General features: G+C 51.2%; 5 protein-coding genes and 1 long non-coding RNA gene across 12 annotated transcripts in view; 5 read left to right on the forward strand and 1 right to left on the reverse strand.

Moving 5' to 3' along the window:
- Positions 1 to 1972: 1972 nt before the first annotated feature.
- On the reverse strand, positions 1973 to 37532 carry Grid2ip (Grid2 interacting protein). 3 transcript variants are annotated; one of them, XM_052168644.1, is made up of 22 exons: positions 37137 to 37532; positions 32099 to 32253; positions 21702 to 21950; positions 21424 to 21509; positions 20014 to 20083; positions 19265 to 19359; positions 18863 to 19046; positions 16742 to 16896; positions 14446 to 14586; positions 13661 to 13758; positions 13354 to 13471; positions 11430 to 11785; positions 10510 to 10926; positions 7755 to 7842; positions 7166 to 7243; positions 6453 to 6649; positions 6011 to 6166; positions 5783 to 5869; positions 5197 to 5326; positions 4984 to 5102; positions 2544 to 2708; positions 1973 to 2353 (listed from the first exon to the last, which is right to left on the reverse strand). In XM_052168644.1, the coding sequence occupies exons 1-22, from the start codon at positions 37530 to 37532 to the stop codon at positions 2282 to 2284; spliced, it is 3612 nt and encodes a 1203-aa protein (XP_052024604.1). In that variant the 3' UTR covers positions 1973 to 2281. The 3 variants fall into 3 exon arrangements, with proteins under 3 accessions (XP_052024604.1, XP_052024606.1, XP_052024605.1); XM_052168646.1 differs by lacking the exons at positions 32099 to 32253; positions 37137 to 37532 and adding an exon at positions 30661 to 30674; XM_052168645.1 differs by lacking the exons at positions 32099 to 32253; positions 37137 to 37532 and adding an exon at positions 24562 to 24596.
- Positions 37533 to 67355: 29823 nt separating this feature from the next.
- Zdhhc4 (zinc finger DHHC-type palmitoyltransferase 4) lies at positions 67356 to 78989 on the forward strand. Its single transcript, XM_052167511.1, has 8 exons — positions 67356 to 67428; positions 68015 to 68138; positions 70259 to 70383; positions 71240 to 71319; positions 72461 to 72639; positions 73652 to 73777; positions 75003 to 75247; positions 78652 to 78989. Exons 2-8 carry the CDS (start codon positions 68111 to 68113, stop codon positions 78940 to 78942), a joined length of 1074 nt encoding a protein of 357 aa, XP_052023471.1. The 5' UTR covers positions 67356 to 67428; positions 68015 to 68110; the 3' UTR covers positions 78943 to 78989.
- Positions 78990 to 80023: 1034 nt separating this feature from the next.
- On the forward strand, positions 80024 to 93107 carry Ints15 (integrator complex subunit 15). 3 transcript variants are annotated; one of them, XM_052167509.1, is made up of 6 exons: positions 80024 to 80538; positions 81043 to 81264; positions 83288 to 83453; positions 86659 to 87183; positions 87942 to 87981; positions 92171 to 92356. In XM_052167509.1, exons 1-6 carry the CDS (start codon positions 80347 to 80349, stop codon positions 92292 to 92294), a joined length of 1269 nt encoding a protein of 422 aa, XP_052023469.1. In that variant the 5' UTR covers positions 80024 to 80346; the 3' UTR covers positions 92295 to 92356. The 3 variants fall into 3 exon arrangements, with proteins under 3 accessions (XP_052023469.1, XP_052023468.1, XP_052023467.1); XM_052167508.1 differs by lacking the exon at positions 92171 to 92356 and adding an exon at positions 92377 to 93107 and having other exon boundaries at positions 80040 to 80508; XM_052167507.1 differs by lacking the exon at positions 92171 to 92356 and adding an exon at positions 92377 to 93107 and having other exon boundaries at positions 80041 to 80538.
- On the forward strand, positions 87993 to 91648 carry LOC127672390 (uncharacterized). Its single transcript, XR_007974980.1, has 2 exons — positions 87993 to 89017; positions 89086 to 91648. It is a non-coding gene; the product is annotated as an uncharacterized LOC127672390 (long non-coding RNA).
- Positions 93108 to 102208: 9101 nt separating the features above from the next.
- Znf853 (zinc finger protein 853) lies at positions 102209 to 110492 on the forward strand. 3 transcript variants are annotated; one of them, XM_052168044.1, is made up of 4 exons: positions 102209 to 102355; positions 102897 to 103089; positions 103590 to 103707; positions 106091 to 110492. In XM_052168044.1, exons 2-4 carry the CDS (start codon positions 103078 to 103080, stop codon positions 109168 to 109170), a joined length of 3210 nt encoding a protein of 1069 aa, XP_052024004.1. In that variant the 5' UTR covers positions 102209 to 102355; positions 102897 to 103077; the 3' UTR covers positions 109171 to 110492. The 3 variants fall into 3 exon arrangements, with proteins under 3 accessions (XP_052024004.1, XP_052024005.1, XP_052024003.1); XM_052168045.1 differs by lacking the exon at positions 102209 to 102355 and having other exon boundaries at positions 102465 to 103089; positions 103585 to 103707; XM_052168043.1 differs by lacking the exon at positions 102209 to 102355 and having other exon boundaries at positions 102465 to 103089.
- Positions 110493 to 125960: 15468 nt separating this feature from the next.
- Znf316 (zinc finger protein 316) overlaps positions 125961 to 139455 on the forward strand; it is an 18163-nt gene continuing 4668 nt past the window's right edge. The window contains exons 1-6 of the mRNA XM_052168046.1: positions 125961 to 126119; positions 130763 to 130907; positions 131244 to 131599; positions 131750 to 131838; positions 132450 to 132576; positions 132968 to 133081. Of these exons, the coding sequence (XP_052024006.1) occupies positions 131272 to 131599; positions 131750 to 131838; positions 132450 to 132576; positions 132968 to 133081 (658 nt within the window). The 5' untranslated portion in view covers positions 125961 to 126119; positions 130763 to 130907; positions 131244 to 131271. The remainder of the gene's footprint in view (positions 126120 to 130762; positions 130908 to 131243; positions 131600 to 131749; positions 131839 to 132449; positions 132577 to 132967; positions 133082 to 139455) is intronic.

The following is a 139455-nucleotide window of genomic DNA, read 5'->3' on the forward strand; positions in this document are numbered from 1 at the left end:
GAAGCCAGGCGGTGGTGGCGCATGCCTGTAATCCCAGCACTCTGGGAGGCAGAGGCAGGTGGATTTCTGAGTTCGAGGCCAGCCTGGTCTACAGAGTGAGTCCTAGGACAGCCAGAGCTATACAGAGAAACCCTGTCTCGAAAAAACCAAATCCAAAAAACAAAAAATAAACAAAAAACAAACAAAAAACCCAACAACAACAACAAACCAGCCAGCAAAATGGCTGGCTTTGCAGGGAAAGGCACTTGTATCCAAATCCAAACCTTGTTCTCTGACTTCCACACTGCAGCACACACTTGTGCATACACAAGGAGTGTGTGTGCATGTTTACATGTGTGTGTGTGCATGTGTGTGTGTGTGTGTGTCTGTGTGTGTGTGTGTGCCTATTGCATCTTATTGCAGGAATCTGGGGCTCCGAGCAGTGAACACAAGTGCTGGAATTCTGCTCACCATTCCACCCATGCAGGCTCCAGAAAACTCTCATCTCTATCCCAGACTTACACAACGCAGCCTTGGGGATCCTGCATGTTCCAGACTGTGTCCCCTACCTCGAACCTGCCCTGCTCACACAACCTGTTCCAGGGAGTGTTGTCACTATCCAGGAGAGGAGCTCTGCAGCGGGCCACCAAACTGATGTCACTGCCACCATCCCGCCCTTTCCACGCCCTTTCCCCTCTAACCTACAGGATTCCCAGTCTTCTCCCAACATCCCGAGCTGGAATGATTAAAACCGCAATTGTCAGGGCCACCACTATGGCTCAGTGGGCGAGGATGCTTGCTGCCAAGCCTGGTGACCCGAGTTCAATCCTCAGGGCCTCCGTGGCAGGGGGAGAGGGCCAACTCCCTAAGGTGTCCTCTGACCTGCGCATGCTCTCTGCACACCCCTCTCATGTCACCTCCACACAAATCAAAAACCCAAATCTCTCAATTCTGGCTGAGCTGGGAGGTGCAGGCCTGGCATCCCAGCTACTGTGGAGGCTAAGGAAGAAGAGGACTTAAAAGTTCAAGGTGTACCTGGGCCACAGAGTAAGTTCAGGGTCACCCTGAACAACTAAGATGAGTCTCAGAAAGCAGACAGGAGTCTGGCGGTGTGGCTCAGTGGCAGAGCGCTTGCCTAGGATGCTTAAAGCCCTTGGGTCATTCCCTTAGTGTCATAAGTGCCAGCACTGGGGAGGCCTAGGCAGAAGTATAGCGGTGAGCTGGAGGCTAGCCTGGGCTAATAGTGACCTGGAGGCTAGCCTGGGCTAATAGTGACCCGGAGGCTAGCCTGGGCTAATAGTGACCTGGAGGCTAGCCTGGGCTAATAGTGACCCGGAGGCTAGCCTGGGCTAATAGTGACCCGGAGGCTAGCCTGGGCTAATAGTGACCTGAAGGAACAGTCTGTTGTATACTGAAACCTTATGAGAAAGAGGGTGAGTCTGGCGGTGGTGGCTCACGCCTGTAATCCCAGCACTCTGGGAGGCAGAGGCAGGCGGTGAGTTCGAGGCCAGCCTGGTCCACAGAGTGAGTTCCAGGACAACCAGGGCTATACAGAGAAACCCTGTCTCGAAAAAAAAAAAAATCCAAAAAACAAGACAAAAAAAAAAAACCAAAAAAACAAACAAAAAAGAGAGGGTGGGGAGAGAAGAAGAGGAGGGGGAAGAGGAGGAGGGAGAGAGGGAGGAAGAGGAAGTGGAGGAGGAGGAGTACCTGGAGCACGGTAGCCCATGCCTATAATCCTAACACTTGGGAGGTAGAGACAGGAAGATCAGAAGTTCAAGGCTATCCTTGACCTAATCAGCTTGAGGCTAGCCTGAGTGACCTGAGACCCTGTCACTCAAAATTGAAATCAGAAAAGAAAATGAAACCTAGATTTAGTGGTATGATAACACCTCTTCCTCCTCCTCCAGTCCCTCGCCTATGGAAATCTGTCCTCTCTCCTGTCCCATGCTCCCACCGAGCCACAGACACCCGCAGCAGCAGCAAGCCAGCATCCACTTTGCAGTGCGCCCTCAGGTGGGACATTCCCCCAGACACAGCAGCATTTTATTCACCGTTGGGCATCGAGACGGAGGGTGGGTGGCCACAGGAAGCCAGGGAGGCCTTCCGGGGGGATAGGCAAAAGAGGGCCAGGAGGAACTGGGCAGCTGAGGTATGTGGAGACACATGGCTGCAGCCCCCACCGCACCCAAGCCCTTCCTGCAGCCAAGGTGCGCGATCAAGTACCCTGGACCCTGTGACGTTCCTCTGCGGTGCAGTTGGTCTCCGTGCTCGGACTGCAGAAGATGCTTGCTGGCAGCTGTCACCAGGCGAGGGGTGACACCATCCCCGAGCTACGTGGGCCATCCCCTGCCTGCAGGTCGCTGAGGGCTCTCTGGAGATGGGGAGGGGTGGTCAGTGGGCGTAGCATCGCTGGCACCCTCCCTGCCCCTTCCTGGCCCCCAGACGACTGGTGCTGAGGTTGTTGGCTGCATCCCGCAGAGACAGGGGATGTGCCACCCACTGGCATCCTTTCTGAGCCCCACCTCCCTTCAGGGGCCTCTCCAGCCTCCACCCTGGCTCACCTCAAATTTGCTCATGAATTCTGAAAAGATGCCAAAGAAGGCCTCTGAGGTAGTGGCCTTGGAGTCCTCTCCGAAGAAGGCCAGTGCCTTCCCCAGCTCTTCCATGGCCTCTCGCTGTAGACCATCCAACGCTCGCAGAGCTGGCTGCGCTGTTTCCAGAAAGGACTACAGGACCTTGGTCAAGGACACAGCCCCTGGGTGCTTTACCCTTCTTGGCTGGAGCGTGAACCCAGATAGACCTAGCTACTCCACTCCCTCTGCTCTGAAGCAATCTTCCTTAAAGCAGGCAGAGAACTATGCTATGACCCTCGCTCACACCAACCCCTTCCCGTCCCACCCCCTCCCTACCCTCAATCCTACACGTCTCCAGCCCCAGCCCCACCCCTGTCACAGGTCCCAGGCCACCAGTCCTTAACTTCATGCATAACTAATATACAGTCTGAATAGCCCCAGACTTCCATTCTCTCTCCACAAGGGGATGCTGTCCTCTTTGGATTCTGCTTAGTCCTTTCTTGACCCTTACTATGTAGCCCAGGCTGGCCTTTACTGTGTAGCCCAGGCTGGCCTTTACTGTGTAGCCCAGGCTGGCCTTTACTGTGTAGCCCAGGCTGGCCTTTACTGTGTAGCCCAGGCTGGCCTTTACTGTGTAGCCCAGGCTGGCCTTTACTGTGTAGCCCAGGCTGGCCTTTACTGTGTAGCCCAGGCTGGCCTTTACTATGTAGCCCAGGCTGGCCTTGCCTCAGCATCCTGGGTCCTGGGATTCCAGGTCTCAGCCCCAGTGTGTGGGGCCCCCTGACCATCTCTCAAACCATTCACTTGGACTGACCCTGTCTGACTGACACTTTGATCCATGTGTTTGTTTGACACAGGACTTCTTGTAACCCAGGCTGGCTTGGAAAGAGCTGAGCATGACTTTGAACTCCTGGTCCTTCCGCCTCTACCTCTGAGCCCGTGTGTGTAACACCACAGTGGGCTTTTGTTCTATTCCTTCCTTCCTCTCTCCCTCTTTTTGTTTTCTTCCTTTGTTCTTTTCCTTTGGTTTTTTGAGGCAGTTTCTCTGTGTAGCCCTGACTATACTGGAACTCACTCTGTAGACCAGGCTAACCTCAAACCCAGAGATCTGCCTGCCTCTGCCTCTGCCTCCCAAGTACTGGGATTACAGGCATGTGCCACCACGCCCCGGCAATTACCTCCTTTTTGTTATCTGCTAAAACAGTTCAAATGTTCATTGTTTCTGACCTCCAAGGGTTAGCTTGTCCCTCAGTGGACCTCCAAGATTTAAGACAGTATCTGGCACGCCGTAAATAACTCCTGGGGAAAAGCTCAGTGGCCCTGATTCAAGGCATCCAGTTCAGTGGAGAGCAATTATCTAGCATGCAGAAGGCTCTGGACTCAGTCTCCCAATGCCTCTCACCTTGCTTTCGGCTTACAGGGCCTGACTGGCCAGGCTTCTCCTGTGTCTCTTGTGACTTAAATCTGGGCTGTACCATTCCTAAGGGCAGATACTAGACAACATGTCAGTGACTTTGGGAACTATGTGTGGGCCTGGCGGCAGAGACCTGTCATCCCAGACACTTGGGAGGATGGGGCCAGAGAACTGTCACTTCAAGGCCTGCCTGGGCTATAGTGAGTTTGAGACCAGCCTGGACCACCTAGAGAGGGGAGGAACTTGGTATATATCTCAGTGACAGAGTTCTTACTTAGCATGCTCATTGCCCTGAATTCAGTTTCCAACAGATTTTATCTATATCTGCAAATGTAGCTCAGTGATCAAGCCTTGGTCTTGAATCCCCAGCAAGGGCCTGGGAGAGTTCAGTGTCTGCCTAGAATCACCCAGTGAGAAGCTAGCGTATGGTGAGAAGCTAGCGTATGGTAAGAAGCTAGTGTATGGTAAGAAGCTAGCGTCTGGTGAGGAGCTAGCATCCGGTAAGAAGCTAGCGTCTGGTGAGGAGCTAGCATCCTGTGAGAAGCTAGGGTACAGTGAGAAGCTGGCATATAGTGAGAAGCTGGTGTACAGTGAGAAGCTAGCATCCGGTAAGAAGCTAGTGTCTGATGAGAAGCTATCGTACAGTGAGAAGCTAGCGTATAGCTCGGTGGTGGAGCTCTTGCCTAGGATCCCACAGGGGCTGAGGACAAGGCTTGGCCACTGTCCTAGAATCCTCCAGTGAGGGGCCGGCAGCGTGGTTCAGCAGTAGAACGTATGCCTGTGCCTGTTCCTGTACAGTTCAATCCCCAGCATCGAACACACAGGACAGAACTCCGTCCTCGGTTCTCAGCGTTGCATAAGCACCCAGATTCTAAATAATGTAGGATGGAACCTCTCCCAACATCCCTGGGCACACAACCGCTTCTGCCTGGAGTGTCTGCAAGGATCTACACTGGCCACTAGAGCCATCGTCAGCTTTACCCAGAGTCCGGGCTAGTGCTGATTAGAGGATACAGCCATGACCACAGCGAACCTGTCCTCACTGGAGGGGGCCATGCTCTGGCAGGCCACCTGAATCTCACTGACAGTGTCATGGAGGTCAGCCAGGTCACCAGTCAGGGCTCGCTGGTTCACTGTATGTAAGGAAAGAAGCAAAGTCTTATGGGGAATGCATCCCCAGCTCAGAGTAGCACACGGCTGCCTCCCTTACCCATTCACCCAGCCTACCTTTGGCAGCCAGGGGCACAGTGGGCAGGTCCTGGGCAAAGCCGAGGAGCTCAGGGAAGTGCTGGCTGAGCGATTTGGCAAGGATGTGCAGAAAGGTAGACTTCCCATCCACTGTCTTGGTGGAGTTTAGCTGCAAGGGATGCCCGGCACATAAGCTTCTCCAAGTCCCCCACCAGACTCCTGGTCACATGACACCAGGTTTTTCTGTATTCCCAGAATTCTCAGCCTGTGATACTCTTTCCAAATTCTCTCCCCACTCTCCTTTTCTAGATCCTGAAGCTGGGCTGGAGAAGCAACCTTGTACACGTCTACCCTTTGGTAAGTCACATCTGGGCCTATGTGCAGCCAGTTCTTCCCTCCCCCAGGGAGAACTTTGTGACATGTTTTCTTCTCCTGTTAGAACATTTTTTGGTTGTGTGAGCCAGGATCTTATTTAGCCCGTGTTAGACTAGAACTCCTGATCCTCTCGCCTCGACCTTCTAAATGATGGGATTACAGGTCTACACCACCACACTTGGCTTAGCCGCCACAACTTGACTCTGCCTCCAAGTCTGGTAGCTAGAGCAGGTGGCTGCCTGGCCCTCACCTCTGTCAGGAAGTTGATCTTGAAGCCAGTGGTCTTGTTGGTCTTGGGCTGTCCGTCGTTGAGATAGTTACCCATGGCCAACACAAACTGTGGGAAGAAAAGCAGGGTGATCCGGTCTAGAGCTCCCCCCTCCCCCTCCCCGGCCCACGTGTAGGTCTTGGTCTCATGGCTGGGAGCCCCAAGAGACAGAAAGATCAGATTAAACAAACGGATGGAAAATGGCTTGACCTCCAGGATCTTGGCGAGTTTCCGGCTGTTTTTGAGCTCTAGAGACGCCTGTCGCAGGCACTCGAGGCTGCCTCGTATCTCCTCTGTCTTCTCCTGCAAGGTGGCCTGAAAGTGTAGACTTCGCAGGCGGGTCTTGTATTCGGGAACCGACAGCATCTGCCGGAAAGTCAGGGACCAGGATTCATCCATTCCCAGCCAGGACATTCTGCCCAGCCTGGGGAGTGAGTCCTCTGACAGATGAAGAAGGTACCCCTTAGGAAAAGTTAGCACGACCCTGGGGACAGTCTTCTCGCAGCTGCCTTGACCTCAAGTGGAAACTCAAAGGAGTTAAACTGGGACTCAGAAGCCAGGGGACCTGGGGCAGAAGCCAACTTCTGACTGTAGAGGGAGCCCGGCGGAGGCGCCCTAGACCCGGTGTGGGGCTGGAGGCTGGTCTTAGCACCTGCAGGACGAACTGGTCCGGCTCACTGAGGCGACCCGGAGCCTCGCGGAAAGCCTGATAGCGCTGTTCCTCGTCGGCGTCCGGAGCGAACAGCAGTAGCTGTGCCAGATGAGCAGGCTCCAGGCGCCGGGGCTCCATGCTCATGAGCACTTGCCGCAGTTCGCCCGGGGTTAGCTTCAGGTGCGCTAGGAGTATGGCTGCGGATGGGGCACTAGGGTGAGACGGGGGCGGAGACCTGGGGCGGGGCCAAATTAAGGGCGGGGCCTCAGGGAAGCGTAGGGACTTGATTCGGCGAGGCTACTGGGAGGAGCATAGCGAAGAGGGGCCTGAGAGAAGTAGCAAGTGGAGAAGGGCGTGGCATGGGAGTAGCCAGAGACTAGGGGTATGGGAGAGTGACAGGAGAGGGCTGGCGGGATCCCCAAAACCAATCACCTGGGTGAGACCTGTGGGCGGAGCGTGGAACTAGGGAGGGATGAAGTCGATAATGTGACTGGAGGCAGGACCAAGACCACGAAACCCATATGACGGGCGTGGCCAATAGAGAGTGCCTAGGGGTACACCTGAGTACAGATTGGGGGTCCTGCTACACTGAGAAACAGCCTTCTTTAGCAGCGTGACCGGTCCCAGTCTCCACATCTTAATTTCGATCTCCCCATCCCTTTGCCAGTCTCAGTTTTTGTGGCCCTGAGGGCGGGGCCCCTAAGGCTTCTCACAGGTATTGTAGGCCTTCTTGTGGGACAAGATCTCCACCACTTCCTTCTTCCTGAAGGGCTCGGGGCCGGGCACTGGCTCTGGAAGGAAAAACTGTACAGTTTAATGGGGAATGAGGGGCTAGACTAGGGCTGCTGTGGCAGGGCCAAGGGAGAGGTGTGGCCACAACCAGTGGTCCAGGAACTTTTCCGGGATTGCATCTCCTTAACTACATCAGCTCCAGGCATCCAAACTCCCCCTCATTCCTCAGCCTTTCAGTCGCAGACCTGCAGGTGCAGCCTAAGGCATTTAACACATGGCTTGCCTGTCCCCACACTGCTGTCTCCTCGAAGGCCCTCCTCCTTGCACCCCTCAGGCTGAACAATGAAAACCAACCACTTCCTGAGTTTGTGCTGTGTGACTTGGTGCAAACCACCTAGCCTTTCTGGGCTTCCTCATTAAGAAGTGATTCTGGGATCTAGCTTACAGGACCATCAAGGGGTCCATTCAAGCCCGCAGAAGGGCTTGAAAGTGTGGAGACACAGTATCTAGAAGTGTATGCTCCGGGACCAGAAGCTAGAAGGCAGCAGGGGGCGTGGCTTGGCCACTTACTCTGAGGTTTCTGGGTGCCGAAGTGGAGCTCCAGGTCCAGGTATTTCACCATGTCACTCAGCTTGTCATAGTCAGAGTCTTCCCCAAGCTGTAGGAATCGAGTGTGAGATGCTCAGAGCAGGGAGAGCCAGGCCGCTAGCCTGCCTTTGTCCTCTGAGATCCATCCTGAGGACCCCCAGAGAGATAGGGCCTGGGAGGTCCAAGAGGAAGACAGCAAGAGGAGGGTACAGGTGGGAAGCCCTAGATAGAAGCTGGATGTGGTGTACCCCTTTAATCCCAGAACTCAGGAGCCAGAGGTCCCCGCGAGTTCCAGGCCAGCCTGGCCCACACAGTGAGACCTTGTCTCAAAAAATAGAAATAGAAAGGGAGGAACAAAGGAATTCTATAAACCGGGGCTGGAGCGATGGCTCAGCGGTTAAGAATACTAGCTGCTCTTGTCTGACAGTTCACAACTGTTAGTAACTCCAGCTCCAGGGTATCTGACGCCCTGTTCTGGCCTCCGAGGGGCCCTGCGCTCAGGTGCAGGACCTGCGCTCATGTGCATATATCTACACACACACACACACACACACACACACAATTTTTCTTTAAAAAAGAAATGCAGCATAATCCAAGTTATAAGCTAAGAAACTGACTCCCCTTCTGGTGAGTAAGGCAGCCATTCATGGAACTCCATCCATGAAGAAGGGAGATGAAGGTGGCATCCAAGAGGGCTAAAGAGAGAGGCCTGAGGGGTCTGTCCTGTTTTAAAGTGCTGTGTCTGGTCTGTGTGCACATATATGTCAATATGTACACGTGTGAGGACAGTGGTAGACATCAAATGTCTTTGTCCTGTGGCGTGTTTTATATATATATATATATATATATATATATATATATATACACACATACACACACATATATAACATATATATACACACACATATATATATAACATATATACATACACACATATATATAACACACACACATATATATAACATACACTCACATATATATATATGTATATATGTATGTATGTATACATATACACACACATATACATACACACAGATATATATACATATATATGTATATATATAAAATGGGTGCTGGGGATTTGAACTCAGGTTCTCATGCCTGATCAGTAAATGCTCTAACTTTATTAAACCTAGAGCTCTACCAACTGGTTAAGTTAGCTGGCCAATGAGCTTCTGGGATCTGTCACCTAGGATACAGATGTACACCAGCATGTCCAGACTTCCCCAGGAACTCGGGTTCTGATCCTTGCGCGGCAGGCACTACCCATTGAGCAATCTCCTAGCACCCTTCTTTACCCCCATTCTTCTGATTAGAACTTGCTATGTAACCCAGGCCGGCCTTGAACTCATGATCCTCTTTCCTTGGCCTGCTGAATGCTGCATGACTGGTGTGTACCGCCACACCCTGTTTGAGGTTCTCTTTTGCAGTAAATGGGTTCATCCCAGAACTGCCTTGGGCAGGGTGAGCAGGTGCCTGAGTGGTTTATGCAGGCAGTGATCTCCTGCAATGACCACGAGGTGCTTGGACAGGGTGGGGGTCGGGGCGGCTGCTGAGTGAGGGGAGACTCTGCTGGGCAAGGATGCCTGGCAGGAAGGGTGGCCAGGTGTGTTCAGCCCTGGTGACCAGGGCGATGACACCTGAGAGCAAGCTTGTAGACTCATCTCTGGATAGTAGGAATATGGCCTCCAGGAACCTGAGATAAGAGGTGTCCCTTCTCTTTGAAACATGTAGGCCAGGCTGGCCCTAGACTCACTGTATAGACAGGAATGGCCTTGGACTTCTGAGCCTCCTGCCTCCACCTCCCAAGTCTTGGGATTACAGCTGTATAATATGATGCCTGACTGATGTGCTGGGAATGGAATCCAGGGCCTTGATCATCAGAAGCCAGCTCTGTATTGCTAAGTTACATCCCCTAGTCCCACCCCCTGAGGAGAGGCACAGGCCTTTCTTTTTAAGGTAGAATCTTGCTATATAGCCCAGGCTAGCCTCAAAGATGAACTTACAGCGATCCTTTTGCCTCAGTCTCCTAAGTGCTGGAATTATGGGCACGAGCCACTATACCCAGCTTACCTGTGATCATATTTAAAGGAGTAGTTGAGCTTGGTATAACAGCTCATTCCTAGAATCCCAGCACTTTAAGGGGTATTGAGGCAGGAGGATTGCCATTAATTAAAAAAAAAAATGGGGGAGGGGTCTAAGAGAGGTAGTTCAGCCTCAAGAGCAATAGGTTTGCAATGGGCAGGGTGGCATTTCCAGAACTCCCCACTATGCTTCTGGCTTGGGGATACCTTTGTCATGGGCAGGGCTGTCACTTCTCCGCTCAGGGTAAGAAGGACCAAGGAATGTTCTAGTTGATGTTAGAAGAGGCCAGGAACTAGTGAGATGGCTCAGAAGTTGCTTTCACTAGTTTGATGACCTGGGTTAAACCCCTGGGATTTATGGGGCGAAAAGAGAGCTGACTCCTGTATGTTGTCCTTGACCGCTATATCCGTGCCGCCCCCCACCCCGATTTAATAAATGTAATAAGAAAACTAAAGAAGAGGAGGAGGGTAAAGAGAAGAGGAGGAGGTGGAGGAGGCTGTTACCAGGGCAGCGAAGATGGAGGGAAGAGGAGGGGGAGGGGAAGGGGAGGAGGGGGAGGGGGAGCCCAAGGTCAGGACGATGGATCTTGTCTAATGTTACTGTCTAGACCACTCACCCAGTTTAGAGAACCACTGGTCCCCAGATCACCTACCTGACCCCAGATGGTGCCTTCTGAGTTCTCCACCTGTTCCCAGCGCAAGCGCTTGACGCTCATGTGACTGGTCTCGCTGCGGCGGTGGCCCACGCCTCGGGATAGCATGGGGGGTGCACAGGGCACAGGTGGGGGCAGAGGGGGTGGGGGTGGAGGTGGGACTGGATGGCTGATCTGGGTGAGGGGTTTGGTCAATGACTGAGGGGGACCTCGGGGGCCATCGGAGGTGCGGGAGCTGGGTTTGGGGTCGTGGAAAGGCAGGGGCGGTGGCGGCGGGGGACTGAGCGGGGGTGGGGGGATGTGGTCAGAGATGGAGGAATAGGTCAGAGAACTGCCCTCCTCGCTGCTGCTGACACACTCGCTAGCGCTGCTCCTCTCATTGGTCACAAAGCTGCCCTGGTCATCGTGGAAGCTCATCTGCCCAAGGGGAGAGCAAGTGGGAAGTCAAGCTGGAGCCCTGGAGCCTGGAGCTGGGGGTGGGGTGGGGTGGGGTGGGGGAGGGGCGGGGAAGTGCGCGAAACAAGAGGAAGCGACGGGACCGCAGTCCCGAACCTCTCAGCCTGACCTTGTGAGTGGGTTAGCCTGAGACACAGTAAATATTTGGGAAAAGATGGAATAGCCCAGGAAAAGACACAGAAGCGATTGTTTGGCCCAAGGCTGTGAACTGGATATCCTAGGTTGAAGAATGGGGTAACCTGAGATAAAATGTGTACGATAGCCTCAGGCAAGGGTGGGATAAGGATGAACAAAGAATAATTTGGGATTACTCCAGACAAGGAGATGGGGTAGCCTGACAGGCAGGCAGGTTGTGAAGCAGTTTGGGGCAGACTGCAGTGAAACAGGTCTCCTGCAGACTTTCTGGGGGACCACGGAGCGCTCTACCTCCACCCCTAACTGTCTGCGCCCACTCGCATGCCCACCTCCTCATAGTCATTCTCCGGTGTCAGGAAGTCATCCACAATGGTGACTCGGGGGCCCAGCTGCTCGCTCAACACGTCCAGGAAGCGATCTGTGTCTCGGCTCCGCACGGGGCGTGAGAAAGCGAAGAGCTTCCTGCGACTGGGCGGCCGGATGGGGTCTGGGCTTGGGGGGCTGTCGGGGTGGATGGACCCAAGGCCTGGCTGTGGGGAGGGCGCTCTGCTGCTGTCCAAGCTGGCGTAGGGGTGGGACTCCGAGCTGCTGGGGGAGGCCAGACCCCCAGAGCACAGCGGATCATAGCACGGGGAAGGCAGGAGCCGGTCACTGGGCCACGAGACTCCAGACAGGGTCCTGGGCCCTTGATTGGTGGTAGAAGGAGAGGAAGCCTATCAGTGAGCGCCCAGCAGTGGGTGGGACAATGAGTCTGCTGTCTGTCTGTCCTAAGACGTGCTTTCTGTCTCTGGGCTATTGCCTCTCTGGTTACAGAAAGTATCTCTTGACTTCAGTTCATGCCAATACCCTAGCTCATCTGGGAACATACCTCAGAGACCCATGAGGGGTCCTCTTGTAGGCTTCTTGCAAGGGTCATAAAGATCCACCTCCACCCAGCAAGGCTCAAGTGCTCAGTGTGTTCCATCAGTCAGCCCCACCCTTAACTCTCCATGCCCCCAACACCCCTACCCCCACCCCGTGCCCCTAGTAGCAGAGAGCGAGGCTAGGGCCTTGCATAGTCCAGGGACGTGCCATTTGGTTATATCTTTCTCCAAACCACCTTCTTTCCCACTTAAATTTTTTTTTTCTTTTTGAAACAGAGTCTCAAGTAGCTCAGGCTGGCCTTGAATTCTCTAGTAAGTTGTAGATAACTTCGAATTTCTTTCTTTCTTTCCTTCTTTCTTTCTTTCTTTCTTTCTTTCTTTCTTTCTTTCTTTCTTTCTTTCCTTCCTTCCTTCCTTCCTTCCTTCCTTCTTTCTTTCTTTCTTTTTTTTTTTTGATTTGTTTTTTTCGAGACAGGGTTTCTCTGTGTAGCCCTGGCTGTCCTGGAACTCACTCTGTAGATCAGGCTGGCCTCGAACTCAGAAATCCACCTGCCTCTGCCTCCCAGAGTGCTGGGATTACAGGCGTGCGCCACCACCGCCCAGCTTTCTTTCTTTTTTTTGAGACAGGGTTTCTCTGTGTAGCCCTGGCTGTCCTGGAACTCACTCTGTAGACCAGGCTGGCCTCGAACTCAGAAATCTACTTGCCTCTGCCTCCCAAGTGCTGGGATTACCACCGCCTGGCTAACTTTGAATTTCTAATCCTCCCACCTCTGCTTCCTGGATGCTAGATCACAATTAAGCTCCATCACGTTCCTTCTTTTATCTGGTGCTAGGGGTAGAACCCAGGGGCTCATGCATGCCAGGCACCACTCTGTCAACTGCAGCCCAAGCCATACTTTTTTAAAGTTTTGAGGCAGGGTCTTGATAAATTGCCCAGACTGGCCCTGAACTCATTCTGTAGCCCAACAGGCCTTGAGCTATGATCCTCCTGCCTCAGCTCCCCGAGCAGTTGCAATGACAGGGTCATGTTACAGGCACCGCTGGTCTTGCTTAGATTACAGAAACACCATCTTCCTAGTTATACCATCCACGAAGCGTGCACTTCAGAGTGTCCCCAAGAGCCATACGCTAACTTGAGGACTTGTTCGGGGGACACTCTGCTTTTCCAGAGACGGCCAGCTGGTGTGAAGACCACAAGGGACAAATGAGGAGCTAGGACGAGCCAACCTTGATGACCTATGGCGTATGCACGGAGGGCTCCAGGTTTCCCTGTGACTCAGGTGCACGCCCTTCAGGGTTATGTCTGAGAGCTGGGGTGACACACGGACAGACAGCTAGAAGAATAGAAGCCAGTACCCGCTCCGGATCTTGAGGTTAGCTGAGGCCATACCTGATGTGCCCACCAGGCTGGGGACTGGTGGAGAGGCCCGGGACTTGGACACGGTGCCTATCTTCCCCTTGAAGCTGCTGTTCAGTCGAGATTCGAGCTCTGCATAGACAGCTGACATCTAGGAGGCAACGGAGAAGAGTCCAGCCTTCTCCTACCGCTCCCTGTGTTCTCAACGGGACCTTAGAGACTACACAGGGACAGTTCGCCCCAGCCTGAAATAGCATCTGGGAAACTTTGGTCAGGGGTCTCCATGCACTGGCCACCCATACCCATGCTCACTGGCATCTGGAATGCAGAAAGGCCTCACCATTTTGGGGTTGGGGGTTTCCGGGAGGGATGTGCCATCGCCAGCCTGACGCTCGCCTGGGATCAGAGGTAGGGGCATCTCAGGACAGTCACCAGGGCCTGCCAGGAAGGCGCCATGGAAATCTTGTTATTATATTTGAGCTCTACGGCTCAGTCCAGATCTGCACAGCCCCCACTCAGCCTTGCTATCTCCTGATTTCCTCAACATGATGATTAGTCTTGGTTGTCAGCTCTGCTGGATCTGGAATCAGCTGAGTCACATTTCTGGGTGGATCTGTGAACACCCTGCTTGGAAGGATTAACTGAGAAGGGAAGACTTGTCTACTCCAAGATGGGCAGGACCTTCCTGTTGCAGCTCAGATATAAAGAAATGATGGAAAAACATGCTTTGCCTGCCTGCCTTCCCTTCTTGCTGGCAAGTGGATCTGTTCTGCTGCTGCTGCTGCTGCCGCCACCATTAGAACCCAGATTCTTCAGGCTCCCAGTGTAGACTGGATCAGCAGCTCTTTGGAATCCTCCAGGGCTTTAGTACTAAGTTGGGACTACACATGCCTCCAGCTCAAGGACTGAGCAGCTACTGGGTGTCTAGCCTCTCCAGCATGCCGATGGCCATTGTTGGAACTGTGCAACCCTTATGGAAGCCAATGTAATAAATCCTCTTTGGGACTGACATTCATTCTATAGGTTCTGACCCTCTAGAGAACCCTGGCTAACACACTCATTGTTTCAGTAAGACCATTTACAGAAGAGGACTACAGCTCCAGCCTTTCCGTGAGAGAACCATACCACAGCTGAGGCTGGCCTCCAGGCCCTGGGAGCGCAGGCTGCGACGGCACATGGAAGAGGCCCTTAGGGAACTCCGTGGTTGTGGCTCCGGTGTGGGCTCTGGAGTAGATTCTGGCTCCAGGTCCAGTGAGGATTCAGGCTCTGTGGTGGGACAGGCAAGGATTGTCACAAGGCCCTGGTCCTGTGAGCCTCCACAGGCAAGGGAAGAGAGGGAAGAACTCATTGCTACCAAAATGTTGCCTCTGGGCCAATTGGGTCCTCCTGGATAACACTACAGTATTTCATAGGTAGCACTGAAGATGAAACCCAGTACTTTGAGCATGCTTGTTAGGTGCTCTCCCACTGAGCCACGCCCCAGGCCCTCAGTGGGGGATTCTAGGCAGGGGCTCTACCACTGAGCCACACCCCCAGCCCCTCACTGGGGGATTTTTGGCAGGTGCTCTCCCACTGAGCCACATCCCAGCCCCTCACTGGGGGATTCTAGGGCCTCTCCCACTGAGCCACACCCCAGCCCCTCACTAGGGGATTCTAGGCTGGTGCTCTACCACTGAGCCACACCCCCAGCCCCTCACTGGGGGATTCTAGGCAGGGGCTTTACCACTGAGCCATACACCAACCCCTTACTACTGGTAGTCTATGCAATTACTCTACCACTGAAATGCAGTGTCCTTTTGGGGTAATGCTCCCAGAGCAAGAAAAGCAACTGAAGGATGGAAAACATTGTGGGGGCCGATCCGTCCCCAATCCACTTCTTGTTAGGATACCAGGCTTCTAGGGTCCTCACACCTAGTGCTTATTCTGGGCTGCTGACTGACACCCAGAAGAACTTGTTAGGGCAAACTGAAAAGGTTCTGGGCACATGGTACCCTTTTGGGAACCTTGAGCTACAGGCTAAAAGTCCTCAGCCCTGCTCAGTCCTCCAAGCTGTAGGGAGTCCGTACATTAAAAGCAGGAAGGGTCAGAGCTATCATCTGCAGAGACTGCCGTAGCAGCTGTAGTGTCTGTAGCAGCTAAGGCCACAGCACACAATGCTCATCCAGTACTTACATGGGTTCTGGGGACTCAAACTTGGGTCGGTCCTCACGCTTGCAAGCCACTAACTCTTCTCTCCAGCCCCAAGTGCAAGGGCTTTTAGGCACATGGGGGACATACTCTAATAGGGTTGTGGCAATGGAAAAATGTGTTTGCATGTGGCACGGCAGTTTCAGGTTGCTGAACAAGGAGAAGGTAACTGAGCAACTAAAATTAAGGGCAGATTTAGGGTGCTGAGCTGGTTAGAAGAGTGCAGCAATTGGGCCAATAAGGCAGGTTGAAAAATAAGCTAATGTGTGTGTGTGGTGTTTCATCTGTGGATTTGTGGGAACCTGGACAGGGCTGGTAGCATGATCTGCTTGGAGCTTAAAGCAGGGTAGCAAAAACTACATGCTTAAAAAAAAAAAAAAGGTAAAGGTAAAGGTAAAGGGCCGGACAGTGGTGGCTCATGCCTTTAATCCCAGCAGAGGCAGGCGGATTTCTGAGTTTGAGGCCAACCTGGTCTACAGAGTGAGTTCCAGGACAGCCAGAGCTATGCAGAGAACCCTGTCTCAAAAAGTCAAAACAAAACAAAACAAAACCTACATGCTACGGGTCCCCTGTCCTCACCCACCTGGTGTTTACATGAGAACTGGGAATCTGAACTCTAGACCTCCTGCTTGCTCAACAAATGCTTTCTCTATGGAGCCATCCACAGCCCCTTGTTTCCATTCGGAGACAAAGTCTCCCTGTGGGCTACATAGTGAGTCTAAGGCTGGCCCCAAACATATACAGTCTTCCTGACTCAGCCTCCCCAAGTGCAGAGACCAAGTTACAGGTCTGAACCACTGTACCTGGCTGTGGATTCTCCAAACAAGGAGGGAGCTATAGCTCTGTGAGAGCACTTGCTTCACATGAGCAAAGCCCTGGGCTCCATCCCCAATGGATGGAAAAAGAAAACCAGACTGTGGTGGTAACACACCCATAATCCCAGCACCTGGGAGACAGAGGCAGGAGGATCAGGAGTTCAAGGCCAGTCTGAGGTCAGCTTGGCTGTGCTAGACATGTTGGAAAGAGGAGAGAGGAGAAAGAGGAAGGGATATATGACTGAGCAGTATGAAGGATGAACTGGATGGGGACTCTCCACCTAGCCGAGCTCCAGTAGGTGACAGTATGTGAGGGAGAAGCGTAGAGTGGTTGCCAGACTTCTGGGAGACAAGAACAGGTGTGTGCTTGTTCACCTGGCATGCAGGGCATCAGGCAGCCACCCCCAGGGACTGCTGACCTGTCATGGCGGTATAACCAAGGAAGCACGCAATCTTCTCCTGACACAGCTCCTGCTCCTCATAGGTCAGCAGCTGGTAGAGGAACTGCCAGAGCACCTGCTTGGCAGGTGTGTCCAGAACAGGGTAGACATCCACGATGAGGGTGTCGATGTTCCTGCAGGTGGGGGTGCAGAGCGGGGAGCTCATCCCTGAGGTGGTGGTTCCAGCCCCCTCCAGCCCACACCTTGAGCCCCACCTTTGAAAGACAGAGCAGAGAAGACAGGAAAGCATTCTCCAGAGAGAGTCTGCTCTGACTCAAATAGCTGTCTGGGCTGGGCATGTTAGCTCATTGGCAGAGCATGTACATCACATTCCTGAGGCTCTGAGTTCGAGTCCCAGCACCACCACCAAGAAAATGTAATAGTCAAATTCCAGCCTTGTCCTTTACCAACTGATTGAGCGCTCTTAAACTACTTAACTTTTTTTTTCTTTCTCTAGTCTGTAAAACCGGAGATAAAAATAACATATACCAGTCTCAGGAGATATCACAGTGGGTCAAATGCTTGCCATGGAAGTGTGAAGAATTGAGTTCCAATCCCCAGAACCCCTGTAAAAGCCTGACACAGCAGTTCAAAAATCTCTAATCCCACCATACCCCTGGAAGATGGGAGGCTGACCCAGGAGACTATCCAGCAGCCCCGGGACCAACCGGCCTGGCATTTGCAGTCACGAGACCCTGTCTCGAACAAGGTGGGAAGGCAAGGACCCACACCCAAAGTGAGACCTCTGACTTCCACAGGCAGGCCCGTGAGCATACATCCAACTCAAATAAATGCAGGCAGTACAGAATACGGTTGTATGTGACTTGCTTAAGATGGTGGGGGTGGGGCAAGATGGTTCAGCAGGATTGTTGTCAAACTCACTGACTCCTGTGAGTACTGTGGCGTGCACACACCCCTACATGCAATAAATTAAAAAAGTGTTTTTAAGAAAGATCAGGGAATAGAGAGGAAGAAGTATGTCACGGAACGTTGTTGGTATCCCCTTTCCATGGGAAAAAAGTCCCCAAATTCACTATAGTGATGGTTACATATACTTGCAAGAATACTCAAACCCTATAACCTCTGAAGGTTTTGTACAAGTCAATGTGTGAACTTTGGTCAGAGAGAGAAGACTCAGTGATTAAGAGCATTAGTGCTACTCCTGCAGAAGACCCAGGTTCAGTTCCCAGCACCTACCTGGCAGCTCACAAACACCTGTAACTACTTCCAGGAGATGTGATGCCCTCTCCTGGTCTACATGGGCACTGCACACATGTGGTACATCCATACGGATAATTTTTTAAGTTAAAAATAAGTGACTGAATTGTGTGTGCAGCATGCTAATTAACAAGATCATGTAAACCGAACCTACATAAATGTAAAGGGGAAGGCTTGCACCAGCCGTGACAGCTGTAGCTACATTACTTATTTATTTATTTATTTATCTATTTATTTATTTACTAAGATTCCAAGAGCCCAGTGTGGGTTCTTGATGTCCCATAAACTTGACCTGCCTGCCTCAATTCATTCAGTGCTGTTCAAATGCATCTGTATTTGCCCAAGGTGTTAGAATCCAGATTTTGCTGGGCATGGTGTTTCTAGTTTAATCCCAGCACCGAGGAGGCAGGGGCTGACTGATCTCTCTTGAGTTTCAGCACAGCCGGTACAACATAGCAAGACCGGGTCTTAAAAATAAACAAAGGGGCCGGGTGGTGGTGGTGGCGCACACCTGCAATCCCAGCACTTTGGGAGGCAGAGGCAGGTGGATTTCTGAGTTCGAGGCCAGCCTGATCTACAGAGTGAGTTCCAGGACAGCCGGGGCTATACAGAGAAACCCTGTCTCAAAAAAAAAAAAAAAAAAAAAAATTCAAAAAACCAAAATAAATAAATAAATAATAAACAAAGGAATAAATGTAAAAGTTGAGGTTTGCTCTAGGGCACGTCAATTGTTCCTTCCTTGACACCAGCTATTGTCTTCCTTCTCTCCACCTAAGGAGGCTGAGGCGCTGCTAGCAGGGAGAACAGGATTGCCCGCGTTTAGCTGACACTTGGGTGGGGCGCAAACAGGTTATATCCCCACCACCACTCTTCCCAGGGCACCTGTGCTGGAAGAAGCTCTCGAGAGCCCGGCAGACTCCATAGCGCTCAGGAGGAGTGAGGAGGTGGTCCAGCTGCTGGCTGAAGGTCTTCCCCTGGACTCGGATACTGGAAGGCAGGATGTCCGCCACCCACTGCAGCGAGGTGAGAGCTGACGCCCGGGTCGGAGAATCCAAAGAATCCGAATCTGCGGGGGACCACAGGTACGGGGAGGCACGGGTGACCCTGAGTTACCAGGGTAGGTTCAGTTTCTCAGACAGCTGGGGTCAACAGCCTTCTGAGCTGGGGTGTGCAATGCATTGAACAGCATTGAACGCTGCGCCTTGGGCTCTATCGCACCCCCTGGCGGCGTCCCTGGGAAGCGACCAAAACAGTCCTGGGAACTCTACAGCTTGACAGTCTCACCACTGGCGAAAGGGACCGGTCCTTCCTCTACCACCAGCGTGGGCATGGCGCCACTGCCCTGCAACATGGACACCACCTTGTCGTGGGAGCAGTTCCTGCAAAGGAGATGGCCCAGGAGGGCCTGCCAAGTGAGCTCTGCCCATCATGTAGCGGCCACCCAGCAAATCCTCTGTTCACTTAGCACAGGCGAGGACCCCAACTTTTGCATAAGTTAAAGTCTTGTATGATAGAAGCCCTAAGTTTGGGGCAGCTTTGCCTACAGATGCCTTGGATTGGCATTCCTGGACATAGAAGGAGTTATTCCTATGTCATCCTGTGGTACACAATTGTAATCCCAGCACTTGGGATGCTGAGGCAGGAGGATTTGCAGAATTTAAAGCCAGTCTGAACTATATAGCAAGTCCAAGTTGCCTGGGCAAACTAATCAATAGTGAGTTCTAAGTCAGCCTAGGATACAGAGCGAGGCACTGTCTCAAAATAAAATAAAATAAAATAAAATAAAATAAAAACAAAATGCTGAAGATGTAGTGCTGAGATTGTGTTTACCTAACACAAGTACCTTGTGTTAGATTCCCAGTATGACAGGGAAAAACACAGCTTTCCATGGAATAGGGATAGACACAGGAGGCAAAGGTCATAGGGCATAGGTCAGAAGGGGATCGGGGCCACTGCTGGTAGTGTCCCAAGAGGCAAAAGTCTTGGGGGATGGCTCATCACCAAGATCACAAGACAGCTTTGGGGCTCCTGACCTCATGTCCAATCCATTGAGGAAGAGGATCCGGTCACCTGACTTGAGGGAGGCATTTTCAGCCGGGCTGCCTGAAGGAGAGAAATAGAAGGTAAGCAGTCAGCTGACCACCACGTGGTGGACTTGGGTGGGAGCCTCCCCTACTTACCACCCCGCCCCCTCCCGTGTGAGCCAGATAGCCATTCTTCAGTTTTACAGGTGAGAATCGACGCTCAGGGCTCTCTAAACAGTTTAGAGAGTGAGAGAGCTTGCTGCTAAGTCTAACTGAGTTTGAACCCTGAGACCTACAGTGGTAGAGAAAACAGAGTCCTGCGAGTTGTCCTCTAACCTTTACACACACACACACACACACACACACACACACACACACACACCACACACCGGATGCCACCTGTGTGGTCCCATTCTTCCTCCTCAAATAAGTGTCATTTTTAAAACAAGCACGGGAAAGGACTCGTGTTTTAAGTGTGCATCTCCCATGCAAACCAGTCGACCCACAACCCTGAACATCTCCTCTAGGGAGTCACAGAGTCTGGGAATGGTCCTCCTGCCTTGGGAGCTTGTGAACTTCGGGCCAGGAAGCAGGCAGTCAGAAGGGACAGCAGCCCCTGGACCCAAGAGCCCTCTGACATTATCCAAAATGGCTGTGATAGTTAATGTCATCTGGACAGGATGTAGAATCACTTAGGAGACTGGCCTCTGGGTATAACCTTGTACGATTATCGAAATCAAGGATAACCTGTGAGAATGTGAGGGAATGTCTTCATCATGTTAACTGATGAGGGGAGACCTGTTTTAACTGTGGGCGGAGACACCCTGAGCAGGGAGGCTGGATTGAGGCGTAAAAGACGGAGGGCAAGCTAAGTACTGACACTTACCGCTCTGCTTTTTCTTTAATTTCTTTCATTTTCATGTGTGTATATGTGACATGCGTGTACGTATGGGTGTTTTCATTTGTGTAGGTGCATGTATTGTGTGTGTGTGTGTGTGTGTGCGCGCGCGCGCGTGCATGTAGAAGTCAGAAACGGATATCATTCTCCATTGCTTTCCCACCTTGTTCCCTGAGGCAGGGTCTCTCAGTCAAATCTGAAGTTCACTCAAACGGCTAGCTTGCTAGTTAGCTTGCTTTGGGGGTTCCCAGCTCTTCCTTCCAAGGCTAGAATTACTGGAGGTCATCATACCCACCTAGCATTTGATATGTGTTCTAGGGATCCAAAGTCCAGCCCTTAAAGTCTACTCAACAGGGGCTCTAACCATTGGACAATCTCCCCAGCCCTTACTCTCCGCTTCTTAATAATGGAGGATGCACGGGGACTAGCAGGCATGGATAGCACTACCAGAGAGAACTTCATCGGGGTTTGTCACCTCATTCCCAATCTTAGGGACTCAGGGTAACCTGTCCATCCCTCACCAGGTAGGACAGATTCAATCCAGACCGGTCCGTGGCCGCGCAGGGTGAAGCCGAAACTCTTGTTGCCTTTATAGACTCGAACAGTCCTGTGGGAGGAAAGATGGAACGGGATTGGAGGTGGGTGAGCTTCCCTGTCTCACCCTGAGAACAGAGGACCAGGGGTCAGGGGATGGACATGTTTCATGTCCTTACTCTCACAAATACCCACTGCCCATGACCCCAACACAAGCTTGGGCAACAGCAGATGTCCCCCGCTGTCCCCCGCAAGCCATGCGTACCTGCGAGGACCCCCAGGGCCAGTGCGGCCGCCCAGCAGCGAGGCGGCCTTTCGCGGGGGCGGCTCATCCGGACGGCGGGGCGCGGCACTAGCGCGCGTGGACACTAAGAGGCGCTCCGGGCGTTCTTCGCTGCGACTCCGGCGCAAACGTTGCGCGCCCTGCGTCCTCCGAGCACGGCACAGTTTGCCGAGCAGACCCTGCGACACCACCTCGTCAAAGCGCGCCCGGTGCTTTTTGGGGATGAAGATCCTGCAAAGCGAGGAGCGACCACCGAGTCCGAGTCAGGCGCGGCCCCTGACTGCATTCCAAAGGCACCTCCTAGTGGCTCTTTTGCCCATTCCCAGGGGTGACCAGGGAAATTTTCATTCCCCGTTTCAGTGAACAGACTTGCATTCCCAGCTTTCCTAGACCTGGTCCCTTGATGACTCAGTGGATCGAAGTATTTGCTGTCAACCCTGAAGAGCTGAGTTCGAGTTCCCGGGACCCACAGAGTGGAAGGAGAGAATTGACTATCCTAGACTACACCATGGGTGCGGCATCGTGCTAACTGTATCTTGGGAAGTTCACATGGACTGTTTCCTTTAGCCTACCTAACCTTTGCAGGGCCTTCCTGCTCCCAAACCGGTCTCTAGAGGCGTTCCAGCTCCTGCCCGTCTTCCATCTGTCTGGTTCTCATCGCCATCCTCCCATGTTCTTGTTTCTACAAGCTAAACCCCAGCTAATGCTCTCCTCTCTCCCTTCTTATTTCCAGGTGATTTCCAGAGAAAACTACAACAGCCATCCGCGAGCTATGTGACTTCCCTCCGAGGGTCCTCACACTTCCGGTTCTCCTGTTCGCTTCCTCTGCCGGCCCTGTCCACAGCCGCTTCCTTGCAAAAGCGAGGGCGACTACCACCTCCAAGTTTATGGCTCTGTCTGATCCATACTTATTTTTCCCGTTTAATATTTTTTTAAAAAAAATTTTGTAAGTGTATGCATGTGTTCCCAGTCCCCTGCACGTGTTTGGTAAACCTCTGTCCACTGGTTCCTTCTTGAGCACAGCCTGTGGTGCTCTCCAAGGTGTCAGCCTGGAGGTGGTGGGCAGAGACTTAGCCTCCATGCAATGTCCAAATGACATCGGATGAGTGCTTGGTGCCTGTACGGCTAGGAGCTCCCGGAAGCTGGGATTTGTAGTCGGGCTGTGGCCCACAGCGGTGGAAAAGAACTTGGCATCTTGAGAAGAAAGTGTGTGTGTGCATGCGCACCTCTGTGTGTGTGTGTGTGTGTGAGATACAGCCCCATCTCCATATAACACCTTCAGCTAACTTACTGACCCACTGTGGAAGATTCTAAGGCACAGAGAAACCTGTAACTTTCCAGGGTGACCCAGCTGGCCTCTGACAGCTGCCATCGGGGCTCATGACCCTAGGAAGAGCTTCCTGGCTGTACCCCAAGGCTCCCTTCTCTGTTCTTTATATCAGGAGCCAATGCCAAGGGCATGGTGGGAAGTCAGGAGAGGAAATAGGAAGGGCATGCAGGGTTAATACATCCTCCCCTGAACTGGATCTGTGACTCTCCCAGCATCCATGGACCAGGTTAACGGAGCTGGCTGGACAGAATGAACTCCCTGGTAAGATATAAGGACTGCAGATCCTTCCGGAGGGCTCATGCTAGCCCCACCCCCACCCCCAGAGAATTCTGCTTCAGATTGGATACTCCAGGTGACCAGGAGGTCCCCTGAGCCTGACTCCTCCATCTGCCTGACTAGGCTTGGGCCTCTCTTTATCCTCCTGCCTCATGTCCTGGCAAAGGATACTGAGACTGTGTGCCGTATACCTCATCCTCCAGGTCCAAGCTCTGCAAGGCATCAGACCTACATTCTAACCCGGGCAGGGGTCAGATGCCCAGTACAGTTTGGCATCCAACTCCAAGAAGTCAAAGTCCTGCTTGGCAGGTGGGCACCAGGCTGAGTCACCAACTGGGGGAGGTGGGAGGTCTGGTGGCTAGTTCTCTGCTTGGCATCCGGGAGATCGGGCCAGAGGCCAAAGCTGCCTGCTGAGGCAGACACCCTTCCTGGCTGGCATGAGGCTCTCCTGCGGCTCCATCCCTGTCTGGCCCAGCCACCCCAGTTCTGGCACTGCTGTCTGTTAATTAAAGCTGGCACAGTCAGATGCAGTAGGGGTGAATTCATTATAGGGACATATCATTGCCTTTGTGACTGTGTCCGACCAGCAATAAGTCTCCAAGGCTCTTACACCCTTACTAAGTTCCAACCGGCTTTCCTGAGTTCCGAGGATTCTTCCTAAGAGTCACAAGCCTATAACCTTCCGCTGGGTCACTTCTGCTGCCGGAACCTCTCCTAGGATCCTTCCTTGCCTGTGTGTGATCCACCCCGGCCCAGCTTTCTTCACCTAGCTCTTGATCTCCAGCCAGCGAAATGGTGGAGACAGGAATGGGATCCTCAAAGGCAGCAACCTGCAGTTCCTCAGTGGAAAGGCCCTGCCTTCCAAATTCAAAACTCGACACGATGCTCTAGATTCTCACTCAGGGCACACGGCACCCCCGTTCTTGGTCCCTGTCCTATCCTGCGAGCCGAGCCGTTGCAGGAAGGTTGCCTTTTCTTCCTAGCCTTTCACTTCATCCCAGGACTCCCGGCAGCGCGCACGCGGGTCCTGGGTACCCAACATGGAAACCTCACCGCTCACAGACCCACCGATTTATTTCCGCTGTCCGCAGTTTCTGGGCTCCGCCCAGTTTCAATAGGTTGCCCACCCAAAACAGGGAACCCCTCTTGATATCCCAGCCCCCTTCCCCCACCTCGAGCTGGCCGGATGCGGGGCGCGAGGTTTCCAGGGGCGCAGAACGCGATGGGGGAAGCTACCTAAAGTGCCGAGAGAAGCCCTGGTCCTTCCCCATCTGGATCCGCGAGGGCGGCGCGGCAGGTGCGCACCGGGCAGCGGGTGGCGGAGCCCGCGACGACAGAGAGGGCGCCCGCTATTCCACGCGCCTTTGCTGGGCGAGCGTGCGCGGCCCCTCCCGGCCAGTCCCGCACCGTGGCCCCATGCCCGCCCATTCTTGGTAGCTCCGCCCCGCCCCGCCCCGCCCCTCCTCTCCCTGCCCGGGGACCCTTCAATTAGCTGGGGGCATCCGGAGCTGTCAAGCTCCTTCCTTTGGCTCTCCACTGTATTCCCTCTTCAGGAGTCTTGTCTGGGATCTCCCTGGCCCAGCGCCCTGATCCCCTTACAGTGGCTGCAATACTCCGCTACAGCTAACACCTTTTTGAAGAACCTCCTTTTGCAGTGCATTTGCACAGGACTTCCCTGGAGCTGGCCAGTGCTGACAATGCCCTCCCTACATTTCCAGGGGAAGCGAGGGAGAAGGAGAGCTTTGAAAGCTGTGGCCAGGGCCAGAGAGAGATCGCAGCACTCCAGAGCAGTGAATGGCCTTGCTAGGGTTTATGGATTCTAGGGCAGATGGAAGAACCCCAGGGGTTTTGAGGTCTTGGTAGCCAGGCCAGAAAAAGGTGCAGGACGTGAGGAGAGGCTAGGGTGTGTTTGTTTGTTTGTCGGTTCTGGGACTTGAATAGACATTTCTCATATGCTGCCCAGGCTCTCTGCGGCAGAGATTCCCATGCCTTTTTACTTCTTACTTTGTGAAAGGGTCTCACTAAGTTCCCCAGGCGGGTCTTGAACTCTCTCTAATCCAGGCAGGCCTTGAACTCTCTCTCCCTATCCCTTTGCCTTCCCCTCCTCCCTCCCCCTACCCTTCCCTAACTCCCTTCATACAATCTTCCTTCCTTCCTTTCTTCCTTCCTCTCTTCCTTCCTTCCTTTCTTCTTTCCTTTCTTTCTTTCTTTCTTTCTTTCCTTTCTTTCTTCCTTCCTTCCTTTCTTCCTTTCTTCCTTCTTTCCTTCCTTCCTTTCTTCCTTCCTTCTTTCCTTCCTCCCTTCCTTCCTTCGTATAAGGTCTTATGTAGCCCAGGGTAGTCTCAAACTTGCTGTACAACCAAGGATAACCCTGTGAGTCTCCTGCCCCCATCTCCTGGGTACCAGGGCTACAAGCATGTACCTCTAGACCTGCTTTTATTCCATTCAGGGAATCAAAGTCAAGGCTTTGTCTGTGCTGACAAGCACACTGCCAACATCCGCAACCCGGACCTTGAAGATTTGATCCTCCTGCCTCAGCTTCTTGATCAGATGGGATTTTAGGCCTGTTCCACATTAGCTGAGTGATTACATTTTGAAATACAGAAGTAGGCTGAGGATGTGGCTCCGTGGTAGAGCACGTGCACACAGTTCCCCAGTGAGAGGCTGGGGGTGTGACTCAGGCCAGAGCCCTTGGACTAGAATCTACCAGTGAGAGGGCTAGTGTATATCCCCATGGTAAGGGACTCCCCTAGCAAGAATGAAGTCCTATGTTCCATCCCAACCCCGAAGATAAAACAAAAACACCAACAGGGCATGCTGTTCGCATGTACCCCAGGCTCCTCCCTTCATTCTGCCCCCCTCCCCCAGCTGCCGTGTAGTTACCTCTCAGAGCTGTTTCTCTTTGGCAGAAGCAGCCTCAGCCACGCCCACTCTTGCCCCCTAGCTCTACCCCATGCCTGGGAGCACAGTTCTCATCCTGAGAGCAGCTGACATCAGGACCACGACTGTCCCATGGTGACAAGGGCATTCGAGGTCTTGTTCACCAGCACAGGTGCCCTAGAACCAGCCACACCCAAAGGCTATAAAAACCATTCACTGCTGGGAGGCTGATTTCTGAGTTCGAGGCCAGCCTGGTCTACAGAGTGAGTTCCAGGACAGCCAGGGCTATACAGAGAAACCCTGTCTCGAAAAAACCACCAACAACAACAAAAAACCATTCACTGTGTTGACAACAGAGACGAGAAAACGTTGGGCGGATGCTTATGCCGCGGTCTGGACATGCTGCTTCAGGCCAGGCCACCTCAGGCACGGAGACGTCCCCACATGGGGGTGGGGGCAGTGGGGGGGGACATTTGGCCAGGTGACTCAAGACAGCACGGAGTAGACGCCAGGAAACAGGCGATTTGTAGATTTGTCTACGGTGCCTGCCTCAGTGGAAGAACATTATCAAAGATCATTCAAGAACAATCATTCTCAAGCAAAGGTAATTTTGTGTCCACCTCTACCCCCTGGGGACATCGGGCACAAGCTCAAAATGTCTTTTTGGCTGCCACAAAATGACAGCTGGGAGAGGGGTGTGGTGCTGGCAGTTAGCAGGCAGAGGCCAAGGAGGCTGTTTCTCAGCAGTCGGTGTGCACAGGGGAAAGGGAGGGTCTCAAGGTTGTCTGGAGAAAAGAGACCCTCCATTCAGGAGATCAACACTATCTGCTCACACACAATGCCGGGCACTTCCACCACATCAGCTCACACACACACACCCCAGAGCTGTTTATACACAGGTTTTTGTTGTTTTGTATAGGCCATGCATGTGTGTCTTATGCATGCTTTCATGAATGTGTGTGTGTGTGTGTGTGTGTGTGTGTGTGCATGTGAGTGCTGCTAGCCAGCTTGCTCTGGGAACGCCCACCCCCACCCCGTCTTTGCTAAGGTTGAAATCACAGCTGGACCATTAACAATCGACAGACCTGGGGATCTGACATCTGGTCCTCATGCTCACACCAAAAGCACTGGAACCAGAGTCATATCCTCGGCCTTCATATGTAAATATTTTTATTTTTTGAGATAAGGTGTACAGCTGGTCTCAAACTCACAGAGAGCCACCTGCATCTGCCTCCCAAGTCCTGGGATTAAAGGCATATTCCAATCATGCCTGGCTCTGTCTTATATATGTGTGTGTGTGTGTGTGTGTGTGTGTGTGTGTGTGTATGTATGTATATGTGTGTATATATATATGTGTGTGAGTAATATTACTATAATTACTGTATTGTGATTACTATATAGTATATACTATGTTATATATGCTATACTAATATATAGTAATATATTATATATTATATTACTATAGTATTTATATGTACTACGTCACTATAATACATTATAATATAATATACTATAATATTATGGTCTAAGGTCAACATTAGATGTCTTCGTCCATTGCTGTCCACTTTATATTCTTTCAAACAGGCTCTCTCTGTGAACCTGGAGTGAACTGATTAGACTAGACAGAATGACCTGTGAGTTGCAGGGATTCTGTCTCCATCTCCCTGACCCTGGGATCACTGGGCCACTGCGCCTGGTTTACACGGGTGCTGGCGAGCCAAATTCAGGTTTTCATGCTTTCATAGAAAGCACGTTGCCCTTTAAGCTGTCTCTCCCATCCTATTATACTACATAGATAACTATTGTGGGTGATGAGGGGTCACACCCAGGTGCGACCACACCCGGCAAAGAACTCTGCCACAAGACTATCTCTCGTTTTTATGTTTGTTTCTTTGTGATAAGGTCTCTTTATTCAGCTAAGGTTGGTCCTGAACACCATAAGTAGACCCAAACTTGCAACCCTAACTCCAGTGCCGAGTGCTGGGTTTACTAAAAGTGTGCGCCTCCACCTTAGGTTCCAAGAACGATGTCTACATCACGACTTCGCTGAAAGGATGCTGAAGGAATACAGGTGGCCCCTCCTCCCGCATAGCTCACTTACGGGGTTTCCTACCCAGACCCCTGTTGGGAGCATGTAGGATAAAACAGCCCTCTTCCTCAGGCAATCTATGAAGATCGGTTTACTTGCTCAAGGCTGTACCATTACCGAAGAGACCCCCACGGTTCCAGCTAGAAATTGCAAATCCCACCACCTCAGCCACACCAATGGCTGCGTTCTCTCCTCACCCTTTCCTCCCCCCACCCGTGACGCGTCGCTGCCGCCCCTCCCCCACCCCCACTGCACTTTCTCCTTCCTCCTGGACACATCACATTTTCCAAACTGCCTGTCCTGTCCTAATTAGAAAGCCATTTTACCACTTAATCAGACTGAGAGTCCTTGGGGGACAGACCCAAATTAGGTTCCTCGTGGCAGCAGGAAATGCTCTCATAAAGGAGCACAGTGCCTTTGCTCACTGTGGCCACACATCCGGACACATTCAAGGTCTGCCTTGTCCCAGACGATAGCCACCCCCTGTACATTAGTTATGTATAAGCTAATATACATATTAATTTAAGCACATATAATAATATACATACTTAAAGTGTGACTACGGAAAGCAAGATAAATTGTATATATATTGGACAGTGTCACATGTAGCCCAGGCTGGCCCTTAAATTTGCTATGTTACCTAGGATGACCTTGAACTTCTGGGCCTTCTTACCTGCCCCTCCCTAGTGCTGAGATTACAGGCATACACCAGTGTTGAGAACTGAACCCAGGCCTCGCTATGTGACCCAGGTTGGCCACACACTTACAGTCTTCTTGCCTCGACCTCCCAAGTGCTGGGGTTACTGGTGTGTGATTATCTACACTTATGAAAAATTTGGCCATATTAAATAACCACATGTACTCAGTGGCTACTGCGGGAGAGGCCTGAGCTTTACAGTCTCACGCAGAAGCTCCTCCCTCTTCTGATTGGGCCACTGAGGTGACACCCAACCCTGCCTTCACATCAGTCCACATGTTCTGAGTGGATTCTAACCTCCATGGGAAGATTATTTATTATTTATTTATAGCCGGGTTCTTGATAAACTACTCAGGCCGGCTTTGAACTTGTGATCCTCCAGCTGTACCCTCCCAAGTAGATGAGATTTCAGGTGTGGCTCTAAAAGAAAGCTATATACATACACACACACACACACACATACACACACATAGGCACGCGCGCACACGCACACAGACACACACACACACACACAGCATCATCAGTAGTAGCAGCAGCAGCAGCATCTACCATCTTTTGTTTATTCAGCCTCTTATTTAAGCCTAGTCTGTCTGCCCTGTGTGATCCCTGGGTCAGGGCAGTGACTCCCCATTGTTCTTATTCAATGGCAGACCACGATGCCCCTGCTTTTGCCTTCTGTGCCCAGCCCAGATGCTTGGCCCTGAATTCTTCTCGGGTGTGACCTTCCCAGGACACACTTCCGGACCCCTCTGAGGCCCACCTTTCTGAGGTATAGTGCTGACACCTGCTGAGTCCCTGCCCTGATGACAGGAGTCTGGGATAGCAATGGCTTGCCCCTGAACTTGGACTCAGGATTAGCCTGCTGCCTCTGTGATGCTTTCTCGTCCCTTCGGAGACTTCTCCAAGAAGCTCTTCACCTCGGCATCCCAAGAGCCCAGCACACAGTGGGGTCGTTGGCATCTGGTCAGCTCCGGGAAGGGAGGGAGGGAGGGAGGTGTTCGGAAATTCAGAGATGTTGGAGGGATGGTCGTGGTGGGGAGGCGTTGCCTGAAATCCCCGCTGCCACGTTACCCTCCCTTCCGAGCCCAGCTGGGCGCCGCCCCCTCCTCCAACAACCTCCCCAATTTTCCTGTCGCAGATGACACCCGCTGGCGACACAGGCCTCCCATTCATCCTCCCAGCAGCGCCCCAGGGAAGCAGCGGGCCACCGGGGCATCCGGGAGTGTCCAGGGGTTCCCGCTTTTTCCGGGATCTAAATCTAGACCACCTCCTCCCGTTCCGATCCTCAGCTGACAGGGGCCTGTCAGGGCGGGCGCTTGGGGACGAAAAGCAGCGAGGCAGCCGCCCGCCGCTGTCCCGAGAGAGGTGGCGCGGGCGGGGACCCAAGCCCCGCAGCAGCACCGAGATGAAACCGGGAAATCTGAGCGATCCTCCCGCTGAGTCTGGCCTGGAGACAAACGCACCAAGTTCCCTGGGGACAGCCTCGTCCCCCTACAAGCCCAGCCCTCATGGAACTGGGCAGAACCGAGCTCTGCCTATCTGTCACCTCCCCAGGAAGTCCTCAGCCCCCCCTGCATCAGCTCCGCGACAAATTCTGCTCTAGAAATAACTTTTTTTTTCCCCTATCCAAAGCTTTTTTTTTTTTCTCAGCAAGAGTCCCCTCACTCACCCCAGGCAGCTCATGGTGGCCTCTTTCGGTGGCCTCCTATGCGTTTCTCTGCGGAGTCGAGATGCTGAGCCTGGGCTGGTGGGGGTGGGGGGTGCTGGACAGCCCAGTCCCTGACATTGGCCAGGCCCAGAGGGAGGGGCAGACCGCGGGGTGAATGGCAGCGAGGGGAGGGGGCAGACTGAGCCCGGAAAGGGGGAGGGTTCGGGCAAGAGCCTGGAGAGAAAGCCAGGCAATACCCACAAACAGAGTATGAAAAATCCCAGAAGCTGTCTGATCGAAGCTGTGTGCAGAGGAGGCCCCCGGTGAGGGAGGCCGGGGATGGGGGTATCCCTGGTTCACCTGGAGTTTCTCCAAGCCGCGACCCACCAGGAATTTCCTCAAATACACTTAGAGGATGAGCTAGTGCCAAGCTAACTGTGTCCAAGAGCCTGTGACACCCATTGATTTGCTCTGTGACCCTCTCATTACCTCATCTTGACTCTCTGAATGGAGTTAACTTGGTGACATCGTGTCCTTCAAGGGTCTAACGAAGTCCTTGGCACACTGTCACCATCATCACAATCATCACCATCACCATCACCATCATCAAACCCCTGGAGGGGCTGGAGAGATAGCTCAGTGGTTAGTGTTGGACAAATTTAATTCCAGAATTCAGGAGGCTGAGACAGGTTAGATCTTCGTGAACTGGAGACCAGCCTGGGTTATATAGCAAGGTCCAAGCTACCCAGGGCTACACAGTTAATAATACCCTGTACACACACACACACACACACACACACACACACACAATAAAAACAGCCCGATGATGTGGTGGTTCACACCTGTAATTACATCATTTGGGAGGCTAGAGCAGGAGAATCTTGAGTTCGAGGCCAGCCTGGGAGACATAAGGAGACCCTACCAAAAAAAGAAAAAAAGCAGGGCGGTGGTGGCGCATGCCTTTAATCCTAGCACTTGGGAGGCAGAGGCAGGTGGATTTCTGAGTTCGAGGCCAGCCTGGTCTACAGAGTGAGTTCCAGGACAGCCAGGGCTATACAGAGAAACCCTGTCTCGAAAAAAAAAAACCAAATCCCCAAACAAACAAACAAACAAACAAAAGGGATACCAAGAAGCAGAAAGCAGACATTGCCTGTAGGATTATGTGGACATCAGGACCCATACAGAGCTGATTCCTTCATATTGTGCCCGGAGCTCAGTCACAGGATAGAGCTGAAAATATCTTTTTGTTCTGAGTGACTCCCGCCATCTTGGTTTGGGACAGAGTTAGGAAGCAGTCGGTCGGTCACAGGCCAGCATTAGCTGTCCCTCCCACGATCACAAACACAACCGCTGTGGCAGGCTCAAGAGCTGTTCACCAGCTCAAGAGCAGGCCCCGTGTCCCACCCTGAGAGAACCCCCCGCACCCCGTGTCTTCCCATCCTGCAGTCCTCGGAAGTACCTGAGGTTGTCCAGGACTGGCCTCTGCGCCTCGCTGGGCAGAACAAGAGTGAGAGTCCACACCAGCTCATCTACCCGTGGCTCAGCAGCAAACTGCTTCAGTGCAGCAAACACCTGCTCCTTGGCCGTCGGCTGATCCCCCAAGATGTCATCTACCTGCAAAGAGAGGGTCCCAGGGAAAACCGTGGCGAGTCCGCAGCTCACCTCCGCAGGACGGCTGACACAGGACTGTCACATGTTGCCCACCTGACCTCACCTCTCTCAGCTACCCTTGAGTCAGAGACTTTTTGCTATTGTTTTGATTTGTTTTTTTGAGACAGGGTTTCTCTATGTAACAATCCTGACTGTCCTGGAACTGGATTTATAGACTAGGCTAGCCTTGAACTAGCAGAGATCTACTGGCCTCTGCCTCCCAAGCGCTGGGATTAAAGGCATTTGCTACCATTGTCCGGAGAGACAGAGACTAGTAACATCTCCATTTTGTAGCCAAAGAGCTAAGGTCAAGGAAACTGGCAGAGAAAGGACCTGTAGAGACATCATTTGTGGAAGAGACAGCTCACCCAAGTGCTTTTGGTCATAAAGTTACCAGATCGGGATTTGTACTTTAGGAACACGATTGTTTTTTTAACTTTTATTGACGTATTTGTATCTGTGAAGGTCAGAGAACCACTGGCAGAGTCAGTTCTCTCCTCTCACGTGGATTCTAGGGATTGAACTGAGGTCATCAGGGCTTTTGTGAATGCCTTACCCACGGAGCCATCTCAACAGCCCAGGGACCAGGCGTTCCAGCGAATCAAAGGACTTAATAGAAGTGCTTAAACACGTGCCAGGCACTCACTAATTGCTGGTTACTATTATTATGATGCTATGCTGTGCTTCGCTGCACAGCACTGCTTCCTAAGGGTTCCCACAGAGTGCATTCTGGTGCCATAAAGGCACTATGGAAGGTGTGCCCTGTCGTGAGTTTTAACTCTCTCCCTCTGTCTGAACTTTATTGGCATGTTCTTTCTCTTCATGTACGTAACTAGCTAATGTTAATAATGGAACATCTATTCAGAGGGGTGTGGGGGCCACTGAAACTGGGAGTGCACATTCACACAGTGTTCCTGAAAAGTAGCTTGTTAGTATTCCTAAAGGGCTCTCTCTCTCCCTCTCTCTCTCTCTCTCTCTCTCTCTCTCTCTCTCTCTCTCTCTCACACACACACACACACACACACACACACATGCGCATCACAATTACTGTTTCGCAGTAGTGAGGATGGAATCCAGGGTCTCCTCATCCTAAGCAAGTGCCACAAAGCTACATCCCCAGCCATGTGTGTGTGGGGGGCATTTAAGTGTGTCCATGTTCCTGTGTATGCAACACGCATGTGCTGGTGGAGGGCAGAGGACACCATTGGGTGTTTTCCTCAGGGGTCTCCACTCTCAATCTTTCTCCCTTTTTATTTTGAAATGATCTCACTCAGCTCTCCAGGCTAAGCTCAAATCTCTAGGCAGGCCTTCAACTTGTCATCCTCCTGCCTCAGCCTTCTGAGTAGCTAAGATAACAGGCCTGAGCCCCCAGACTGAACTGGTTCTCTGTCTCTGTCTCTGTGTCTCTCTCTGTCTCTCTGTCTCTGTCTCTGTCTTTCTCTCTGTCTCTCTCTCTGTCTCTCTCTGTCTCTCTCTCTGTCTCTCTGTCTCTCTAGACAGGTTCATGCTATGTAGTCCCATCTGGTCTCAAACTCAAACTTGGTATCCTCCTGCCTCCACCTCCCAAGTGCTCGGCTAACAGGCGCATACCACTGCAGCTAACTGAAGCCGTCCTTCCTTTCTTTCTTTCAGTGACCTGCTGCTATCTGTGAGTTCACCCAGCGTCCTGACAAGACAGGACCCTGTGGTGAGAGTGAAGTTTAATCTTTCTGTTATTACATTTTTACATTTTACATTTCATGGTGTGTGTGTGTGTGTGTGTGTGTGTGTGTGTGTGTGTGCTACAACACCGGGGGAGGTCAGAGGGCACCTTCTGGGAGAGAGTTGGTTCTCTCCTGCTGTGGGTTCCAGCTGAGGTCATCAGGACCTCACAGCAAGGATGCCCTCTTCTCCTGAGCCATTTTGCTGGTTCTGTTGTGGAACCTTGGAACTGAACTTATGCCTGACTGATTTCTTTCTTCGTGTTTTTTAAGGATTTATTTATTTATTTATGTGTAAAGGTGTTTTCTCTTGTCTGTATGTACATTTGCACACCAGAAGGTACTGGATCCCATACAGCTATAGTCATAGACAGTAGTGAGCTTCTGTGTGGGTGCTGGAAATTGAACCCAGGTCCTCTGCAAGAGCAGCCAGTGCTCTTAACTACTGAGCCATCTCTCCAGCTCCCTGACTGTTTTCTTTAAACAAGCAAACAAAAAAAAAATGGCTCTTAAGAGATGGCCCCATGGTTAAGAGTCCTTGCCTTCCAGAGGACCTGGGTTGGTTTCCAGAACACATCTTGGACAGCGCATCAACTCCTGTAACTCCAGTTCCACGGGAGTCCCATGCCCTCTTCTGGCCTGCGTGGGTCCTGCACAAACAAGGTATACATACCCAGCCAATATACAATACACATAAAATGAATACATCCTTTATTAATATTGTGTATGTGTGTGTGCTATGGGTCAAGTATGGAGGTCAGGGGACAACCTTGTGAAGTTGGTCCTCTCCTCTGATCTGGTTGCCAGGATTGTGTGGTATGTGCCTGTATACACTGAGCTATATTTAAAGTCCCCATTGCTTTCTAGGTGGTCCCACCAGTGCCTCGGGGCAGGCTTTGTAGAGAGTGAGGATAGAGAACAGCACTTAGCATCAGCAGGTGATCTGAGCAGAGGCCACTCCCTGGGCACTTGAGTCCTAACACGATGACACTCGGATGCATGTCACTGTCTACGTGCCCACAAGCTATTATGGTTCCTCATCTGACTCCAGTCCTGCTTCAAGCATGAGCACAGCACACAGCAGGTACTCCTTGCATATTTATGTGACAGAACTAAAGGGCGCCAGCCACTCAGCATTTCCTAAGGTTTCCCCCCCTCCGCCCACCTCTGTTGTCTTCAAAGCGGTTCGGACAGTCTGTAACACCAGCCACCACCCACCCCCTTGCACACACACACACTTTTGACACTGCAAGGGGTTGCAGCTTTGGAATCAAAGCCAGCAGCAACAGCCTCATTTCAAAAGAGCTTGTGGCTAACTGCAAGGATGTTTTATGTAAGAAAGAGGAAAAAATAGCTCCCCCTCCTGGGGCCCAGGCCACAGGACGGTTCTGGTGTCACTTATTACCCAGATGTTCCCAACCTACATCTAATCACGTGTCTCCATCACGGGATGCTAATGGATTTTCTATTAAATATCAGTGACTTAAGGAGCAAAAACTAGGGCAGGTGCAGTCCAGGTGGGAACCTGCAGGGTCGGGGATGGTTATTAGTGGGGGTTCTGCAGAGGTTATCTTTTATCGGAATCTACCCACTTTGAGGGAGTTGCTGGTAAGCCCTAACTAGAATCCACCATTTCACATAGCAGCCCCCCCCCCACCTCCAGGCTAAAATAAGATTTCATCAGAGCATCCCTGGCTGTCAGTTCTGCTTCCTGGGCAGGCCTGTTTGTCTGCTCTGCCTTACTGGGGGCATCTAAGCATTCTGCCTTTCGGTTCTTCAGGAGTTCGATAGGACAAGCCTTCAGCTTGCTTCATCCCAGCAAAATTGCCTGGGATGGCAGCAGACATGGCTCGTTCAACCTTCCTTCCTTCCTTCCTTTCCTCTCCCTCCTCCTTGATCCCCCCTCCCCCTGCATTTTAATGGTAAGGGGAGGCAGGTGCATATCATAGAATGTAAGTGGGGGGGGGCTCAAAGGACGCTCCACAGTAATCCCCCTCTGCCCCCGCCACTGCCCCTTTCATCTCCGAAGCTTCACTTTGAGGTGGGGGTGGGGGATCTTACATGGCTGTCGGCCATTTTGGGAGACTGTCTGGACCACTATAGAGAACTTTGTGTGGTTGGATAGTAAACGCTTTTAGTTTAGCTTCTGAGACCCCAAATCGTAAAGGTCACCCTCCTCACACACACCTACCCAGGGCCAGGATTGAGAAGTTTCCCTTCTATGGAGGACAAGTTTAGGAGTTCAAATATCCTTGTCAAGAAGTAGAAGCCAAGTTTCCAGGCTTAGCATCCAGGTGATGTGGAGTGTCAAGGTTCCAGAGAATTCTCTGGTCATGCACAAGTTCATCCTTTGATCTGCTGGAGCCTGGGCCAGATGAGGGACACCTGTCTGTCTGTCTGTCTGTCTGCCTACCTATCATCTATTTATCCACCTATTATCTGTATACCTCTGTATCATCTTTTCTTTCTTTCTTTTTTCTTCTTTTTGGATTTGGTTTTTTCGAGACAGGGTTTCTTTGTATAGCCCTGGCTGTCCTGGAGCTCACTCTGTAGACCAGGCTGGCCTCGAACTCAGAAATCCGCCTGCCTCTGTCTCCCAGAGTGCTGGGATTACAGGCGTGTGCCACCACCGCCCGGCTCCTCGGTATCATCTATTGATCTGTCTACCTGTCTATCAATCAATCATCTATCACCTAGCTACAGACCTGCCTATCGGTCTACAGACCTGCCTGTCATCTAGCTAGCTATTTATTTGCCTGCCATCTACCTATTTACCTGTCTAACTATCATCTATCAAACATCTATTAATCTATAGATCTCTTGTTTATCATCAATCAATAAATCAATCACCCATGAATCATTTGTTTTGGAGGCAGGGTCTCACTATGAAGCCCATGCTGGATAGAAACTTGCTTTGTAAATTTTCCTTAAGAATTTTGCTTAACGAGCCCTCGGGGGTGGGGGGCGTCGCAGAGGCAGGCAGATCTCTTGAGTTGGAGGTGAGCCTGGTTTACAGATTAAGTTCCAGGACAGCCAGGGCTACACAGAGAAACTCTGTCTTGAAAACCCAAAACCAACCAAACAATCAAACAACAAAAGCTTTTCTCAGCGGCGGCCCAGGGTTGTGCCCTCCTCTGGACACCTTACCTGGCAGCTGAACTCCTGGGCTTTGCGCCTGCGCTCTCTGTGCACAGCATCTGGTCTGGGACCACCAGCCAAACGCAGCAGTTCGCGGCCCAGAGGGAGGCTGCGGCCAAATCGCGGGGTTAGCCAGGCTGCTGTCAAGGCTGTGGGGCCTCCCTCGGGGCCCGGGAGCACACCGAGGCTGGGTGGCACTCGAGGGCAGCGCCGTGCCAAGCGCACGATGCGCTCTCGACTCAGGCCACCCACAGCCAGCCCCTCCACTTCCAGGATCTGATCCCCCGGCCGCAACCCCCCGGCGTGCGCGCTGCTTCCTTCAGCCACCTCGATCACGAAGCAGGGGCCAGAGCCGCCCAGCTGGAAGCCGAAGTCCTCCGGCCAGCCTTGGTTGGTGGTTGGCATTGCTGCTGTGGCGGCTCTGCTGGAGAGAGAGGAGAGGGGCAGAAGCCGGGATGGCTCCGTCTGTGGAGGCCTTTCTAGGCCTTGAGTCTCTCTGCAGGTTTGCGGGACACAGACAGGTGTCATACCCCACTGAAGCATCGTATGCCGGAGACACAAGTGCGGCTTTTAGGAAGAGGGCAGAGGTCAGTTGTGGTACTACAGCTGCTGTATACCTCAGTGCTCCAGGGGATATACTAAGGGGGAGGGAGGGAGCGTTGTCTCGGATGACATCACCAATCTGGACTGTATAGAGAAATGTTCTCCCCTTTTGTTATGAAATACAAACGGTATTTATTTGAAGTCTTAATTTGGGTTTCTCGTTTTGGGGTGCGGCTCACTGAAAGCAGGGTCTACCTCTGAGCCAATGTCCCATCTCCTCATAGGGGGATGGTAACCAAGTGATCTGCCTCTGAGCTTTATTTCCAACTCTCTTTCTTTCTGTTTCAAGACAGAGTCTCATTAAGTCGCCCAGGCTGACCTAGAACTAACGCAAGAATCTAGGCAGGCCGTGGACTTGTGATTCTCCTGCTTCTCAAGTAGCTACAATTACACCCCTGCACCACCAGGCCGGGTCTCTTTGTATTCTTTGATGAATGAGGTCACACCTTGGGCCAGGGCCTGCTTTGTCATCTGGCTTCTATGAAACACCCATTTTCTAAGATTCCTTCTTCTTAACTCTTTTCCATCTGCCAAAACCTCTCTTAGTTCCATATGAGCCATATGCTTTAGAAACCTTAGCGCTGGAAGCAGGAGGGGCGGTCCCAACAGGAGGGGTGGTCCCAACAGGAGGGGCGGGCCCAACAGGAGGGGCGGTCCCAACAGGAGGGGTGGTCCCAAAGGGAGAGGTGGTCCTAATGGGAGGGGCGGTCCCAATGGAAGGGGCGGTCCCAACGGGAGGGGTGGTCCCAACAGGAGGGGCGGTCCCAACAGGAGGGGTGGTCCCAACAGGAGGGGTGGTCCCAACAGGAGGGGCGGTCCCAACGGGAGGCGCGGTCCCAAAGGGAGGGGCGGCCCATGAGGAAGCTCTGTGAATCTCCCCAGAGCCAGGCTAGGCTGATGAGGCCGCCTTTCATCCCAGCTACTAGTCAGACTGAAGCAGCAGGATCTCCAGTTCAAAACTAACCTTGATAACTTAGAGTTTGCCTCAAAATAGAAATATTCACACTCATGGCAAACACACACAAAACATACAAAAAATAAAAATAAAAATAAATACATAGCTGGGCAGTGGTGGCACACACCTGTAATCCCAGCACTCTGAGAGGCAGAGGCAGGTGGATTTCTGAGTTCAAGGCCAGCCTGGTCCACAGAGTGAGTTCCAGGACAGCCAGGGCTATAAATAGAAACCCTGTCTCAAAAAACCAAAAAACACCAAAAAAAAAAAACAAAACAAAACAAAAAAACCAAACAAACAAAAAAAACAAAAGAAAGAGGAAATGTCCTCTAGGTGATAGGAAGTGAGATGTCTTGTGTCACCAGTGAACACCTTGAGAATTTTTCACAACAGGCAGAGTGGAAACTGTTGCAGTCTGGGGCTGGCAAGGGTGGCACTGTCTATCCTAAGCTTATGGGTAAAGGAACTCTAGTTCATCTCTGCTCAAGGCTGGTGTGGGCCATCAGGGACATTTCCTCTGTCACTCATCAGAACGTTGAGTTCCTGCGGTGCATTGAGAACAGGTAGGGGGGTGACATAACCTCATCTGAAGAGTAATCTGAAGTCAGTTCATATGCCACTCCAACTGCCTGGGGTCTCAGCTCAGAGTGCCCATAAAGCATGCATGAGACCATCCATGAGCTCCATCCAGAGCTTCTAATAAAATAGGCATAGTAGCAAGCATGTGGCTGCAATCCTAGCACCTGGGAGGTGGAGGCAGGAGGATCAGAAGTTTAAGGCCATCCTGGACTGTGTAGTTACTTCAAAGCCAGCCTGGGTTGCATGAAACCCAGTCAGAGGGGAAGGGGTAAAGAAACGGAGAAAATCTTGCCTAAAGTACTTCCTGCCTAATTTCAGCTCAGAATGTAGCAGCAGGCAGAAGCCCCAGAAACCATTTATATTCCTCCATAAACCTCCATATAAACCTCCAGGCAGAAGGAGGTTTCCTACACATCCCCAGACTCAGAAAGCAGTACCCACACCTTAAGACAAGACAAGCAAATCCTAACCCAAGGGTGGCCCTGTGGGAAACGGCAGAGCCAACAAACACCCTTTCTTTCCCCGAGGCTCTATCCATAGTGCTTCTACCGTCCATCTCTGTAATAGTGAGGGTCTTCCAACCTGGGTAGGTACACGCTGTAATCCTGGCACTCAGGAGGCTGAGGAAGGAAGATCATGAGTTCAAAGCCTGCCTGGGCCACAGGTGAACTTGTGGTGGCTTGAATATGCTTGGCCCAGGGAGTGGCACTATTAGGAGGTGTGGCCTTGTGGGAATGGGTGTGGTCCTGCTGGAGGAAGTGTCTCACTGTGGGGGCAGGCTTCTTCCCAGTTGCCTGAAGATGCCAAGATGTAGAACTCTCAACTTCTCCAGTGCCATGCCCGCCCGGACCCTGCCATGCTTCCCGCCATGATGACAATGGACTGAACTTCTGAGCTTGTGAGCAGACCCAATCAAATGTAGTCCGTTATAAGAGCTGCCTTGGTCATGGCGTCTGTTCACAGCGATGGAAACCCTAACTAAGATCGAGACCATCTCAGAAAAACTAAAGAGCTAAGTGGGAACTGAGTTTAGAACTAGGGTCCACAATCTGTTTCCAAACACACTGAGCAGCTCACCTAAGCTGGGTAGAAGAGCTACCTGAGCCCCTCCCCCCTTTCCACCAAACTGTCTACCAGGGTCAAGAAGCCGACCAACTAGACTGGTGAGATATCGCAGCCGGTAAAGACACTTGCTAGTAAGCCTGAAGACTGGAGTTCGATCTCCGGGAACCACATGGTAGAAAAATAAAACCAGTTCCTTCATGCGGGCCTCAGACCTCCGCACATGCGCAGTGCCAATTTCCTCCACTCCCTCCCCTCTCCCCGCCCTCCAGCCCAACAGCACAGAGTAAGCAGGCTATCAGCAGGTGTCCGGGACTGTGTCAGACTTTTTGCTGTGTCTCCATTCACTAAAAACCAGCTGAACTGCCCTCTCCCCTTCGTCCCCACTGCCTCATTCCCCAGCCCCCACACTCACCTGCCCAAGGCTGCAGGATCCCCCAAAGACTAATTAGTTTATCTCAGGGCATGAGTTAAAGTCACATTGGGGTCCCCCAACTTCGATTACTGGGCACCACCCGTCTTCCCCACATTTGCCCACTCACCTGCCACTCTGAGGACTCTGGTGGTCAGAGGACAAGGCCCAGCATTTGTAGAGCATCTAGGGACACCAGCTTTCTGTTGGCTCTGTGTCGCTCGCTCTCTTGGGGCCTTGGCATCTGTTACTGATGCGCCCGAGGGGACGGCTGGAGTTTCGAAGGCAAAGTGATCCCCTGGGTAACCTGAGAAGCTCCTGTTACCAGGTAGACCAGCAGGACGGCTGGACAGCTTGGCCCAAGCCCAGGCTATACAGAGGGACAGGCAGTGGTCTTTGGGCAGACACAGAAACTCACTGGGGTAATCTAACTATGGGCCTGGATGGCAGGTAGGGCTCGGGCACAGACATCGGTTCAATGGAACCATTGATGGTAGATGGTGTGACCTGGTGGGACATGAGATCCAGTCTCCACAGAAAATGTCACAGCAAGATCCCCACAGGTGACTTTACTAGCAGCACAAAGACCCAAACCAGAGAAAGTAACTGGGATGCAGCTCAGTAGATACAGTAATCACCTAGAAAAAGACCCGACCTTGGGGCTGGCGAGGTGGCTCAGTGGATATAGGTAAGAGCTGCCAAATCTGAAGGTTTGCCTTTGATCTTCAGCCACATACTGAAGAAAATCAAAGCGTGCAAGTTGTCCCCTGATGTCCACTGTGAACCTTGGCATATGCAAACATGTGTCCACACTAAATAAGTAAGTAATATGTAAAAAAAAAAAAAAAAAGGAAGCCAATTCAGATGTGTCTGCATTGGTGTGCTGATCTATGTGATTTCGCAAATTAACGTTTGTAACTAAAGTTACAGAGTAACTTACAATTTACTTTACAATTACAAAGTAATTACAAGTTACTTTACAATGTAACAAAGTATGCGCCTGAGTTCGATTCCCAGCAACCACAGGGTGGCTCACCACCATCTGTGATGGGATCCGGTGCCCTCTTCTGGCCTGCAGGCACACATGTAAGCAGAAAGTCACCGTCCAGTTATGGACAGGTCCTCTTCCTCCTTCACAGGTGGGCTGGTTTGTTTTTATTGTTGCGGAAACCAGGTATGTATATGAGTGTGTGTGTGTGTGTGTGTGTGTGTGTGTGTGTATACACACACACACATACCACTTGTACTCCGGTTGTTAGAAATATTTCCTATCAGCATATCAGTTAATGATTCTGAAATTATATTATACATGCACCCTGGGATTGAACAATTCGGTAAGTGGACTGAACCCCCTAAAATAGTGAGCCCAAATAAATCTTTCTTCCATGATGGTCACCACTAATTGTCAACTTGACACTATTTAGAGTCTTGTAGGGGAAAGGTCTCCGGGCATGCCCGTGGGGATTCACTGAGGTTCTAAGACGGGCCCACTGTGGGCGGCCCATTCCCTAGTCAGTATGGTGAGCTGCATAAGTAGAGAAAGAGAGTTGAACAGTCATGTGCCTTCATGGCTCGCTGCTTCCAGATTCTAAATGTGATGTGACTGCTGGCTCAGTCTCCTGCTGCCTTGACATCCTCACCAAGATGTGCTGTACCTTAAACAGTGAACTAAAAGAAACCTGTTCTTCCTTAAGTTGCTTTGGTCAGAATATTTAATCGCCGAAGCGAAAAAGAAACCAGACACCTTCCTTCAGTTGTCCTTCCCAGGAACTTTGGATGCAACAATAAAAACAAACCAGCCCACCTGTGAAGGAGGAAAAGGACCTGTCCATAACTGGACGGTGGCTTCCTGCTTACATGAGTACCTGCAGGCCAGAAGAGGGCACTGGATCCCATCACAGATGGTTGTGAGCCACCATGTGGTTGCTGGGAATTAAACTCAGGACCTCAGGAAGAGCAGCCAGTGCTCTTATCCTCTGAGCCATCTCTCCAGCCCTGGACAGTTACTTCCTACTGGAGAGTACAATATGAAGATGGAGCAGAGAAAATAGTGTGGGGAAACCCAACAAACATTGCCCCAGGCTGTTACCAAGGTCAACAACACTGGCAAAACATTTAAGGAACACTTCCTCTTGCGTTGAGTCTGACAGTGACATTTTGCTACCTCTCCCCAAGCCCATAGTTATGGGAAAACAGCAGGGAACAGAAGATTGAATTTCCATCCAATGCCTCTCAGTTCTTGATTCTTTAACGCTTTCAAAATATTTATTTATTTATTTATTTATTTGTGTGTGTGTGTGTGCTTATATTTTTCAAAACCTACTTTAATAAGTGTACTAAAATACACTTCTAGCCCACCACCCACCAGGGGGTAGTGGAAGGAAAAGGTTGATAGGGCAAAGGAGATGTGGACCTGTTTAGAAATAGTTCTTTGGAACAAATCCAGTCTGCATTGTCAGAATATCAGGAGTTCAATTCACACGCATCAGCAGTGGTAGCCTGATCCATTCACAAGCACCATTCACGACTCTGCAATGGCAGTTCAATCCAGAAGAAACTGCAAGGCTCTGCTAATTGGTCTGAGTTTGTGGAAGTGTCAGGAAGCCACTGTGGGACACCGGGGACCAGAAAAGAACACCAAAGAACCAGAAGTTCTTTGGTGTGCTTCTATGAAGCCACGGCAAACGATGACCAGCAAAGAGTGGCAAAGTGAACAACGACTACATAGCATCATCCACTGTCTGATGGGCTACACTCATCCCCTGTCCAAACATCACGTGTTCTCTCAAGCTCTAACTTACATTACCTGCCCTTTCTCCAGGAAGTTTCCAGAAAAACATCACATGTCTGTTTGGCAAAACATGTCTGCTTCAGCAAAAAAAAACATCCTCTCTTAAGACAGTTTCCAGAAAAACATCACATGACACAACTGAGTCTCCGGAGAAACCAGAAATTCCCACTTCCTTGGTGTGTGTGTGTGTGTGTGTGTTTGCAACACGGTCTTATTGAGTATCTCTGATTGGCCTCAAACCCATGATCTTTCTGTCTCAGCCTCCTCAGCTCTGACATCACAGGTGTTTGCTTTAATGCCCATCTAGTACTTGAAAAGTAGACAAATCATCCGATGTAACGAGAGCCCAAGAAAGGGCCCTGGATAAAAGGATTGTAAAAGGCTGCAGAGATGGTTCAGTGGTTAGGAACACTGACTTCTTCCAGAGGTCCAGAGTTCAATTCCCAGCAACCACATGGTAGCTCACAACCATCTGTAAAGGGATCAGATCTGGTGTGTCTGAAGACAGCTACAGTGTACTCATATACATAAAATAAATAAATCTTTAAAAAAAAAAGGATCCTAAAGAGTTGAGCTGCCTTGGAGGGGACCTTGGGATGGTGGCCAGGGTTAGCTGAGAAACTGTTAGCTTTCCAGCCCATGACAAAATGCCTTAGACAAACAACATAGAAAGAGGAGGGTGCATTGGGACTCATGGTCGGAGAGGCTTCAGCCTGCGCACGCTCATCTGGCCCCACTGTTTGTAGCTGGAGTGGAGACAACCTGGCAGGAGAGGCAGGTGAGAGAGGCGGGACTGCGGCCTAGAACTGTAAGCCAAATCAATCCTTTCCCAGCCCAGGCTGCTCTAAGTCAACGTGAGTTATCATAACTGTGGAAAGGAAACCCATCAATTTTAGTGCCATTATACATGTCACCCTCAACAGCACCGATAGCAGGGGACCAAACTGTCAATACACGAGCCTCTGGGGCATTTTCTATGCAGTCTTTACTAAACTCTGAATTAGCTAATAATAATAAGCCGATTTGGATTTGTTGGGTTGTGTCAGAATGTCCCATGGCCTTTGTGATTGATTAATATATATATTGGTTTTTTTCAAGACAGGGTTTCTCTGTGTAGCCTTGGCTGTCCTGGAACTCACTCTGTAGACCAGGCTGGCCTCGAACTCAGAAATCCACCTGCCTCTGCCTCCCAAGTGCTGGGATTTACAGGCATGTACCACCACGCCCAGCTTGACTAACATCTTTTTATGAAGCCAAAAGTATTTTAAAATGAAAAGTTTGTTCTAGGGGACGGAGCAACGGCTTAGCAGTAAAGAGTACAAACTGCTTTTGCAGAGGACTGGAGTTCAGTTCCCAGCATCTGGACTGGGTAGCTTCTGACTGCCTGTTTCTAGGGGATCTAATAATCTTCTTTTGGCATCCACAGGCACCGGCACTAGTGTGCTCACACACACACACACACACACACACACACACATGCATACACACACACACAATTTTAAAAATGACACAATTATTTTTCTTTGTTTCTTTCTTTCTTTCTTTCTTTTTTTTTTTTTTTTTTTTTGAGACAGGGTTTCTCTGTGTAGCCCTGGCCGTCCTGGAACTCACTCTGTAGACCAGGCTTAGAACTCAGAAATTCACCTGCCTCTGCCTCCCAAGTGCTGGGATTACAGGTGTGCGCCACCACCACCCGGCTTTTGTTTGTTTGTTTGTTTGTTTAGGTTGACACAATTATTTTTTTAAATATTATTTTAAATATCCTTTTCTTGTCCAGACACGGGAGTGCAGGTCTATCATTTCAGCATAGGGAGGCTGAGGCAGGAGGAGCATAAAGCCATTTAGTAAACCTGATTGTGTCTCAAAATAAAAAGTACAAGGAGGCTGGGTGGTGGTGGCGCACGCCTGTAATCCCAGCACTCTGGGAGGCAGAGGCAGGCGGATTTCTGAGTTCGAGGCCAGCCTGGTCTACAGAGTGAGTTCCAGGACAGCCAGGGCTACACAGAGAAACCCTGTCTCGAAAAAACCAAATACAAAAATCCAAAAAAAAAAAAAAGTACAAGGAGGGCTGGGGCATGGCTCGGTGGTAGAGCCCCTGCCTGAGGAACTGAATGTGTAACTCAATCTTTAGAGCTTTTGTTTTGCATGGCCAAGGCCTTGAGCTCAGTTCCCAAGACAGCCTGAAATGTCCTCTTGGATGTGTGAGATAAAGACAGGAAGCTAAGGAAGCTATATAGGCCTCAGGATCGAGCTATGTGCTTTCTAGTCTCACTGCACCTTAGCATGCTGTGCTTTCCTGTGTGTTTCTGTCTCTCTCTCTCTCTCTCTCTCTCTCTCTCTCTCTCTCACACACACACACACACACACACACACACACACACACGCATACACACGCGAGTACACGATCTATCTGCATTCTTCACCTTATACCCTCTATCACCTCTCTCCTGTGGAGCTTATGACCCTGGATGAACACGAGTGGCCCGGAGCAGAGCAGGATCCTTGTGTCTGATCAGATTCTGTTGTAACAGAAGATACTTCAGAGCAAAGCATCAGATGCTTAATGGGCTGCTTAATTGTTGGGCTGCGCAGCAATTAGACGCGAGCAGCGGCAGGCGCATGAATGACTTGGCGAGCTTTTTTTTTTTTTTTTGGTCGTCTCTATTAACAAAGCAAGCCAGGTGTGGTGATGCGTGTCTCTAGCCCCAGCGCTTGGGAGGGGGAGGCAGGAGGATCAGGAATTCAAGGTCATATTTGACTACAGAGTTAGCTGAGCGCGGACAGTTTAGGACCCTGTCTCACACAATAGTAAGTAAACCAGCAGCGGTGAGGCACACCTTTAATCCCAGCACTCAGGAAGGATCCTGACTTCCTGCAGGTGAATCTCTGACTTCCAAGACTGCCAAGACACCCAAGACTGGGTGTCAAAAGAAATCAACACGTGCTTTTAATGTGTTGGCTCAGTGGTAGAGCCCCTGCCTAGAGTCTCCCAGTGAGGGGCTGGGGACGTGGCTCAGTGGTAGAGCCTCTGCCTAGAATCCCCCAGGGAGGGGCTAGGGTGAGGCTCAGTGGTAGAGCCCCGGACTAAAATCCCCAGTGTGGGGCATGCGCACAGCGCGCGCGCGCGCGCACACACACACACACACACACACACACACACACACGAGGCCAGAGAACGAATTGGAGTATCCTTCTCTACTGCTATCATCACCATCGCCACCACCACCATCATCATCATCATCATCGTCACCACCACAACCATCATTATCATCATTACCACCACCACCATCCTCCTCTTCCTCCTCCTCCTGCTCCTCCTCCTCCTCATCATCATCATCATCACTGTGATACAGTGTATCACTAACCCCAGAGCTCACTGTATCAACTAGACCCGCTGGCCAGCAAGCCCCAGATATCCTCTAGTCTAGTCTCTGCCTCCCCCAGGGCTGGGGTTACAGTCACGGGTGGCCTCACCCAGAAGTTTTCCGGGGTGAGGGTGTTAGCTAGGGAATTTGACTTGGGTCTCTATGTTTGCACAGCAAACATTTTATCTATTGAGCCATCTCCCCAGCCATGACAATCTTTATTTTATTTTCATTTATTTTGAGGCAGGGTCTCAGTGTAAGGCTCTGGCTGGCCTGGAACTCTGTAGCCACCGTTAACTTCGAAATCCCAAAGCTCTGTCTGCATCTGCCTCCCAAGTTCTGGGATTAAAGATGTGTGCCCCTACACATTTATTTTTTCATTTTTATTTATTTTTGGAGACAGGGTTCCACTACAGCTCTAGATGGCTTGAAACTTGCTGTATTGGTCAGTTTTGCCTTGAATTCAGAGCGATCCGCCTGCATCACCATACACAGTCTGTTTTGTGCATGTTTAAATCAGGACATTAGGTCTATGAAATCAGGGTGAATTACATGTATTTGTTTAGCATGTGTCTGTGTGTACAGAGGCTGACAGGCACAGGAAGGAGCCAGAGGACAGCATTTAGGAGTCAGTTCTCTCTCTACTGTGTGGGCCTCAAGGATTAAGTCAGTTTTCAAGTTTAGAGGCAAACCCCTACTCTCACTGACCCAGCTTGCCAATCCCCAAATCCTACCTCGATAACCCCAGTTGGCCCAAATTACTTTCTTACAGGCCCTATCTTCAAGCACACGGGTTAGGACTTTAATATGTGAATTTAGAGAAAACACATACATGTAATTCCCGGTATCACATCCTGGAATTTACCTGAGAGCAATGCAGATGTAACTCCACACCTGGCCTTAGCCATAGTCAGAGCAGTGTGAGGTCCGTTGTGTGGCAAACATCCCTGAGAGAGCTACTCTATCATGTGACTTGTCCTGAAGCAACAGGAACAAACACCTCTTCAGCTCAGATATGGAACTGATGGCAAACTGAAGAAACGATCCCATGTGAGTCTAACTTGGCAAACAGTACGTTTATAAAGGCCACCTACGGGAGGGCAGGGGGTGAAGAACGGGGACTCAAAGGCAGCGATGTCACCAAAAGCCCACAGAACCCGACTTCGCGGAGGTCCACGCCCAGTTTTCAAGCAGCTTCAGCGGAGTCTGCTCTTCTCCAGAGACTGTTCATTGCGTACAGGATGCCAGCGAGGGACTGCGGAGGTCTTTAGTTTTCTGAGTTTCTGTGTCTTGTGACTTTCCTGTGTTTGGGGGAGGCTTTTCCACCTCCTCTCTCTAGGAAGGGGAGTTTCACATCAGAGCTGAGCAACATGACCGAAGAGAGAAACGCTGATTTGTGGGGAGGAAGAACAGCACTGCCAAGCAGTGGAGAACTATTCACATCAGGATGGTGTGGACGAGCGAGGCACACACGCCAGCCCGCTGCTTCATCCCCGGAACCAGAAAAGAGGCCAGCGTGGCAGCTGACCCTCGAAACCCTAGTGCAAGGGAGTCAAGAAGGCAGATCCTTGGGGCTCCGTGGCCACCTCACCCATCTGTGAGGTGACTTCTGGGTCAGCCCCTAGCACTATAAAGTGGCGTGATAGGATAGTATACTGTCAAGAGCCGTTTAGGAAAGGGTAAAGGCGTGCAAGTGACTTTCCTACAGATAGCCCGCCATCTTTGCATGGCCTGTGGTGGGTGAGCTCTGAGAGGCAAGGTCCCGAGAGACTCCATCCCAGGATTGCTTCTTACTGCTGATAGGCCTTTTCCTGTCACTATTCCTTAGCATAATGACTCCTGGGCCTTAGTCTACCCTAGTGGGCAGACTTTCTGCAGATCAACATGAAGATGAACTGTCATGAATTAGTGCCATTTAGATGAATTAATGATTATATAAGATTCTTGATTTGATTCAAATAATTTTAGAAAGAAATTTTTGAGATGGTTTTAGGGAATTTTTTTTGCCAGAAATATGTAATAAAGTCAGAATCATTAATAGAATGTACTCATTTTTCATAGAATAGTAAGTAAAGACTGCATAATAAAGAATACAATAAGCTTTCACAATTACATTAGAGAAATAGGTTTTTGACTAATTTGTGATCAAGGAAAAACATTCATACTAGGTCAGCCCAAGGGTGAAGCCACAGGTGTGTGTATTATGATAAAGCAAGGCCACATGAAACTGTTGCTTTGAACTTATAATGAGCTTATAGATTGAACCGCTGCTTTGAACTTAATATCCTCCTGTAGCTCCCCTTTTGTGCAACACTTTATCTATGAGGTAATTTTCTAAAGATCTTTTGTATAAGAAGGTATAAAAAGGCCAGAGAAAAGAAGGTAGAGGCATCTGGGGTTCTGTGCCATCCACCAAATGTATATATGCATATGTTTGTCTATACATACTATGTAGGTATATGTGTGTGTATGTAAGTATGCATGAACACTTGTGGAGCTGATAAGACAGGTGGCCAGCCCTGACCAGAGTGTTTTTTTGTGTGTGAATGTGTATGTTGCATATTGCCTGTGTACAAGATTTTAATTCTTTTCCTTTCTTTTCTCTCTGGTTCACAAAGAGTTAATGGATTCTAAGCCTCCCCCCCCCCCCCCCCCCCCCCCCCCCCCCCCCCCCCGGCCAGTGAGAGTTCCTTGGGCTAGAGAGAAGAGAAACCAACACTTACTAAAGCACAAATAAATAGTAAGAGAGCTACAGAGTACGAAACCAGTGCTTATCAGCACAGAACAGAAAAGAAGGAGTTAGGTTTCCAGAGGCCATTAGCTTCTGGCCCCAGAACAGTAAGAGAGAGACCACAAGGCCATAGGTCATCAGTCTTTGGCCTCATCCAACTCTGTGTCCCACTACAGTGCTTGTGATGATTCCTGGAAGGTCCTAGCAGTTATCCTTCCCTAGTACCAGAACAGTGAGGCACACTAGCAGGTCAGGAGCTCAAAGTCAGTTTTGTTTATGTAATGAATTCAAGGCCAGTCTGGGCTACTTAAGACCCTGTCATCAAGAGAGAGGGGGGGCCAGAGAGAGAGGGCTCAGACAACAAAGTGTTTGCCACACAAACACGAGCCCTTGAACACCATTCCCAGCACCCATGTTAAAAGCAGAGGTCAGGGGTACATTTGTAATCACTGAGGAGACGGAGGAACATCCCTGGTACCCCCTCCACCTCCACCCCAGTGAGACCCTCTACAAACAAGGTAGATTGTGGCAGGATTTTCCTTGTCAGATTACATTAAAATGTTAGTGCAGCAGGAGGCCTGTGATTGGACAGAGAAAGGGGAAGCAGTGGGAGGAATTGCAGGGACAGGGAGCGACTCAGAGGAGGGAGAAGGAGAAGCAAGATGGAGGGACGGACAGGAAGAAGATCCTGAACCAGTGTGGCTTTAAATAGCCACCGGTAGTTATGGTATCATAAAGGATAAAATAATTGGGATAACTTGTCTAATCTAGGTGGGCAGCTTGTATCATTATCCATTGGCTCTGAAATTATTGTGTGGGCATCTTGTGAATTGAGAATTTATTGATCATAAAATCTGACTTGTTAATTAGAAGCTTCTAGAGTTTTGTTTCTGCTGGGTTGCTGGGTGTTGTAGCGGCTGACCATGGGATGGACGGTCATTGCGTGGGGCTGGTGGGCCAGCGAAGGAAACTCAGGAGCGTCCTCCCTGCTGAAGAGTTGGCGGGCAGAGTGGCGGCCAGAGAGTGGCGGCCAGAGAGTGGCCGGATGGAGCGCGGAAACTTGGCGGTTCTTTTTTTTAATATTTCCCCACAATGGTAGATGACTCCTGAGAACAAACAGAGCTCAAGGTTGACCTCTGACCGCTACACACACATAACCATGTACTTTGCACACGCACCAGAACATACCACACAACACACACACACACAGTTCATACACACACAAATAAAAATAAAAAACAAAACCTTTGAATTCCTTAAGCAGTATATTCCTAAATCTGTAGGGTTGGGAGAAATAGTGGATATTGAGCCAGACCCGTCTGTTGTAGAATTTTTCCTTGTCCAATCACATTAAGGCAGTGGGAGGCCTGTGATTGGACAAGGAAAAGGGAGGCGGAGCTAGGAGTTGAGTTGAGTGGATTGACTCAGGGTAGAAGGAGGAAGAAAGATGGCTGCCGACGTGCATCCTTGTGGCATTTTCCAGCCACAAGTAGCTATGATTTCACAAGGTTAGAAATATTGGGATAAAGCTTTTATGATTATCAATAGGCTTTGAAATTATTGTATTGGCAATCTTGTAAGTTGTGATATTATTGATACATAAATCTGATTGGTTAATTAAGCTTGAAGAGTCATGATTCTACCGGGTTACTGGGTATTGTGTTATATGCATGCACGAGGTTGGTGGTTCTATTTGGTTACTGGATTTGGTTACTGGAATGTGGGACCGCCGGTTACAAGGGGATTGTGACAGAGAGGGAACTGGTGGCTCACATGGCAGCAGGCTAGCTCCAGGGAGTTGGTGGCAACGGAAGGAAGGAGCAGCCTCGCAGAGAGTTAGCGGTTTGTTTGTTTGTTTGTTTTTAATATTTCCCGCAACAGGGGGCAATGTGTGTTACCCCCACACAAGTGAAGGTCGGAGGACAGCTTGTGGAAATTTTGTTCTCTTTCCAACACATGTTAATGTGATCAAACTCATTTTATTAGGCTTGGCAGCAGGCGCCCTTTACCCCCCCTGAGCCATCCTGCAGCCCCAGAGCCAGTCTTACAACAGATACATCTCGTATGTCACCCAACCATCACAATTCTCCTAAGAAACCCAGAATCGTTAGCCTGGTTTAAACAAGAGAGAATAGAGGGTTAGGGGGATTATCGAATGTGTAATATCAAGTCTCTTAGCTACAGAGACTCGAATGGCTAAGGCGGCGTTGGTTCCTGACTCCAGAAATTATGGTCTATCCAGAGTTCTTTGCCACTGGGGAAAATAATAAATCTACAGACACCAAGGAGATGGATCAATGAGTAACGTTCTTGCCAAACAAGATGAGGAACAGAGTTAGGATCTGCAGCATCCATGTGCAAGGCAAGTATGGCTGTGGCCATCAGTGTCCCAGCACTGGGGGAGATGCTCGGGCTGGGGACAGGAAGCTCGCAACATCCAGTGTCAGCCTCTAGCCTGTCCTGGGCTCACACCCACACTCAAGCACACAGGCGTGCCATACACATATACACGCGTGACAATTCAGGATTTAAAAAAAAAAAAAACCCACAGAAATAATGTAGGAATGTGTTTTCATTTTAAACCCAGGTGTGGCATATGGGGCAGCTTCAGACGGTGCACAGGAGCTGACTATGATTTGTACTCAGGCTCCAGCAAAGGCATGGTTTTGCCAGCTGCCGACAGTTTCTTCGACTGTGTGATGTTTGGAATTCTGGGGAGTTTTCAGAGGGTATATCCAGGCTAGAGCCCAAATAGGAGGTGTTGGTGGGGGTTATTGGTTGTTTAGCGAGATTGTTTGTGGTTTGCTAGTAGCCATGCTGAAAGAAGAAAAAAAAGAAAGAAATTAGATTCAGGGATTTCTTCCCACCCCCTTGTCTCTCTTCCTTCCTCTCATATCCTTGTTTCTCTCCTCTCTAGTGTGAGAGAGTGGAACCAGAGAGATAAAGGACAGGGAAAAGAAGAACCTACAAAGCAGCAAGGCTACACATTAACACACTCACACTCACACTCAGAAGTCAATGGTGTGCTCTCTGCCCTGGCTTCTAACATACAGCTTTTAAGAGCAGCATCATTTCCTGAGGGGCAGGAGTGTCTTTTGTGTTAACAAAACGATTCCTGGTGGGATTCTGGGTACCACAGGATGGGGGCTGGTTGCCAGGGGAACCAGACATGTGATTAGAGGGTTGGCACTCTCAACTCTTCCCCTATAATCAGTCGAATCACGGAAGAAACTCTATAAAACCCTGCAGGACAGGCTTCTGAGGGTGACTGGGTTGGGTGACAAGAATGAGGCTTTGTGCTTGGGAAGGGAATACTGAGTTAGAGTCCTAACTCTGGGAATGGAAACTGCTGTGCTAAGGACCTTCCCATACCTTGCAATGTGTATTTTCTGAAGAGATGAGATGGTTCAGTGGGTAAGGGTGCTTGCAGCCAAGGCTGAGGACTTGAGTTCAATCCCTGGGATCCACAGAGTAGAAGGGAACCAACTCCCACAGGTGGTCCTCTAACCTCTCTGTGTGTGCTGTGGCACTCACACACAAATCCATACCCCACCCTCACAAAACCAAGTAAGTAAGAAATGAGATTAAAACTTTTTTTTTCTAAAAAACAATGTCTCCTTTTCTGGTTGTTTACTTGTACCCTCGATTCTTTCAAAAATACTTTCTTTTTTTTTTTCATTTATTAATTTTGACTCACTACATAACCCAGGTTGCATTTGAACCCACAATTTTTATTTATTTATTTTTTTTTGGTTTTGGTTTTTAGAGGCAGGGTTTCTCTGTGTAGCCCTGGCTATCCTGGAACTCACTCTGTAGACCAGGCTGGCCTCGAACTCAGAAATCTGCCTACCTCTGCCTCCCAAGTGCTGGGATTACAGGAGTGCGCCACCATGCCCAGAACCCACAATTCTTATGCTTACGTCTCCTGTTTTTTAAGATTACAGATAGCCTATACCACCATGCTACCTACCTACCTACATACATATATACATATATTACGGTGTGTGTGTGTGTTACACTGTCTTGCTTGACACAGGGTATCAGTGTGTAGATCCAGCTGGCTTAGAGTTCATTATGTAGACCAAGCTGGACTTGAACTCACAGAGATCTACCTGTTTCTTTCTTCCAAGTGCTATGATTAAAAGTATGCACTATATTAATTTATTATTTGTGTATGTGTATGCATGTGTGTGTGTGCGTGTGTGTGTGTGTGTGTGTGTGTGTGTGTTGGACCAGTACTCAACTCAACCTTGGGTGTTGTTTCTCAGGCATCCCTCCTTTTAAATTCTTTTTCTTTAATTTTAATTATGTGTAAGTATGTGTAGGTATGTGACCCTAAGTGTTGGTGTCAGAGGAGATCTGAAGAGGGTTTTTGATCTTCTGGAGCTGAAGTTACAGGTCTCTCTATGTAGCTGAAGTTTACAAGTCTCTCCATGTAGCTGAACTAATGTCCTCCCAAAACTAATATGCACTTTAGACACTGAGCCATCTCTCCAGCCTTTCTTTGGGTTCTCAAACCAGGCTAAACTGTCAACAAATTGCCAACAAACCCCAGAGGTCCTCCTGACTCTGCTTCCCCAGTTCTAGGGTTACAAGTCTGGGCTACCATGCTTGCCAGCCTCTGACCCCAGTACAGACATTAAAGTCACATTCTGGGGGCTGTCACAATCACTGAGTAATTAAAGACTCTCCCCGCCATTCCTAATGTCCTGGTTAGATTGATTGATTGATTGATTGATTGATATTGCTAACTTGACACAGCAAGAGTTATCAGAGAAAAGGAACCCCAATTGAAAAAATATTTCCATTAGATTGGCAAGGAGGCAGTCTTGATTGATGATCGATGTGGGCGTGTCCAGCTCATTGTGGGCAGTGCCAGTGGTGGGCAGGTGGTCCTGAGAAAGACAAGGATGCAGGCTGAGGAGCCACGGGGAGCTAGCAGGCCAGAGGGCGGCATTTCTCCATGGCCTCTTGTGGTGGCCTCATTTAGCTCATCTGTTGGAATTCTTGATTCCCAGTTAGTGGAACTGCTTGGGAAAGATTAGGAAGTGTGACCTCATTGGAGGAGGTGTGTTAAGGCTGGGTGGAGCCGGGCAGTGGTGGTGCCTGTAATCCCAGCACTCTGGGAGGCAGAGGCAGGTGGATTTCTGAGTTTGAGGCCAGCCTGGTCTACAGAGAGAGTTCTGGGGCAGCCAGGGCTACACAGAGAAACCCTGTCTCGAAAAAAACAAATCCAAAAAACAAAAACAAAAAACAAAACAAAAGAGAGAGAGAGAGAGAGAGAGAGAGAGAGAGAGAGAACTTCAATGCTCTGAAGCTATAAGCATCGCAAAAAAAAAAAGAAAAAAGAAAAAAAGAAAGAAAGAAAGAAAGAAAGAAAGAAAGAAAGAAAGAAAGAAAGAAAGAAAGAAAGAAAAGAAATCTTTTATGAGTTGCCTTGGTCCCAGGCACTGGGTGATGGTAGCCCATGCCTTTAATCCCAGCACTCAGGAAGCAGAGACAGGCAGAGATGTGTGACTTCAAGGCCAGCCTGGTCTACAGAGCACATTCCAGGACAGTCAGCGCTACACAGAAAAACCCTGTCTTGAAAAACAAAGAAAAAAATAAAGAGAAGAAACAAAGACATCTCTGTTTCAGTTGCTGCCTCTGGGTGCCTGCCTTGAGTTCTTGCCTTAACTTCTCTTCACTTTGGCTACACCTGTAAATTGAAATAAACCCTTTCCTCGCCATCTTGATTTTGCTGTGGGTGTTTATCACAGTGGTAGGAAGCATACTAAGACACCCGATGCAGAGGGAACCGATTCCTAGGAGCTGTCCTTTGGCTTCTATACACACACTCTGGTATAGAAAGTGTTTATAGAGGCTGGAGAGATGGCTTGGCAGTTAAGAGCACTGACTGATCATCCTAAGGTCCTGAGTTCAAATCCCAGCAACCACATGGTGGCTCACAACCATCCATAATGAGATCTAATGCCCTCCTCTGGTGTGTCTGAAGACAGCTACATTGTACTTACATATAATTAATAAATCTTTTTTTTTAAAAAAAGAAAGTGTTCATCCACACATTCATATGAAAATAAATACATAAATGTACTTTTTAATTTAGAGAAATATTCAGGTCTTATAGGGTGTGTGGCAAGTGCTTTTTAAATGGATACACAACAATTGCACAGAAGTTATTGACATTTTTTGATATAGGATCTCATAAACCCGACGATGGTCTTGAACTTGGATGTAGTTGAGGATGACCTTGAACTTCTGATCCTCCTCCCTCCATAGCCCCAAATCTTGGATTACAGAAGTGCTCCACCATATGCAGGACTTGGTATATGTCCCACCCACAGAGTGGCCCCAAATTATAGGCATTTATATCCTTTAAAATGTCTATGTAATCTGGGTGATGGTGGCACATGCCTTTAATCCCAGTACTTGGGAGGCAGAGGCTGGTGGATTTCTGAATTCAAGGCCAGCCTAGTCTACAGAGTGAGTTCTAGGACAACCAAGGTGTGAAATTTTACACAGTGAAACTGTGTAGTGAGTCAACTGAACCCAAGGAAGGGAGTGGGTCAAAGCTAAGTAGAGGTTTGTGTACCACTTACTAGAGCAGCCATGTCTTTGTTGTTACTGTGACAAAACACCCAAGATAAACATCTGGAGGGTTGTTCTGACGCTAAGGTCCTGTTCCCCAATGGTTCTTGATTGATCAATAAAGATACCAGAGACCAATGACTGAGGACAGAGCAGGATAGGGACAGTTGTGTGGGAAGACATGGGGACTGGGAGAAGAGGAAGGGGGCAGTAGCTACAGGAGATACAGCCAACCAGCCACGCGAGTTTTCCGTTGGACAGCCAATGGCCACTCTATCTGATTATGCCTGTGGTGGCAGAGGGTGGGTCTAGGAGTGCCCAGTTCCGGCCTTCACCTGTCGGGTGCCAGGACGACAGGCTCATTCAGCTCTGTTCTTAGTGATTTCCTGTGCTCTCTGCATTCTCTCACTAACCTGGCAGTCAGCAAAAGCTATTACAGAAAGGGGAAGGTAGTACTCTTTAAGAAAAAAAATAAGATTTTATTTTCTGTGCGTTTGTGAGCAGCTCCCGTGCCTATCTATGTGCACCATATGCATGCCTGGTTCTGGTGCCCTTGGAGGGTGTCAGATCCTCTTCACCTGGAGTTAAGGACAGCTGGGAGCCACCATGTGGGATGTTGGTTCTGGGAACTGGAACCCTGTGTTTTCAGGAGCAACAGATGTTTGCAACTACTAAGCTATCTGTCTCTCCTGCTCCAATATAGTATTCTTAAAACAAAACAAAACAAAACTTTTTTGTTTTTTGGTTTTTGTTTTGTTTTGAGACAGGATTTCTCTGTGGCTATCCTGGAACTCACTCTGTAGACCAGGCTGGCCTCAAACTCAAAAAAAAAAAAAAAAAAAAAACTTTAAAAGTTATTTTACACAGCCAGGACTACCCAGAGAAACCCTGTCTTAAAAAACCAAAAAAAAAAAAGTTATTTTATTAATTTACATGTATGTGTGTTTTGCCTGTTGGTATGTTTGTGTAACATGACAGGAACGTGGTTTCTGCTGAGGTCAGAAGAGGGATTCAGATCTCCTGAGGTTGGAGTTATTGATAGTTGGAGCTTCTATGTGGGTGTTGGGGATTGAACCTGGGTCCTGTGGAAGAGCAACAATTACACTTAACCATGAAGGAGATGCTCCAGACCTCCCCCAAGATAGAGTTCTGTCTCTGTCTCTCTCTTTGTCTGTCTGTCTGTCTCTCTCTCTCTCTGTGTGTGTGTGTGCCTGTCTGTCTGTCTGTCTCAGACAAGGTCTCACCATGTATCCCTGGATGGCCTAGAGTTTACTTTACTGCACAAAGGCAAGGCTGGCCTTGAACTCACAGAGCTCTTCTTGCCTCTGCCCGCCAAGTGCCGGGATTAAAGCTGTCAAGACAGTATTCTTATAGAAGGAAAAGTTCAGGCAAAGAGATCCAGAGAGAAACTCAGATGAAGACACAGCAAGACGCCGGTCATTAGTGAGCCGGGGAAAGGCCTTAGAGGAAACAAAACTTCTAATTCAAATCAGACTTGTGGCTTCTGGAGCTGTGAGAACGAAAATCTCGGTGCTGAGCTGTAGCCAAGTGACAGAAGTGTTGCCTGACATGCACGGAGCCCTGGTTTCTGTCCACACCACCACATTAACCCTGCATGGTGGTGGTGGGTGTTGCTTGTCCATAATCCCTGCTCTCAGGAGGCGGAGTCAGGAGGATCAGCAGTTCACGTCATTCTGATTTACATAAGACATTTGGGTTACATCGGACCCTTCTTAGAACAAAATAAAATAAAAGTAATTTCTGTTGTTGAAGATACTCCATCTGTAGGATTTTTCTTGGTGGCCTTAGCAAACTCATGGATGATTAAGACTACGGTGGACTCTTAACTGTGCATAAAATTACCGCTCTTCATTCAGGATGTGGTGAGGTCACAGGGGCGAAGCTTCTGCCCAGCAGAGCAAATGAAGTCAGACTTAGTCAGGGATTTACTGGGAAAACCTAGATATTGGCTTGAAAATAGACGATGTCTTTTCTCTCTTCCTGATAAGTTTGTCCAACATATCCAGCCATTCTGAAGACAGAGACCAGGCTAGACTCTAGATTTTGCAGTCAAGCGTTTCCTGCCCAAAGCCCGTGTACATCTGCACTGTGCTTTTAAGACCTTCGCTTGACAGGCAGGGTAGGCGGGTTGTAGTGGGTTGTGTTAAATCTGTAGACCCAGCTTGAGGGGTGGAGACAGAGGGATTGGTGGTTTAAGGTCATCCTTGGTTATACAATACACTGAGGTCAAAGGCTAGTCTGAATTACATTAAATCCTGTTTCAAAACAAAACAAAACAAAATAAAACCATCATACAGGAAGAAGATCAACCGTGAGTGAGCTGAGGTTGACCAATGAATGATATAACAATATTTTGGGGCTTGATAGGTGTGCTGGCTAGTTTATGTCAGCTTGACAGAAACTGGAGTCTGAAAGGGGGGGGGGACCTCAATTGAGAAAATACCTCGATAGGATCCATTATAGGATATTTTCTTAATTTGTGGTTGACGGGGGAGGGTCCAACCATTGTGGATGGTACCATCCCTGAACTGGTGGTCCTGGATTATACGAGAAAGCAGGCTGAGCAAACCAATAAGAAGCATCTCTCCATGGCCTCTGCCTGAGCTCCTGCCTCCAGGTTCCTGCCCTGTGTGAGTTCCTGTCCTGGACTACAAATGTGAAAGCGTGAGCCAACTAACCCTTTCCTTCCTAACTTGCTGTTGGTCACGGTGTTTTCGTCATAGCAACAGAAACTCCGAGACACGTGTCCTCACTGGGACGCGTTAAAGCGTTCCCTAACAAAGTAGATGGCGGCGTGTTAGTCAGTATCACTAACACAAGCTGCTGTAACAAACAGCCTCCAGTGGTTTCATATTACCGAGTTTTAGTGCTGGGAGCACCAACGTTGATCGCTCTGAGCTCCCTCGTACACGCGGCCTCACATAAACATGGCCTTAGTCCTCTCTTACATTCACTCCAATATTACTTGATCTTGTGTCTGTAGAAACTCTTATTGCTTTCATATATGGCTCTTCCTGCAGTGGACGCGGATCCTTTACACTGAGCAGTGAGCACCTGGTGAGCTAGCCATCCGCAGCCATCACTGGAGCCAGGACGGTGGAGTACCCGCTGGCCTTACCTATTGGCATGTCACTGGGGAGGGATCTCAGGACACACTCCTGCCAGCTTCCTTTGTGTGTGCACATGCCATGTGTGTACGTGAAGGCCAGAGTTGACACTGAGCGTCTTCCTTAGTTTTTCCACCTTATTATAAATGTGTGATTGTGTTCTTTGTGTATGCCCATGAATACACACGCAGAGACCAGAGGAAGCCTTGTTCCATCCAGACAGCATCTCATGTTGAACCCGTCACACCATTCCGGCTACACCAGCTGGCCAGCAAGCCCCTGTGATCCACTTGTCTCTGACATTTCCCTACCGATGGGGGATGGGGTCACAGCCATCTTTCTGTGGATCCTGGAGATTTGAACTAGCTCCTCTGGCTTGGCCAGCAGGTGCTCTTGGCCACAGAGCCATCTCTTTTGCTTTCTCTCCCTCTTTGTTCTGCTGGCCCTGTGGCGTGAGAGAGTCTTTGCCTCTTGTCTCTCTCTCCTCCTAAGGGATGACATCCTTTCTCAGTGACCTTGCACCACTGTGAAGCAACAGCTCCGTGGATAAAGTTTCCTTCTCCTGACTTGGAATATACATTTCCTTGAATCTGCACCAGGAGACGGCTGCCAGGAAGGAACTTATTAATAGATTTGCCTTTGAGTTCAGAAACCAGAGGACAGGCACCACGGACTCTCATTACACAGGGTGTCCGTATTCCCACTCTGCATCCTTGGGTCTATATTTTTGACACGTTCCTCCCACTATTCCAAATATTACAATTTATTATACACCCGTGCACAGACTGCCTACCCAGGATCTGGGCTTCTTCCTGCCACCCCCAAATCTCCTTTCTGGGGTTCTCCCCTTGTCTGACCAGCTACTGGGTGGAGAGAATTCCCTCCTCCCCTCCCACACGCATATTGTTTCAGCATGGTGGTGGGTCACAAAACTCACATGAAGGGGCACAATCTATTTTCTCGCCCTTGTCCTTGGCTCAAGGGTGAACCTAGGTTGGGAGCTAGCCTCAGCAAGGTGAGTTTCAGTATTCCTAGCGGAATACTAGGCTGCCTATCTCTCCTCTCCTCTTACCTTCTGTGAATGTGGGAACTTGGTGACACTACTCTATCATGAAGCCCGGCTTTCGAAGCCAAGCCTCTCTAACTAAGGGATAAGAACGCCCCCTTCTGGCCTCTGTGAGCATCTGCACGCATGCGCACATGCACATAGAAGGCACAAGGAAAAGAATAAAAAAAAAAAAAAAAAACCTTTGGGAAAAAAAAAACATCCTGACACCTTGTTCTAGTTTTATTTTCGCTACTGTGATAGGATAACCAAAAAATAACTTAGGGGCGCAAAGGTTTAAGCTCATAATTCCGGGTTACTGGATAGCAGGTAAGTTAGTGCAGCTGATTACAGCCAGTCAAGAGCAGAGAAAAATGAAAGTGTGAGTGCTTTCTCTACGCTCACACAGCCCAGGATTCAAAGCCAGGGAATGGTTCCACCCACAGTGGACTGTTCCTCTTACATCAGCCCCAAGCGATTCCTTACAGACGTGTCCACTGGCCACCCTGAGCTAAACAAGACTGTAGCGGTAGTTAGTTGGCTAACCCGGTCTGTGCTCCCGACAGGTCGATAGGTTGCAAGCACACACCCGCCCAGGAGCTCTCTGGATTCGCGAATGAAACACACACAGACACACATCAGTTAATCTTCATATGCAGCCACCAGCTTAATGGCTGGACATTCCTAAACCTCCCGCTAGCAAACACTCCCCTCTGGGACTCTTGAGTTAACATCTTTTAAAATCTAGATTCCATTGCTGCTTCTTCAGGCCCAATGGGGGACATGGCCCATGGCCATGTAGTCTGATTCTCATATGTCCTCAGGTTTGGGGTCTGGTCTTTCTTCTTCCCTACCTCGGAGTTCTCTCTTCCTTCCTCGTTTCAGGCTCCTAGCCCATACAAATCTCAAAGTCCCACCTCAGTCTACCTGCCCATACACTGGCCATTGGCCCTTTATTATAAGATCGATCAAATAACAATTGGGAGCCGAGCGATGGTGGTGCACGCCCTTAATCCTAGCACTCTGGGAGGCAGAGGCAGGCAGATTTCTGAGTTCGAGGCCAGCCTGGTCGGTCTATAGAGTGAGTTCCAGGACAGCCAGGGCTATACAGAGAATCCCTGTCTTGAAAAAAACAAAACAAAACAACAACAACAACAACAAAACAATTGGAGAAAAGGACCTTCAACATTTGGACAAACAGATTCCCAATTTTGGAGACCGGATTAATTCAAAGCATTAGAACAAATCCCTAACACAAAACTTGCTTCCTAGATGATGCTGCATTGTATCAAGTTTATTATTAAAGGACTAACCATTACTCTAACTCCAGAGCCTTCTGGCTTTGTTCTTCTGTTCTCACTGCATTTGTTAATGTCCAGGGTCCTGCTCATGACATCAGTGGCCAACACTTACTGAAAATGCTCTATGGACACTTCCACATTAAACCCTCACAATAACCCATTGACGTAAATCCTCTTATCTTAACTTCTGAGTTGGAAGAAACCAGAGGACAGAGAGATCAGGTAATCCACCCGGAGTCACACACCGCGCCCTCTATCGGAAGCCAGGAAACGATCCCTGAGCATGCGCAGCAGTGCTTTTATGGCTCCGCCTCTTTAAAAAAAAGTTTCTCCCTCCCCCGCAACTGTTTACTGCCTCTAGAGTGTCCCGCAAGGCTCCGGCCTTATGAGCCCCACCCATCTTCACGACAGACAGAATGTCGACAGGTCCCGGTTTGTAAAGGTTACCTTACTTGGTAGACCAGGCTGGCCTTACACTCACAGTCGTCCTGCCTCAGACTCCTGAGTGCTGGGATGGTAGGCGTGTTTCGCTATGCCTGGCTCTGTGTAGGCACACTTTACCCTTGCCAATATTTCCATCCTGTGTTTCTTGCCGAAACTACCTTTTTTTCAGCTTCAGCAGAGCTCAAAGGGGGTCAGGACACACTCGGAGTCAAAAGTTTTTGGGTTTTCTTTTTTAAAAACAAATATTTATTTTATGTACATGAGTACACGGTAGCTGTCTTCAGACACACCAGAAGAGAGGTTCAGATCCCATTACAGATGATTGTGAGCCACCTTGTGGTTGCTGGGATTTGAACTCAGGACCTCTAGGAAGAACAGTGTTCTTAACTCCTGAGTCATCTTTCCAGCCCCAGTCAAAAGTTTTATTATTCATTTTTCTCACTGCTGTGGGAAAATACCTGGCAGACCAGATGTAAGGAGAGGCTAACATGTTAGCTTTTGTTTTATATTTGTGAGCACACGTGTGTGTGTGTGTGTGTGTGTGTGATGTAAACTGAAGGTTGGTGTCCAGTGTCTTCTCTAATTACTCTCTGTCTCATGTATTGGAACAGGGTCTGTCAGCCTGCGGGGGCCGGGGTGGGTGGGATTTGGAGTGGGGGAGGGGCCGCCATCTGTGCATTCATGCATTGAGGTCACAGGTGGGTCAGCTCACTTTCCAAAGACCCAGCCCCACGGCATCACCACCCCTGTGGGTGGGTCTTCCTGCCTCTCTTAAACCCGGGGTAATGTTGTCGTGGACACACCCAGAGCTGTGTCTCCCCGGCGATCCAAATGCAGACAAGCTGACAATGCAAACGAACTAGAGTGTTTTCTAAAGGTTCGTATTTTGAGTGCTTGGACCCCAGCTGGGGGCGCTATTTCTACCCCAAGTCCCCCCCTTGTCTTATTTTCTACTTCGGTCAACCACTGCCAAGTGACGTCCACCTTCTGCGAACCAATCCCAACCATCGTGGTGTTCTGCCCAAGTGCGTGGGGCCAAGCAACTACGTACGCAATGAACCCGCTGAGACCTCAAACAAATCCTCCTTAAGTCGTCTTCAGCAGGTCACTGCTACACGTAAGTACTCAAGACATAGAGAACTACACAGTGTAGGGACAGTCCAAAATGAGTCCCAAAATGGAGATTCGAGGTTCCTAAGCACAGTTGCAGTCATCGCAGAAGCAAAGACAAGTACAAATTCCAAAGGGTGAATTGGGCACCCAGTGGCTGATACAAGCACACACAGCGATATGCTGGGGTGCCACCTACTGGTCAGAGTCTCTCTCTCTCTCTCTCTCTCTCTCTCTCTCTCTCTCTCTCTCTCTCTCTCTCTCTCTCTGTGTGTGTGTGTGTGTGTGTGTGTGTGTAGGTCACAGAATAACTTGTGGGAATCGATTTTTCCCTATGATTACGCGGGTTCTGGAGATGAAATTTGGGTCGTCAGGGCAACCAGCACCCTTACCCTCTGAGCCACCTAGCAGGCCCTGTTTGAATATTTCCTTCAGGTACAACTTCGGGTATAGATTTCCATCAGGTATAACTCACCCATCCCCATTCATCCAGCCCATTTTTATTGAGCATCTACTATGAGTTCAGATTCTAAAATAGTTGATACTGATATCATGACAAACTCAAACAAGCCAGGTTTTACCCACAAAGCAAAACACTTCTATTATAGCCCTTCCTCCCCTGGTCTGTTTTTCCATGGAAAAATTTCCCATGATAAATACATGTCTCCTGCATAAACAGCTATGGAATCTTTATGTCTCTGTATATGTGCTTGTGAGCAGAGAGATAAATTCTGGGCCTCGGGGTTGAGCTATGATGCTAGTCTTGACAGTCTTTTTTTTTTTTTTTTAAGAGTTTATTGTTATATCTAAGTATACTGTAGCTGTCTAGCTGGTGTCAGAGCTCATTACAGATGGTTGTGAGCCACCATGTGGTTGCTGGGATTTGAACTCAGGACCTTCGGAAGAGCAGTCAGTGCTCTTTACCGCTGAGCCATCTCTCCAGCCCTCGACCATCTTTTTTTTAAAAAGGGTTTCTCACTGGGATATGGGTGGAATCCGTCAGCCTAGACCTGTCAGCCTTTGATCTTCCAGATTCTGACCTTCCAGCACTGGGTCACTGGCACATGCCACCATTCCTGGCTTGTTTTGTTTTGTTTTTCCCTAAAACAGGGTTTCTCTGTGTAGCCCTGGCTGTCCTGGAACTCACTCTGTACACCAGGCTGGCCTTGAACTCAGAAATCCGCCTGCCTCTGCCTCCTGAGTGCTGGGATTAAAGTCATTTACCATTATGTCTGGCTATGTTTGATTTTTTTTAAGTGTGTCTTCGTATCGTGGGTCTTCGTATCCCAGGGACAAGGGATTCTGGTGTAAAAGTTGGTTAGTCCTGTTACCTGATCTCATGGCAGGTTAAAACAAACAACAACAACAACAAAACCAACTTGACAACAGGTCCAGTTTCAGGTGTTGACAGGAAAGTCTAAGAATTCTCTGCTCCACGCATCAAAGGCAACACAATCCTTTCTAGAAAGCTTGAGTGAAATCCTTATATTTTGGCTTCAGTCTTCTGAAGCCTATTGTCTTCTAAAACAGATACCAGTATTTGTGATTGGAGGTTCTGATGGGCAGAGAGGAAAAAGAAATATACGAGAAGCATTTGTTCTCAAAATCCAGCAAAGCACTGAGACATTTATCTAGAACTTTTATTGTGGAGACAGGGTACTGTCATGTCTAATCTGGGTCCCCCTTGGCCTCTGAATCCTTCTCATCAAGCTCCTGAGTTCTGGGGTCACAGGAGTGTATCTATGTGTCCAGGCTGGCCTCGAACTCATGATTCTCTTCTCCAACTCTTGAACCTCCTTCTCTCACAGGACTGTACTAGTAGGTCTGGTTCTGTATAATTTTTATTTTTTTTATTTATTTATTTATTTATTTATTTATTTATTTATTTATTTTTAGGGTTTCTCTGTGTAGCCCTGGCTGTCCTGGAACTCACTCTGTAGACCAGGCTGGCCTCAAACTCTGCCTGCCTTTCTCCCTCCGGAGTGCTGGGATTAAAGGCGTGCGCCACCATTCCTGGCCAAACTGTCTATAGAGATAGGTGTGTCCAACCTGTGGCCTACACACTGAATGCGGGGTCTTGTGTAACCTAAGGTAGCTTCCAACTTGTGTAACTGAGAATGAGTTTAAACGTCTACTTCTTCTGCCTTCACCTCCCCAGAAGTAGCATTATAGGCATGTGCCACCCTGCTATGTTTCATGAGCTCTGGGGGCTACCAAGTGACCTACATCCCCAGCGGCAAGTTCTGCAATTTCTTTTGACTGTTAGGTTCCCTTGACCAAGAAAAGCAGTTGGCACCTATTAGTCAATATGTGTTTATTGAATATGTATTCATAAATACAAGATGAGTTTTGGCCAGCCCTATAATCCCAGCACTCAGGAAGCCCACTCAAGAGGACTGTGAGTTCAGGGCCAGCCTGGGGTGTAGCATGAGAAGTTGCCTCTCCCACAAAAATAAATGAAAAGGAGTTTGCAGGATACATGGTAAATAAGGATGATTCCATCACAGACGAGGTGGCTACCAAAGACTTTGTTTTGTTTTTTGACAACCTGACTCACACTCCAACCCTTTTCTTTGTGTGATATAAAGAAAGGCACCAGAACACAAGATGAAATGGATGACTGAATTGAAAAGCAAAGCTAGTCAGAACTGAAACTCTCTAGAGAAAACCCACAAAGCCCTGCATTTCATGGGGAAAAGAAAGAAAAGTCAAGATATTTAATTACAGGCTCAGTGCTCACCAGCACGGTGGAGCCTGCTGGAGACCTTGGTGAAGTGTAGCCCGGGTGCCAGGTGGTCTCCGTATGTAACCAGTCTTCCAGGTCTCACCACACCGGCTTACTCTGTGTTCCCAGCATTGCAAAGGCCTTGGATACAATATATTCAGAAAGGTAGGGGTTTATTTTTATTTTTATTTTTTTTTAATTTCTAAAAGGAAAAAGAATTGAGAAGCTGGGGAAAGCAAACAGGAAAAAGGAGCTTTGAGGCTAGTGCTTAGAGATCAGACATTTTTCCTCAAAGGGAACTTGTTTTTCAGAGGCAGGCGTCAAGAATAGTTCTGGGAGGACCTGGGGGCACTCAGACAAAGCCAACACCCCACAGGGACCTTCTCAGCGCTATGTTTAGAAGCAGCTCCTCTAGCCCCAAGCCTGCCCATTATCCAAACATCCTTTTTATCCTCAAGGATAAAACACTAGCCTCTGCTCCCACAGGGAGGACGTTCAAAGCTGTATACGGAGATGGCAGGCGTAAGGTGCATGCCATCAGCAGACTCTGATTCATATGGGTGACAAAGGTGCCACTCACTGTCTAGGGTACCTGCTGGGTTGTCAAGGGACGCTGCTGTGTTCCCTTCCGGGACATAGAAAGGCCCAGGCACAGTCCAGCGGTTCTCCTGCTCCGACCCAAACCAGCCTTCATTTTCTGTCAAAAGTGCTAGAGAAGTCCAGTTGCTGTGTTGGGTGTGGTTGTGTGTGCCTGCCAGCCCAACTAAAGTTAGGCTGAGACAGGAGGTTCAAAGGACCACAGCTAGCCGGGTATAATTTGGTGGGACTTTAATTTTGTTTGTTCATTCGTTTCGTTTTAGAAAAGGTCTAGCCTGGCCAGGAACTCATGTAAACCAGGCTGGCCTCTGACTCAAAGAGACCTCTGTCTCTGCCTCCTTAGTGCCGTCATTAAAGTTATGGGCCACTATGCCTAGCTGAGATCTTAGTTTCGGAAAGAAATTTTTAAAAAGAAAATAGCTTTTCTATCCATGCACATACAAGAAATCCTAATTAAACTTAGCGGATCACAACAAGCAAACACACCCAAGGGAATCAAATAAAGGCCACGAAAACGGGACGAGAATTTGGTGAAATAAAGGGAATCGTACCTCGTACACAGGTAGTAAATTGTCAAGTAATAATAAAAGTGAGAAGAAGGAAGAGAGAGGAGAGGACGAGGGAGGGAGAAAGACGTTTAAGAAGAGAAAGAAAAGAGAAATAAAGCCTACGACGGTACGAAACAAACCACAATTCACCCGCAGAACGAGAGGCTTTCAAACCCGATCATTTCCGGCTTCCCGCTACTATTTCCGTCGGAAGTCGCCTCTTCGCGGGCACTGATGACGCCATGGACGCGCCGGAAGTCTCGGGGAGCGCTCAGCTGGGGTCCGCCGGCCGCGGCTGACAGTTGGCCGGGCTTGGGGTAAGGCAGCTTCCGGAGGCTCTGTGACACCCCAGCTGGGCGGCGGCCGTCGGGACCCCATGTTTGAGCCTCCCAGTTATGTGTGGGACCGCGAGCCCCCTGCATCCCGCTCTCTGTGTCCCCCATCCCAGTCGGCTGTCTGCCTGGTCCTCGTTCCCCGCTCTGGACGCAGATATGGTCGGCTCCTGAGCCTTCCTTACCTCCTCTGAGCCTGATGCATCCTGGATCTGGTTGTAGGATGGGCTCCATTCACCAGTAGCTTCCCTGACCCCTCACAGCTGCAGATTCTGTGACCTCAAGTATGCAAGGGCTTTGGATAATGTATCCCAAAAGAGTCCAGCAAGGGAAAACTATCGGGGACCTACCTCATAAGGGCGACCTCACCCTGAGTCTGGACCCCGGGGTGGGCGCCTCAGAGATAGGCGTAGTGACAGTGACAGTGATAGCTATAGGGTTGGTCTTTTAAGTTTTCTTCCCAGTTCAGCGGTGGTGCAGCGTCCTCTACTTCCAAACACCTTTCACAATGCATCCCGCTACTGACGTCTATTCAACACGGTGTAAGTGTTGCACTTGATTGTCTCCGCAGCCAGTTCCAGCCTCATGCAACCACCATGTCGCCAGTTTTTTGTGTGCCAATTTCACGGCGCTGCCCAAGCGGAGCTGCTATCTGAATTCTCTGTGGATGTGGCAAAGGGGAATGTACGCTAAAGGTGCCGCTGGAAGTGTCCGACCTAGAGAAATATGTAGACGAGAGACCTGGTTCCTTGTGAGGATGACCTTTTTGTTTGTTTGTTTGTTTCCTCTTTTGTTAATAGGTTCTGTTTTGATTCTCTGGGTTGGAATTTTGGCCCAGAATCCTGCCTGAATTCCTTCATTCTGGTTCTCGTGGGTGACATCATGGCCACTGATCTGTTTAATATGCCCAAGTTTGGGTGTGGGACCCTGACTACCTTTAGGAGTTGCTCATTCTGATGAGGTCAGCAGGCTCTTTGGCAGGACGTTATCAGTATCTATGTGGATATTTAAAGAAGTAAAAGGGTTTGTTGCTGGGTGTGGTGGTGGACTTCTGGAATCCCAACACTTGGAAAGCTGAGGCAGAAGAATTCTGAGTTCCAAGTTAGCCTGGGCTGCATAGTCAGACCCTGTCTCAAAAAACAAGGGGTTGATGGGATGGGAGCTTGCTCAGTGGGCAAGGGTACTTAATGGGCAAGCATGAATTCCTGAGTTTGGATCCCCAGTGCCAACATGAGTGCTGTTTAATGCCCGTCAGCCTAGACACAAAACAGTGAGTGCCAGGTCTGAGCTACAGATCCCAAGGCAGTCTTCCTAATGCTGTGACAGTTCTTCATGCTGTGGTGACCCTCAACCATAAGATTACTTTCCTTGCTACTTCACAAGTGTGATTTTGCTTCTATTACGGACAGTAATATAAACATCTATGTTTCTGGATGATTTCAGGTGACTCCTGTGAAAAAGGTCATGTGACCTCCAGAGGGGTTGTGGACCCACAGGATGAGAACCACTGCCTTAAGGGACAATGACACCAAAGGAAAGAGATAGTAAAACATCGACATGGTGGCATGGCAGGATGGATCTGTGATCCTGCAGGGGAGGGGGTAGCAGCAGGCTCTGCTGGACTTGCTGGCCAGCCAGTCTAGCTGTTTGTGAGCTACAGGTTCAGAGAGGAAGCATGTCTCAAAGGATGTGGAAAAGGGCTGGGGTGGTGGTTCCATTATAGAGTGCTTGCCCAGCATACAGGACATGAGGTCCTGGGTTCAATTCTCAATATTGACGGGGTGGGATGGGGTGGGGTGGGAAGGTACCCACTAGACTTGAGGTTGCCTTGACCAGTACTTTGGGATGGAGAGCTAGCTTAGCAAAGTACTTGTCTTGAAGACCAGAGGTGAGATCCCGAGAACGTATGTAGAAGCCTGATGTAGCCGTATGTGTCTATGTAATTCCAGTTTTCCCACTGTGAAATGGGAGAGTCCTCAGAAACACACAGGCCAGCTAGCCTGATGGACACCACAGAGAACAAACAAGAAACCCTGTCTCAAACAGGGTGGAGGGTGAGGACTAACCCCAGACGTTGTCTTCTGACTGTCACATACACATGTAGGGTATATGTCCACGCACACTCAGGCAAACACACACACACACACAGAGAGAGAGAGAGAGAGAGAGAGAGAGAGAGAGAGAGAGAGAGAGAGAGAGAGAGAGAAATCTTCAGAAACTAAAAGTTAGTTTGGGCATCACCTTTAGTCCTAGTCCTTATGATGCAGAGGCAGGTGGATCTCCATTGAGGTCAGCTAGGTTTATGTAGTGAGATCTTATATAATGACAAAATAAGATGTCTCAGTGGGTAAGGGCACCCGCTGCTGTGCCTGAAGAACCTGTGTTTGATCCCCACGACTCATGTGGTGAAAGGGGAGAAACAACTCTTAAAAGTTGTCCTACACACACACACACACACCATTGTGGCACTCACATATGCACAAAGACAAATAAATAAATACAATGTAATTTAAAACAAAGTGAGCATGACTGAGGAAGATACCCTATCTGGTTCAAGCACACATGAACACATGCAGTCCATGCACACCTGTAGACACATGTGCACACACAGACATGTACACACGCTGCTTACAGACAAACCAGTGAAGGGATGTGTTGCCTCAAAGGCAGACCTCTTTGTTCATCTTGAGGATGGCCTAAAGCCCACCCACCAATCCAGGTGTGGATCTCGACCATCCGAGCGAACCCAGGGCCACAATGCATGCTGGGATAAATCCCTCAGCAGCAGCTGCTCACGCTGTCCCTCCCTTCACAGCCTCCAGCATGGACTTCCTGGTTCTCTTCTTAGTCTACTTGGCCTTCTTATTGGTCTGTGTCGTCATGATCTGCATCTTCACAAAAAGCCAGCGTTTGAAAGCCGTGGTCCTGGGAGGCGCACAGGTAGCACTGGTCCTTGGGTACTGCTGAAGTTTGGATACTGTGCTAGGTGCTAGTCCGAGAGGCTCGCAGAGCAGGTGGTGTGAATCTTGTCTTTAATCCCGGCACTTGGGAGGCTGAACTTCGGGGCCAGGTGGGGCAGCCATGAAGAGGTTGACGCGGGAGGGACCTGGGGATGCGGAGGCCGACCTCGAGCAGGGAGTAGAACCCAGGGCAAGGAGAAGTCAGCATCCCGGCAGCCTCGGCCCACTCTTCCTCAAAGACTCTGACGGACACCTGCTTTGCAGTTAAGGTAGTAATGGAGGCATTGTCTATATCTCCTAATTCCTAGGACTTAGGAAGCTGAGGCAGGAGGATCATGAATTTCAGTTTAGCTCAGGTTATATAATGAGACTGTTTCAAACACAGAGTAGAGCTGAGGAGATGGCTGGACAGTCACAGTGTTTGCCATGCAACCAGAAGGACTGGGTGGCAGAGAAGCAATCCAAGAGAAGACAGAACAAGGCCACTCAGACCCCCAGAGTGCACATGAACGCTGGCTGGGGTGGTGGCCGACCTGTGTTTCAGCACTCGGGAGGAATGGCAGGAGACCCGCAGGGCAAACTGACTGAGTGGCAACACAGTGAGAGACCCTGTGCCAGGAGAGCTGCCGGGAAGATAACTGATTCTGACCGCATGCATGTGCTTGTGTGGACACAGGCACCACAAACGGGAGCTTGCTTGCCCTGCTCTTTATTCTCGTAGCTTGCTTCTCTGCCATAGAGAGACTGTGGTGGCCTAACCACCAGTGCATGTGGAGAGAGAGCCTCCTTATGGGGAGTGAGGGGCAGAGGTGAGGCTGACTCTTCTGTGATTTCAGGTGTGCTCCTGTGTGATCCCACAGTGCCTCCAGAGGGCCGCGCGGACACTTCTTCATCAGCTCTTCCACACACGGAATTTGTGGCTCAGGGTTCACACAGGGCCACATCCAGCCTGGGTGATTTGCTGCTGCTACTCTGTAGCTTGTGGGGCACCTTGTGGTTTCCAGCAGCGTAAAGGGAAGGTGCGGGAAGTTTGGAGAGTGCTGGGTCTGGAATCTCCCCTGATAGAGCATCTACCACGTTTGCTCACTGACTGACTGACTGACTGGTGCTTGGCAGTGAGCTGGAGATGCTGAGCATGCCTGGCCTGCTCTCCGTCTCAGCCACTGAAGCCTGTCCCCACAGTAGCATGGCCAGTTTGCTGTGTTGAGGTGCAATCTCATGCCACAACCCAGGCTGGGCTGAGACTGACTACAGCGACTAGACTGGCCACAAACTCATGACAGTGCTGTAGCCCCAGTCTCCCAAGTGCTGGCACCATAGTCACGAGACACTTGACTACTGCCACCATGTCTGCTTTCAAGTAAAGATGCTTAGAAAGTAGAAAGTATTCTTAAACATGTCTGTAAAATATGTGCAAAATATGCTTCCATTTTTCATTTAATTATTATTAAAAAAATGTGTGTGCTTGTGCCTGGGTCTATGTGCAGCACACATGTGTAGGAGCTGGTTGAGGTCAGAGGAAGACATTGGTTCCCCAGGACTGCAGGTACAGATGTCCGTGAACTGCTGTGTGGGTGCTGGGAACTGAGCCTCGTTCACTGCGGGTGCCGTGCTCTAACCGCTGCTCCATCTCCTCAGCCCCAGTCACTGTTCCTGCCTCTCCTCCAACCTCCACTACCACCACCTCCACTGTTAATGACAGTATCTCATGATGTAGCTCTGGCTAGCCTAGAACTTTCTATGTAGAACTCAGAGATCTGCCTGTTGTTGCCTCCCGAGTGCTGGGATTTGTACCACCATGTCTGGCTTTTATCTTGTTTCTGAGACAGAGCCTTGCTATGTAGCCCTGCGTAGTCTGGTTCTTTCTGGGTAGCCTAGGCTGAAGTCAAACTCAGGACAAACCTGGCTCTGTCTTGAAGAACTGGGATGCCAGGCATGTGCTATCACACTGAGCTCCTGTGACTCTCACAGGATGGGTTAGCCTGGGTGGTGTTCCTCAGACTCATGTGATTTCTTCCTGGAAGGGACTGCGCATAAGCCCGTGTGCTTCCTTGCAGCCACCCCGCCTTCATCGTCTTGCACCTGCTCTTGCAAGGGCTCGTCTATGCGGAATACACGTGCGAGGTCTTCGGCTACTGCTGGGAGCTGGAGTTCTCTCTGCCTTGCCTTCTCCTGCCCTATCTGCTGCTGAGTGTGAATCTGGTGTTCTTCACGCTGACCTGTGCCACCAATCCTGGTAAGTCAGGTGCCGGGGCACACCAGCTCAGGCCACGTGGTAACGATGTCAGTTACGGACTGTTCACAGGACATGTTACATTTCCACTGTCTTTGAGTTTTGAATGTTTTCCAATTTTATTTTTGGGATCTATGGGTTATTTTAAACTTTGTAATATATATATCAGTGTGAGATCTTCTAATATAGGTTGTTTATTTTGAGGCCAGGCTGTGCGTCAGGCTGACCGTGATCCTGGGAGCTTCCTACCTCCAAAATGCTGGGATCACGGGCATGTGCTGCCACAATGGCTCCAATGCACTTCTTAGTTTTCACATGTTCAAAATTGCATATGGAGAGCTGTGGTCGCTGTGACACAGCTTCTTTTTTTATTTTATTTTTTATTTTTTAAAAAGATTTATTTATCTTATGTATATGAGTACATGGTAGCTGTCTTCAGACACACCAGAAGAGGCCATCAGATCCCATTACAGACAGTTGTGAGCCACCATGTGCTTGCTGGGAATTGAACTCAGGACTTCTGGAAGAGCAGTTGGTTCTCTTAACCACTGAGCCATCTCTCCAGCCCCTTTATTTTATTTTAAATTATGTGCCACTTTCTCTCTGTATGTGGTATGTTCATGTACATGTGGAGGCCAGAGGGTGTGTGCGTGCATGCATGTGATTTGTTTTCTTTCTTTCTTACTTTGTTTTTTGGTTTGTTTTGTTTTTTTTGAAATTTTAACTATCTTTATTTATTTATTTAGTTAGTTAGTTTTTTTTCGAGACAGGGTTTCTCTGTGTAGCCCTGGCTGTCCTGGAACTCACTCTATAGACCAGGCTGGCCTCGAACTCAGAAATCCGCCTGCCTCTGCCTCCCAAGTGCTGGGATTACAGGCGTGTGCCACCACTGCCCGGCTGAAAGTATGTTTCTTAAACCAGTAATCACAGCAGTTTCAGCTGCATCGTGCGAGTTCTGGTTTTGTGGGCCTGGTCAATCACATTGCTTGGAAATGACGTCCATCCCTTCTCTCAGGCACCATCACTAAAGCAAACGAATCATTACTTCTGCAAGTCTATAAATTCGATGATGTGATGTTTCCAAAGAACTCGAGGTGCTCCACTTGCAGTTTAAGGAAGCCAGCCCGCTCCAAGCACTGCAGTAAGTGTGATTCCCGGGGCGCTAAGCCTCCCCTCCCTGGTACTCACTGGCCTGTTCGCAGGGAATGCTGGCAGGGCAAACACACCAAACTCCATGTTGGCATTCTCCAAGGTTTGTGACAGCTGTACCCAGTACCGGAATCTTCTTCACCCAGCCACACTGCCTAGCAGAACACTGGGCTGGGGTGGGGTCAGAGGGTGAAGAGCTCATGTCTAACAAGGGAAGGCCTGGGCTCCTCCCAGTCAGGGAAAGGAAGCGGACTGACTGAGAGTGTCCACATCCAGTGCTGGACTCCGTCTTGTGTCACCTCCATGTTCTCAGTGAACACAGAGTTCTGTATAAGTCAAAAGTAACTAAATCTGCTAATGTCCAGAAAGTACTTCAGATTTCTCTTGTCCCCAGTTGGTGTTCAGTGGTGTTCAGTAGTTAAACACCGCAGTTCTGTTTAAGATAAATGAGTGTGGGGCTGGAGAGATGGCTCAGCGGGTAAGAGCACCGACTGCTCTTCCAAAGGTCATGAGTTCAAATCCCAGCACCCACATGGTGGCTCACAACCCTCCGTAAAGAGATCTGACACCCTATTCTGGTGTCTGAAGACATCTATAGTGTACTTATATATACTAAATAAATAAATAAATATAAAAAAAGAAATAATAAAAAAAAGCCTATTTTAAAAAAAAAAGATAAATGAGTGTGTGTGCATGTGTGTGTATGTGTAGGTAGTTGTCTGGCATGTGTGTGTATGTTTGTGTATATGTGGGTAGATGTGTGGCATGTGCGTGTGTTTGCATGTGGTGTGTGCATGTGTGTGTGTGCATGTATGTGCATGTGTGTGTATGTGTGGGTAGATGTACATATAGAGGCTAAAGGCTTCAGTCACTCTTCACCTTATATATGGGTGACTGAGTCGGAGCTCAGTGACTCAGCCGATCTAGGTAGCCAGCTTGCTCAGGGAATCTGGTCCTCTGCCTGCTGAGATTACAGGGCATCTGTCCAACCAAGTCTGCCTGGCATCTGTCCACCTAGGATCTGAGCTCCAGGCATGCTTGCATAGCAGGCATTCTCACCTGTGAGCCATTTCCCAGCTGCAAGCCCTGCTGCTCTAGAAGCTTGGTGACAACAGCTACCCTGTCCCCAGCTGTCAGTGCTGTCAGCGAGAACTCCAGTGTCTGTTTTTATCGTGTCACCAAGGACGAGCCCAGCTGAACCTGTCAGTTCTCTGCAGGGGTGTGTGACCGCTGTGTGCACCGTTTCGACCATCACTGTGTGTGGGTGAACAACTGCATCGGGGCCTGGAACACCAGGTACTTCCTCGTCTACCTCCTCACGCTGACGGCGGCTGCAGCCACCATAGCCGTCCTGAGTGCTGCCTTTCTGCTCCACCTAGTGGCAGTGTCCGATCTCTACCAGGAAACTTACCTCGATGACTGGGGGCATTTCCAGGCCGCGGACACTGTCTTTCTTGTTCAGGTAAAAGATAAAAATATTCTTTTTATTATTTCTTTGAGAATGTCATAATGCCTGCAGTTATCTTACCCCTCCAGACTTTGTGTCCTCTCCAGGCTGCCCATATATTCTTATAGGTGGGGGTCATTTACTGGATCACGCTCAGCCTTCCAGGACCCACACCCTTAAAGGAAACCAACTGTCCCTCCCCGGAAGGCACTAACCACCTACAGCTCCTCAGCTACGGGTGGGGGCTTTGCTCCTCTCTGCTCTGTGGAATGTTGCCTGGCTTGATCTGTGCAGATAACTGCGCCTGCTCTGAGTTCAGGGTCCTGATGTGTCTGGAAGACACTGTTTTACCCTGTTCTTCCCGGCCTCTGACTCATAGAGGTTTTCTGCCTGCCCCACCTCCACCCCCCACCCCTGTGATTGTCCCTGGGCGATTGTGTATGTGTGTGTGTGTGGAGGGGAGAGGGGTGGGAGAGGGGGAGGGGAGGGAGAGGGAGATTTAAATATCCTGTCCTGTCTATGGCTGAGCATGCCACAGACACTCCTCTGCACCTTGACCAGTTGCCAGCATTAGCCACTGTCCACTGTGCAAAGAATCTCCCCTGAGAGGTCTGAGACTTGCACTAACCCAGGGTAGAGAGATACAACTTCAGAGAGCAGTTTGATGCTGTGTCTATTTGGCAAAATAATAAGAGGTTCATCCCTGGGGCCGTTGAACCCTTGCGTTCTTGGTCCTTTATCTATTTATTTTTTAAATTCCCGACTTGCTGACCTAGAACTTAATATATAGATCAGGCTGGTCTTGAACTCAAGATCTCTGCCTCGAGAATGTTGAGATTAAAAGTGTGTGCCATTACACCCAGCTAACATGTGGCTTTTAAAGTTAGTATGACTTAACTTGTTTATTGGGATGGGGTCTTGTGTATATCAGGCTGGCTGTGAATTCTGATCCTTTGCTTCCCAAAGCAAAGGGAAGAGTGTGCTGGGATAACTGGTGTCTACACTGTGCCTGGTGTATACGGAGCTGGGGATCAAACCTCAGGGCTTTGTGAGTGGACAAGTCAGTGGCGGTGGGGTATGTAGGGTGGTGGCGATTGTGTCACCACGTCTACATCTAAAACCATTTTATTACCCCCAGAGGAACACACGCCATTCCATTTGTCCAGCCATGGTAACCACTCATGAGCTTCCTGTCTCTCTGAGTTTCCTCACTGGACATTGCGTAGGCTCAGTCCTGCAGTATGTGACCCTCCACACTGGCTTCTCACAGTCCATGCTGTAGTCTGAGTCTGCTCTGTATTCCTTTCTGTGACCAGGTAGTACTTCAGTTCACAAGCACAGTATAGTTTACATGTTGAGAAGTCAGTAGATATTTGGCTATTCCAGTTTTTGGTTATTTTTGAGTAATGTTGCTGTGAGCAGTGCACACACATTTCTTGTCAACACATCTTCACTTCTTTTGGGTGTAGAATCGTGAGATCATGTGGTACCTTTTAACCACGTGAGCAATAACTGGAATGTTTCCTACAAGCAGTGTGTAAGGCTTCCAGTCTCTCCGCGTCTTCACCAACACATTAGATTACCTACCTCTAACGGTTCTTGCTTCATTTGGGGGTAGGGTATCACCATGTAGTCGAGGCTTGCTCAGACACTCAGTCCTCCTGCCTCACGCTGCCCAAGTACCGGGAATACATGAATTACCACCCTGACCAGCTGGTATAGGATTTTTGGTATAAGAAAGCTGAGATGTCCTTTGCCCACTGACTCCTCTCTACGATTTGAGTTACACAGTTGCTGTCATCAAGGGTTTTGATGAGTTTTTTTCCTCCTCTGACTTACAAAAGCATTTAATTCTATTCCTTCCTTCCTTCCTTCCTTCCTTCCTTCCTTCTTTCTTTCTTTCTTTCTTTCTTTCTTTCTTTCTTCCTTCTTTCCTTCCTTCCTTCCTTCCTTCCTTCCTTCTTCTTCTTCTTTTTTTTTTTTCGAGACAGGATTTATCTGTGTAGCCCTGGCTGTCCTGGAACTCACTCTGTAGACCAGGCTGGCCTCAAACTCAGACATCTGCCTGCCTCTGCCTCCCAAGTGCTGGCATTAAAGGCGTGTGCCACCACCGCCCATCTGAAGCATTGAATTCTAATGTTTACTCCTCATATAAAAATAACATGGTATTCAAATAACTAAGAAGCAGCATTTGGCTCAGGGCTCTGCACGGGTGAGTGGGTGAGGCCCTGCCGTATAAATGAGGGCCTCAGTTTGGATCCCAGAGCCGTGTAAAGCACAGCGTGGTGGCACACATCTGTAGTGGAGAGGCTCACAGGCCAGGCTAGCCCGGCATTGCAGCAACAAGCTAGCTTCAAGCAAGGTAGAAAGCAAGGACAGACACCCGAGCTCCCCCCGCACCCCCCACTCTGATGCAGACATGCACATCATAACATGAGCACCCCAGAGAACTCTGAGATTTAAAAAAGAGGTGTTTAAATGAAAACACACACTGCGAGACCTCTGCCCTGTCCATCCTGTCCCAGTTCCCAGAGGCCCGAGGCCGCCTGGTGTTTCACCCTCAACATCCTTGTGCCATAGTCACACAACATAACAGGGAGAGCCCTGAGCCTCTCTGTTCTCACTGCGCACCAGTCCACAGTCTGAGTTGACTTTTAATTGCTCCTTGGTGTGCCTCAGTGTGACTGACCCAGAGTCTCATTCTTCCTCGTGCATGGCCATCTAATTTGTTATTAGTTTGTTTCCATGTCTGAGACAAGGAAGTCACTCTGTAACTTGGGCTAGCCTGACACCTGCCAAACCCATTTCAGCCATGGGAGTGTTATGTTCACCAGCCTGCACCACTGTTGATGAGCAGTGACTGCTGTCACTGCCCTTGGCCTGGGGTTCCTGTGCTCAGCGGCTTTGAAGAGACAGTGGTTTGCCTTGCAGGATTTTAGTTTGATGCATGCGCAGTCTCACATATTCACCTTGCAAACAGCAGACTGGTGATGTGCTGAGTCTCTAGTCATCTTTCTGCCTGTGTGAAAGTTATGCTGCAGGAAGCTCTCTCACACTAGGATCATCCCTGGGCTGCCTATCCGTGTTGACTGTGACTCAAATCTATGTTCAAAGGGTCAGATTTGGGGCAACTGATGTGGGTTTTTGTGTGTGTGTGTGATAGTGTGTGTGCTTGTACTTGTGCAAGGCATGCATGTGACAGACAGAGGCACAGAAAGAGACAGAGAATTTTGAATGCAGGGCCACATAAATGCTAGGGCATTGCCACACCTCTAAGCTGTGTATACTGCCTGGTATACTGCCTGGTGGGTCAGATTTGATGGGGGGGGGTCCACTGAGAGGTGGGTCTGTCCCTAGGGTGAGGACCAGTGTTCATGGGCACCATAGTCCATTTGCTAATGCTCTGTTTTCTGCCCTAGCACCTGTTCCTGGCTTTTCCACGGATTGTCTTCCTGCTGGGATTTGTCATTGTTCTGAGCCTGCTCCTGGCTGGCTACTTGTGCTTTGCTCTGTACCTGGCTGCCACCAACCAGACCACAAATGAGTGGTATAAAGGCGACTGGACCTGGTGCCGGCACTGGCCTCTGACGGCCGGGGCTCCCCCAGCCGAGCCCCAGACCCACCAGAACATTCACTCCCACGGCTTTTGGGGCAACCTTCGAGAGATCTTTCTACCTGCCGTCCCCAGTTACAAGGAAAAGAAGACATAGAACGGGAAGTGTCCTGCTTTTGAATACAGCACACGTCTGTTTGTCCACGCGTCTTTTTCTCTTTGCAGCCTTTGTTTGTGTTGGTGTCTGCTGTGCGGGTGTGAGTGGGCTTTAATGGGGAAGCAGAGGCAGCGACTTGCTGAGTTCCAGCATTCCCAGGGCAGATCTCCCGCACACTTAGTTTCTGCTGGAACCAATAACTTCTGAAGTCCTCGTGTGGGAAGGGACAAGGAGACCTCTGCCTCTTTCATGCACCCATGGCCCCTGAACTAGGGCCATAAAGCCTGACCTGATGGACGAGAGAGTCTTGGGAGCAGCCTGACTCAGGCTTGCGCCCAGCTGCACTCTTCCCTGGTCTGGTCGTTCCAGGCTCTTTATCATCTTAATTAAGTCCTCTCAGCCATAGGCCTCCTATTCATTTTTGTACTTGTGAGCCACACGCAAGAGTTTTCCGTTCTGTTTAAAATCTCCAATCTTCTCTGGGCGGAGGTGGTGCATACCTTTGATCACAGGACTCAGGAGACAGAGGAACGTTGATCTCTGAGTTTGAGGCCAGCCTGGTCTACACAGTGAGTTGCAGGACAGCCAGTGCTACACTGAGAAACACTGTCTCAAAAAACCAAAAAGAAAAAAAAAATCTCCAGTCTTTACTGACAGTTCAGTGTAAAGTGTAATGATTGCCCAAAGATTGTATACAAATCCTGGGGTGGGGGTGGGGGTGTTGTAGGGTGGGCTGAACCTTGTACTACGATTCCCATAGTCCTCCTGGGCTTAGCTAGAGCATAGCAATTAACAGGGGCCAGGAGTCAGAAGAGAATTTGGAAGCAGGGACCCTGTGATAGAAGGATCAGGAGTGGGGTGCTTGCCAGCATCACTTGTCCCAGTTGTCGCCCTCCTCCTCTACGGGGGGGGGGGGGCGATCTGGTTGGTGGGGAGCATGAAAAGACTTGCATATGTGGTGCCGGCTCAGAACACCTCTGAGTGTCTGATAATCAAACAAGCGGCAAGAACACCCCTGAAGTCCGAGAAACACTTGGTAAGACGGCGGGGCGGGGCCTCCTGCTTGCCCGTGCCGGCCTCACCGCCAGGGGGCGCCCTCGAGAGCGCGCAGCCGCGGCCCGAGCTTGGCCCCTGCGGGCCGCCGTCGCCACCCCGGCATTCCGCCGCCGGTTCGGCCGAGCGGCGTCGGCTCCCGCGGCTCTGGGCGGCACCGTAGTCGGACCCCAGGACACCCGCTGGCCCTTGGCGGCGGCGCCGACGACCATGGTCCCCTGAGCGGGTCGGCGCCTGTTAGAGGCGGGCGTGCGGGCGCCGCGACCCAGCCCGCGTCGGGGCCCAGGCTGGTCGCGCCTCTTTGTCTCCGGACGGAAGTGGGACTCGCGGCGGGGACAGGGCGGCCGCACCATGAGCGACATCCGCCACTCGCTGCTGCGGCGCGACGCGCTGAGCGCCGCCAAGGAGGTGCTGTACCACCTGGACATCTACTTCAGCAGCCAGCTGCAGAGCGCGCCTCTGCCCATCGTGGACAAGGGCTCCGTGGAGCTGCTGGAGGAGTTCGTGTTCCAGGTGCCCAAGGAACGCGGCGCGCAGCCCAAGGTGCCCGCCCCGGCCGTGCCCTCGCTCGGTGACAGGCGCTCGCCCCGAGGTCTCGCTCCCCTTTCGGTCCCCCGCCCTGCATGCAGTCCAGCCGCGGTGCTCAGCTGCGTGCCCGTTTCGCCCACCAGTGTGACAATGTGACAGTCGCCCATCAATGATCCCGGTGGTGACTTTGGGAACTGGCTACTTAACATCTCTCTGGGATGTTGCTTAACTAGATGCAGGGCTTTTCCCTTTGCTTGTTCGTAGGGTTAAGCCCCCGGGGTTAGGCTTCAGAAAGGTGAAAATGTATACCTTGGGAAAAAGAACAGATTTTTTTTTTCTTTTTAAGACACTGTCTTGCTATGTACCATGTATCTCGGGCCAACCTGAAACTCAAGGTCCTCTAGACTGAGCCTCGTGTGTGCTGGGATTCCAAGCATCCACTTCCCTAATCCTTTACTGCTAAGGGGCAGGTGTAGGCCCTCTTCTCTCACAGCTTCTCTTCCGGGTTTGTTTTTGCAGAGACTGAATTCGCTCCAGGAGCTCCAGCTTCTTGAAATCATGTGCAGCTATTTCCAGGAGCAAAGCAAGGACTCTGTGCGGCAGATCATTTTCTCCTCCCTTTTCAGCCCCCAAGGGAACAAGGGGGACGACAGCCGAATGAGCTTGTTGGGAAAGCTGGTCTCCATGGCCGTGGCTGTGTGCCGGGTCCCTGTGTTGGAGTGTGCGGCCTCCTGGCTCCAGGTACTGCGCTCGAGATAGACAGGATACCAAGAGTCTGAATGCAACGGGATGTCTGTAGAGGTCTTTTACTCGTGCGTGACGTCATCGATCCTTGCTGCCAGGGTGCTACACCTAGTTCCATTTTTTTATGGAGCAATTTGTTCGTTTGTTTGATCTTTTTGAAACAAGGATTTGGTATGTAGCCCAGGCTGGATTCAAACCTCATGACCCTTCTACCTGAGCCTCTTGAGGATTATAGGAACCACTGTGCCCGGCTCTGGAATTGTAGCCCTCTTGTGCACACAGTATATGGTTAAGGTTTGGTTTGGTTTGAAACAGGTTCTTATTATGTAGCCCAGGCTGTCCCGGATCTCAAATTGTAGACCAGGCTGGCCTTGAATTCAATCAAGACCCACTTGTCTGCCTCTCGAGGGTTTTGGTTTAAAGGTATGTGCCGCCACACCCAGCTTATTTAAACCGTTTACTTATTGTTAATGTGCACGTTCGATGTGTGTGTAGTTGCCTGCGCCACAGCACATCGGTAGAGGTCCGAGGACAACTTTGTAAAGTCAGTTTACTACTTTCACCTTTTTTTTTATTTTCCATTGTTTGAGACAGGGTTTCTCTGTGTAGGCCTGGCTGTCCTGGAACTCAGACCAGGCTGGCCTGGTCTCAGAAAATCTGCCTGCCTCTGCCTCCCAAGTGCTGGGATTAAAGGTGTGTACCACCACCACCACCACCACCACCACCACCACCACTACCACTACCGCCACCTAACTTCCTTGGCTCCCTTTCATCTTAAAATTTTAAAATTATTTGTTAGCTTTTGATTGTTGTGTGTGGGGAGACTGGAAGCGGGCTTCCAGTTCCTGGAACCAGTGTTACAAATGGTTGTGAGCCACTATGTAAGAGTTGAATCGACCGTGGGTCCTCTGGGAGAGCAGCCAGTGCCACTAACCACTGAACCATCCCCTCCAGCCTCCACTTTTTTCCCTTTATGTAGTTACAGAGTTTTTTCTCAGGTTGTCAGGCTTGTGGGGGCAAAAGCTTTACTGGCCGAGTCATCCGCCAGTAAACTCTCAAAGAGCTGCCTTCCTCCACCTCCCCAGATTAAAGGTTTGTGACATCACACCCCGCCTTAAGTTAATTTTTTGATAAAGAAAAAAAAAAGGCCTCATCTTCAGACTCAGTGGAAAATCTATTTCTTAGGCAAAATGATTGGATTTTTAAAACAGATGCAGAGGGAAGGAGAGATGGCTTAGTGGTTAAGAGACATACTGCTCATAAAGAGGACCCAAATTCAGTTCTTAGCACCCATTTCCGGAGTGCCTGTAACTCCAGCTGCCGGGATCCATCAACCCCTCTGTCCTTTCTGAATGCCTGCACTCACATATATGGACCTACTCACACAGATATACAGGTCTACGCACCATGAGAAGAAAATCTTAAGACAAACAAGTTTCACTATATAGCTCAGGCCAGCCGCGAACTCGGGGCCTGTCTCTCAGGCCTGTCTCTAGTGCTGAGACCCAGGCTGAACCACCATGACTGGCTGCAGCAAACATTTTATCATGTGATAATCCACAAACTCTTCCAAACCTCGCAGCAGTAGTAATGGTTACTTTTGATCTATAGTGTCTTCCAGAAATTGTCATTCCTCAGCAGTGATCTCTCACCAAAGTCACCTCTCCACCAGGACAGGCAGAAGGTTTATGTAAATATTCTACCTTTGCAGGCTGCTGGGTCCTGCTTGCAAGAGCTCACCCCTGCCCCCTAGTGCTGGAGTGTAGGATAGCAGGCTGATGAGCTTGCTCGTCCCCGTGGAGCTCTGCTCGCCTGTGGCTGGGAAGTGGCCGTGGACTGGTTCCGGTGGACTGGTTCCGTAGGCTTTAGATGGTGAGAACCTGCTCCAAAGGGCTCTGCTAGCAGGTCTCCCCGAGCCCCGCAGTGGCTCCGTCCCCTTGGGTGCCCTTCACTGTTTATGTGTGGCTGTCACCTGCTAGCTTAGGCTCCCTCAGTGACTTGGACTGTGGCTTCTTCCCAGCGGACGCCTGTGGTCTACTGTGTGAGGCTTGCCAGGGCCCTTGTGGATGACTACTGCTGTCTGGTGCCAGGTTCTGTTCAGACACTGAAGCAGATCTTTAGTGCCAGTCCTCGTTTCTGCTGCCAGTTCATAACGTCGGTGACCGCACTCTACGACCTGTCATCAGGTGAGTGGCCAGAAGGTTGTTTCTGACTAAGCGGCTTCTGGTAAACGCCAGCTTTGGGTACTTTATCTTTTTTTGCGGTGCTGCGGGTAGAGCCCAGAGCTGCAAGCGTGATGGGTGAGCATTCTACCCCGGAACTGCAGCCCATGCACCAGCAACTACATGGGTTTCTGTTTCATTTTGTTGTTTGTGTGTGCATGCATGCGTATAGTATGCGTGCACACACGTGTGTGTGTGTGTGTGTGTGTGTGTGTATGTGTGTGTGTGTGTGTGTGTCCAAACATGGGCATTGAACTCAGGTTAAGGACAGCGAGTGCTCTTAACCACTCTCCAGACCCTTGCCCACTGACTTTTTTAAAACTACAAAATGTGCACCGTTATTGTGGGGCTCAGCCTAAATGTGGGTCATTTCAGTCTTTGCCAAGAGCGGCTTTGTTCGAGTCTTCCCAGGTGCTTGGGTCTGAATGGCGGCAATAGGAGAGCGTTAGAAAATGAGGACCTGGGCTTGAATGATGGCCCAGAGGTTAAGAGCACTGAGTGACTGCTCTTCCAGAGGACCCGAGTTCAATTCCCAGCACCCACATGGTGGCTCGCAACCATCTGTAGTGGGATCTGATGCCCTCTTCTGGTGTGTCAGGTCCCTTGAAGGTAAAGGCACCGGCAGCTGTGAGCTGTCCAGTGTGGGAGCTGGGAACCAAACACAAGTCCTCTGGAAGAGCAGCAAGTGCTCATCTGTCTGTCTGTCTCAGCAAGTGCTCATCTGTCCGTCCGTCCATCTATCCATCCTCCATCCATCTTTAAGGTTGCTTCTTTCTCCTCCTTCCCGTCTTACTCTCCTCCTCCTCGTTTTCTTCCCACGTGTGGATGTTTTGCCTGCATGTGTATCTGCACCACATGAATGCCTGGTATCCCCAGAGGCCAGAGGAAGGCGTTGGATGCCCTAGGACTGTAATTACAGACAGGTGTGAGCCACATGTGGGTGCTGGGAAATTAAACCCAGGTCTTCCAGAGGGACAGCCAGGAAGTAGGGGCCAGAGAAGGCACAGATGTGGAAGGACTTACACAGAAAGCCGTGCTTATTGATGCTGTCCTGGGAACGTGTCCATGGTGGAGGCCTGGGCCCCGCCCGGTTAGCCACGGTGAGTGTCCTCTGTGGCCTGCAGTGTCTTAACGACTTAGGCTCATGGTTTTCCCATAAAGAGAAGGAATTTGTGCTGCTTTCTGTGCAGCTCTTGTGCTCAGAGTTCAGTCGCCTTCCTCTGACCTCTGCCCTTGCCGCCCTGAGGGCTAACAGGTAATGTCTGCTCCTGATCTGATAGCTCAGCCAGCAGTTTGAGAGTCTTTGGGAGCATTTTCTATTTCCTGGTCCACCCCAGCCCCACTGGTTATGTGTTTGTCCCCCATCTTAGCATTTTTCTCACACCTAACCTTTGCCGCTCTCAGGTAGAGGGCGCCTGTGCAGTTAGACGCACTTGTTGCTTCTACAGAGGACTGAGTTGCACGTATGTGCTGCATATCCATACATACCTGCATACATACATACGGGTTCAAGAGCACAGGTCTCCTCCGTGGGAGTGGAGAATTCAGTCACTAAGCACACATACCACGTGCATGCCCAGGGCATAGAGGCAAACCTTCACCTGAATGTACGCTTCCTGTAGGCAGGCGCCTCCTCTGAGGTCTGGGCGTGTGTTACAAACAAAGGCAGAGGCAGGGTTGCCACAGGGGTTTGTAGACCACAGCTGCTGCCTACAGCTGGAGTAGGGGATGGGAAGGGGAGTGTTGTCAGGACCATCGGAGCTGGTCCTCCAGAGGAAGAAAGGCTGGGAACCTTATCCCAACAGAGGGAGCATGTGCCCTGCCTGCTTCCCAAGTCCTCTGACGCCAAGCACCGCGGTGACTCTGTCAGGCCTGGCTTTCCTGTGAGCTGAGCTGGGAGTACATAGAGGAGGCTGGGCCACAGCCTGAGCTTCTACCGTGCTGAGGCCAGATTGAGCAGTGGAGCTAGCTTGGTGACATAAAACCAGGCTGCCAGGGCCAGAGATGAGCCTACCACCTGTTGGTTTTCTTTTGTTTGTGGTCCTTTTGTTTGTTTTTGTGTTTTGTTATTGCTGGTTGAGACTGTCCTGTACTCAGTTTGTAGACCAGGCTAGCCTTGAACTGCCAGAGATCCTTCTGCCTCTGCCTGCTGAGTGCTGGGATCAGAAGTGTGCACCACCACGCCCGGCTCTACCAAGTGTTTCTAATGAGTTCCGAGAAAAGGACTCTGGGGTGGTGTGTGGATTAAGTGGGTTAGTCTGTATAAAGGACCGGGACCTGCAGCGGACACGTAGTAGGCCAGAGTTAGTGCCAGTTTCTGCCCTCGTTAGCACTATTCCAGAGTCAAGCTGGAACACGGATAAGGGTTACAGCTTTGGGGCCGAGATGGCCACTGCTGCTGCTGGGTGACAACAGTACTCAAGCTTCTCTCCGAGGGTCGCTGTAGCTGTCACTGTGCCATGTAGGAGACACCGGATACAGGGAGGAACCTACACCCAGACGAGGGCAAGGGCTGAAGAACGCAGTCGTTTTGAGCTGGGGCGAGAGAGATTGCTCATTGCGTAGAACAGCAACCCGTGGGCCGCCATCCCTTTGGTAAACCTCTATCCGGAAATATTTATAAATTCCAGTATGAAGTGAACATACGTTTATGGTTTGGCGTCACCTTAACAGGAGGAGCTGTGTGAAAGGGCCGCGGCATTGGGGAGGCTGAGAGCCGTGTGCAGAAGCACGTGCCATGCAGTGTGCAGCCTGAGCTCAATCCCCGGGACCCGTGAAAAAGTGGGAAGAGAAGGGACTCCTGCAGGCTGTCCTCCGACCGCCACAACATCACGCACACGCACACACACACACACCCCAAAAATTAAATAAGTACATGTGTGTAGGGGTGGAAGTGATGGAGTTTGAGGAAATTGTTAACTTACTGAGGTGATTTTTATTTTTATTTGTTTTTTCTGAGCCTTGACTTTGGCCACAGGGTCCTGGACACTGGGGACAGAGCATGGATCGTGGAGCAGATGTCGGAAAGGAGACAGAGGATGAGTGACTTGGGCAGTAGGCATCCGAGCGCCAGACACGAAGGCTGTCAACTCAGGAGCCCATCCCCCACTGTCCACTCTGCTCCTGTCCCCAAGGCCAGGGCCACTCCTGACGGCATGTCTCTTTGCAGATGACCTCATCCCTCCTTTGGACTTGCTTGAAATGATTGTCAGCTGGATTTTTGAGGACCCGAGGCTGATTCTCATCACGTTTTTAAATACCCCCATCGCCGCCAACCTGCCCATCGGCTTCTTAGAGCTCACGCCGCTCATTGGGCTGATCCGGTGGTGCGTGAAGGCCCCTCTGGCTTACAAAAGGAAGAAGCCCTGCCTAGCCAATGGCCACGTCAGTCACACGGTTGCCAAGGCCTCAGGCCCGGGCGCGGACAGAGACTCGCAGCTGCTGTACTCCAAGCTGCACCTGAGCGTCCTGCAGGTCCTCACGGCGCTGCAGCTGCACCTGACCGAGAAGAACCTGTACGGGCGCCTGGGGCTCCTCCTGTTCGACCACATGGTCCCGCTCGTAGAGGACATCAGCAGGCTGGCCGACGAACTGAACCCCCTCCATGCCTCCCAGGAGATCGAGCTTGCACTGGACCGCTTGGCCCAGGCCTTGCAAGTGGCCATGACATCGGGGGCCCTGCTGTGCACGAGAGGTGGGTGTTGACCCCGTGACCCCCTGTCGTAGGCAGAAAGGACAGGGAATCCCAGACAGATGCTGCCTTTGCTTTTTTAGGGACTTGCTCCCCATGCCCGTGACTATAAGGGAGGTGGGTGGAAAGCCCTAGAATGTCCCCAAGAGTTGCCCTCATGGGGTGCTCTGGGCTCTAGGTAAGGCATCTAGGTGTTATCCAGCTCTTTCAGCCCGGGGCAGCTAGCATACAGAACTTTTCCTCTGTAGGACTAAGATTTTTGGGGTGCGTGTGGGGCGGACCTTGCTTTGTATAGCCCAGGCTAGCTTGACACTCGTGGCAGTTTTTCTGCTTCTACTTGAGCGCTAGGATTATGGGAGTGGCCGCCATGCTTGGATATGTTTTCGGTCTGATTTCCTCTTTTGGGAGTGGGCAGACAGTTCTGTAGCTTGAGCTAGGGCCTCCTGCGTGCTAGCGAGCTCTGTCCCGAGCTGTTGATGACCTCCCTTTACCGCTGGTATTAGATTACTCAGGAAGAGCCCTGGCCTGTGGCTCTTTCCCAGACACTTGACAAATTGTCAGCAGGGCCACCCTCTTTCCAAGTGGCTTCTTCTGTTTCCAGTTTGTTTTTATTTTAAGTGAAAACTGCCATTCAGGAGAGTCCAGAGTCTGAGGAGGGGGGGAGCTTGCTGCAGCAGCTCCTGCTGCTGGCTGGCCAGCAGCCTTGTTAAGAATCTCAAACCCAGGTCTCCCAGTCTAATCTCATGTCTCCTTAATTACAGATGACCTGAGAACCTTGTGCTCCCGGCTTCCCCATAACAAGTAGGTGTTCCTACCTCCAACTGGGTGGGCGTTGCTGGGCCAGGGTGGGACTGGCAAGAGGCGGGGCAGGACAGACACACTGGTCCTGGGGAAATCTGGTCTGCTGGTGGCCAAGGATCTCCTGATGAGCTTTCTGTGGGGTTAGATTAGCCCTGGGGAAAGCAGAGGCGCAGGACAGCCCTCTCGCTGGAGCAGGAGAGACACAGTGCTCTCCCAGTGTCCCTCAAAGCTGCTAAATCAGCGTGCGTCTGTTAGAGGGTGCTTGGCCTTGGTGTCTCTGTCTCGTGTGAGCTGCTGTCCCTTTACAACCTGGACATCGCGGTGTGAGCAGGGCAGGCTTACAGCAGTGGTGCGGTGTGAGCAGGGCAGGCTTACAGCAGTGGTGAGGTGTGAGCAGGGCAGGCTTACAGCAGTGGTGCAGTGTGAGCAGGGCAGGCTTACAGCAGTGGTGCAGTGTGAGCAGGGCAGGCTTACAGCAGTGATGCGGTGTGAGCAGGACAGGCTTACAGCAGTGGTGCAGTGTGAGCAGGGCAGGCTTACAGCAGTGGTGCGGTGTGAGCAGGGCAGGCTTACAGCAGTGGTGCAGTGTGAGCAGGACAGGCTTACAGTAGTGGTATAGTGTGAACAGAGGTGGGTATACAGCAGTGGTGAGGTATGAACAGGGGCAGGCTTACAGTAGTGGTAAGGTGTGAACAGGGGCGGGTTTACAGTAGTGGTGAGGTGTGAACAGAGGTGGGTTTACAGCAGTGGTGAGGTATGAACAGAGGTGGGTATACAGCAGTGGCAAGGTGTGAACAGAGGTGGATATAAAGCAGTGGTGAGATATGAGCAGGGGTATGTTTACAACAGTGGTGAGGTGTGAGCAAGGCAGGCTTACAGCAGTGATGAGATATGAACAGGGGCGGCTTACAGCAGTGGTGAGGTGTGAACAGAGGTGGGTTTACAGCAGTGGTGAGGTATGAGCAGAGGTGGGCTTACAGCAGTGGTGAGGTGTGAACAGAGGTGGGCTTACAGCAGTGGTGAGGTGTGAACAGAGGTGGGTTTACAGCAGTGGTGAGGTGTAAACAGAGGTGGGTTTACAGCAGTGGTGAGGTATGAACAGAGGTGGGCTTACAGCAGTGGTGAGGTGTGAACAGAGGTAGGTTTACAGCAGTGGTAAGGTGTGAACAGAGGCAGGCTTACAGCAGTGGTGAGGTATGAATAGAGGTGGGTTTACAGCAGTGGTGAGGTATGAACAGAGGTGGATTTATAGCAGTGGTGAGGTGTGAACAGGGGCAGGTTTACAGCAGTGGTGAGATGTGAGCAGGGCAGGTTTACAGCAATGGTAGAGTGTGAACAGGGGCAGTCTTCTAGCAGTGGTGAGGTGTGAACAGAGATGGGTTTACAGCAGTGGTGAGGTGTGAGCAGGACAGGTTTACAGCACTGGTGAGGTGTGAACAGGGCAGGCTTGCAGCACTGGTGAGGTGTGAACAGGGGCGATCTTCTAGCAGTGGTGAGGTGCAGGTAGGACTGCTGGTCTTGGTTCATTTGTTATTGGGTCCTGGGTCCCTTGATCCTGTCACTTTTTACTGGGACCCAGGACTGGTCCTGGCAGGCGGCCTGCCTAAGGAGCAAGCAAGGCCTCTTAGCTGCACCTGTTGTCATAGCCACCAGCACCTGGTTCCTGGCTCTGCCAGACTGCACAGTCTAGGCAGGAGCTGGCACGTCAGCTGCGTGCTGCTGCATTGCAAGGTGAGGGAGGGTGCTCTGTGCCATGGTGGCCCTGTCACCCAGTCCTGTACTCGTGAGTTCTTGTGGGAGCACGGCTGAGTCTGGCCCAGTGGTGAAGTGGGGGAGGTGTTGTCTGTCACACAGGTCACCCTTGGTGGCTCGGGCGTGGCAGGGCCACTGCTTCTTTCCTTTCAGCTACAGACCATTGGAGGTCACTGTGAGCACTGACTTCTGACCTTCCAGCCAGACTGGAAACTTCTGGAATGGGTGTGGCCTTTGTGGTACTCAGTAGGCTGATGACTTTTTCCTTTTCCTTCCTTCCTTCCTTCCTTCCTTCCTTCCTTCCTTCCTTCCTTCCTTCCTTTCTTTCTCTCTCTTTTTCTCTCTCTCTTTGTTTTAGAGAGAGTGGGTTGTCTGGCCATGTAGGCCAGGCTGACCCTGAGTTCACCTGGCTTATAAATGTTTGAATGCGCTTCTTACCCAGCGATTTTGTTTGTTTGGTTGATTGGTTGGTTTTGGTTTGTTTTGTTGGTTTTTTTTGAGACAGGGTTGCTCTGTGACAACCCTGGCTGTTCTGGAACTCACTCTATAGACCTGGTTGGTCTCACACTCAGAGATCCACCTGCCCCGCCTCCTGATTAAAGGTGTGCACCTCCACTCAGTTATTTTAACAAAAAGCAAATGTGATGTAAATGAAAATTCCTCAGAGGGTCTGGCAAGATGGCCCAGTGGCTCAGAGCACTTGCTGCTCTTGCAGAAGACCTGATTTGGATTCCCAGCACTCAAATGACAGCTCATAACAGACTCTACTGCCCCACACCCACCGCCTTCTGGCCTCCCGTGCATTGGTGCATGTGGTTCATGCAGGCAGAACGTCCTTACACATGAGATCAAAGTAGACGCGTGTAGGGTTTGTGTTTTGTGTTTTGAAAAGGCCTCAAAGGAGCTTTGACCTCTTAACTCTGCTCATTCTCTTTGTGGTTTCACAGACTGTCTGAGGTCTCCTGGGAGCTTTGTGTAGCAGCTCTGTGCTGCTACAGGAGGCTCTGTGACAGTCCCACCCTCTGCTCTAGAGAGCAGCAGGGCCCACTTGAGGGCAGAGGTCACTGGGTACAGCCGCATCAGGTCAGCATGCAGGGAGGTGCAGCATGGTGGACCTGGAGGTCGAGGGAACGAGAGGCCCAGGCTGGGCCCGGAAGGCGGATTTGGTGACGAGAGAACAGCACTGTCTCCAGGCACACGGACGGACGGGCTGAGCTTCAGTGAAGCTGGGGAGGGCTGAGCAGAAATCTCGTGTCTGCAGCAGGGACCTAGGCAGCAGGCTGTGTCCTCAGGGAGGAGAGCCAGGCTGATTGAGACTGACGTGGAGAAGGCGCATGTGCTGAGCTTTAGAGCAGGAAGGTTCTGATCCTGCCGCCAGCTGGGAAGGAACAGACATCAAGGCAGTGCTGACCGCAGACCGCAGGCTGGGGTGTTCTAGACGGTGTAGGAAGGAAGGAAGAGGTTCTGGTGAGGGTCACAGTCGAGCCTCCAGGCCTGGGAGGACACCTTGCTTCCTTAGACCCTGGGGCTGTGATCCTTCAAATCATAATGAGCTATTGTGGGGCTGTTACTGGAATGCTGTCAGAACTCAAGTGGCCAAGTTGCTGTCCTGAGGCCGGTGGATGGACTCCGGCCCAGGAGGGTCTGGAGGCTGTTTTAGTTGTGGTTACTCTTGCTGTGATGAAACACCAGGACTAAAGCATCCTGGGGAGAACAGGGTTTGCCGCCCACTCCTGTTCATTGTAGAAGTCAGGACAGGAACTCAAGCAGAACAGGAAGCCGGAGGCAGGAACTGACACAGAGGTCATGAAGGGGTGCTGCTCCCGGCCTTGCTCCCCGGGCTTGCTCAGCTTAAGTTCTTATAGAACCCAGGACTGCCAGCCCAGGGATGGCCCCACCCATAATGGGAGGGCCCTCCCCTCCCCTTCCTTCCCCTCCCCCACCAATCACTAATTAAGAAAATACCCTACAGCCAGATATTATGGAAGCATTTACTCAACTGGGGTTCCTTCTTTTCAGATAACTAGCTTTGGTCAAATTGACATAAAACTAGAGCCAAGCTGGGTGGTGGTGGCACACGCCTGTAATCCCAGCACTCTGGGAGGCAGAGGCAGGCAGATTTCTGAGTTTGAGGCCAGCCTGGTCTACAGCATGAGTTCCAGGACAGCCAGGGCTACACAGAGAAACCCTGTCTCGAAAAAAAACAAAAAAAAAAAAAAAACCAACCCAACCAAAAAAACCTAGAGCCAGCACAGAGGCCAACCTCTGAGCCTCGAGTTCTGAAGGCTTAGGGTTCCGGATACCACTTGGAGAATTTCCCGTGGTCCATGGCTCCAAGCGTATCCACCCATCCTTGTGGGCTGGTAGCTTCATCCTTGCAAGTCCGTCTCTCTCAGGCCTGGGCCAGGTCCTGCTAAGCCCATCATTCCCTTCCCAGTCTCCTGTGCTCCGAGTTCACCTCCCAGAAGCCACTCACTCAGGAGGTGCGAGGCACCAGGGACAGAGGGACAGAGCAGCTTCCGGAGTGTCGGGATGACAGGCATGTGCTGTCAGGCTCGTAGCATTTGGGAGAACAGGCCCAAGGCCCAGGTGGGTGCCCTGGGTTCAAGGCCTCGGTCCTAATCTCTCTCCTTGTGTTTGCAGTCTGCTTCAGCTGGTGATCTCGGGCCCAGTGCAGCAGTCGCCACACGCCGCTCTTCCGCCTGGGTTCTACCCGCATATCCATACTCCCCCGCTGGCCTACGGGGCTGTGCCAGCACACCCAGCTGCCCACCCAGCCCTGCCTACACACCCGGGGCACACCTTTATCTCAGGTGTGACCTTTCCATTCAGGCCCATCCGCTAGGCTGGCCCCTCCGAGCCAAGCCGCCGGGCGGCTGTGTGCCTTGCACCCGGGCCACGGAAGCACGGAGAGAGGGGGCTGGCCCAGGGGACAAGGACTCCCGGGAGGCAGCAGGTGGCCCCTCCATCTTGGTACTGGTGTCCCAAGTTGCTGTTCCCGGGGTCCCTCCTCCTTGGTCGTATTAAATATCCAGATTGGATGATGAAAGGGGGTGGGCTCTGTGAGAGTGCTGCAGGCGGTTACAGATGCGCCAGGCCATGGGTGACAGTTGTCACTCACACCACCAGGGAGTGCCGCCTGCGGGTCCATTTGCCCTGCCTCAGGAATGTGAAGTGTCTCTGCCACCAACGTCGTCTTCTGCAGCGCCATGAGCTCAGAACGGAGGGTGGGACCCAGCCTGTGCACCTCTGGGACGCTCAGGGACGCCTGCTGGGATTCCCCATCACCTTGGAAAGGAACTCTGTTTTATTGTGGGCGAGCATCTCTAAATTTTCCTTTCATGTGTTCAAAATAAATTTTTTCTAAACAGTTTTATAGGCGTTGCAGAATTTTCATTTTGTGGTGCTGAGATTCAAGCCCATAGCGTTGCACATACTTAGCAGGAGCTACACCCCAGCCCCATGGAACATATATCGTTAATTAAATAATAAGGGTTTGATGTGTATGGATTTCTTGTGCATGTGTGCCTCTGTACCATGCATGTGCAGTGCAGTGCTGTTGGAGGCCCGGTGGCTGTGTATGTCTGTGTGACTGTATGTCTGTGTGACTGTGTGTGTGTCAGCAACTGAGCCCAGGGCCTTCGCTAACATTCCACCTTATGCTGTCGAGACATGACGTCAATCTGGTCCTGTGGCTTGCTCTTTGATTATATTTTGTTGTTTGTATGTGTCCACATACAGACATGCATGCCACCCTGCTCATGTGCAGGTCACTGGTGTCATCACACTTGGCTACAGGTTGCAAACGGCTTGCCTGCAAGCATCTTGGCGTCAGCAAGCCTGCCAGCACCCACACTACCGGGGTCACGTGCACAGGTGCTCAAGCTGAGCCCCCTGTCGGGTCTGGGCATCAGGCTCGCCCGCCCGCCCGCTCGGGTCACCATACTATTGCAACAAGCACTCCAGCGCAGCCATGCCCCAGCCCCTAGTTGCTTTGAACCAATACTTCAGATTCAGTTTCCACTTGAGCCAGGGTTTGGGGCTCTGCCCAAACTGGATGCACAGACTGCGTCTGTCCTGTGGTCAGTCCTCTCTTGGGTACCAGGATGGTACTGGGGATAACCCAGGACATTGTTGGAAGGGATAGGCTTGTGCTCTTACTGACTTTAAGGAAGGGACACTCACATCCCTATTAGAAGTGACAGATGTAGCCGGGCGGTGGTGGTGCATGCCTGTAATCCCAGCACTTGGGAGGCAGAGGCAGGCGGATTTCTGAGTTCGAGGCCAGCCTGGTCTACAGCGTGAGTTCCAGGACAGCCAGGGCTACACAGAGAAACCCTGCCTCGAAAAACCAAACCCAAGAAAAACAAAACAAAATGAAACAAACAAAAAGAAGTGACAGATGTCAAGGATAAACAGCAAAGGACAGGGTTAAATGGAGAGTGAAAAAGTGGAATCTCAAGACCAAGAATAGGAAGACAGCACCAAACCAGACAGCTTAGGAAAGCTCTGTGTGTGTGTGTGTGTGTGTGTGTGTGTGTGTGTGTGTGTGTGTTTGTGTGTGTGTGCACATGCGCATGTAGGTGCGTGGACATGTAGGTGTGCGTGTCTGTGTGTGTGTGTGCGCACATGCACATGTAGGTGTGTGGACATGTAGGTGTGCGTATGCGTGTGTGTGTGTGTGTGTGTGTGTGTGTGTGTATGCGTGTGTGTGCACATGCACATGTAGGTGTGTGGACATGTAGGCATGTGTGTGTGTGTGCCGTGCATGCACATGTAGGGTGTGGACATGTAGGTGTGCGTGTGTGTACACATGCACATATAGGTGTGTGGACATATAGGTGTGCGTGTGTGTGTGCACATGCACATGTAGGTGTGTGGACATGTAGGCGTGCGTGTGTGTTGTGTGTGCACATGCACATGTAGGTGTATGGACATGTAGGTGTGCATATGCGTGTGTGTGCATATGTGTGTATGCACATGCACATGTAGGTGCGTGGACATGTAGGTGTGTGTGTGCACATGTAGGTGTGTGGACATGTAGGTGTGCATGTGTGTGGACATGTAGGTGTGTGTGTGTGCACATGCACATGTAGGTGTGTGGAAATGTAGGTATGCGTATGCGTGTGTGTGTGTGTGTGTGTGTGTGTGTGTGTGTGTGTGTGTATGTAGATCAGAGATTAACTTGTGGGCATCAAGCGGATTCCAAGGATAAAACTCAGGTCTCCCAGCTTGGTGACAAGCAACTTAACCACTGAACCATCATCCCGACCCCCAGTGTTTGCTTTTTAAGAGCAATTTGAACTGGAATTGACATGTCCAGTTTCTTGCCTTTTCTGGAAACTTCCTATCTGTGGACTAGTGCAGAATGTGGCCTTGTGTCTGGCTTCCTTTACTTAGTGTGAAGGTCTCAAGGGTTTTGTTGTTTTGTGCATGCCGTTTTGCCTGCTTGTGTGTCTTTCCGTTTACTGTGTGTGTGTGTGTGACCTGTGTATTTATGTGTGACATCAGGCACATGTATGCAGCAGCACATATGGTGCTCGGAGGACAAATCTGGGAGTCCTCTCCTCCCACCTTGGGATCTGGGGCTCAGACTCAGGCAGTCAGGGTCACGCAGTAGGCGCCTTTACCCACCGGCCGTCTCTGGCCCGCCTGCCTCAGTTTTGAAGCAGATCTGGAGCTGCATCTGGTGCTCCGCCATCTCGCTAACTGGCTGGCCAGCGAGCTCAAGGCCGCTCCTCTTTGTCCTCCTCGCTGGGGCTTCAGGGCCACAGCCGCCCTGTGCCTGGCTTTTCCGTGGGTGCCGGGGATCTGAATCAGGTCCTCACGCTTGTGTGGCAGCCACTTTACCGAGTCGTCCATATTTCCAGCCGGAAGTTGATGGTTTGAGTCACACGGAGGCATCCCGATAAGAAATGGAATCAGGAGTCCTGCACGTGCTCCTGATGCAATGGCAGATGCCCGTGTGAAACGCATTCTTAAAAAGTTTAAAATGGGGCTGGAGAGATGGCTCAGCGGTGAAGAGCACTGACTGCTCTTCCACAGGTCCTGAGTTCAAATCCCAGCAACCACATGGCGGCTCACAACTGTCTGTAATGGGATCTGGTGCCCGCTTCTGACCTGTAGGCATGCATGAAGGCAGAACGCTGTATACATAATAAAGCTTAAAAAAGAAAGAGAGGAGAGAATAAAAGTTTAAAATGGTGTGTGTCTGTTTGCTTGTGAGTGTGGTGGCCCAGGAAGCTAACATACAACTCGAGTGACAAGTGGTTGTGAGTCACCTGAGTTTACATGCTGGGACCCAAATTCAGGTCTTCTGCAAGAGCAGCACATGCTTCTAACCACTGAGTCGTCTCTCCTTATTCTATTTTTGGTTTTTATGAATATTGTCACCATGGAACTTGTTTATACAGTTTTCTGTGCACATGTCAGTTCTCTCAGGATTCAGTGCCCATACACACAGGCTGGGTACAGAATTTTTTTTTTTTAAAGATTTATTTATTATGATGTCTAAGTACACTGTAGCTATCTTCAGACACACCAGAAGAGGGCGTCAGATCTCAATACAGATGTTTGTGAGCCACCATGTGGTTGCTGGGATTTGAACTCGGGACCTTCAGAAGAGCAGTCAGTGCTCTTAACCGCTGAGCCATCTCTCCAGCCCCCTGAATTCTTTTGATAAGGGAAAAAGCCTGCCTGAGTCGTTATACATAGGAGCCAGGTGGTTTTTCTCCTGTGGCCGGGACAAAGCACCCTGACCAAGGCAACTTAAGGGAGAAAGGGTGTCTGTAGCTCGGGATTCCAGCCATTGTGCAGCAGTGCAGAGAAGCCAAAGCATCAGGAGCTGCAGGCGTCCGTCCGTCTGGCCACATCACACCCACAGTCACGAGCAGAGAGAATGAGTAAATGCTCGCTCATGCTCGGCTCAGTCTTCAAGGTCCTGTCCGTCTCTTGGAGTGTGCTGCCCACACTCAGGGCGGGGCCCTCCATCACAACCCCGTTAAAATCCCCACACACGCGTGCCTGCCCACAGGCCGACCTGTTCTAGACAGTTCCTCAGTGACGTTCTCTTCTTGGATGACTCTGGAGTAGTGATTCTCAACCTGTGGGTCACAGCCCCTTTGAGATGTAAGGAGCCCTTCAACAGGGGCCTCATATCAGATAAACCTGCTGTAGTGGCTACTGTTGGTTGTCAACTTGACTATATCTGGAATGAACTACAATCCAGAATTGGAAGGCTCATCTGTGATCCTAATCCGGAGGCTGGGAGATACAAGGTTCTGACCTGGATCTTGGCTTGGAGATCTTGATGCATAGTGACCATGAATTCCAGAAGATTAAGACAAGGAGATCTCTGAGTTCAAGGTCATCTGGGATGAAAAGCGGCTGGCACACACCTTAAATCTGGGCCACACCCTCTGCTGGAGACCTACATAAGGACATTGGAAGAAGGAAGAAGCTCTCTCTTCTTCGCCTGCTTGCCTTGTGGGACTGAGCAACTGCTAGATCCTTGGACTTCCATCCACAGCTGCTGCTGTCCATTGTTGGGGAGTTGGACTATAGACTGTAAGTCATCGACAAATTCCCTAATGATACAGAGACTGCCCATACATTCTGTGACTCTAGAGAACCCTGACTAATACACCTGCATCACAGATATTTACATTACTATTCATGACAGTAGCAAAATTACACTTGTGAAGTAGCAGCCAAAATCATTTTATGGTTGGGGGTCGCCACAGCATGAGGAACTGGATTTAAAGGGTCACAGCATTAGGAAGGTGGAGAAGCACTGCTCAGAGTATCAAGTTAACTAAAAACAGCCTTCACACTGGCCAGCCAACACATAAGTCTTGGGAGACCGCTCCAATGGTGTCAGTGGCAGGATTAGACTCCAGGAAAGACTGAATGCTACACTGAAGAACATAGAGAGCTGGTTGGTGATAAATGTAGGTGTCTGGCCAGGTGACAAGTGTCACAATTTGTATGCGAAGTGTCTCCACAAGTGTGTGTATGTGTGTCTGCACACTTGGTCTCTAGCTGCTGATTTAGAGCTGCTCATTGAACAGCCTTTGGGAAGTGGGGTCTAGACTAGACAGAGCAAGATCCGTTTCAGGAAGGCGGTCCTCAAGGTTTAGAGCTACACCCCATTCCTGTCCTGGCTCTGTTTCCTGATCCTCCCAGATGTCCCTGCCTTGTCCGGCCACCACAGGTGGGATGCCTGCTGCCGCACAGCAGGACCAGGTGAAGAGAAGGTTCTTCCTGTCTTTGCACAGATGCATGCTTGTGTGCATGTGTGTGTGCATGCGATGTACGTGTAAGGTGCATGCTTGTGTATAATACCTATGTGTGCACTTGTCTGTGTCCACACATACAGAGGACGATTCCTAGAGTCCATCTCTGCCCCACTCTGTCTTATATTCTTGTGATGGGGTCCCTCGCGGAACCTGGAGCTCAGAGCATTTTGGCTGCCTGACCGTGAAGCCCAGTGATTCAGCTCTCCCCAGCCCTGGAGCCTTTTACATGTGTGCTGGGATTTGAACTCAGGCCCTCGTGGCAGATACTTTACCCCCCCCCCAGCAGGTCTCCCCAGTCCTGATCATTTAAATTTATTATTGTTGTTATCATTTTTAGACAAGGCCTCATATAGTAGCCCAGGCTAGCCTTGCATTTGAAGTAGTGTGTAACCGAGGATGACTCCAGACCCTCCCATCTCCTCCTCCACTCTGCTGGATGCTAGGCTTGCATCCCCACACCCACTGGTTGTTTGTTTTTTTATCTTCACGTACCTCACCTGGCCTCTGTGGCCTTCCAGGGGTAACTGTTCAAAGCAGGGATCCATTTCTGCACTGTCTGTACTTCCCTTGAGCCCGGGGGTTTACCTGAAAGGCAGAAAACTACCTTGTGTGCCAGGCCTGGGGTCCTTCTCTCTCCACGGTTTTGGGAAACTAAGCCTGACCAAGGATTGAGCATGTTTCTGTGGCCATACTTAACTCGTGTGGCCGGACCTCTGCACAGTCTTGCCACGCCTACGGCACCTGTGTGGCTGCTCAGTCCAGCTAGCTGACCCAATACTCTCAGCTCCAGAGCCTTCCTCCTAGAGATCTTGGCCAGGACTCAGACAGAAGGGAACCCATAGAGGCTGCCACCGACGGTGGCTGGTGACTCTGGGTTCTTTAGTAACCACTTTGCCACCACATTTCCTGTAGTGGCTGGAACTGCCCCAGTCATAGAGATTGGCAGCGTGGCCGGCGGCTCTCTGCCTCTTCCTGACAAAATTCCTGCCGGAAACTCTACAGAAGGGAGCTCGGAGTGCAGGTCAGTTGATAGAGTGCTTGCATAGCATTCGTGAGACCTTAGCTTCCGTCGCCAGCACTGAAGACACTGGGCACGGTGGTCCAAGCCTGAATCCCAGCACTTAGGAGGTAGAAGTGGGAGGGATCAAAAGTTCAAGGTCTACATGGGTGAGTCTGAGGCCAGCCTGGGATACAAGACTGCAACATGTGGATCTCTGAGTTTGAGGTCGGCCTGGTCTATAGAGCGAGTTCCAGGATGGCCAGGGCTACACAGAGAAACCCTGCTTCGTAAAACCAAAAGAAAAGAAAAATGAACAGTAATGCAGGGGAGTCGGCTCAGCGGATGAAGGGGCTTACCACCAAGCCTCACAACCGCAGTGAGTTTGATTCCTCGACCCACAAGGGAGAAGGAGAAGGACTTATATGCTGTGGCTGGCCCCCCACCCCCACCCCCGCCCCAGGGAATAAATGTAATTTTAAAACCAAAAAAAAAAAAAAAAAACTAGATTTCTAATCAGTTTGACCGGGTGTGAGGCTGAGACAAGAGAGCTGTGGGAAGGACTGGCAGGAGAAATCACGGCTCAATAAAATAAAATGAAAAGAAAATACTGAGTAAGTTAACATCAGGATGGTTAGAAACAGACAAACTCAGGAGAAGATTTCTGGGCTCAGCCCCAAAAGAGGATGCCTTAAGTGTAACCATGGAAACAGTAAACATTCATTCATCCAAAGCTGCAATAAAACTGTAACCACCAGGATGGGCACAGACTTCATAGGTCCAGGGTCCCTAGTCTACCCTGGCCAACTGGTTACAAAGTCAGGATTTCCCATGGCCCACTCAGGTTTGCTGTGTACTAGATCAACACACAGGGGAGCAGTGTTTTGGCCGGTGCTCGAGATCAAATCCCGGGGCCTTTGGACTGCTTGGCGAGCACGCACCAACTTAAGCTGTATGTCTCTTGCCTAGACTCGTATCAAAGCCAAGCACAGTGGTGTGTGCCTATGCCCACATGCTTCGGAGACAGAGAAGGCTGATCCCTGGTGTTTAGTGGCCAGCCAGTAACAAGGTGGAGATGGGCTAGAGAGGTGGCTCAGTGCTGCCCCCTCGTGGACTCCAATGCACCTACACTCAAATATCCACATGCTCACACACAGGCACACAAATAAATGCACATCACATTTTTTTTTTAAAGGTGGAAAATGATTGAGGAAAATACCCAGTATTGACACATGGCTTCTACATATATACACGTACACACACACACAGAGCCACATATACACATACTCCCCAAAAAACCAATAAAAGCCATGGATGGGAAATGTCCACAGAGAAATAGTTGCCTCCCAAAGACGTCTCATATGTGGAAATGATGCAAAAATAAGCAATGGTTTCCAGAAATCTCCCCTCCCCCACAGAAGCCTGCAGAAGGTTCGAGTGGGGCAGGCCAAGGGTCAGGGGGCAGAAGTGTCCTGTGCTGCTTCTAGGCAGGAGAAGATAAGAGGTTTAGGACAAGGAGGTGACCAGGTGCCGTGAGAGAGGGAGGCAGCTGCTGAGTAAAGGGACAGCACTCAGGCCAGGTGGGAGGAGAGTAGGGCGGTGCCTATTTGGAGGGTGGGACGGCCCTGTGGGCGTGGAAACGCCTCCCTCCGGAAAGAATCCAGCCTTGCAAGGGAGGGAGGAACAGTGAAGGATCCAGGGAAGGGGACTAGGAGAGAGCTTAGTGGGAGTCCACGTTTGAATCTCCAGCACCCATGTGAAAAGCCTGCACACTGGCGGGCCTGTATGTGTTGGGGGGCGGGGGAGTGGCAGGGATAAGAGGATGTGGGCGGGGGCGGGGGCTTGGTGACTGCCAGCTTGCCTCCAGGTTTAGCGAGAGACCCTGTCTCGAGGGAGTACATTGGGGAATGATAAGTAGAAAGCACCCAACATCCTCCTCTGGCCTCTTTAAATGAACACACACGCACACGCACACACACACCACACACACGCACATACACATACATGCACACACACGCACACACGCTCGTGCACACACACACGCGTGCGCGCGCGCGCACACACACACACACACACACACACACACACACACGATACATAGAGGATGGAAACGCTAGGACCTGAGATCTCTGGCAGAGGCTCCCATCCACTTAGGGAAGGGAAGGACACGCCCATCTTTTACCTTTCCACGCAGCTGTCCTGACACTGCTGCTTGGCAGCCTGTCTGTCTCCACCTTCCCAGATGTTAGACTCTATGGAGCCTCTGGTTACCTAGCTACCAGAAGCCCTTGTCACTCCGAATTACCCTGCCTCCAAAGCTGGGTGCCTGCTGGTACCTACAGCTCAGGGCGTTGGCTCTGGCCCTCTGTGTCCATTACCGTCACAGGCAGGCTGCTGGTCTGCAGTTCAGGCATGCAGGGTTTTCAAGCCAGGCTTGGCGGGAACAGGAATAGTGTGAAGGATGACCTTGGACTCCTGGTCTGGAATGACCGGTGTGGGTTTTATGCACTACTGGGGATGGAACCTGGGGCTCTGTGAGTGCATGGGGCTAACCGAGCCTCCTCCACTGCCTCTTTTCCACAGAACTGGAGCAATGCTTCTTCAGAGGCCTGGGGTCTGTTAGTAAGTCTGAGTGAGGGGAAAGGCAAATGGTCAGCTCAAGCCTCTTGGAAAAGACCCCACCCCCCAATTCCTAATCTTACTCCTACCCCCGGGGCAGGAATGTCAACAACAAACAAACGGGGGGGGGGCAGGGGGAGGACAGGGGGACCCACTGGAGGTGCCTTGGCTCAGAACGCAGAGAGGGGGGCCTCTCCACCCCCTCCTCCAGGCTGGAAGCTGAATGAGGAAGGGCCTTTGGCTACTAGAGAGAGCAAGAACCCAAAGAGATACCAGCAGGCCCCTCAGTTCCCGACGGTGTCCCTGATGGAGCTGGCACAATCTCTACCCGTCTATCTCTGCCAACCCAAGAGTCTGGGTTGGCTGTTCTGAGCCTGCTGAGGTCAGGAAGGGGCTTCTCCGTTAACTGATTAAGTACGTGCTAATTAGCCCCAATTTGTAGTCCCCCCCCCAGTCAAAGGAAGGGCGTCCTGAAGCCACGCCTATGCTTCAGAGAATATGGGGGTGTTGGCTGGGAACCCCCTTCCCTTTCCATCCATGCAGCCTCAATGACAGTCGCCCGCCAACAGTGGCGCACGGACACGCGCACCACACCAGGCGATGCGTTGCGGCGGCGTGCACTGCGCCCAGCATCAGCGGACCCTGGGAAGCACGCAGGGCCGACCATCCTGTCCCCATCCCCACCCACACCACCGGCGAGGGGGCCCTGGTGAGTGGCCGGACCGGGAAGGGTTAAGCCCACAGAGCTGGCGGCGCGGCCTAGAGAGGCGGCGGCAACCGTGGCCAAGGCGAAGCAGCGGCTACGGTGGTGGCGGCGGGGGCCGGGGCTCGGGGACGCGGAGGGCCGCAAGGGCGGGAGACAGGATGTGGATGCCTGGGGTACTTCCTGTGCCGGCTCCCTGCGCCCCCGCCCCGGCTTGGCCGCTTCCCGCACGGACGCACAGCACAGGAGGGGGGGCGAGCGATCGGGGACCCGGCCCCACCGCGGGGCCCGCCCCCCCTCCCCCCCCACCGCCTCCGGGGCACCTGTGGCGGGAGATCGTCCAGGACCTTTGTCACCCGGCTCCCACCTCCCACCGAGCCAACCTAGGCCCCTACTTTGGGCCCTGCTGCGCGCCGTGGGCCACCCGGACCAACCCTGATCCCTGCTCTGTCTGGGTTTGGAACCCTGCCTCCCTTCCTTGTCCCTGCGCGAGAGTCTCCACCAACTTCTGCCTGGGAACTCCACTCTGCACCTTGTCTTGGCCCAGGGCGACCTCGGCAGCTCTGACAGCGAAGACCTCACAGAATGCCCGTAAAGGGTTCTCCCGGGGGTGGTCAGAGTCTCCGTGGCTCATTCTAGATGGAGGTACCTCCGGGAGGAGCTGGCCTTCACCTTGTGGCCACTGGTGACCACACCTCCCCTAGCTCAGAGGCTGCTGCCGGCGGGAAATGCGATTCCAGGTGAGGTCTGGCGGGAGATCCTTGCAGGCACAGCTGCGTGCAGAGCCGGCAGAGCCCCTTCTCCAATGAGGGCTTCTAAAGCCGGAGGGAGATGTAGTGAACTGGCATGGAGTAGTGGGGACTCCCGAATGTGCTTCTTCAGAGTGGATTCAGGACAGGAGCACAGGTCTGCAGAAGGCTCCTGCTGTGGGCTACGGTGCTCCTGACCTTCCCAGGGACCTGGGGTGACACCTGACCTATGTGGCCTTTGAAGCCTGTGGGATGGCCATGCTTTGGAAGGGGAGAAGGAGCTGTGCCCATGGGGACCCTCAGGCATGCCACAAAGCGTCCCAGCCTTGGGAGAGGTTGGTTCCCACAGTTATATGTCAGTGTCGGGGCAAGAGGGCCACTGGTCAGCAGAGGGAATCCCTGTGTACGTCTGTCCATCTACTCCGTGTAGGAAAGGGGTTCAGCACCCATCACCCCCTACTGAACGGCCTCCTTTATTCCTCTTAGCACAGCCTGCTCCGGGAGACCCTGGTGTGACCGCCCGGATGGAGCTGGGTCCAGCAGCCCAGAACTTTATGTTGGAGCGTCGCTATTTTGAGGAGGGGGTTCCAGGGCCCAGCACCCTCTCAGGTGAGGGTTGGGGTATGGAGACAATAGCCTTTCCCAAGCAAGGATGCTTTTGTTGAGTTGCAAGCTACCACAGTCCAGACCCCTCACCACAGAGGGACCCCCATGTGTGATCAGCCGGCTAACCCCAGCTACCTTGAAACTGACGTAGGACCTGTTGAGGTGGCTGTCAGGCCAAGGTCTTGCTGGAGAGAGAGAGACACCTTGACAGGATGCAGTAGCCTCAGCCCTGACCCCCACACCTGGACCGGCTCTAACCTGCTTTTCCCAGGTGCACACCCCTCCCCATCTCCCACCTGGGACTGGAGGATTTTTCTGTTTCTAATGCTTCAGACGCTGGCTGAATGGCTTCTTTCCTGTCCTCTACTCTGGTCTCATCTCCTCAACATCTGTCTCCTTCCCTCCACCTGCCGCACGGGGGCTCCCAGGGTGTGGGACTTCCCAGTCCCCTCCCTGAGGCCCACGCAGGGGTGGGCAGCCTTTAAGGGTGGACGGCAGGCGTTTTCGCATTCTGTGCTTTAGAGCGAGTGACAATGTAGAGGAGCTTGAACGGAGTTGAGAGAACCGGAAGAGCTGGGCGTGGGGATGCAGGACTGGAATCCCAGAACTTGGGAGGCTCAGGCAAGAGGGTCACAGGCTAGGACTATATACAATGAAACACTATTGCACAGTGAGTGAGAAGGAGAGAGAGAGACAGAGACAGAGACAGAGAGAGAGAGAGGAGAGAGAATATATAATATATATCAGGAAAATTAGAATAGAACAATAAAATTGGGCCCTATGAATTGAACAAAGACTCTTTTGGCTTGTAAATTTAACTCTAGCAGGCATACACTTCAGGTGACATCTAACTGCATGGTCAATAAAGAAACTGCTGTCCCAGGTAGTCAGAGTGACGACGTGACCAAGCTAGAAATGAGGAGATTCACACCGAGGTGAGGCCTGTCCGTGCAGAGGAGGCCCGAGTGCAAGGAGCGTGTGAGGCAGTGCTGGCCAATCTTGCTCCGGCGACGTATCTCCAGAGCTGTCTTCATCTATTTCCCGACACCCAGCTGCTCTGTAGAAGTGTCTCTGGACAAAAAGAAAAGGCTCCAGGGGCTGGGGAGGCGACCCAGTGGGGAAAGCATTCGCCCTGCAAGCTTGAGGACCAGAGTTTGAATCCCCAGAATTCAAGTGGAAGCATAGTAGTTGGGGGGCCTGTAATCGGAGTGCTTCTGTGGTGAGTGAGACAGGAGGTAGAGGCAGGGCGATCCTTGGACGCTCCCGGGTCAGCTGGCCTGCTGGCCTGTGCAGTGGCAAAGTGGAAGGTCAGATCCAACACCCAAGGTTGTCCTTTGACCTCTATAGGTGTGCCGTAGCATCCGTGTTCCCACGAGCACATGCATGGACACACACGCACACATACACAGGACGCACGGATTTTAAAAATGCTTTCCCACAAAGGTGATTAGAAAGCTTGTTTTTGTAAACTCTAACGACACGCACCATCTCTGAGTGTTGTGTATGTGATCTGCACATGTGTGTATATGTTTCTTGCCTGCATTTGGGTTCACACAGGTGTGTGTGTGTGTGCACATGCATTTGGAGGCCCCAGAGTGATATCGAGACCACCATATTCTTCCACCTTGTTCAGTGGGACAGGGTCTCTGAATCAAACTCACAGCAGGCCTATGTGGCTGTCTTTCCAGAGAGCTTCCTCTAGGGATCCCCTCTCCACCCTCTGAGCTGGAGTTTCAGCCTCTGTAACCTGTGCCACTCTGCCTGACATTTCAGGGAACTTTTGAAGTGCAGACTCCCTGACCCCGTGCCTTCCTTGATACTTCAGTGCTTTCTAGAAATGGCTTGCTAGTCACAGACAAGGCAAATTCTGCTTATTTAAAGTGTAACCGTTGTCTGGCGGTGGCACACACCTTTAATCCCAGCACTTGGGAGGCAGAAGCAGGCAGATCTCTGTGAGTTCAAGGCCAGCTTGGTCTGTAGAGCTAATTGTAGGACAGTCAAAGAAATCCTGTTTCAAAAAAATAGATAGATAGATAGATAGATAGATAGATAGATGATAGACAGACAGACAGACAGTATGACAAATGGGTCCAGAGCTCAGCCACTGAACTCCCCGTATGGGGAGAAAGAGCTAGACATATTTCATGGAGTGGTGTCCGGAGCCCCAAGGGCATGGGACTCATTTGAAGGGGGCTCAGTGGGAGTCTGAATGGGGTGTTCAAGGTGACTGGGAATGTTAGTCCTGTCATCATTGCCACTTGATCTCACATTTTTGGGTCCCTACTCCAAGCCCCTTAGTGCGCCCTGAGTACATCCTTTTGGGGGCCAGGTCCAGATCTCTGCCTATCATTCCTTCTTGCCTGGCTTCCTGCCATTTCCACTACAGGTGGCAGTGGTGGGAATGAAAGCCAGGAGGAACAAGAGGTTCAGAAGGGGAGCAGCCATCCACGGCAGCCAGTGCTTGAGGCCCCAGTCGGGGCCTGTTACTGTTCTGAGTCAGAGCAGGAGGAGCCACAGGACTTGCGAATGCACCGATTTAGGCGACAGCCAGAACTGGAATATCACAAGCAGTTGCAAGAGCAGCAACGTCGGCATCAACTGTTAGGATCCCAGCCAGAATCGCCATCGCCGCCGCCGCCGCCGCAGCAGCAGCAGCAAGATGGGCAACAGCAGCTGTCTCTGTCACAGCAAGATGAACAGGAAAACCCGTTCATGCAGTACCAGCAACCAAAATCACCACTGCATATGATGCACCTGCGGAGACTGGCACAAGAGCAGCATTTGTTGCTGCAGCATCATCAGACAATGGAGCTTCCAAGCCAAGCACAACTGCTGTTTCAACAGCAGCAGGAACAGCTGCATCAGCAGCATCTCGCACATCATCAGTATCTCATGCAGCAGCAATTATATGAACATGCACCACAGCAGCAAGTGCTGCTACTGCCGCCGCTGGTACCGCACCCACAAGTGCTGGAACATCTGCCATTGCACTATCCAATGCATGAGCAGCAACAGTCACATCACCAGTTTCTCCAACAAGAGCACCTATTGCAACAGCACAGGCAATTGCTGCTGCATCATATGCAAGATCAAGTATTGCACCACGTGCAAGAGCAACGGCTGTTGCAACAGCAACATGAGCAATTTCAGCACCAGCTGTTCCAACACCAGCAACTGTTGCAGCATCAGGAACAGTTGCAACATCAACAGTTGCAGCAGCAGGCATTCTTGCAGCCACAGGGACAGCTACAGCACCAACTATTGCTGCAGCAGCAACAGGCACTGCTGCAGCAGCAACAGGCACAATTGCAACACCAACTATTGCTGCAGCAGCAGGAACAGTTACAGCAGCAGCAATTGTTGCAACAGCAGCAGGAACAATTACAGAAGCAGCAACAATTGTTGCAACAGCAGCAGGAACAGTTACAGAAGCAGCAGCAGCAACAACAGCAAGAGCAGCAACAACAGCAAGAGCAGGAACAGCAGCAGCAGCAAGAGCAGGAACAGCAGCAGCAGCAACAACAGCAACAGCAGCAGCAGCAACAACAGCAACAACAGCAAGAGCAGCAACAGCAGCAGCTGCAGCACCAGCAACAACAGCAAGAGCAGCAGCAGCAACAACAGCAAGAGCAGCAACAACAGCAGCAGCAGCAGCAACAACAGCAAGAGCAGCAACAACAGCAGCAGCAGCAGCAACAACAGCAAGAGCAGCAACAGCAGCAGCTGCAGCAGCAGCAACAACAGCAACAGCAGCAGCAGCAACAACAGCAAGAGCAGCAGCAGCAACAACAGCAACAGCAGCAACAACAGCAAGAGCAGCAACAGCAGCAAGAGCAGCAACAGCAGCAGCTGCAGCAGCCGCAACAACAGCAACAGCAGCAACAACAGCAAGAGCAGCAGCAACAACAACAGCAAGAGCAGCAGCAACAACAGCAACAGCAGCAGCAGCAGCAGCAACAACAGCAACAGCAGCAGCAACAGCAGCAACAGCAGCAGCAACAGCAGCAGCAGCAGCAACAACAGCAAGAGCAGCAACAGCAGCAGCTGCAGCAGCAACAACAGCAAGAGCAGCAGCAGCAACAACAGCAACAGCAGCAACAACAGCAAGAGCAGCAACAACAGCAAGAGCAGCAACAGCAGCAGCTGCAGCAGCCGCAACAACAGCAAGAGCAGCAACAACAGCAAGAGCAGCAACAGCAGCAGCTGCAGCAGCCACAACAACAGCAAGAGCAGCAGCAGCAGCAACAACAGCAAGAGCAGCAACAGCTGCAGCAGCAGCAGCAAGAGCAGCAACAGCAGCAGCCGCAGCAGCCGCAACAACAGCAAGAGCAGCAGCAGCAACAACAACAGCAACAGCAGCAACAGCAGCAGCAGCAACAACAGCAACAGCAGCAGCAACAGCAGCAACAGCAGCAGCAACAGCAGCAGCAGCAGCAACAACAGCAACAGCAGCAGCAGCAACAGCAGCAGCAGCAGCAGCAGTTGCAGCCTCCTTCATCGCAGCCAGAGGAGGAGGAAGTGGAACTGGAGCTCATGCCGGTGGACGTGGGGTCTGAGCCGGAGCTGGAGAGGCAGCAAGAGCTGGAGAGGCTGCAGGAACAGCGGCAGCTGCAGCTAAAAATGCAGGAGCAGCTGCATCAGTTGGAGCAGCAGCTGGAGCAGCAGCAGCAGCTGGAGCAAGAGGAGGTGCACCTGGAGCTGACCCCAGTGGACCTAGGTGCCCAGCAGCAGGAGATACAGCTAGAGCTGACCTCTGTGCAGCCAGAGCTGCAGCTGGAGCTGGTGCCAGCTCCGGGAGGTGCAGTGCCATCTCCAGCCACCGTAGTGGTGGCCCCTCCAGGTTATGTGGTGCTGCAAGAGCTCATGGTGCTGCCCGCTGTGGCCACATCCACTGTGGTGGCCATTCCGGGCCCCGCGGGGAGTGCGGCTCTGACTCCCGCCAGACAGAGGAGGAAGCGGCGAGCCCGGGACAGGCCAACCGTCTGCGGGGTATGTGGCAAGAGTTTTAGCCGCAGCACGGACCTGGTACGACACCAGGCCACGCACACTGGGGAGAGGCCGTATCTCTGCAGCGACTGCGGAAAGAGCTTCTCGCAGCATTCCAACCTGGTGACCCACCAGCGCATCCACACGGGGGAGAAGCCCTATGCCTGCACCTACTGCTCCAAGCGCTTCAGCGAGAGCTCAGCGCTCGTGCAGCATCAGCGCACCCACACCGGAGAGCGGCCCTATGTCTGCAGCGACTGCGGCAAGAGCTTCAGCGTCTCCTCCAACCTGCTGCGCCACCGCCGCACCCACTCCAGTGAATGCCCCTATGTGTGCGAGGACTGCGGCGAGCGCTTCCGGCACAAGGTGGAGATCCGCAGGCATGAGCGGCAGCTGCATGGGGCAGGACGCTCCCGAGGCTTGGGGGTCCTGCGGCCCTCCACAAGGGCCCAGCAGAACTCAGCATCCGCGAAGCACTGAGAGGTGGTAGAGCCTCACACCTCACACACACCTCACCCCTAGTTCCTGGTCTTAACCCCAGTTCGAGGTCTTTCTGGGTATCTTGAATTATCCTTAGGAAAGGAAGACTTCCATCTTTTTTTCAGACCCTTCCATCTCCTCCTAGCACCAAGTTTACAGATTCACCCTCCCCACAAAACCATCTCCAGGTGGGTGAGAGAGACTGTCCAACTTTGTCCTTTCCTGGGAAAATAGGACTGAGAACTGGCTTGGTAGCAAACAACACCATACAACCAAACACTAACCAGCAAATGAAATGTGTTGCGTATGTGAGAACTGGGAAAGGAATGGAGGATCATTTGAATACTGAGAACCCAGAAAGCAGGGAGCTGAGGGTGGGGCTCAGCCTAGTGTAAATTGCTTTCCTAGAGGAAAGCCCTGGGTATCCTCGCCAGCAACATACAAACCTTGTGTGTGGCTGCATTGATCCCAGCACTTGGGAGGTGGAGGCAGGAGGCTGGGGTTCCAGGTCATTGTCAGGCACATAGTGAGTTGGAGGATAGCCTGGGTTACATGAGACCCTACCTCAAGACAAAGCAAAACAAATAAATAAACAAAAATCAATCTTCAGGTTGTCACAGTGCAGTGAACTTGGTCAAGACGGCAAATGGTCGTAACAGAAATCTTGAAAATATTTGTCAGAATGAAACTTGGAAGGGTGGATGTAGTTCTGGTGCGGATGCCTGCCCTGTGCTCACAGACAGGGTCACAGGGGCAGCCAGGTGAGTGTGCAAATGAAAGCCCGGGGCCCTGCTCTGGGTAGAAGGCAGGGAGTCCAGACAACAGGCGTTAGAAACAGATTCAGGGCCTCTGTTGGAATGTCCCCAAGCCATCTGTCCATACTTACTGTCCCCTGGTGTAAGAGCCTTCGGCTGAAGCAGATTTTCAAGAAGAGCTTGTAAAGAACTTCCAGGTAGCTCCCGCCTAGCCTACGCCACCTGGATGCTACCTAGGTGGTCAGCACCATATGGCCCAAGAACCACAGTCTCCAAAGCCAAGCTATAGGGAAGGGTGGCCAGAGGAGCCCCTATCTCCTGGCTGGGGGTGTAGGGAAAGTGTTGGGGACAAAGACTTGGGGGGAATCTCAGGAAAGCTGTAAGCCATGCTTACCAAGTCACATAGGGTAGGGTCTGTCTGAGCAGTGCGCAGTGTTGGAAGGTGTGCATGTGGGGGAGGTCCTCCGCAGACCTCTCCCACTTCCTGCCCCACCCGGCCTCACTGCCCACCCTTGCTGCTTGGTTTCCGCCCTTTCTCTCCCCTCCCTGCAACTCCTTCAGTCACGCAGCCTGCCAAGTTTTATACATGTGTTGGCAAGTGAGAGACAGAACTTGGAAAATAAAGTGGATAATACCACGCATCCCTTCTGTGATGGGAACTACACATTGTAAGCCTTGCCTGGAACCTCTTATCTTGTTTGTTTCTTTGAAACAGAGTCTCCCAGAGCCCGGGCAAGTTCTCTTGTTTGTTTCAAACAGTCTTGTGCTGCTTCCAGGCTGGCCCCAAATTCACTATATAGCAGAGGATAGCCTAAAAGTAACTTCTGATTCTCCTGCCCCTGCCTGGCGTATGGATGGGCACCAATATGCTCAGTATAAGTGGTGCCAGGAATCGAACCTAGGGCGTTGTGCATGTTAGGCAGGCACCGTGACAACTGAGTGGTATCCGAAGTCCCAAGCTAGAGATTCGCTTTTTAATGAGAGCTTCAAAAAAAGGGGGGGGGGAGCCCAGGTCATCCTTGACCTTGCAATCATTCTCCTGCCTCAAGCAGCCTCTTGGGTACTAAGACTACAGGCATGTGCCACCTCACACTGGGATTAGAACAAACCCGTGTGTGTGTGTGTGTGTGTGTGTGTGTGCATGCTTATAGGGGATGCATGCATTATAGTGCACATAAGACAGCTTTACGGAGCTGATTCCTTACTCTCACCTTTATACGGATCAAGGGGTTGAATGAAGGAAGCCTTCAAGTCCCTTTACCTGCTGAGCCATCTCGCCAACTCCAGCTCCCTTACTTTTTGGGACAGGGTCTCTCGACCGAACTTTGAGTACATCCACTGTCTAGACTGCCTGGCTGGAGAGCTCCCTTGTCCCCGCAGCCCTCCCCTCAGCTCTCCACAGAGAGATGTGTTACCACGCTTGTCTTCCCTGTGGGTGCTGAGGAACTGAACCGAGGCCCTGGGTCTTGCACACGCTCTGTGCCGACTGCGCTGTCTCCCCAACTCAGAACAAATCTTTCCAAGGATGAGAATGTGTGGGCGTGTGCTGGTGGTTCTCACCCTCCTAACAGCGTGACCCCGTAACAGAGCTCATGTTGTGGTGACCCCCCCACCCCCAATGATAACATCATTTTCATTGCTACTTCATAACTGTCATTTTGCTGCTGTTGTGGATTGCAATGTAAACACCCAATACGGATATCTGATAGACAACCTCTGTAAAAAAGTCATTGTACCCAACAGAAGATTAGAGATCCACGGGTTGAAAACCTTCGATCTAGGGCGACACTGCGAACGCACTGCTTCTGAACATGTTTTAAGGTTTGTGGTCGCTGTCCTGATGGTTGTTTCGAGACAGGGTTTCTCTGTGTAGCTCTGGCTGTTCTGGACTTCCTCTGTAGATTAGGCTGGCTTCGAACTCACAACAGAGATCTGCCTGCCTCTGCCTTCCTGAACGCTTGGATTTATTTAAATTTATTTATTTATTTATTGGCTATGGTTGCTCTATCTGCATGTACACCTATGTGCCAGAAAAGGGCATCAGATCTCATTACAGATGGCTGTGAGCCACCATGTGGTTGCTGGGAATTGAACTCAGGACCTCTGGAAGAGCAGCCAGTGCTCTTAACCGCTGATCTCTCCAGCCCTGCTTTTCTTATTTCTAACAATCTGTAGGCTTGTGTGTGCGCACATATGGGTGTGTGCACATGGACGTAAGTGGCTCCCAGAGAGGCCAGAAGTGCCAGGTTCCCTGGAGCTGGGGTTACAGAGTGGCTGTGCGCTGCCTGAGGTGGGTACTAGGAGCCAAACTGGAGATGCCCGGAAGATGCCCAGGTCCTTTACCACTAAGCCAGCTCTCCAGCCTCCCCTGAACACATCTGAAAAGTGGGTCCATCTTGGTGGCACACCCCACTGCAGGTGGCAGGGCTGACAGGGACCCTCGCATCAATAAGGGCTCTGCCTACGCCCTCCACCTGCAGAGGTGTTTGTTAGTCTGTGCCAGACCCTGTGTGTGGAGGCGAGAAGACAGGTTTCAGGAGTCGGCTCCCTGCTCCCACCAACCAACTGGATCCCAGCGACCACACTCCACTGGTCAGGCTTTAACCACTGAGAAATCCTACCAGCCCCTCCTTTAGGTTTTAGCCAAAAGTGCTAGAATCGAGGGATTTGACTTGAGTGAACTGAGGCTACCCCCGTTCGTGTGCCTCTATCCATCACACGCATTCTGATCCCATTTTTTTGCCCTTGATGCCGGCAGCAGATGAGACCCATCCAAGACACACTTGGGGGAAATGAAAGACAGAGACAGAGACGGGGGTCGGGGGAGAGGCTGGGAGTATTGCCAGGTTTGGCGGTGTACATTTGTAGTAGTCCCAGCACTCGGGAAGCGGATGCAGAAGAGTGAGTTTAAGGGCAGCTTCGGCTACATAGCAAGATCTTGTCTCATAAAAGAGAGGGAGGAAGGCGGCCAGATGTGGTAGTTCACATCTGTAATCCCAGCCCTTGGGATACTGAAGGGGGATTCAGAATTGGAGGCTAGCCTGGGCTACATAGTGATACTTTATATCAAAAAGAAAAGGACAATTTAAATACAGTTGAAAAGGAGAGAGCTGGTGTCACCCAAGAGAAGCAGAAGGGAGTAGCCGAAAGAAGTACAATGCTGTCTCCAAAGTACTATTACATCATAGCGAGATTCAGAGGCTTGCAGAACGCAGTGGACACGGGACTTCCTTGCTCTTTGTTTAAAAGGCATCCGGAGATGAGAAACTGTCTCACACACACACACCCTGCCTTCTTGGTGCTGTAGTCTGGGGTTGGAACTTAAAGCTTTGTTGATGTTGGACAAAGGTCTACCTCTAAGCCACGCCCCCACAGCACACACACACACACACACACACAGACTCCAGACAGGGGCTCCACCACTGATCCACACCTCCAGCCCCTTACTGGTAGATTCCAGGCAGGGGCTCTGCCACTGAGCCGTGTGAGTTCCGGGCAGTAAGGACCTTACCACTGAGCCAGGTACCCCGTTCACTTCTTATTTTGAAATATGAGTTTGCCCAGGTTGGCCTGAAACTTTCCTGGTAGCCCAGGCAAGCCCAGGATTCCTGATCTTCCTGCCTCAACCTCCTGAGTGCTAGAATTATAGGCATGTGCCAACACGCCCAGTCCCTGATAACAACGATTCTCCCCCTTGCTTCTAAAAAAGACCGTTGGTAGAGTGCTGAGTGACACGGGCTGGAAATTAACAGAGTGAATTTAAATTGTCCGGTGTTGAGAGGACTGGAGGGCTAGTCCCTAGACCCTCCCTCAGGCTACGTCTGCTCGAGGACGACCCTTGCTCTGCCTCTACTGTGGCTTAGTTGGGCTGTTTTGTTACTGCTGACCTCAACCTTGACAGGTTGTCACAAACACACTACAAGGGAATAATTCTGCTATTTTTTTAAATATTTTTTAAAGCTCTATTTATTTATTATATGTAAGTACACTGTCGCTGTCTTCAGACACTCCAGAAGAGGAAGTCAGATCTCCTTACAGATGGTTGTGAGCCACCATGTGGTTGCTGGGATTTGAACTCAGGACCTTCGGAAGAGCAGCCGGTGCTCTTAATCTCTGAGCCATCTCTCCAGCCAGGTTTTTTTTTTTTTTTTTTTTTTTAAATTTAAGTGTGTGTGTGTGTGTGTGTGTGTAAAATGAAGACCTCAGGCAATGGGTAAGTGAGGTGCTTCATTGAGCAGGTTCTTTAATGGGGGGGGAACAGGCTGTTTCAACCTTCTGGGGGTGAGCATACATCACTGGCCCAGGTGAGGTTAAGGGAATGCCTCATTTGTATGAAGCAGAATTCCAGCGGGACCTGCCTTTATAAGGAAAGGGACCATTTAACCTGGCTGCAACTGTGTGACCTTCTGTGGTGGGGATGAAGGCGGGGGCTCAGGACTATGTACACTGGGACATTCGAGGGGCGGGGAGAGGAGGAGGGGAGAGGAAGGGAGGGGTGGTCCTCATTACTACTGTTCTCAAGATTTCCAGCGTTGGATATGACTTGACTCCTCTCCTGCTCCAGACTGTCTCCTCCCGGTCCATGGTGCCCAGGCCCCACAGAAGGGAATCGTTTTAAAGCAATTGCATCAAAACAATATGGATGAAATCCAATGGACTTCAAAAATGAAAATATACATTTTCAGCTTCAATGCAGTTCCCATGTCTCTTATATATCTTTATCTATATGTGTGTGTCTATACTTATATATGTGTATATATATATACATATTTATATATGTATATATAAATACATATATATGTATATATACATATTTATGTATGTGTATGTGTACACACACACACACACACACAATATGTACAAGGAAAGGATAAGACACAGAAGTCCCAGTACACTCATGGAACACGTAGCTGCCTGGTGGCACAGCCTCTCTTCCAGGCTCTGTGGAACTTGAGGCTGGAGGATAGCATGTTTAAGGCAAGCCTGGGCTATGGAGAGACAGCTCGCCATCTCTGCCCTCCACGGAGCCTGTCAGTGACAGGATCATCTGCCAACCCAGCAGTTTTCTGGAAACTTGTTCTTTGTGTCTGCTTTCCTGCCTTCTCCAAGGGAGAGGGGGACACAGCCAGCACAGGAAGGAACCAGTCACTTCAGTACATCTGAGGTCTGAGAGTGGAGGGATAACTCGGCTCACATACAGTAGCTTTGGGCTGACTCCGAGTCTGCTGGCGTCCCCCAGATGCAGACATGAGCTGTCTGTCCTTCAGAAGCCTCCTGTACACCCTGGCTGAGGAGCGTGGTTGTGCGACAAAACTCTTCCTGGGGTTACATAACCCATACAGGTAACGGATCCCACAACAGACAAAATACACACACCACCCGGTCCAACCTCGTGCACCAATGAGTCTTACTGAGGGAACTTACAGGAATATGGGCGAGGGGTTACCTACAGGAGCAGAAATGACCCAAAGACAGCCGCATCACTGGAGCCCGCCTCAGCATGGGTGACAGCTTTACAAAGCTCAGGACCTAGAGTCCACTGCACAGAACCTGCAGGCAGCTCAACAGGTTGGACCTTTCTAAGTGACTCTGGTCTAAACCTCTTCCAGGCAGCTCAGCTACTTTCTGCTTCTTCCGGGCAGCTGGCCTGGTCTCATGTCTTCGCAGCGCATCTTTCCTGAGGCTTCTTCACTGGTCCGTTCTAGTAGTCGCAGAGGGAACTGTCAGCTTTTATTGCTTTACTCTAACGGGAAGGGGTCTAGTGAATTTAGCCAGTTTCAGGGACTTCCTGAAGCTAGTTTGAGATGTTCGTTGTTGGTGTACTTTTTGAGCTACTTTATTGATTCTATGTACCACCCTTCCAACCCCACCACACACACACACACACACACATACACTCGAAGGAGAGAAAGACGGTTAGAGGGGAAAGGGAGAGTGGATCCTTGGAGCAAGTGCTATCTCCTGCATCAGGGTTTCCCCAACTGGCGATGCAGCAAAACAGCAAATGGCAGTCCAGCAATACAAACAGCTGTCATTGGCAGCTGGAACCAGCAGCAGCAGGGACAGCAGCAACTACCACCAGCCTTTGGGAGCTCTCATATTCATACTCTCTCCAGTCCCCAGATTTACATTAACTATCTGCAGCTGGCAATTCTCCCCTCACTAGAGCACAAGACAATCATAATTAGCGGCTGTGGACAGTCTGAAGCAGCCCCATATCCCACACCTAGGATTAAAACAAAAAATATTTATATTACAAAAACTGACAAGTTTTTTGGTTTTTTGTTTTGTTTTTGTTTTTTGTTTTTTTTTTCAAGACAGGATTTCTCTGTGTAGCCCTGGCTGCCCCGGAACTCACTCTGAAGACCAGGCTGGCCTCGAACTCAGAGTCCCCCCACCCCTCGCCTCTGCCTCCCAAGTGCTGGGATTAAAGGCATGCACCACCACTGCCTGGCTTGAGTTGTTTTTTTTTTTGTTTTGTTTTGTTTTTTTAACGAAAACAAGATTATCACTATATTTCCAACTCCAAAAATGGCTTTTCTCTAGCATCGAAAAGCTATATACAATAAGAACAATTCTGAGAACTATCAGGTAAGGGTTATATTTACAATACCCAGTCCATTTACATTTAGCCCCTCGAAGAAAGTATCCCATTATCCTATCTTGGTAGGTCCAAAGTTCTGTACCCAACACACTTTCTTATTATAACTTACATTTGTCAACTTAAAAAAAAATCTTTTTAGCCCTTAAAACATTTTCTTAGATCCTAAACAACTAAAGATTTTATGTCTTTACATCTTTAATAAGGAAAACACTGAGACTATACCTTTCCAGTCTTTAACTTCATCAGAGACCTCAAAAGGATCAATTTTACCTGAGTTAACAGGAAGTTAGCAAGCAGCTTCCAAAACTAAAGAAATGAGGGAAGCTGCCGGCTGCCCGGACAGCACCAGAGGTTTTTCTGTATGGCTGGGGCATCCGGTCTTCAGCCAGCAGGCCCAGAAATATCTTTCTGTGAATCAGGACTTTTGAAGGACTGGCCTACCCCATCTTGGCAAAACCAGTCAGCAGACTTCCCAATGTTCTGCTTGTCCGCAGTTGGACAGTGTTCTGTCAGTAGTGGCGGTGCGGGGCGGGTTTGCCCAGTGCCCAGCTTTGCCAGGTGTGCTGCAAACTCCATTCGGAGGTTCTTTGGCACTCACCATCCTCTTTGAAGTAGATGTGGTGCTGTTGGTAGCTGACGTGTGTATGTGTGTGTGTGTGTGTAAAGCCTTTGATTATTAAAATGTCTTAAATGCCATATTCTGTAGCTCTCTGAAGGGTTTGAAGATCTGAAACAAATCTGAATGCACAAACACTGCTTGTTTCCTGCCGTTTACTTTCTGCTTAGCTTTGGAAACATACTCGAGGCTAAATAAAGCTTATCCTTAATGAACTAAACTAGCACCTAACATGACTAAAACAGATTATTTATAGGTAACTTAACTACTAACTCGCATTTCTTAATTATCCTAAACAGTTTGCAAAAGTAGCTTTCGTAAGCCCAGAGCTTTACATTTTCTTTCTTTTTTCTTTTTTTTCTTTTCTTTTTCTTTTTCTTTCTTTTTTTTTTGTTTATCTTTGGGGTTTGGTTTTTTTTTTTTTTTTGAGACAGGGTTTCTCTGTGTAGCCCTGGCTGTCCTGGAACTCACACTGTAGACCAGGCTGGCCCCAAACTCAGAAATCCGCCTGCCTCTGCCTCTGCCTCTGCCTAAGTGCTGGGATTACAGGCGTGCGCCACCACCGCCTGGCTCGAGCTTTACATTTTCAAATGTGTTCCATATGTACTACACATTAAGGAAGAGATGAGACTTTTATACACACACATGCACACACACACACACACACACACACACACACACACACACCATGCATGTCTTCTATGGAGCTTCACACACAATTTGGTTCTATCATTCCCCCCTCCCCCCACAGTAGGACCTCCAGCTCAGACACAGACACTGCTGAATTTGTCTGTGCATAGCCTGGACAGACCTGTTCCTCCACGTTACCGTCTTACTGACTCCTCTAGGTTGTGATCTTTACAACTCTCTCCACATGCTGGTCTAAGTGACTTCCATCTGCTAAAGCCTTTCCTTACTCAGTAAACATCTTGCCTCACCCACAGATGCAGCAAAACCACCAAGGCTCCACACCAGCCCTGAGGTCCCGCCCCGAATCAGCTTTTTGCATGATGTCTCTGTGAACACGGGTCTGTCTGGCCCAGAGAACTGGGATTCAAACACAGCCCTGCTACTTCCTGGTTCCCTCCCCAGCATCTGCCCCTCCTTCCTGCTCCTCTCACCCCTGACATTTATGGGCCCTCACACGGAGATAGCCAAGTGACCCTAACAGCGCCGATACACCAGTCCATTGGGGACCGTTTCTTTGACACTGCCTCGGGTTATGAAGCCTTTAGGAGGCACGGGAAGATCCGCCACCCTTTTTTCCTATTGAGATGCAGACCTGAGGGGGAAAATTCTTTTGCTTCTGCCCTGTTTTCTTCCTCTACACTGAATCTTCCCTGGGTTTCAAGTTCTTGGATCCCAACAAGGACGATGCTTGAGCACAGCTCTAATTTGAACTCAGTTTTCCTTCTGCCCCCCAGGCCTTAAGAAGGATCAAGCCAACAGCCCTCACCTTCTTCTTCATCCAGTTTACTCACAGGGGTGGGGGGTGGGGCTGACATGGAGGATGCTGCTGCCATCTCTCTTGATGCAGTTTTTCCTTTCCACAATCAAGTTGCTGCTTGGCTGCTGTCTCAGCCTCAGACGCATTCCTAACCATGCACAACAGGGCTTTGAACCTCTGATGCTGCAGGCCACGACCTCGATTCTTGTGCCCTAGTCTTTAGAGGAGATTTGCAGTTTTCAGGGCATCTCCATAGTCACACAGTGGACTCCACTCATAAAGCAGGCACGCCACCCCATACCACAGAGATGAAGGGTCCGTCCTGGCTTTCTTGCCACAGACACTAGTGATCCTGATGGCTCAGCCTTAATTACATGTCTCACCATCCACAGTAAGAACCATGCAGCTAATGTCATGCCCAAAGGCACACTAACACAACGCACAAGAAAGGACAACTCTGTTGGAATTTCCTCTGCAGAGGCTCCCCACGCCTGGCCCTGCCCGGCCTCGCCCCGCCCGCCCCGCCCCGCCCCATCTCAGGTTGCTCAGCAACACCTTCAGCTGCATCCCTTGCTACCCATAAGCAGGACCACGCACTCAATCCTCCCCAACTCATCTTTGGTTCTATTGGGTCCCTGTCTGGGCAACCATTATGATGTATAACAAAACTTTTCCTGGAGAGACACAACACCTACATCTTCTCACTCCAGATAAGGATCCTATGACAGCCCAAAGGAACAATACCACTCAAGTCCAGTCTGGTGAACCGATGACTTTTTTTTTTTATTTGTTTTTTTCAAGACAGGGTTTCTCTGTGTTGCCCTGGCTGTCCTGTAACTCACTCTGTAGACCAGGCTGGCCTCGAATTCAGAAATCCGCCTGCCTCTGCCTCCCAGAGTGCTGGGATTACGGGCGTGCGCCACCACTGCCTGGCTAATGAACCAATGAATTTTATTGGGGTTACTTACAGGAGCAGAGATGACTCAAAGACAGCTGTAAGGGGGGATAGTTTACAAACGCTGGGAACCCGGAGTATACTGAACAGCCTGCGGGCAGCTCAGCAGGTTGGAGAGCATTCCTTGGTCTAAAGCTCTTCTAGGAAGCTCCAAGGGTTTCCACTCTTTCTTTGCAGCTCGTCATGTCTAAGAGTCTTCCTTCTGAGGGAAACACTCAGCTTTAATTGTTTACTCTGGCGGGGAGGGGCCTAGTGAATCCGGTCAGTTTCAGGGAACTCTGGAATCTATTCTGAGGTGTTTACATACCTGCTTAAGGGAAACTATGATCTGTGTACTTTATGGGTTCTTAGATCTCTACTGTCTTTTCCAATTCTTATTCTACCCTAGTCCCCTTCAATTCCCCAACACTAGGTAGGAGAAAAAGGATAGAGGGGAAGGGGGCGTAGACCCATTTAGGTTACTTCCTGCTGAAGGTGGGGCACCGGGCTCATTGGGGGCGAGTTTCTTTTTTTTAAGATTTGTTTTATATATGTGAGTATATTGTCGCTGTCTTCAGACACACCAGAGGAGGCCATCGGATCCCATTACAGATGGTTGTGAGCCACCATGTGGTTGCTGGGAATTGAACGCAGGACCTCTGGAAGAGCAGTCAGTGCTCGTAACCACTGAGCCATCTCTCTAGTCCCGCAAGTTTAATTCTTGTTGTCAGAATATTCAGCAGTCCACCAAACCAGCAATCCAGCAGCAGCAGGGAGAAGAAGCGGGGACTGGCAGCGATGGAGGCGAGGTGGCAGCAGGGAGGAGCGTCAGCAGCACAGACCCTCCTTGGGCTCTCCCATTTACACGCTCTCCAGAGTCCTCAGGCTCTGCAGAGGCAGAGTCCCCAGATTTTGCAGGCTGGCAAAAATTACACCCCACCAGAGCAGGAGACAAGCACCGTGAGTGGCTATGGACAACCGGAAGCAGCCCTATGTCACACACCTGGGATTAAAACAAAACATACTCACTTAACATAACTGAGGTTTAAAAGAAGCCACAACTCTCACTAGAATAGTAACTATTTTAGTGACTGAGGAGACTGTCAAGGAATATCCGCACCGGCTCAGTTTTTAGGACTTGCACAGGGAAGCAAAAAGCATAGCACGGGGTGGGGGTGGGATACTGACCCCCGCCCTCAGATCAGACAGACAGCTGCAGTGCCAGTCTGTCTAACCTGTAGAGTTATTTATCTAATTTTGTATGTATGAATGTGTTGTCTGCATGTGTGTGTGCACCATGAGCATGCCTGACTTCCAGCAGAAGTCAGAGGAGGGCGTCAGATCCCCTGGGACTGGAGCTGCGGGTGCCGCTGGGCTGTCGGGTAGGTGCTGGGAACCACCCGAGGGCAAAAGCAGCAAGTTCTCTCAACCACTGAGCCATCTCTCCAGCTCCTGCAGTGCCAGCTGGATAAAGTAAGAAAGGTCCTCATGGCCAGGGTGTAGCTCGGTTGGTAGGGCCTGGTCTAGCATGTCAGAAGTCCCCAGCACCTCACAAACTCGGTGTGGCGGCATGTGCTTTTGATCCCAGTGGCGGCAGAAGGATCAGGAACAAGTTTTATATCAGGCTTAGCTACAGGAGTCAGTCTCTGTCTCTCTCTATCTCTCTCTGTCTCTCTCTCTTGCATGCACATGCTCATGTGCATGCGCGTCTGTGTGAGTGTGTGTGCGCGCGCACGTGCGCGCGCGCCCACGCGCAGGCTACTGGTAAGTGTTTTCCTTGGTCACACTCTTCCTTAGTTTTTGAGGCAGGGTCGCTCACTGAGCTTGGGCTCACTCACTCAGCTGGAACGGAGCTCCTGTGGTCCCCTTGTTTTCCTCTGAGGTTCTCCTCCTTCTCCCTCCTCCCTCTTTTTATCTCTTCATCTATCATCAGGCAGGGTCTCTTATTGAGGCTTGAGTTTGTCGGCTTGTCTAGACCCCCTGCCAGCAAGCCCCTGTCTTCCTTGCCCCAGGGCTGGAATTGCATGCACATGCCGTGATGCCTGACTTTTCTGTGGGTTCTGGGGATCCGAACTCAGATCCTCACGCCTGTATGGCGGCCCTTTTGTCTGTTTGGTTCCTGTACCATCCCAAAGGCTTTTACATGTCTCCTCGCTGCTTCCCAGGACACCCATGTAACACCCTCACCATCTTGTCAAACCACGTCCTCTCTGTTGCCCACTATGCCGGGGCTCCCTGAGTCACTCCAAGCTCTTACCCGAGGCTCTCACCCAGGGCCGACTGTGCTCCAGTCTCTGGCCCCTGTCAGGCTGGAGTGGGGTATTTATTACCTGTGCCCAGGAGGAATACCCTCCCCCCCCACTCTGCTTCCCCTCGGCTCTTTGCATGGGGTTTTTGTGGGAGATGGACGGCACAGTCACAGCTTTCGGGGTTTCCTTGACCCCCTGAGGGGGCAGGCTCTATCTTCACTGTTTTGTGACCACCCCAACACCTTATGTCTGCTGGTGACACTGTGGGAAAGCGTAAGACCAGGATGGAGGGACAGCTCTTTCCCAGCGGAGGTAGATATATAGTTTTGCATTGTAGAGTTTATTTTGTGAATGTGTGCCTATGTGTTCATGTGTGCCTATGTGTTCATGTGTGCATATTCCTGTGGAGGTCAGAGGGCAAGCTTGGGTATCTTACCTCAGGAGCCTTAACTTTATCTTAAAATTTTTAAATATTTTAGGATCTTTAATTGTGTGTGTGCATTCGTGTGCACATGAGCGCAGTGCCCATCGGGCAAACAGTGTAGGTTCCCCAGAGGCTGGAGTTACAGGTAGCTGTGAACCAGGACCTGCTATGAGTACTGGGAATGAACCCAGGCCTTCTGGAAAAGCAGTATATGTCCTTAACCACGGCTCCATCTCTCCAGCCCCCACATTTTTTTTAAGGATTTGTTTATTTATTTATTATAGGCATTGCTGCTCTGCCTGCATGTGAATCCGTGTGAGGGTGCTGGATCCCCTGGAACTGAGTTAGACAGTTGTGAGCTGCTATGTGGATGCTGGGAATTGAGCCCAGGTCCTCTTGAAGAGCAGCCAGTGCTCTTAACCACTGGGCCATCTTACCAGCTCCCTGCCCGCTACACACCTTATTTTTGTTGTTGTTTTTTGTTGTTGTTGTTGTTGTTATTTTTGAGACAGGGTTTCTCTGTGTAGCCCTGGCTGTACTGGAATTCGCTCTGTAGACCAGGCTGGCCTCGAACTCAGAAATCAGCCTGCCTCTGCTTTCCAAGTGCTGGGATTACAGGCGTGCACCACCACCACCCGGCTACATACCTTATTCTTGAGTAAGGTTTTCACTGAGACCCGAGTATCACCGATTAGACAGGCTGGCTGCCCAGTGAGCCATGGGGCATTTCCAGCCTTGCTTCTTTCCCACAGGGAGCGCAGCGTGGACCACCATGCCCGGCATTTTCCGTGGGTGTTCAGGGTGAGACTCAGGTCCTCATGCTTGCATGGAAAGCCCCTTACCAATAGAGCCATCCCCCAGCCCCACATCTGTTTTTCTTGATTCTGCTCTCTTGGGGTGCACAGGCCTCGTCCCCAGGCAGGCTGCCAATCCCCTTCTCCCCTATCTCGGTGGCATCTGGCGGCAGTTGGACCAGTGTGATCTGGGCTGGGTCAACCTCCTTTCTTCTTCCTCAGAAACCCATCATCCGCTTTTGGTTTCCCATTGAGTGAGACTGGCTCTTCGTGTCCTCGGGTCTGAGCCTGTCAGGTATGCTTCGGGGAGACGGGCGATTGGCGAGCCTTGGGCATGTCTACATCGTGGCCCATGTGAAAAGCGGCACTGGACAGGTGGAGGAGTACTTGAAATCCTGACTTTAGGGAGCAGGAGGGTCTCGAAGTCAAGGCCATCCTGGGCTACGCAGGGAGACTGTCTGCTCCAATTACTCTATCAGCTGCTGTGACAAAACACTCTAACCAACAGCATCTTGGGAAGGATTTGTCAAGGGCAGCCAAGGGAGAAGCAGGAGGCAGGAAGCAGAAAACATGGAGGAAGGCTGCTTACAGGCTTGCCCAGCTACCCTGTTCTACACAGTTCAGGTCCATCTGCCTAAGGGTGGCGCCGCCCCTAGTGGGCTGGGCCCTCCCACACCAACCGGCAATCAAGAAAATGTACAGACATGGCCACAGACCAATCTGATGGAGGTAATTCCTCAGCTGAGAGGAATTACTTCTTTTCCCAAGTGCTTCATCTTGACAGCCAAGATTAGCCATCACATGATCTCGAGCCAATCAATCAAACAAAGCAAAAAAGTTATCCTCTGTCTGTCTGTCTCTGTCTCTCTCTCCAGTGTGATGCAGCCAGGATCCCCCACTAGAATCTGCCACGCTGTTTGGACTTCCAGTCTCCAAAACTGTGAATTAAATACACTTGTTTTTGGACTGGAGATGGCTCGGTGGTTTAGAGCACAGACTGTTCTTTCAGAGGTCCTGAGTTCAATTCCCAGCAACCACATAGTGGCTCACAACCATCTGTAATGGGATCTGACGTCCTCTTCTGGTGTCTGAAGACATCAACAGTGTTCTCACATAAAATAAATAAGTAAACATATTTTTTTAAAAACACACTTGTTTTCTTTATTCTCTTCCCCTCCAAAAAAGTAGCCTCAGATTCCATTTGAATTCCAGTCACCCACTGTAGGTGATACTAATGTTCTACTTGTTTTGTTTCACTTTCAAAGGAGCTAGGGATGGAGTCCAAAGCCTTGAGTAAGTTCAGTACGCACTCTACGCACATCCGCAGATCCTCGGGGTTTCTAGGCAAATGCTCTACCACTGAGTCATAGCCCAGCTCCTCACTGCTGTGAATTCTGGGTAATCAGTCTGCCACCTCACCACAACTTCAGCCCCTCATTGGGAGGGGGGGGGGTTCTAAGTCAGGCCCACTACTGCTAAACTACGCCTCAGCTTTTGACATTTTTGAAGATGGGGCCTTACTAGATTGCTCAGGTTGGCTTTGAACTCATGATCCTCCAGAGTAGCTGGGATTTCAAGCTTGTACCACTGTGTCTGGCTGCATGATTCTTGAGACACAGGACCTCCATTTTGAAGAACCGTTTCTCCACTTTCCCAGCTGCTCACTTGACAACAGGGCCCAAGAACATGGGGAGGGAGCACTGCACAGAACAGGGCAGGGACACATTCATCACCCACTTTGGGTTTCCCAGAGGGTAAGATTGGCTCCTCTTCCCTTCCCTGGGTTTCTAGCTTGTCAGGTATCCCACAGGGAGACAGGTGACTTGCTAGGTAAGCCGTCTGTGTAAAAACTCAGGGTGTGTAAGAGTGTCATCACGGAGATAGCTCACGTGCATACATGTGAACACACATCCTAGTAAAAGGCGAGAGACAAGTAGCTTTCTTCCATGTGTGCCTGCACATGTGTAGGCAGGGAAAAAGGGTTGGGTTCTGGTCCCCAGAGAACGCAGTTAGAGGCAGGGCTTAGGGCCTGTCCTAAGAGGAGTAAGGCTGTGAATCCTAAAGCATCCAATTTACATGGTCTACCAAGAAAAGCATGAGTTTCACAAAGACTTTTCAATATAATGGAGGAGAGGGCAAGGAAGAGGGGAGAGAGGGCAGAGGCCAGAACCCTGGTCTCCCCAGTGTCGTGTCCAGGGTTGGTCTCTGTAGGTACCTAGGGCATTCGCTCCAGACATAGGTGGCCAGCAGGCCCAGGGTCCACGGGATTCATTTTATAGAGGCCCATTTGGGGCTACAGAGCACTGCTCAGAGAAGAGACTATATCAATGGACTGTCAAGGTTCGACCTGTCTAAAGCCATTGCAAAGGTATTTCCCAATATTCTTGCCAGGCCTGGGGCTGACAAATTAGGGAGTTGAAGAACATAAATCTAGTCTGACCTCAATCTCCAGTCTTTCGTGCCTTTGACTGCGATAGTCCACAGTATCCTCCTCACGACCTGAACAGGTTGCCCCTCTGTCTGCCACATCCGTATCAGCACAGTCCTGTACACACAAGTAAAGCCAGAAGCGATCAATCTCCTGGCCACACCCTTGCCCATATCAGGGTTAGACATGCGTGGCCTGAATATCCACAGGGGGTCACTACCCTTTTCTACCATCATGAGATCCAGGGAGGGTCCGGTAGACAGGAGGATGCAGAAAGGTAGACCCAGGCTATCGTCTGGAGAGAAGAGATGCTTGCTGAGGCTGGACGTCGTGGGCATCTCAAAGGGTGTCCGAGGGTCTCTTGAAACGTAGAGGAGCAGGATATAGAGGGATGTTCACTGTGGGTAGCTAGAACCATCCTCCGTGCATATGGGGGTGCGGCGCAGCAGCCCCCTGTCTGCACCCAGAGCTCCATGACGCCCCATGACCGGAAGTGCCCCCCCGTGGGCGCGGACAAGGCGGGGCCGGCGGGTGGCACTTCCGGTGCCCACGCGCCGCGCCGCCGCCACCGCCTCCTCCGCCGTCGCGCAGCTCGCGGCCGTCACTTAGTGCGGGGGGGGTCCCCGGTGGTCACAGCCCCCACTCCCCCTACGAGTCCGTGTCTCGCTCCGGCTTGGCCGGGCCCGGGCGCGCGCGCGGTGAGTGGGGCGCGCGGACGCGGCAGGTGCGCGCGGGCGGGACGCGCGCGCTGGGGGCGGTGGCGGCGACAAGGCTGGCCGTCATGGATGCTCGGGAGCTGGAGGCCTCGGGCGTCCGTGGGGAGATCGCGGGACTGCAGGGCCGGTTCTTGGTGGGGTCGGAGCTGCAGCTGCATGAGCTAGATCTTCCAGGCTCCTAGATCCCCCCAATACCGGCCTGGGCCTGCGCGGCACGTCACGGATGGCTTAACACCCCAGAGGAGCACAGACTCCAGCGTGGGAGGGGGCGGGCCGGGGACGACGTGCACCGCACCTCTGCAGGGTGCTTAGCGCCGCCTTCTCCAGCTTAGGGGCGGGAGCTGGGTCGGAGCCGCCCCCGCCCCCTGGAGAGACACCTTCCTAGGAAGGCTGTCACCACTCCTGACCCAAGAGAAGTGGATGCTAGGTACCCTCCCCCAGCCCCCAGAGGGAAGGAGAAGAGGGAAAGACCTTGTCCTGGAGCCCTACAGCCAGCTTTGTGACATTGAGAGGCCGTGGCCCAACCTGCTTCATCCGTAAATGGAGATTGGCTGGACTGCTCTCTGCTAAAATCTGTTGTCCCCGAGGTGGGTGGTGGAATGCGTTGGCAGAATTTAGGGTGCATTATGTGGACACGGTGCAGGTACCAGCGGATCAGTCCATCTACTCAGCCTGGGTGGGTGACATTTTGTTTTGGTTCTGTCCCTACTGGCTGGTCTAGGGGCTAGCTGGCCTGGTTAAGAAGCCTGATTTTTTTTTTGGGGGGGGGGGTCCTGGATGACCTCCAGGGAGCATGAAGAATAGGGGCTCCAAGACACTGGGCAGATGGTAAAGATTGTAGTGAACAGGGAAAGACATTCTGTGCCAAAAGTCCTGAAGGGACTTACTGAGTGGGAATGAAGGTAACTAGATACAAATGCGCATGCGCGTGCATGAACACACCCACACACAAACGTGCTCCTTCACGTGGCTTCCCCTGAATTTGGGACTTTTCTGAAGTTCCTAACTTTTCAAACTTTACCATTGTGTCTTTGCACATTCTCTTCTATGGACAGTGCTGCGCCTCGTTCTGAATGTCTGCAGCACGGTGTTCTAGGCTCAGGACTTTAGCGGAAAGGCGGGTTGAAGTGATCCTGAGGTTTTGCCTGATGAACTGTGAACTTGACTCTGCATTCTCATCCAGGATGAGAGGTTAAGGAGAATGGAGCAGAAAGCCATTCTAGGGACTGATTGGCAGGAGGGGTGCTAAGAATATCCTAGAAGGAGGGAACCCCCAGGGCCTTCGCTGCAAGAATATGAACTGACCTCCCCCTGGTCAGACTGGTTTTCAGAACTTTTGTTCTAAATCCTAAGTCAGAGCTCCAGGAGCATCAGGCTTTTCTTGGCTTCTGCCCTGTCTTCTCATGGACATTAAAGGCTTTTAGTAGTTCTCTTGTTTTTGTTTTTGTTTTCCCTTCTTTCTCTGTCCTGAAAAGAAGGGACTGGAGGGAGGAAGTGTTTGCTTTGGCCCACAGTTTAAAGGTACAGACCATTATGGTGGGAAAGACACAGAGGCAGGCGCATGAGGCGGCTGCTCATACGGCATCCAGTCAGGAAGCAGAGAGATGGATGCTGGGCCCAGCTGGGCCCCCTTTTCACTCAGACCAAGGCCCCAGCCTAGGGAATGGGGCCGCCCACGATTCGGGTGGATCTTCCCACCTCAGTTAACCTAATTTAGCCGTTCCCTCAGAGACGTCCCAGAGGCATCTTCTCTTCTGTAACTTCAGATCCTGTCAAGTGTGCAACAGTCACCATCACAGGGCTGGCGCACAGACTCAGTTTTATCCACTGCCCTCTTTGGAGACAGACTTGTCATTGCTTCTGGGGTGGGTTTTAGTTTGGTGTACCCTCCCCTCAATCTCTGGCTGGCCTGTTGTGGAGTTTGACGGTTGAGCCCTGACAATGGTTTTTAAAACAATCCAGTGTCCATGTCATTAACTATAGATCACTGGGCCATGTCTTTAGTAAGTACTGGAGTGGCTACTGTGTGTCTGGGGTAGGAATTAGGGGGAAGGGATTGGGACTCTTCATCATCCCTCAGTTGAATACTCTTCTGTAAAGAAAATGTGTCTGCTGCCTGGGAAGAGACGTAGCCAGGGTGGGCTGTCTCCTCTTCCTCCTCTTTGTGTGCCGTGTATGTATAGTGTGCATATGTGCATGCAGGTACATACACTGTGCATGTAGATAACAGAGGTCAGCATGACTGTCTTCCTTGGTCTCTCTTCTCTCTCTCTCTCTCTCTCTCTCTCTCTCTCTCTTTGGTTTTTTTGAGGCAGGGTTTCTCTGTGTAGCCCTGGCTGTCCTGGAACTCACTCTGTAGACCAGGCTGGCCTCAAACTCAGAAATCTACCTGCCTCTGCTTCCCAAGTGCTGGGATTACAGCCGTGCGCCACCACTGCCTGGCTTCCTTGGTCACTCTTCATCATATCCTTTGAGGCAGTGTCTCTCTGAACCCAGAGCTTACTGATTCAGATTGCCTGGCCAGCACGGCCCGGGGCTTGGCTTACAGATAGAAAGCACTGTGTTCTGCGCTGCCCTCCCACCCCCTGCTGGAGGATTGAATTCAGGTCTTCATGCTAGTGTGGCGAACACTTGAATTACCTTCCCAGACTTTCATCTTTCCTTGTGTCCTGCAAACAACAGTCTGGCTTCAGGAAGTCTGAAGTTGCTGGTCAAGGTGGTGGCCAGACCAGCATGAGTTCTGTGGGTGCCTGTGCCCAGCTTGACTCATTAGCACTAGGCTGAGTAGGTCTTTCTCTAGGTCTGAGGTAGGTGGTGGTTGGGAAATCTCTCCTGTAATGTTCCCATTGCCCTGAGAACAAGCATATATTCCTACCCTTCAGGCATCTTCCAACACCATCCAGCCCTGGAAGGCTCAGGCACTTCTCTTAGGACTAATTTTGTGGCCTCAATCTTTGAGACAGGTGCTTCTGAATCTATAGTGATCAGGGAACAAGACAAAGGGGACTTGTAGGTGCCAAGAGTCCCAGCCTGTGGGTTTGGGGGGGGGCGTGGTGGTTGGTGCTGGCAGGGATGGTCAGAGAGTCCTAGCTAAAGTGTAGAGTGGGGTTCATTTAGTTTTGCTTTGATTGCTATGACTATGTGTGTGTGTGTGTGTGCGTGTGCGTGTGCGTGTGCGTGTGTGTGTGTGTGTGTGTGTGTGTGTGTGCGTCTGATAATGTGTGTGGATGCCAGAAGTCAATGGTAGGTGTCTTCAGTCCCTGTTTACCTTAGGCTTTTGTTTTTGTTTTGAGACAGCGTCTGTCACTGAGTTGGCCACCTCTGCTGGCCGGCAAGTCCTACAGGACCTCCTGTCTCTGTCTCCACAGTCCCTATTGGCATGTACCTCTTGCCCAGTTTTTACATTCTAAAGAACAAAGTCAGGTCATCATACATGTGAAGCAAGCATATTATTGACTGAGTCACCTCCCCAGGACCTAAGTCTAGATTTAATTAAAAGAAACTAATGTGTGTTTTGCCTCCATGTACACATGTCTGTGTAGTACTTGTATGCCTGGTGCCCACAGAGAACGGAAAAGGGCACGGGGTCCCCTGGAACTGGAGTAACAGAGGACTGTGAGCCACCCCGCAGGTTCTGGGAACTGAACTCAAGTCTTCTGGAAGAGCAGCCAGTGCTCCGAACTGCTGAGCCATCCCTCTGGCCCCTGGAGCATAGGTCTTAAAGATGTCTAAATGAAAGGGGATGGATACAGGTGAGGCCGGCCTAAGCAGGCCCCTCATGTGTGACCACGGGAATCCCACGCACAATGGCCTGACTGTTCTCATGGCCCTGGGCAGCTTTATCTGCCATCGGCTGGTCTGAGGCATCCTGAGGCGATGCTGCCTGCTGGGGGGTGGTTCCAGTGTCTGGTGTGGCCTGGCTTTTCAGGATCTTTTTGGAACTCAGCATGCTGAGGTGACCTGCCTTGCTTTGCAAAATAGTCCCATTGAGATCTGAGACACATACAGGGTAGGTACTAGGTGACAGGGTGGTGTAAGGAACCATTGGAATGAATTCGTGAAAACCACAGGGACTGGTGAGATGGCCCAACAGCTAATGGTGCCTGCGGCGAAGCCTCATGACCTGAGTTTGATCCCTGAGGCCCATGGGTAGGAAAGAACTGATGCCTGCAAGTTGTCATCGGATCTCCACACGTTTGCCGTGACATGCACCACTACTCCACAAATTAAACATCAACTGCAAAAGCATAATAAAAAAGCAAACACAACCGCCCTGCCCTGGAGCTCCGCTGGGCTGTTTTTTTTTTTAGACAAGGAACAGTTGAGTGGTTGTAGGACCTCCGCTCCTATCCCATTAAGCCTGTGGTTCCAGGCTCCAGGCCAGGTGCAGCTAGGCTGAGTCTGTGGCATCACTGGGGGACCCTGGGAGCCTCTGAGGTGTTGACATTTCAACCATGTTTATTCTCTGATCCTCCAGTGTGAAGGAGTGTCCCCTCACGTGTTACCATCCTGATCCAGTGATGGGCCAGACTCCGTCTCTGTGACTGAGATTTGCATTTCTCTTGGAGACTGGGGAAAGAGTATTGCATGTTCATGGTCCTCCCTGTCTCTCCCTTGACTTACAGAAGGGGTTCTGAGAGCTTGTTCCCTCCAAGAGACGAAACAAGATCCCCTTACGGCCCTGCGCCCCACCCCCCACTCCCGAGCTGCATAAGTGCCTGTGGTCGACCGTCCTTGGGCTCTGCCTGGTTCATGTGCACCGAGGGCTGGGTAAGACTCTGCTGTCTGCGTGGGACAGGCTTCCCTTTGTAGATTGCACTCACCTGTCAGTAAACATGGATCCCTGGGGCTCCCTTGGCTGCATTCCATGCTTCTGGTCCTTGAGGACAGACTGGGTTGGGATAAGGGGTGACTCACCCAGGAACAGGTTGGAATTCCCATTAGATACACGGCTGCTGGTAAGAGAACAGAAGCCATGTCCCAGAGGCTGCCGGGAGCCCCTAGGGGGTGGTTCTGGACACGCTAGTTGCCCAGCCTGAGATGGCAGACAGAGCTGAGTCCCCCCTCAGCTCTTGTGACCTTCCCTGTAAAGTGCCTCTGTTTCAGGCCACACGGAGGCACTCTCCCAAGGACGATGGCTGCCATTCATACTGCTCCAGAGCCCCCAGCTACCCAGCTGGAGCCAGCAGAAGATGGGTCAGAATGTGATGTTGACCCGGAGGAGGAGGAGGAGGAAGAAGAGGAGGAAGAGGTAGTAGAAGAAGAGGAGGTGGCCACACAGGTGCAGGAAGTGGTGGAGGTGGAGGTGGAGGCCAACTTGGTGGACCATGGTGGTGATGATGAGGATGGTGATGATGATGATGTAGAAGAGGTGCTGGCAGAGGAGCAGACTCTGAGCATAGGGACCCAGGAGCGGCTTAGTAATAGTGGTGATGCCAAGTCACCAGTTCTTCAAGGGAAAGGTAAGAACGGGGACCCTGCCGCGGCTGTGGAGACTGAGAGGCTGGGTCCATGAAGGTGGGATGGACCCGGATCTGAAGTGTGGGAGGACCCAGGAGCCCCACCCTGCTTGCCAGCCAGGTGCCACTGGCTCTGAGCAGTCTTCCTTTTAGCCCTGCAGACCCCCCGGGTGTCTCCTACTCAGGATGAAGATCTGGAGGAAGAGGAGGAAGAGGAAGACGAGGAGCATTTCCTGACTCAGGTGAGCTGCTCTCCGCAGATGCAGCCCAGGGGACTGGTCAGCCTTGCTGTCCCCAGTGGCCTTATACCTGTGGTCTGGAACCCTCTATGGGTGGTGCTCCTTCAGGCCCAGGCCCAGAGCTTATGTGGTGATGTTTGTCCCAGGTCCCTGTCCCTTCCCAGGCCACCATGTTGTCTCGAGCACACTAGCTACCACTCACTCAACTGTGGGAGGCATGGCTGCCCCACCCCCACCCCAGTCAGATTGGGGTCTTCTAGAATGACTGTCCCCCTCTCCTGGGGTCTGTTTTCCTGCTATTAGGTCAGGCATCGGAGGCCGCCCTCAGTTTGGTTGGTACCACCTGTCCATCCTAACCCTAGCCAAGGTATTTGCTGGGACCAGTTGGTGTGACAGAGAAGGGTCGTGAGGGCCTCAGCCCACTCTGCGTCTGAGGTTTTTATTTCTGGATAGGAGAGGTCTGAGAGTCTGCAGTACCATCTGGGCTCATGTAGTCACATGTAGTACCCGTGGGTCCTGGGCTATGTCCCCACTGTGTTTTCCTACCTTTTTTCAATTGGGTGTTGGAAGCGGGGCATCCCTTCAGCATTTCTCCTGGGCTCTGTGCTCCTCAGGGCCTGGTAACTTTTGAAGATGTGGCCGTGTACTTCTCTTTGGAGGAGTGGGAGAGGCTGGCTGTGGACCAGCGGGACCTCTACCGGGAAGTAATGCAGGAGAACTATGGGATCCTGGTCTCCTTGGGTAAGAAAGGCCCCGAGGCAGTGGGCTGGGAGGGCTCGGAGGGCTTGGCGTCTTAAGCACCAGGGTTTTGGAACAGACAGCCCATTTTGGCTTCTGGGTGCAGGGGGTCTGAAGTAGGCGGAGACATGCTGAGACGCTGTTGGTCCACAGGCCTCTCAACTGTACAGCCCCAGAAGCCTCTAGGTAGGAGCAGAAAGGCTGGGTGGGTATCCTGGTGGCAAAGGTGTCTGAGGTGGGTGTGGAAGCAAGGCTTGCAGGGGTGGACTAGAGGACCTCAGAGCAGGGACAGTGGGAAGGGCAGAGAGCAGAGGATTTGAGTGAGGACCGGGATGGCTTGGACCCCATTGGGACAGCCAGCCCTGCAGCTGCCATCTGTTCCTCCCCTGGGCAGGATACCCAATCCCTAAGCCAGATCTGATCTTCCATCTGGAACAAGGAGAAGAACCTTGGGTGGAAGACGGCCCGCATCCTGAGGCGGGAGATGTTGTCACTGGTGTCTACACGGGTGAGTGAGACACAAGTCTTAAGGGTTTCTGCTAATGTCATTGCTCAGGGCTATGCCGTTGCCAAGGCAAGCACTCCGCAGACCTCTACCGGGTCCCTCTGCCTCCCGGATGCTGGTTTTGTTTGTTTTTGGTTTTGGTTTTTTTTTTTTTTAGATTTTCCGAGACAGTTTCTCTGTGTAGCCCTGGCTGTCCTGGAACTCACTCTGTAGACCAGGCTGGCCTCGAACTCAGAAATCCGCCTGCCTCTGCCTCTGCCTCCCAGAGTGCTGGGATTACAGGCGTGCGCCACCACCGCCCGGCCCTCCCAGATGCTGTTAATGCTGATGTTTGGCGTGTGCAGCAGCAGTGTGGAGTTTGGTGTGAGGAGACAGCGTGGCTGCTGTGTGCTGGGCCCTGCTGTCAGCTGCACAGAGGTCTGAGGGCTAGTGTATGTCCTTAGAGAACCTTAGGAGCCTTAGGGTTTGTTTCTGTTTTGTTTCTTCTTCCTTCATAAGTGGGTGGCGTTGACAAACTGGCACAGAAACTTACCAAATTGTCTGTGTGGCTTTCCACACGTGGACCAACCAGGTGTCTGGCTTGCCAACCCATCCATCGCCATTTCTGCATAAGGTACCCCTCAGCCTCTCTTCCTCTGGAGCCGTCCATCTTGGTTTTTCTGAGGCAGGGTCTCACTTCTATTGGAGGCTCACCGTTTGAGGCTGGCTGGCCCGTGGACTCCAGGGGCCTGTCTGTCTGTCCCTCCAGTGTGTGCCACCATGCCAGGACCTCCTCTTCTGTCTCCCCTCCCCACTGCCTCGCCCTGGCTCAGGCTCTGCCTGGTCAGCTCCCTAAGCTGCACATTATTTGTATGGAGAATTAAGAGTCTTAACCCGTCGATGCCAACCTGAGGAGCACGCTGGGCTCCTAGACACACAGAATACGCTGTGGGTTCTGCGCGTCCTGTGAGGACTTGGGGTGATGGAGACCCTTGTCTGAAATGTGTCTCTCTGGGGGGCTGTGGTGTCATCAGCCGAGGATGGAGTTGTCAGAGATGTGTATTGAAAGGAGAAGTCAGGAAACCTCACTCTGGTAACCTGCCTGCGAGTCCTCAGAGCTGTTCACTGAGGGGCAACGAGGAATCTAGCCTTCTTTCAGATGAAGCCCCAAATAAGTAGTATTTTCTCAAGGGCCCAAGTGGGAGGTGTGCTCTGATCATGGACACATCCAGGAAAACCACTTAGCAAATCCTGGGACACAAGCAAATGCTGGCCAGCCTCTAAGTGCAGCTTCGAGGTATGCCCTTGTGTTTCATCCCCTTGAAGGGTGCAGGGAAAGAGTCTGGTCCTTGTCAGTGCCAGTTCCCCCCCACCCCCAGGTCACAGGTGCCACACAGTTGTGCACCTGGATGGGAATCGGAGGCTCTTTGAGAGCACTGGTTAACTGGGCCAGTGGCTCTGTGCCTTCCGTGGCAAGCCACAGTGTTGGAGCTGGTGGGCTGAGATGTCTCTCCGCACAGCCCTGTCTGCAGAGTTATCAGTTGGCAAAGGATCCAGGAACATCTTTTAAATAGTGGTTCCTAACCTTCCCAATGCTGCAGCCCTTTAATACAGATCCTCATGTGTGGTGACCAAAACGATAAAATTATTTTCATTGCTACTTCATAGCTGTAATTCTGCTGCTGTGGTGAATCTGTGTTCTCCAATGGTCTTAAGCAACCCCGTGAAAGGGTTGTTTGACCCTCAGAGGGTTGAGGACTGCTGTTTTAAACCATTTTTATCTTGAGCTTGCTGTGTGGATGCATGCCTTTAAACCCAGCACTGGGGAGGCAAAGTCAGATGAACCTGCTTAAGTTTGATGGCAGCCAGGACTACAAAGTGACAGTGTCTCCAGAAAAAATAACAAAATCATATGTGAGGTTAGAGGACAACCTGGGGCACCAGTCCTCAGTTTCCACCTTGTTTGCAACAGGGTGTGTGACTCACCGCTCACGGGGCCTGCTGGCTGGCTGGATGGCTGGATGGCTGGCGGGCTCGTGGGGATTCTCTTGTCCCTCCGTAGGATTAGAGGTTAGACTCACACACTGTACCTGGCTTTGCACTGGCACTAGGGATTTGAACTCAGGTCCTCATGTGTGAATGGGTGAACACTTTACTTCCTGAACTATCCCCCACAGCCCCCAGAGCATGTCTGATGTGTCACATGACTGCCCACGGGGGATCTAGATGTGATGGCAGGATCAGGGAGGAGCTCTGGCATAGTGAAGCCCTCAGGTCTTCCTTCTTCCCTCTGAGGACAGTGAGTGGTTCATTGTCTGCCTCTCTTTTTCTCTTTTTAGTCTCTGCCCAGCAGTGCCAGCTGGGAACTGAGACTGGCAGAGTCTGTCAGGACAGATAGCAACTGTCCCTAGGCTGGCCATCTGGACTTCTAGATTAGTCTTGTAAGACAAGACTCTAATTTTCTCTCCTCTTTCCCTTGTGAGTTCAGCTGTACATGATGCGTGGGCACCTGGCCACATTCCTTCACTCAGGTGTTGCCACTTCCTATGTGACACTCAGAGTCCCACTGCCCTTCAGCCTGGTCTCTAAGTATCCTAGCAACCCTGGTCACCACCTCCACTTCTGCTTCGTCTAATCAGGCTCACCCTCCTGACCCAGCTTCCATCCCAGGGCCCTTGGTCCGTATGAATATCCCGTGTGCTCCTGGAGACACCCCTGCCCCTGGCTCAGTCTGCACCGGAGCAGAGAGTGCAGCTGGAGAAGGCGCGCCCTGGGTGTTCTCCGACTGCGGTTCCTCGGCCTTATGCCCTGAGGCAGGTCCTCCCTGCTTCCTTCCCTGGCACTCCAGAGGCTGTGCTGCTAGGGCAGGACTCCCTCTGCTGCAGGCTTCGGCCTGCTTTCCTCTGATATGTGTGTACGTGTGCATGTGTGTAGGTGTGCGTGGAGGCCAAAGTCAGCACAGGAGCTGTCTGCCTTTTTGAGACAGGGTTTCTTGCTGGGATCTGGGGCTTCGTGATTAGGCCGGCTGGCCAGCGAGCAGGAGGATTCTATCCATGTCTGCCTTCCCTATTCCGGACCACAAACACACTACTACACTGGGCTTTTCACATGTGTGCTGGGAATTGAACTCAGGGGTGTGTACTTGCGTGGCAAGTGCTAGGACTTCCCTTCTTCCCGGCCCCAAGGGGGAGGTGGAGGGGGACTGTCTGGAGCCCCTCATTTGACCCTTCTCGACAAAGTGCACACTGTCAGCCCGTGTACTGACATCCGACATCCATCTGGGCAGACGCAGCAACTCTCGGTTATCTAGTGCTCAGCTCAGCTAAGCAGAAATGAGCACAGGTACGGGAGCACCACAGGGGAGGACTCTCGGCCAGGGGCGGTCCATGAACACCCCATCAGGCAGAGTCTGGCACACAGCTGTGAACAGCAAGGGAGACCTGAGAGCAGCCGTTCTCATCCTGTGGGTCGAGACCTCTTTGGGGCCGCATATCAGACATCCTGTATATCAAATATTTACATTATGATTCACGACTGTAGCAAAGCTCGTGAAGTCACAACGAAATAACTATCATTTGGGGTCTCTACAATATGAGGAACTGTACTAACGGGTCACAGCGTTAGGAGGGTTGAGAAGCACTGCTTTAGGGGGTCCCTTGGTGGGGGTTTCACTTAGCCATGCTCTGGAGGGAATCCGGAAAGTAGGACCCTCCCATCCTAGCCAGGGCACAAGGGGCTGGAGTCCTGTTGTTTCCCAGGCTCCTGTGCTTGGTGCAGTGGGAGGGAAGAACATCTGGCAGAGAGGCTGGCTTAACATCTGGAGCAAAGGGGTGGACAGGTGTCCAGGTGCTGGACAGATGCTCTGATGTGATGAGGGAACGCTTACCCCACCCAAATCCCTGTGACAAAGGTATCCAGGGGCAGACATAACTCCAATTAACACTAGCGCCTTGGTATTGAATCTGCCTGTCACCACGAGACATCAAAGGCAAAGAATGGCTGATCTTTTAGAGGCTACTCACCAGCAGTGGGGGGAGGGGCAGCCAGTGCCCATCCCCAGAGAAGGGCTCCCTGCTCCGGACCCATTGCTTGTCCACAGCCTGGCTCGGAGGGCAGGTGCCAGCTACAGGAGCTGGCGACCTTCCCAGGCAGATGCCTCCCGGGAAGCCCACAGCGAGGCTGCCGGTATCTATAGACTGCCACACCATTTTGGTATTCCTCCTCCCTTGGGGACTGTCCCTAATAAGAGAAGGACCTTTCCCGGAGCTCATCTCCAACTGGAGATGGGGGCGGGTGGCATGAGGCAGGTGTAGATCTTATCTGGGGGAAGAAAATGGCGACTTGACTGGGGACCTCTGTGTCTGCACAACCTTGCAGGATCGGTGGTTCTCTACAGCTGATGTCAGGTCACCTTCAAGACAGCCAGTGCCCCACCCTGTAGCCTTGAAAGGTGGTGGTCGCCCAGTGTCCCTGGGGTAAAAAGGATCTGGGTAAAGGGCCCAGCTTGACCCACGCAGTCCTCAGAGAATGCAGAAGACTGGGGCATCTGCTGTGGGATAGCCCCTGCGGTGCAGTTCAGTGGAATAAACTGTTGTGGGGCTTGTAAATTCCCAGGATTATACTTCAGAGGAACAAACCTGTAAGACTCATGCCACCAGCCGCTATGACAAGGAGGCTGTGGCCCAGTGACATTGCGGAGATGGGCTAAACTGCTGACAGCTCAGTCCTGAGGGATTCAACCTTGGCGCTGGGCCTTGTGGCCCCCTCCACCGGCTCTTCTCACTTTTCCCTCGCTGTGAGCAGGAGGTTGGTTCCACCAGGGTCTGGGTGTCCCAAGCTCGGGACATGGCTCTGTGAGCATGTCCTTGTGGCCATGCTGTGTAATTTGGCTAGACAGTGGGCTTTGAGTCCCTGCGACTCCTGGAGGCCTACCTCTTCACCGTTCACCTATGGTCAGATCCTTGGAGCAAATGTTAGGTGCGAGGCAGCCCCACCCCCACCTACTACCCTGTGGGTCTGGGTTTGGCCCTCAAGGTCACCTTGCTGCCCTCCCCACTGTCTTCTGTTAACAGAAGAACACACCACAACCCCCAGTTTCAAGTCTCACAGCAGGCGTGTGAATCCTCATATTAGACTTAGAGAGCAGCTCTGTGTGGTATCTACTGGAGTGGCTGTTACTGGAGATGGCTGTGAGCAAACACTCCGAAGCAGGAATTGGGGGACCAAAGCTGGTCTCCCTTGGGGTTCTCCTCTCCCAGAAGCCCAGTGGCTTCCTGAGGTATCAGCTTGGGGCAGAGCCAGCTCTGACTTCTACACATCACTGAGCACAACACAGGCCTCATGGTGCTGAGCAGTGGTCACTGCCAACCCGAGGTAGCAGTGAGATCCCGCAGGCCCCTCTCAGGACTGTCCACCCTACAGAGCTGTGTGGAGCGCTGTAGGGTGCAGGGGCTCCCCTCCTAAGACAGCAGAATCCCCGCTGTTCCCAGACTCAGGAGAAGTCCCATCCTACCCTCTCAGCTCTCGCCAGAGTGAGGAGGTCCTGGAGCGCTGCAGACTGGCTCAGAAACCCAGGGCATCGTATTCCTTCCTCTGCATCGGCTTCCCTGCCTTACCCGGCTCTAGTTAAAAACTAAAGCCTCCCACCAGAGCCCAGGGAAGGTCTTCTGATCCGACTGTCAGCCTAGCTTGCCCGGCCTGTGGCCAGCCTCTCCCCACCTTCCCAGGTTTGGAAAGTTGTGTCTGAACAGAGAAGGGCATCCAGCAGTAGCAGGGGCTCCCTGCTCACGAGCACACAGCCGGCCACGGCTCTCGCTCCGGTGGCCATGTTGACAGCTGGAGGTAAACTCGGTTTAACAGATGTTTCCATTTAAAGCTTCCGGATTATGTATTACCACAACAGTGGGAAACTTAGTGCTACAGACAAGGAAGACCGAGCCCATGTCCTTGCCATGTGAACGGCATGTTTATCCCTATCTGCGGATAGGCCCCGCAGCGCTCGGCAGCTGCACGTGTGGCATGGTGCCACCTTCCTCTGTGAATGACGCAGAGTGCACACGAGGGCGGATGGGGTGGGGTGCGGTGCGGCCAGTGGCAATCTAAATGGGCCAGACCTCTGCCCTCAGAATTAGGTGGGTAGGAGGCTTTTTCTGCCCTACCTGCAAGAGCTCAGTCCTTCCAGTTGCTGACATCTGAAGTGTGTGTGTGTGTGTGTGTGTGTGTGTGTGTGAGAGAGAGAGAGAGAGAGAGAGAGAGAGAGAGAGATGCTTTGAACACCCCAAAGTGCTGTGGCCCAGTGTCCCTGTGTCTCCTGGGTGCGTTGTCAGCAGGCTCACTTCATGAACAAGGTGATTCTAGATTACAGATTCTAGAGCCCACCATTCCCAGGAAGAGCAGTA

The sequence above is a fragment of the Apodemus sylvaticus genome, chromosome 22 (assembly GCF_947179515.1).
Source record: "Apodemus sylvaticus chromosome 22, mApoSyl1.1, whole genome shotgun sequence".
Taxonomy (NCBI): domain Eukaryota; kingdom Metazoa; phylum Chordata; class Mammalia; order Rodentia; family Muridae; genus Apodemus; species Apodemus sylvaticus.

Bases quoted from the DNA above. Each gene is read 5' to 3' on its own strand.
- Grid2ip (XM_052168644.1), bottom strand. From the start codon at position 37,532: ATGCCAACCACCAACCAAGGCTGGCCGGAGGACTTCGGCTTCCAGCTG. The intron at 6,650-7,165 runs GTGAGAAGCCTT...CCCCATCCGCAG, and splicing joins CAAGAAGGCCTACAATACCT to CCATACTCCTAGCGCACCTG. The intron at 2,709-4,983 runs GTATCCTCTAAT...AAGGTCCTGTAG, and splicing joins GGTTCGCTGTGGTCATGGCT to TCCTTTCTGGAAACAGCGCA.
- Zdhhc4 (XM_052167511.1), top strand. From the start codon at position 68,111: ATGTGGCAAAGGGGAATGTACGCTAAAG. The intron at 70,384-71,239 runs GTAGCACTGGTC...CTGTGATTTCAG, and splicing joins TGGTCCTGGGAGGCGCACAG to GTGTGCTCCTGTGTGATCCC. The intron at 71,320-72,460 runs GTGGCTCAGGGT...GCTTCCTTGCAG, and splicing joins CTCTTCCACACACGGAATTT to CCACCCCGCCTTCATCGTCT.
- Ints15 (XM_052167507.1), top strand. From the start codon at position 80,347: ATGAGCGACATCCGCCACTCGCTGCTGCGGCGCGACGCGCTGAGCGCC. The intron at 80,539-81,042 runs GTGCCCGCCCCG...TTGTTTTTGCAG, and splicing joins AACGCGGCGCGCAGCCCAAG to AGACTGAATTCGCTCCAGGA. The intron at 83,454-86,658 runs GTGAGTGGCCAG...GTCTCTTTGCAG, and splicing joins ACTCTACGACCTGTCATCAG to ATGACCTCATCCCTCCTTTG.
- Znf853 (XM_052168044.1), top strand. The intron at 103,708-106,090 runs GTGAGGGTTGGG...TTTCCACTACAG, and splicing joins AGGGCCCAGCACCCTCTCAG to GTGGCAGTGGTGGGAATGAA.